Source organism: Schistocerca nitens, chromosome 3 (assembly GCF_023898315.1).
Source record: "Schistocerca nitens isolate TAMUIC-IGC-003100 chromosome 3, iqSchNite1.1, whole genome shotgun sequence".
NCBI lineage: Eukaryota > Metazoa > Arthropoda > Insecta > Orthoptera > Acrididae > Schistocerca > Schistocerca nitens.
Genome location: NC_064616.1, coordinates 202072014 through 202216192, shown reverse-complemented (window position 1 = coordinate 202216192; position 144179 = coordinate 202072014).

Below are 144179 nucleotides of genomic sequence, written 5' to 3'. Positions count from 1 at the left end.
TACTCCGCAATCCACCATACAGTGCGTGGCGGAGGGTACCTCTTGCCACAACTAGCATCTTCTCTCCCTGTTCCACTCCCAAACAGAACGAGGGAAAAATGACTGCCTATCTGCCTCTGTACGAGCCCTAATCTCTCTTATCTTATCTTTGTGGTATTTCCGCAAAATGTAAGTTGGCGGCAGTAAAATTGTACTGCAGTCAGCCTCAAATGCTGGCTCTCTAAATTTCCTCAGTAGCGATTCACGAGAAGTACGCCTCCTTTCCTCCAGAGACTCCCACCCGAGTTTCTGAAGCATTTCCGCAACACTCGCGTGATGATCAAACCTACCAGTAACAAATCTAGCAGCCCGCCTCTGAATTGCTTCTATGTCCTCCTTCAATCAGACCTGATAGGGATCCCAAACGCTCGAGCAGTACTCAAGAATAGGTCGTACTAGTGTTTTATAAGCGGTCTCCTTTACAGATGAACCACATCTTCCCAAAATTCTACCAATGAACCGAAGACGACTATCCGCCTTCCCCACAACTGCCATTACATGCTTGTCCCACTTCATATCGCTCTGCAAATATTCAATCGACGTGACTGTGTGAAGCGCCACATTACTAATGGAGTATTCAAACATTACCGGATTCTTTTTCCTATTCATCTGCATTAATTTACATTTATCTCTATTTAGAGTTAGCTGCCATTCTTTACACCAATCACAAATCGTGTCCAAGTCATCTTGTATCCTCCTACAGTCACTCAATGACGACACCTTCCCGTACACCACAGCATCATCAGCAAACAGCCGCACATCGCTATCCACCCTATCCCAAAAGATCATTACTGTATATAGAAAACAACAGCGGGCCTACCACACTTCCCTGGGGCACTCCAGATGATACCCTCACCTCCGATGAACTCTCACCATCGAGGACAACGTACTGGGTTTTATTACTTAAGAAGTCTTCGAGCCACTCACATACTTGGGAACCAATCCCATATGCTCGTACCTTAGTTAGGAGTCTGCAGTGGGGCACCGAGTCAAACGCTTTCCGGCGGTCAAGGAATATGGCATCCGTCTGATAACCTTCATCCATGGTTCGCAAGATATCATGTGAAAAAAGGGCGAGTTGCGTTTCGCAGGAGCGATGCTTTCTAAAGCCGTGCTGATGCATGGACAGCAACTTCTCTGTCTCAAGGAAATTCATTATATTCGAACTGAGAACATGTTCGAGAATCCTGCAACAAACCGATTTTAAGGCTAATGGTCTGTAATTTTCAGAATCTGTCCTTCTACCCTTCTTATATACAGGCGTCACCTGCGCTTTTTTCCAGTCGCTCGGGACTTTACGTTGGGCAAGAGATTCGCGATAAATGCAAGCTAAGTAAGGAGCCAATGCAGTAGGGTACTCTCTGTAAAACCGAATTGGAATCCCATCAGGACCTGGTGATTTATTTATTTTCAACCCATTCAGCCACTCACATACTTGGGAACAAATCCCATTTGCTCGTACCTTAGTTAGGAGTCTGCAGTGGAGCACCGTTTTTAAGGATGACAACGTTAGACCTCATCGAACAGCACAGGTGGATGGACCCTTGGAACTAGAGGAAATTCGACCAGTGGACTGACCTACCCGTTCCCCCGACGTAAATTTCATCTAGCACATGTGGGACGCGTTGTGGAGACGTATCGTAGTAAGCTGACGTGCACCCACGGCCATCCAGCAGTGGAGAAATGGAACGCCCTACTACAAGAACTCCTTACCAACCTAGCATGCACCGCCGTCCGTGGTGATTACACACACTATTAAGAACCATGTCTCACCTTCTGTAATGTCTGGGGGCCATCATAAACCGCGGTTACTTAAGTGGTTCAGGTCGAAAAAAATTGATTTTTGGTTTTCATCATATTTCGATAGATTAGGGTTTTATTTAAGTACTCTGAAAAGGATTTTGCTGCAAATTTTTTTTTCGAGCATTTAAGGAGCATTTTCCTACCATGTGTGTTTATGTGCCACGACCACTTTTCTGTCCCAACTGTCAACCCACCCACTGTCAACTCTAAGCCATATGGAGATGCCATTATTAGCAAAATAGAATGTGTAGGCCATATTCAAAAACGTTTGGGAACAAGGCTGAGAAAACTAACTGTTGATATGAGAGGAAAAAAATTAGAGGATGGAAAATTGTTGACCGGACAGGGTCGGTTACCGAAAATTGAAAGAGAAAACTTGGAGGTATAGTATGGGCAGGCAATTAGGAGAAATAAAGAAAATCTGGAGGCAATGAAGAGAGATGTTTGGGCCATGTTCTTCCATAAGTCCTCCACTGATGATAAGCCATGTCGTGGATTTTGTCCATCACGAGAAAATTCGTGGTGCAAATACAATAGCGCTCAGGCAACTGGAGAATCTTATTCTCACCATCATTCTCTTCCTGCTGCTGTTATTACAGCAATTAAAACTATTTTCAGAGACCTGGCTCGTCCTGACCTTCTAAAAAATGTCTGCATGGGCAGACACAGAACCCAAATGAATGTTTCAACAGCATAATTTGTAACCGCCATCCTAAAACTGTATTTGTAGGCATACATACAATGAAACTAGGAGTTAATGATGCTGGTATTAATTCAATTGTGGTAATATTGGAAAGTGTTGGGTAGTGAAAAAGCTGGGAATTAATCGTAGTGAAAATATGATCACTGGGCTGCAACACTGCGATAAAATGAGGATGGCTGATGCAGACAGGTCTGCATTTAATATAACCAGGAAAGCAAGACAAACATCCAGGAAGGTGAAAAAGAAGCTGGAAGACCTGATAGAGGCCAAAGAACGGCCATCATATGCAGCAGGACAGTTTTAATTAACTGTAAGTAACAAATTTCAAAAGTTTTTTCTTTAAAGTCAATTTCTTGGAAACTAAAAGTTTCAGTACAGATGCCCCATTATATCAGAAACTATAGTAGATAAGTGAATGAAATTTTCAGAAGCTCTGCATAACATAAAAAGCCACCTCTGGTACTACATTCATTAATATTCCGCCATTTTCTGCAAAAAAAACTTAATATTTTTTGTTAACAAATTTAGAAAAGTATTTCTTAAAAACTATAAGATGGATAAAGTAGATTTTAGTACAGTTGACTCTATTAGCATAATGTAACATACAGCAAAAATATTAAGGTCCTACATCAAATAGTTTTTACGGAAATGGGTCAAATACTTGCCTAAATTAAAATGGGTTAGATAGGCAGGGTGTGGTCCCCTTAAGTGTAATTATTCTCCTTGAATAAAAGTGTCGTTTCTGTTCGTCTCATTGCGTATTTGTTTCTGTTACTTTGTCAACTATACTGTAGCAGTTCTTTCTATATTGTGTCGAATTTCATCTAGCTGTGTTACTTGGCTGAAACACATAATGTGAAAGTTACTTTCGACCTTTAGTGTCGCATACCGTTGTACTACAGAGATAACAAAACAATATCACATGATGAATTCTGACGTTAAATTTTTTTTATTTGTTTTAGAATCATCCATAGTTTTCTGTACTACCATTACTTTGTTCACTTTTAATCTCCATGATTTAAGAGTGTCTGATAGAAAATTTGTAATAAGGTCTTATGGGACCCAACTGCTGAGGTCATCGGTCCCTAAGCTCACACACTATTTTATCTAATTAAAACTAACTTACGCTAAGAACGACACACACACCCATGACCGAGGGAGGACTCGAACCTCCGACGGGGGAAGCTGCGTGGACCGTGACAAGACGCCCAAAACCGCGCATCTGCCCTGCGCTGCTCTGATAGGACTTGCATCATTCTAGTCATTTCTTTTTCGGAGTCTGCAACTATTACAATGTCATCAGCATATCTGATACAGTGTACTTTTTCACCGTTGACCTTTATTGCCTTGGTCTTTGACCAGCTTCCTCAGTGAACATATTAAATAAATATAGTGATAGGGGACATCCTTGTCTTACTCCTTTTCAAATTCTGGTCTCTTCGTCTACCTTAATGATGCTTCTTTTTGTACTTCGGTTTTCATACAGTTCATTAATCATCCTTCTTTCCTTCCAGTCCAGTCCTATTGTCTTGATAGCTCTAAAGAGTAGTTTCCAATTCACATTTTCGAAAGCTTTCTTTAAGTCGATGAAGCTAAGGTAAGTCCATCATTTCATGTCCGTTCATTTCTTTAATAGAATGTGCAAGGCGAAAATGGCTTATCTTGTTCCTCTGCCTTCTGAAAATTCAGATTGGTCTTATCTAGTTCACTTATCTACCTTTTTTTAATTAATCTTTTAACTATGTTAATAAGTATTTTCGGTGCACGTGATCACATTGGTAGTGTTTACTGGTGCAGTCAACTGCCTTTCCTGTTTTTGTTAGGTCAATAGTTCTGCATTGTGTGAAGTCTTCTGGTACGATTCCTGCTTCTTAGTAATCATTTGTTGCTCTAAATAATTGGTCTGTCATGTTGTTACCTAAATTTTTGGGGAAATCGGCGGCGATGTCATCAACATCGGTCGCTTTTTCTTTTTTCAGTCCCCGAAGGGCATATACAAAATCGTGTCTCATGATTGAGGGGCCTTGCGTTTGTCCTTCACACTCATTGATGTTTTCAATTAAATTACTTTCATTCTTGAAGTCTTTTTTTTTATCGTACAGTTCTATGCAATCACTAACACTCGCACATAACTCATCATTGCCTGTCAGGAACTTCCCGTCTTTATTTTTTACTACTACAGATTTTGTTGAAGGTTTGTATGGAAGTGCTCTGGTTTTCTTTCAAACTTTATCCTGTTTTCCCTTTTTCTGATCTTCCTCTGTCCCTTCAGGAATGCTTTGGCTCCATTCCTCTTTTCCTTCTCTGCATTTGGTTGTGATGTGATTTCTAATTATTTTGTAGGCATCTACATTGTATTTCTTCTTGAGCTTATTCCTTTCCTGAAATAGTTTTAGTATTTCTTCTGCCATCGAAAGTTTTCTGAGCTCCCGTTTCTTTTCTTCTAAAACCTCATTTGTTACTTCAATTATTCGCATATTGATTTTGCTCCATTGCATTGGCTCGTCACTTGAATTAGCTAATTTACTGGTTCTTTTATGAAAAGTTGTCTTTGTTGCTTCTTCTTTCAAGCCTTCTGATCTCCATTTCTGTTATCAGATCGCTTGGGTATATTTAATCTATTGTTGCACTTGACTAACACAAGTGTACTGTCACAGTCTATGTCTGGACCTGGATAGTTGTGTCATGATTTTATCTGATTCCTGTACCTTTGATTCGTTAATATATAATCTAACTGAAATCATCGTTTCTCTGTGTTTTGTTTATAGCCTAACGGAAATTACTTTCCGGATAGGCATCGTATAACCTGCACTCCTGGATATTCCATCCACGTGAAACCTCTCATTATACAGATCATAGCTCTACTATCTACATCTATAGCTACTCTCTGCCAGTCTGTATAATTTACATGACAGAGGACTTTCGTTTTCTAGTGTGTCATATATTAACATTTCTTCCCACAGAGTAGGAAGACTAAGCAGTCGACCGAGCGAGGTGGCGCAGTGGTTAGACACTGGACTCGCATTCGGGAGGACGACGGTTCAATCCCGCGTCCGGCCATCCTGATTTAGGTTTTCCGTGATTTCCCTAAATCGCTCCAGGCAAATGCCGGGATGGTTCCTTTCAAAGGGCACGGCCGACTTCCTTCCCCGTCCTTCCCTAATCCGATGAGACCGATGACCTCGCTGTCTGGTCTCCTTTCCCGAAACAACCAACCAACCAACTAAGCAGTCTTCCTACTCCGTGGGAAGAAATGTTAATATGTGACACACTAGACAGTGACACGTTTTCGCTGTAGGGTGCGGTTTTCGAGATATTCAAGTAACACGTACAAAAGTGATATTAAACGTGTTTTATCGTGGAAACCATTCGGTATAGGGCATAAGTCCATATGAAGTGTTTTGTTCAGAATCACTAATACTATCACCACTCAAAGCACGTACCTTTCCTCCTTACTCACCCTGTATATGTGTGTGTGTTTGCTATGCAATCTGTTGTCATCAATATTTAATTTAACAGAATTATTTTTCCCCTTGAAACAGAAATTCGTGTTGTGTTCAAATGTGTGTGAATACGCAAGGAACTAAACTACTGAGGTCATCGGTCCCTAGACTTACACACTACTTAAACTGATTTATGCTAAGAACAACACACACACCCATGCCCGAGGGAGGACTCGAACCTCCGGCGGCAGGGGCAGCGCAGTCCGTGACATGGCGCCTCTAACCGCGCGGACATTCCGCGCGGCTAGTTCGTGCGGTTTGTTTTCTTTATCTTAATTCTGAGTTTATACTGTTTATCAAATCTCGTCACTGCCAAGGCCGTTGGTGATGGAGTACAAACTTTCTGAAGAGATTTGAGCAAAGTAGACAATTGATATGTTTTTAAGGAGTCATCCCGGCATTCTCTCGGCGTATCGTAGATAATAACGAGAAATCTAAATGACGATCGCTAACGGTGATTTAAAGCATACTCCTCGCAAGTAGAAGTCCCATGTGTCAACCATCGCGGCATCTAACTCCTTACTTGCGACTACCATACAGATCAAATTTCCGAAGTCTAGCACTGGGTCTGCGGTTATACATTACTGCTCCTGGGTGCATTGACTAAACGTGTAGAACGGCGGGGTATCAGCGTTGAGCGGACGGCTCGCATGTGCAGCGGAATGCCCTTCATTACAGCCACGTGTGGTTGGTCTCTATCCCAGCACTGCAGCCAAATATTTGCACCGAAGGAGCGACTCACGCTTCGTTAACATAGTCTCCTATTAATGCTCAACCCAGTAAATTACGTTGAGAAACACCAGAATCTGGATCTTCCCTGCATCCGTCGTTTGGGTGAGCGACGTCTGGAAGCTATGAAGCTACTCCAGTCGCACTCAGGAGGAGCAGGATTCTTATCCGCGTCCACCCAGTCACATTAAATTCCCCTGCTTTTCCTGGATCACTTAAGGCGAGTACTAGGATTGTTTCTTAGAAAAGATTAAGGCCAAGTTCCTGTCCCATCCTTGTGATACGCCCTCATGTTTAGTTTCTCGAAAGACCTCAGCGTTGACAGGATACTAAACTTTAATATCCATATTGGATATGTGCTCTGCGACCTGAGCTACAGAATGCATTGAAATTAAGTTGGTAAATTTTCAGGGCAGATTCTGCACAATAAAATGTAAAACAAAATCTCATGTAAACTTATATCCCGAAATGATTTCTCATTGGATTATTATTGCAAGAATATTAAAATGAGATGTTTCTAATTATCAGCTTATATCAGTTTGTAAATTCGTTGAAATTTTTCAAAATATTCTCTTTCTCGGTCCGCATATCAATGAACTCTTCGAGTCGTGGCTGTCGCATGGTTTCAAAGAATTTCTAATAGTTTGCTGCGTGGTTAAGCATAAATAGTTTTGAAACCTTTGGTTGGATTTCATTACACGTAAGTAACATGTCACAGCATATGGAGTGATCGTTACATAAACTTATTCTGTTTGGCGTCCTCATATACAGGGAGTTTGTTTTAACAACAAAATATCTCGAAAACGACAAATCGTTCGAAAAAAATGTTCTTGGTGAAAAATAAATATTAATAAGAAGGACATCTGTTTGTGCTACAAATGGCCACCTCCTACCCACCATGCCTGCGTGGGTGGGGTCAGCTTTGTATTTTCAAACAGGAACCACCCTTTTCAATTTCATATTCGCATTCTACGAAAGAAAATACGTACTGTTTATCAGACCATTATTTACCATTCATGATAGACGTCGCTATTGTCGACAAATATCAAGTGTGCTTATTTTTGCAATTAAGAACCGATGCATTTGATACTACATTTCATTTAAGATGTAAATGTAATGCTTTGTGTTGACACTGAAGTTCAAATATTACTTGAGTGTTGCGTATGTGATTGCTCAGTACAAATAACATGGCTAGACACCGACGTTTTTGGGAAACAAGCTACTTGTATGGTAACGTAGTTTTTTGTTCCCTACGGGGTTCATTGTCATGAGTCCCCAAACCATAGGAAGGCTTGATTTCAGTGGCCACCCTCAGACATGGCCATCAGGGTGACTGATTTCGGTGTGTGTTCCCATACAACCACTGTAACTCTCGTGCTGGCCACTACGCCGCCACCGGAGGAATACAAACCGCAACCACTGTAATAAGAAAAAATGTCCATGACTGTAATAAGAAAAAATGTTTATGGAAGGATAGTGACAGGCCCACCTGTCATGGATACTCACCGAAATCAGGCATCCCAGTGGTAAGAGACAATGGGACTCACCGATATCTAGCATCCCGGTGGGAACAGAAAACTATAAGGCTACATCCCCATCGTTGATCGTGGATGACGCTAAACGTAGTGTCTAATCACACACTGCAACCGCTAACCATATTGTACTGTGTAATCAAATTTGCAACATTGAAGTAAACTCCAAAAAAAATGGTTCAAATGGCTCTGAGCACTATGGGACTCAACATCTGTGGTCATAAGTCCCCTAGAACTTAGAACTACTTAAACCTAACTAACCTAAGGACATCACACACATCCATGCCCGAGGCAGGATTCGAACCTGCGACCGTAGCAGTCGCGCGGTTCCTGACTGAGCGCCTAGAACCGCTAGACCACCGCGGCCGACTAGTAAACTCCGAACATAAGTACCAACCGTTGGAATACAAAGGTTTATATTTACATCTTAAATCAAGTGTAGCATCAGATGCGTCGGTTCTTAATTGCAAAAACAGGCAAACTTGATACTTTTCGATTATAGCGGCATCTACCATGAATGATAAACAATTGTTCGAGTAAGCAATACGTATTTTTTTGCGTAGAATGCGAATATGTAATAAAAATGGAGGGTTCCTGTCAGAAAGCGTGGGTAGGATGTGGCCAGTTGTAGCATAGACAGATGTCACCTTCACTAACATTAAAGTTTAGCCTAGAACATTTTTTCGCTCGGCGACAGCGGCCGGCTAATTCGCTAGCACTGTGACGCTTAGTGAACATCAACTTTATCATTATCTTTTCTTCTTCTACTTCCTCTACCGCCATCCCACGCCGACACCGTGTGAGAAAGGTGCTTTCCACTTTCTGTTAGAGGTCTAAACGTTTCAGAGAGAGACTGCTGACCATCCAGCTATCCCAGTTTTATGAGGCGCAGTTTGCGACAACTGGCTTTCCGTGCTCTACAACGTTGCGTTTTGTCAAAATTCTGTTGCAAATTGATCACACTTCGAGATAGCACCCACTTTATATAGTCCTGTACACAGCTTTCTCAAGCTCATCAATCTTTCAATTGAGTAATCTCAGAAAGATTTCATTGCCTTCTTCCCGAGTTTTTTTCCCATGATATTTACCAATTTTTTATCTCGTCTAATTACCGTAAGAGCCTCGTTGATCTTTTCGTTTTTTGTCTTGAAATATGACTGTATTCTATCATTCAACTACTGCCTGCTGCGCCTGAGATTCATCTTTCGCAGCTGCTGCCTTGATAATGTCATCTATTTTCGATATCCTTGTGTTGACTGAGTGCTCATTTCGTTGGATTCAAACATTCAGAGGAGATTTACCTTTCACAGCCGTTGCCTTGACGCCGCTATCCAACTCTGTTATTCTTCCATTGATGGCCTCGATTTTTCTGTCGACGTATAAACGTACGTTTGGCTTATGCTTCACGGCACTGAGATGAACACTATGGATCGTTGCGAATTTGGCTATAGCCTACAATATAGTGACAAGGTTACGTTTTGGTACACTGCCTTTTACACAGAATGTCATCGAAGTTTCGTGTGTGTCGACCCTCATTAAATTTCTTCGTTTTATCAGTAACCAGAAAACCATACTGCGAGATATTGCCGGCCATGGTGGCCGAGCGGTTCTAGGCGCTTCAGTCTGGAACCGCGCGACCGCTACGGTCGCAGGATCGAATCCTGCCTCGGGCATGGATGTGTGTGATGTTCTTAGGTTAGTTAGGTTTAAGTAGTTCTTAGTTCTAGGGGACTGATGACCTCAGATGTTAAGTCCCATAGTGCTCAGAGCCATTTGAACCATTTTTTGCGAGATACTCCGGGAATCCTCACACATGGTGACTAATTTGTTAAATGACATGTCGGTGCCTATATGAGCTTGGTAAATATGCTGCTCGAAAACTATGATAAGGTTTGCATTATCCCACATCAATTGCTTTAGGATCCTTAAGTATGTCTGGCTCAAATAAAATGCATTGACTTGCATATGGCGACCATTGCTGAAGTATCTCCGGATCTGATCCTGGTTTTCAGTAGCTGTAGAAATGGCTGACTGTAGTTGACATAATTTTGTTCCTGTATTCTTCGAGGGCCTATCAGCAAATACCGGTGCTCTATGATCGTCGTAGCACTTGGCTGTCCTAGCTGTATCTTATGGATACCAAGCTAGTGCTTACAATACTTTAAGACAGTGTACATATAACAGAAGCCATACGTGTGACATCCTGTCTACTTGCTTCTACGTTTGTTCTCAGCTTCAATATGCCATAGCAGCTGACCCCGAAATGATGTCTTGACACCATTCAGCCTATTTGGTCATCGGAGCTGTCTTCTTTCGCTCTCAGTGTATCAACTGTTGTCTTATTCCGAGATGTGCTAATGTTTCTGTGAGTTTTTCGTAATTTACGAAAATCATTGCTTTTGTAATGAAAAATCTGGAATGGATTTAGTGGGAATAGAAACTAGTGTTTGTGTAGATGATGAAGATATGGCACAAATGGCTCTGAGCACCATGCGACTCAACTTCTGAGGTCATCAGTCGCCTAGAACTTAGAACTAATTAAACCTAACTAACCTAAGGACATCACACACATCCATACCCGAGGCAGTATTCGAACCTGCGACCGTAGCGGTCGCTCAGTTCCAGACTGTAGCGCGTAGAACCGCACGGCCACTACGGCCGGCGATGAAGATAAATGGTTAAATCTGGGGCTAGCCTTTTCGTCACAGGGGCAGCCTAACTTGGCACTCTCATCTGTCAGACTGATCTCGATTTTGATAACCAACGACATTGGTACACAGTCTAAAGATCATGTATCATGCGTCGCTATAATACGTTCTATTGCTGTCCATATTCCAGTTGTGAAATTCTTCTACCGTCAGGAATATAATCAACCACCTGAAGATCGAGAGGCACCGCATTAGCGAGAGATACAGATGTTGATTATGGAAGGGGAGCTAATATCCCAAAATTAAGAATAAACGTGCAAAAAGAGAACATGCTCTATTGGTCAAGATAAATCTTATTCATCCACCATTTTCTGCACAGTACCGTCTCTAATGAGCTCCTTGACAATGAGTTGTTAAACTGGAAGCTTCCTACTTTCTTCAGTAAAAAAGTATTCAGAATACATAAAAAAAGTACCACAGGGGTAGAAACTCAGACATTTGGTCTCTACACAAAGTCTGGGCTTAGTGAAATCAAACTGACAGAAATCAATCGGAACGAGAGTACACTTAATTGTTCAAAAAAATGGTTCAAATGGCTCTGAGCACTATGGGACTTAACATCTTAGGTCATCAGTCCCCTAGAACTGAGAACTACTTAAACCTAACTAACCTAAGGACATCACACACATCCATACCCGAGGCAGGATTCGAACCTGCGACCGTAGCATTCCCGCGGTTCCGGACTGCAGCGCCTAGAACCGCACGGCCACCGCGGCCGGCACTTAATTGTTGAACGCTAGTGCAATACTTCACATTTCAGAGTTCCAACTTTTTTTTTTTTTAATCTTATAGAACTGCTAAGGTCATCAGTCCCTAAGCTTACACACTACTTAACCTAAATTATCCTAAGGACAATCACACACACCCATGCCCGAGGCAGGACTCGAACCTCCGCCTGGACCAGCCGCACAGTCCATGACTACAGCGCCCTAGACCGCTCGGCTAGTCCCGCGCGGCTGTCCCAGCTTTAAGGTAATTTGGAGCAAGTAATGGAAACTTCTTTTCACTTGTTGACGCTCTTCTAGATGCAAACTGAATTTGTGCCCATAAAACTTCGGCCGGCCGGAGTGGTCGAGCGGTTCTAGGCGCTACAGTCTGGAACCTCGCGACCGGTACGGTCGTAGGTTCGAATCCTGCCTCGGGCATGGATGTGTGTGATGTCCTTAGGTTAGTTAGGTTTAAGAAGTTCTACGTTCTAGGGGACTGATGGCCTCAGAAGTTAAGTCCCATAGTGCTCAGAGCCATTTGAACCTACCTATAAAACTTCGCTGGACTTACTACCTAAGAGTCAAGCGCTTGCGCGAAAGGTTAGTAAACACATTCTGTCACGGTTAAAGTGTTGTTTGAAAAGATTGTAAGTCGTTTCAGAGTAATGATACCTGTAGCTCATACTGCCGTATAAAAACTGTTAGGAATAAATTTGACAGAAGACAGAAACATCTCGACAGTATGCGAAATGGGCTGCGCCGATGTTTAAGTTGTGGTGACGCGTGTGATAGCTATCCTGCGAAGAGAGTGAGCACAGGACAGCCGGTTGGCAGCGAGCAGCATGCACTGGCAAGGTGGGCGTCATGTTTGCGACGCTCAACCTGTCGATAGGTGCAGTCTACAGTCTGCAGCACCTGCGGATATACAAATAGCTTTCTCTCAAAGAGTACTAACTATACTGTATTAGGAAACACATCCTCCTAAGTACACTACTGGCCATTAAAATTGCTACACCAAGAAGGTATGCAGATGATAAACGGGTATTCATTGGACAAATATATTATACTAGAACTGACATGTGATTACATTTTCACCCAATTTGGGTGCTTAGAGCCTGAGAAATCAGTACCCAGAACAACCACCTCTCGCCGTAATGACGGCCTTGATACGCCTGGGCATTGAGTCAAGCAGAGCTTAGATGGCGTGTACAGGTACAGCTGCCCATGCAGCTTCAACACGATACCACAGTTCATCAAGAGTAACGACTGGTGAATTGTGACGAGCCAGTTGCTCGGCCACTATTGACCAGACATTTTCAATTGGTGAGAGACCTGGAGAATGTGCTGGTCAGGGCAGCAGTAGAACATTTTCTTATCCAGAAACGCCCGTACAGAACCTGCAACATGCGGTAGTGCATTATCCTGCTGAAGTATAGGGTTTCGCAGGGATCGAATAAAGGGTAGAGCCACGGGTCGTAACACATCTGAAATGTAACGTCCACTGTTAAATGTGCCGTCAATGCGAACAAGAGGTGACCGAGACGTGTAACCAATGGCACCCATTACCATCACGCCGGTTGATACGTCAGTCTGGCGATGACGAATACACGCTTCCAATGTGCGTTCACCGCGATGAAGCCAAACACGGATGTGACCATCATGATGCTGTAAACAGAAAACGGAATCATCCGAAAAAATGACGTTTTGCCATTCGTGCACCCAGGTTCGTCGTTGAGTACACCATCGCAGGCGCTCCTGTCTGTGATGCAGCGTTAAGGGTAACCGCAGCCATGGTCTCCGAGCTGATAGTCCAATCTGCTGGAAACGTCGTCGAGCTGTTCGTGCAGATGGTTGTTGTCTTGCAAACGTCCCCATCTGTTGACTCAGGGATCGAGACGTGGCTGCACGATCCGTTACAGCCATGCGGATAAGATGCCTGTCATCTCGACTGCTAGTGAGACGATAAACCGCAATCGCGATAGGCTGCAATCGGCCTTTATCAAAGTCGGAACGTGATGGTACGCATTTCTCCTCCTTACACGAGGCATCACAACAACGTTCCACCAGGCAACGCCGGTCAACTGCTGTTTGTGTATGAGAAATCTGTTGGAAACTTTCCTCGTGTCAGCACGTTGTAGGTGTCGCCACCGGCGCCAACCTTGTGTGAATGCTCTGAAAAGCGAATTATTTACATCTTACTTGCATCTTCTTCCTGTCGGTTAATTTTCGCGTCTGTAGCACGTCATCTTCGTTTTGTAGCAATTGTAATGACCTGTAGTGTAATTTTCATATTATCTCTCTCGATATGCGCAAGCTAATAGTCTTACAGAAAAACTGAATATGACCTTTTTGTAGGACATTTAATGTAGTTAATACGCTTTTGTTAGATGCATCAGTTTTTTAGTTACTCCAGAAAAACGAACAAAAGTGACCTTCAGATACGTTTTTCGTGAATAACTCGAAACCCGTGACCGCCAGCGGAAACGTATCCCAGTACAAAATTTAATTACATTAAACTTCCTTCAAGAACGTCCTGTTCATTTTTTCTCTAGGACTAGCAGTTTGCTTGTAGCAAGCGATAGATTGTGTACATTTGGCACGTGGTTTTTAAGGCTTTGGGGATTGCATAAAAGCGATAAGTAGGGGTAGCTAACTCACCCTGTATGTAAATACTATTTGCAAAATGTGTCGAGAATATAACTGGTAGTAGAGAAATAATAAATCAAGACTTCATTTCTGATGCGGAAGTTTTACTGCATGTACAGCGAAAATGTAGTAAGCGATAAACTTTTCTCCTTTCATCATTTTGTGAGTGGTTTTCAGCTAGAAAAAGTTTCCTAACAGTTTTAAATTACGTGTAAAGTTTGCTAAAAGTCTCCAACTTGTCTCATTCTCAAATACTGGAAGAATAAACTATGGATATTTGCACAGCGTGGGCTGTACTGCTTTTCCACTCCCACTCTTCGATAAGTAGGTGGTGCTTACCCTTACAGCGATTATTTCAAGGTAATAAGTGACATGTGTACCAAGTTTGGTTGAAATCGGTCCAGTCGTTTGGGAGAAGATGTGGAACATTAATAAATTCATACATACATACATAAATTTTTGTGATATGAATGGATTACACAGGGATCAGAAAAAGACCCTGAAAATAAAGTGAGAGTGTGGCAGGGACATGGCATCCAATAGAATTTGCCAGACAACCGCAGGACAGGAATGCACCGCTGTTGAGGTACGGTTATAAAATCGGCAATTAACGACGAGTGCACGCGGAAGTCAACACCCGTGATGAGCGAGTAGCAACAATGGTAGACACAACAATGAGCATGTGTCGGTTATTTGTGCGACGATGTAAATTTTGTATCGGTGTTAGAAGGAGATATTTTTTTGGATTTACAGCAAAAAATGTAAACAGAAGAAAACAACTGTGTTAAAAATTTAATTTACGCTTTGTTTTTGTAAGTGTCTTAATTTACAGTTACTAACCTACTTGTAAGAATAACATTCCTACAACGTCTTCTACATCATCTTCTACTTACTTTACTTCACTTTACATGTGGCAAGGGCCTTATCGACCATACGCCTGCTCTATGAGCCTCTTCCACTTCTGCCTGTCCCCTGCGCTGTGTGTCCAGTTGCTGTTGCTGTTCGTCCTAGTTGTGTCCTCCCGAATGTTAGCCCACCATCTAATTCTGGGTGTCCCTCTTCCTCTCGTTCCATCTATTGTTCTGCTGAATGCCATTCTAGGTAGTCTATTCTCTGTCATTCTCGGTATATGGCCTGCCCAATTCAACCTTCTCCTCTTGAGCACTTCGACGATGCTACGGTGTTTGTACAGCTCTCTTAATTCTTTATTTCTTCTCATTCTCCAAAAATTTTTATTAGTACTTTTCTTTCGAATATTAACAGTTTTTCTTCATCTTTCTCTCTAAATATTAATGTTTCACATCAATATAACATCACAGGTATAATGGTCGATTGATATAAGTGGATTTTGAAGTTACTGTTAAGTGATCTTTTTCCTAGAATTTTGATGAAACTAATAAGTGTCTTGTGTGCTTTTGATAAACAGGCATTTATTTCTATATCTTTTCTGTTGTTATTACTAAAAGGACTTCCTAGGTACTTGAGGTGGTCAACAGTCTTGAATTAGAATCCATCTACAGTCAGAGGTGCATCTTTTCTGGTTTTCTTACTTATGGGCGGGTATTCTGTCTTTTCTTCATCTTCTACAGAAACAAAAATTAAAACTCTTAGTCTTTTCTTACATTATAAACATTTAACTATAGTAGCACATGTCAACTTCGAGGGCTGTTCGCAAAGTAAGGTACGATATGTCGTGAAATGGAAACTACAGTGAAAATCAAAACTGTTTTATTTGCAACGGTTAGCTACACCTTCCAGCTACTTCTCTACACAGTCGCCGCTCAGACATCTGTCGTAGCGTTGTACTAACTTTTCAATTCCCTCGCTATAGAAGACAGCCGTCAGTGCTTTTCGACAATTTTCTATTCTGGACTGCAGCTCGTTGTCTGTGTCAAAATATTGTCTTCATAGCCAGCGGTTCATTTGAGCAGAGATGAACCTCAGGGGTAGCCAATTACGGGCTGTATTGTGTGTGATCAAACACTTCCCATCGAAAACGCTGCAGGAGCATCTTCATTGCCCCTGCAGAGTGCGGCCGAGAAATGTCCTGCAGAACGAACTGCATGACAGTTATGTGGATTGCATAGCTTCAGGCGAAATCTTTCGCCAGGCCCTCATACTTGGCGGGAGACGCTAATTTCTAGCCATCTTTACGTTCTCATTGTGAGCTCAGAACTGAAAAGAGCGAGATGATGCGATCGACGGGCGTACTAGACACATTGCCCAACGCATTTGTGCAAAGCTTCATCGGATTTTCACTCTATTTTCCATTTCGCGACTGATCGTTCCTTACTTTCCGAATAACTCTCGTATCTTACTGCAATGTCGTTTCCGTTGCACATTTTATTGTCTTACCAAACAAATAACGTTATGATACTTTCAGCATAGTTCATTTAATAGTCAAACTACACCCTGGAAATACAGTCTTACCGTGCCTGTGTTGTTCAGAAGTGCGATGCACCGTTCCTTTCCGTCATGCGTGATTGAAGTTTGGGTGGGGCCGTAAGTTTTGCTCGGATAGCCAACTATAAGGCGGTTGCTCGCGATAAGCTGGAAATCCAGGTTCGCGACCCGGTCCGGATGAAATTTTCACTGTTGTAATTCCATTATACAGCTGGTGGTTGACAATATTCGCAGTTGTGGATACATTTCAACTGTATCCTAAAAAGGTGTCAATAACTTTGTGTTGTCTCTGTAGCCCCTGTTTCGGATGCTAGTATCCCAACTGAAAGGCTGGACGCTTTCTAGAGGGACGACAGCTCTTCGTGCATAGCGGATGACGTGATGGTTCTACTCCGCAATTCTGCAGAGATACTTCGACTGAAGGCTGTAACCGATGATTGTTGTCGGAGTTCAGGTGCACTACTTAATGAAGGTTCACTGTTGACCATTAAAATTGCTACACCACGAAGATAACGTGCTACAGACGCGAAATTTAACCGACAGGAAGAAGACGCTGTGGTATGCAAATGATTAGCTTTTTAGAACAGTCACACAAGGTTGGCGCCGGTGGCGACACCTACAACGTGCTGACATGAGGAAAGTTTCCAACCCATTTCTCATGCACAAACAGCAGTTGACCGGAGTTGCCTGGTAAAACGTTGTTGTGATGCCTCGTGTAAGGAGGAGAAATGCGTACCATCACGTTTCCGACTTTGATAAAGGTCGGATTGCAGCCTATCGTGATTGCGGTTTATCGTCTCGCGACATTGCTGCTCGCGTTGGTCGAGATCCAATGACTGTTAGCAGAATATGGAATCGGTGGGTTCAGGAGGGTATTACGGAACGCCGTGCTGGATCCCAACGGCCTTGTATCACTAGCAGTCGAGATGACAGGCATGGCTGTAACGGATCGTGCAGCCACGTCTCGATCCTGGAGTCAACAGATGGGGACGTTTGCAAGACAACAACCCTCTGCACGAACAGTTCGACGAACGTTTGCAGTAGCATGGACTATCAACTCGGAGACCATGGCTGCGGTTACCCTTGACGCTGCATCACAGACATGAGCGCCTGCGGTGGTGTGCTCGACGACGAACCTGGGTGCACGAATGGCAAAACGTCATTTTTTCGGATGAATCCAGGTTCTGTTTACAGCATCATGATGGTCGCATCCGTGTTTGGCGACATCGCGGTGAACGCACATTGTAAGCGTGTATTCGTCATCGCCACACTGGCGTATCACCCTGCGTGATGGTATGGGGTGCCATTGGTTACACGTCTCGGTCACCTCTTGTTCGCATTGACGGCACTTTGAACAGTGGACGTTACATTTCAGATGTGTTACGACCCGTGGCTCTACCCTTAATTCGATCGCTGCGAAACCCTACATTTCAGCAGGATAATGTACGACCGCATGTTGCACGTCCTGTACGGGCCTTTCTGGATAAGAAAATGTTCGACTGCTACCGTGGCCAGCACACTCTCCAAATCTTTCACCAGTTGAAGACGTCTGGTCAATGGTGGCCGAGCAACGGGCTCGTCACAATATGCCAGTCACTCCTCTTGATGAACTGTGGTATCGTGCTGAAGCTGCATGGGCAGCTGTACCTGTACACGCCATCCAAGCTCTGTTTGACTCAATGTCCAGGCGTATCAAGGCCGTTATTACGGCCAGAGGTGGTTGTTCTAGGTACTGATTTATCAGAATCTATGCACCCAAATTGCATGAAAATGTAATCACATGTCAGTTCTAGTATAATATATTTGTCCAATGAATACCCGTTTATCATGTGCATTTCTTCTTGGTGTAGCAATTCTAATGGGCATTAGTGTAAATGCAAGCTTCTTACTTTGCAAGGTTTTGATGAGGTCGTTGTTCCATAGGCTACTGCAGTGGGTCGGCATACGTCCACTCAATATGGCGACGCTCAACTGGAAGTCTGTTACGGAAAATATTCAGGGAGGGATATTAGAACATGGAAGGCTTTTTCTTACTCTGTTCCAGAAAGTTCGAATACAGCATACATATGTCTTATGCAAAGCTGATTACATGGCCCAAGTTTATCCGCTCCCCTCGATGATGGCGAAAAAACTGCAGCAATTGTCTGGTCGTTTGTTATGGAAAAGACATATCTTTCTTTTACGGTATGAGGTGGTCACGAAGCCTCGTTACTTTGGGGGGTTGCGCCTGGCCGACATACGAAATAAGACGCATATGGTATATGTGCGACGTAAAGTTTTCATGATGTCTCAAGAAACTCACACATTCACGTCTCATTTATTTCTCTGTGTCCGTCCTGCTATTCTTGAACCCCCTATTGATGTTGGTCGCATAAATTGTAAGTTAAAACACATTCGTGACTTCTATCTTGCGGTGAGCTATTTAGTGGCTGACATTTTATGGAGACCCGTCCTCACCATGGAATTCCTACAGACTCGTTGGAAAGCAGTCCCTTGCCCGAACCTCGTTGAAAGAGGATCGCCTCAAACAAACTGGACGACACTTTGGTGCGACATCAGTCTTCCGATTTTGCCGATGCGTGTAGCGTCCTTTTGCTATAAGTTAGTAAATAACTTGATTCCAACGAACGAGCGACTTTTCCGTATTTGGCTTATTGACACGGATTTATGCAGTCGTTGTAGGTCTACAGATACGATACGACATCGCTTTACTTGTGGATTTCGTATGGCAAATTGGTCTTGGATTAGGACGCAATTGGCCTTCCTTACTCTATCTTCTGAGACTTTATAGACTACGGACATCGTATTGCGCCCAGATTCGTTCTTCTTTCCACGGTCAAAACCGCATACCGTTATGTGGTTGCTGAGACACTTCGTTCACTGTGTTGTAGAAAGCGAGGGGGAAGATCACATAAACTTCATGCAGTACACTTCATCACGACCCATTTGACATGCATGCGAATACCTCGATATCGAGACCTCTTCGCCAACATGTTGAATCTTGTTTTCCGTCGACAAGGTGTTGGTTAATTTCATTTGTCTGATGATAGGTGTTTTCTTTGTTATGTGTGTTTCGCGTCTGATTTCCTTAGGCTTGTTCTGTCCTAGTTTACCTGCACTTTGTGTTTTGACTCAGTATCGCTTTCAGATACTTTGCAAGACATTTGTCATAAAAGAAAAGGACAGCCAACGAGCTGTAGTTCGTAAAAATGCTAAGCATCTCACCCCGAGAGTAAAGAGACGAAATATTTTTTTTAATGTGCGCCTATACCAAGACGCGCGTCCAGAGTTTAAATACTCTAAATAAACACTTTGACCCGCTGGGCGCAGATATTTAAAATCATTGCCGCAGCGCTTGATAGCAAGAAGCTGCGAAACAGAAGAAAGAACAATCTATCTTTTGTTAGGAAATATTCTAGAGACTTCATTAACCCTTGTACTTTTGGTCGCCGACATGTTAAGACGTACTACGTAGCATTGCTACAAATTGTGTTTTTATTTTGTGTAAAAACTATGTGAAACGACGAACAAACATTTCGGTAACTCGGGTGAGGATACAATGTACTTAGCACACACAAAGACATTTAATTTTAAGGAGGAACGGACTGACAGAGCAGCGATTATTCGACTGCGCCATCCACAAAAGAAATATCAGATTAAGTCATGCATTTATTGTGCATTTGTCAATATCTAGTAGTTTAAACCTAATTTGTTCAAAATATATTAATATTTTATGATGCAGTAATTTTCTCCTTAATCTTTTCTTTCACTAACCAAAAATGATGTTCAAATTGTATATGAGCTTTGTTACAGGTTCGCTCTTTATCGCGGTGTCTCGATTGTATTTGGGAGACCACCAATGTGTTCAACTTCCGATCTGCTAATCTTTCTCTTACGAAATTCCACTAATTTACTTTCATTTCCATTTTTACATTCAAATAGGACCATTAGGTATTTTCATCGAAGATTCTGATTGCGTGAAGGCAATCCGTGTCAAAAGGTCAATTAAGAAAACCCCTTCCCGTAATCAATCCGTACGTCTCCTGAACCACAATCGAGAACCGACGCAACGGTGATCAATTAATAATCTCTCTCTCTTTTTAAGTCGTACTAAAAAACGGCCACACAGGATAGCTGCAAGTACGCAATCTGGTGTTAGGTTGCATTTTGCCAGTAAATATTAGCAACCAACAATTACAGCATCACTATTATTATCTACTACTATTTCTTATACAGAATAAGCAAGTTCCTAACGCCAGAAAAGAAATATATATACAAAACTTGAAATTAAAAAAACGTGAAAAAATATAAAAAATATATATAAAAAGTTGTTCATACATATCATGAAAACTTGGTGTTGGTTTTTCGGCTATGTTCTCGGTTTTCTTCCTTTCTTATTTGATTACTGTTTTGTTATCATAATTAATTTTTTCTATCATTTTTAGGGTATATTACGTGTAGATTTGACTATGGTCTACTGAAGTTTCATGATAGTACAAAGTCACTCTGATAATAAAGAAAAAAAATGGTAAAGTGATTGCTGGCGAAAAGCTGGAAAGCCGGGCTCGAGACACGGTCCGGACGATATTTTCATTGTTATAATTCCATTATACAGCTGGTCGTTGTCCATATTCACAATTGCTGATACATTTCAGCTGTATCCTATAAAGATCACAGAAAAATTACGTCTAAAGTAACCAGCCGTCGATACGAATCTGATGTTTGGCTAGCTTTCATTTTTCAACTTAAATCTTTACACTGAACTAATTTAACCAGGAACTGCGATCTTTAATTGAGGTAAGCTGGGTTAAATGCACACACTTTTACACGCTCGCATCTCCACAACGGTGCATGCCTGTCCTATAATTAACTGCCACATTTCGCTCGATTCCACGTCCACTGCCCCGCAAAATTCTTATTATCAGAATTTTCTTCAACCTATGGAGAACAGGAGCAGCAATTTTCCAAGAAAGTATCTGTTCTTCTTGTAATACTCAACTGTTGTTAGTTCCTTCGAAGCATTTATATTATTTACAGATTTTAGATAACACTTTGTAAGGTGGTTACAATTTCTCACCTTACAAGTACTCATCCACATACTTCGCCATTATTTAAAACCGGAATTAGGTATCATTTGATAGGTTGTACATCGTATATATGAATATTTAAAAAAGACTGGCATTGTCACGTACACCTTGTAAATAGGTGTTAACGCTTATTGCATGAAAGGTGATAGATTGTCTTTATTATCAAAACGGCGTAATGAATGATTGCCTATACTAGCAGAGGTTGGAACGCCAGTGGAAATGAAACAGCGGGTGGAAAAGCCCGCACAGGCGTGTTGTTCTGCTTAACACAGGAAATATACCAAGATGGACGGTCGGGGCACTTGAGCACTTAAGCACAATACAGCGGCGGCCGTTATTGTAGCGGGGCCAAAAGGATAACCGGATAATACTTCGGAAACTTTGAAAACCTTGGACGCCACAGAGAGGATCGAGGAAGCATTACTTCCTAAATCACGCAGGCTGGGTATTTTCCGAGAATTTTTACTCTGAGAAGCGTACCGTTGTATGAATTCCTGATTAACGGGTATAAGTATTTCCTCGCAAACTTTCCGCGCTGGACAACAAAAGACTAAAACATGGTTGGTCGGCGTTCGGAAGAATCTGTAGAGATGGACATTATTCCGTGGTTTCGAGAATGTGATTCACCTTATGCCGTTACGGGGGAGGGGAGCTGGGCTTTTCTGGGAAGCCAGCCAGTGAGAGAAAGGGTCTTCCGTTTCGAGCGCCCATATTTGACGGTCGCTCAGTATTAGCTTTTGTTGTTACAGATGGACTTACTGTCTTTGCTCTCAGGAGATTTTATAGTTATAACGGTTAGGCACTGTACTGTTGCGAACTTATACGATCTTGGCCTTTGCCTCCGAGTAAGCAGTCGTCGTTGAATACACAGCGTTCAGTGATTGAGAGCACTTCTTCTATCGATATTCACATAGAGACGTTATCTGAATTGCGTCGTCGTGGCTGGGAGTTCGTGTTTTTTGTCTGTAGAACACAGAGAGGAGAAGACGGTATTAGTTTATACTAGTCAGAGGATTGGCTTCTGCCATCCTAGCGTTTGAAAGAGTTTTTATTTTGTGGCTGGAGTTCTTCCATCGTCTCAGAAGTGTACGAGAACCATCAGTCCGACGCACCGGAAGCGGTACATACGGTGATATTGCTCATTGCTTCGGCATATTAGGGCTATAAAGCTAAACAACTGTGCTCACGTAGGCTTTATTTCCACTGAGGTTGCACACCACTGTAGATCATCTTTGAAAGTATTGTCTTTTAGTGTTTGGTACGTAGAAGACGTTAGACATCTCGCGTTATTTATATTAGATCGCGTATCCATAAAAAGGGGCAGATTTGGGCAATCTGATCAATCATATTAGTTAGGAAATTCATTTGTATCTCTTTATGTCCATTTGACATTGATATATATATATATATATATATATATATATATATATATATATATATATATATATATATATATATATATATATATATATATATATATATGTATAGTATGTGTTTCAGCACACTCTCATCTCGCATTAGTTCAACGAGTGTCAGGTGTGAATGTTTGAGAATGAATGGACGTCCTGTACAGTCGCCTATCTCCATTGGAAATCTAGTGTATGGTACTCGCAAAGTAGTGGAGGGGCAGTTTAGCGGTGATACACAAATTGGGAAGCATGCTGCTCACGTTATTGGTCGGTGTTGGAATTACGGAAAAACTGGTAAAAGTGTTAACACTGATCGCACTATCAACTGTAATGTTTATTACAGCAGATCTTTTCTATCCCATCCATCCATTGGTATGCTGTTGATTACCACAAAATGATTGACTGACGCTGTTTGCTCGAGATGGAGAAAGAGTCTTGGTGGAGGAACAACGCCTTCCAGGTATGGCTAGCACCAAAACAGTGACTGCGTACATGACTTCAATATGAGGAATCAACTGAAATGGAACACTGAGCTACCCTATCACTATGAAAGATGAGTTTAAATGTAGAGATCACAAATCACCTTTGGAGAGTTGTTTGGAAACGCTCCCCTATGCCACAAAACTGTTCCAGTTTCCTTATGTTGTGACCGTCTCTTATTTCAATCATCCCATGTGTGGTTTGTGGGAGCAGCAGCACCATGCGATGTCCAGTTTTCCGTGTGAGCCAATGGATTGAAACATGTTACTGTCAGTTTAGAAGCTGACACATACTTCGAAGTTGTGGTGGGAAAAACAAAATGTATGGCTGTGTACAAAGCTGTGCTTGGATGTGTTACAGCAGAAAAAAACGATGTATCAGACAGCAAAACAGGTACCTTCTCTTGCGAGTGATAGTTTGTGGGATATGGTCCTCCTGCAGTTCAGGCGATGCAACTTTACGCTGGTCTATAGAAGCGAATTCGACCACTGGCCACCTGCTCCAATGGATCAGTACCTGTGTATTTAATAGGATCGGCACCTATGCTCAGAGCCAGTAGACAGTATTTGTTTTCAATATGCCGGAATAGAGAGATGTGGTGAAGTCTTGTCGAGTTCTCTGTTGGATGAAGTTAGTGGAACTTTTATACACTCCTGGAAATTGAAATAAGAACACCGTGCATTCATTGTCCCAGGAAGGGGAAACTTTATTGACACATTCCTGGGGTCAGATACATCACATAATCACACTGACAGAACCACAGGCACATAGACACAGGCAACAGAGCATGCACAATGTCGGCACTAGTACAGTGTATATCCACCTTTCGCAGCAATGCAGGCTGCTATTCTCCCATGGAGACGATCGTAGAGATGCTGGATGTAGTCCTGTGGAACGGCTTGCCATGCCATTTCCACCTGGCGCCTCAGTTGGACCAGCGTTCGTGCTGGACGTGCAGACCGCGTGAGACGACGCTTCATCCAGTCCCAAACATGCTCAATGGGAGACAGATCCGGAGATCTTGCTGGCCAGGGTAGTTGACTTACACCTTCTAGAGCACGTTGGGTGGCACGGGATACATGCGGACGTGCATTGTCCTGTTGGAACAGCAAGTTCCCTTGCCGGTCTAGGAATGGTAGAACGATGGGTTCGATGACGGTTTGGATGTACCGTGCACTATTCAGTGTCCCCTCGACGATCACCAGTGGTGTACGGCCAGTGTAGGAGATCGCTCCCCACACCATGATGCCGGGTGTTGGCCCTGTGTGCCTCGGCCGTATGCAGTCCTGATTGTGGCGCTCACCTGCACGGTGCCAAACACGCATACGACCATCATTGGCACCAAGGCAGAAGCGACTCTCATCGCTGAAGACGACACGTCTCGATTCGTCCCTCCATTCACGCCTGTCGCGACACCACTGGAGGCGGGCTGCACGATGTTGGGGCGTGAGCGGAAGACGGCCTAACGGTGTGCGGGACCGTAGCCCAGCTTCATGGAGACGGTTGCGAATGGTCCTCGCCGATACCCCAGGAGCAACAGTGTCCCTAATTTGCTGGGAAGTGGCGGTGCGGTCCCCTACGGCACTGCGTAGGATCCTACGGTCTTGGCGTGCATCCGTGCGTCGCTGCGGTCCGGTCCCAGGTCGACGGGCACGTGCACCTTCCGCCGACCACTGGCGACAACATCGATGTACTGTGGAGACCTCACGCCCCACGTGTTGAGCAATTCGGCGGTACGTCCACCCGGCCTCCCGCATGCCCACTATACGCCCTCGCTCAAAGTCCGTCAACTGCACATACGGTTCACGTCCACGCTGTCGCGGCATGCTACCAGTGTTAAAGACTGCGATGGAGCTCCGTATACCACGGCAAACTGGCTGACACTGACGGCGGCGGTGCACAAATGCTGCGCAGCTAGCGCCATTCGACGGCCAACACCGCGGTTCCTGGTGTGTCCGCTGTGCCGTGCGTGTGATCATTGCTTGTACAGCCCTCTCGCAGTGTCCGGAGCAAGTATGGTGGGTCTGACACACCGGTGTCAATGTGTTCTTTTTTCCATTTCCAGGAGTGTAGTTCGTAGTTTTTCGCTGTTGGATGGTAGGAAATAACGATGACAGAGAGAATGTTCGGATGACAGACGTGAATGCACACTAAGGGACGCAGATCACCTTTGGACAACAGCACCTGTATGTAGTCTGGAGACGCACAGCATTGCAGTAGCAAAATCCTTGTCGTCCTTCCAGTCCTTCCAGTTCTCGTACTGTCCTTTCTACATGATTGAAGAAGATATGACAACATGTTCCCATTTCCACCGAGTGGTCAAGAAAAACATGGTCCTGTCGCATTAACTCTGTTTCTCCACGGGCTGCACTCTCTGACTTCTGCTCAGTTCCGACTGAAATTGGGATGATCACATGGACAAAGCTGCAGGGATGGCGGGGAGAGACTGAGGAGCAATTAGTAGATGCAGAGAACTGTCTAAAACCACGTTGTGGTTTTACTGGAGCAGATAGGTTCGAAAAAAGAGACTAGTTTCGAGATATGAGAGAGTGCCACCAATACGATTTACTAGTGGCTGTCATCATTAAAAGAAACCTCTATAGGTTCCAACACAGACCTGTGGTTGAATGCAAATACTTGCCCGCATCTCGTGGTCGTGCGGTAGCGTTCTCGCTTCCCACGCCCGGGTTCCCGGGTTCGATTCCCGGCGGGGTCAGGGATTTTCTCTGCCTCGTGATGGCTGGGTGTTGTGTGCTGTCCTTGGGTTAGTTAGGTTTAAGTAGTTCTAAGTTCTAGGGGACTTATGACCACAGCAGTTGAGTCCCATAGTGCTCAGAGCCATTTGAACCATTTTTTGAATGCAAATACTTGATTCCCAATCGCAGACAGCATTTCTACCAGAAAGCCTAGCACTATAGACCTGAAAAGCCTATATATTGGTCGTAGGATTTTATACATTTCTTATGACTTCAATCTAGTGTTCCATGTTTTTAAGTGATTCGTCACATAGCACACCATCTACTCCATGTGATCATTCTCAATCAACCATCCTCCTCCCTCACCTATAACCCAGTGGATATATCACAGAACCCCTCACTTGACTTCGAGTTAGAATGCATTACAAATACTGTTTGGTTCAAATGGCTCTGAGCACTATGCGACTTAACTTCTGAGGTCATCAGTCGCCTAGAACTCAGAACTAATTAAACCTAACTAACCTAAGGACATCACATACATCCATGCCCGAGGCAGGATTCGAACCTGCGACCGTAGCGGTCGCTCGGTTCCAGACTGTAGCACCTAGAACCTCACGGCCACTCCGGCTGGCCACAAATACTGTTTGTTACCGTGAGAAATATCTAGTGGCGACATGACAGAGTAGCAAATACCGGTTTAATAGCACGTTCCTTAGCAGAATCACTTTCCAAATTCGGTGATTTTCTTACGAGCCTACACCACTGGCGACGTGCACCCATGCCTTTGGTCTGTTAATACACACCCGAGCTATCACTGTCTATAATCAGTGTTGCGGTATTTGTGTGGAAGACCACTTCATTCGGAAGCAATACCATACCTCGATTTATAATGCTTGTGTAATTCATAACATGGACATTGTTAGTGATACTTGTGCGCACATGTAATTATAAGACCGCTTTTTATGCAGGGTGACAGTAACATAGTCGTTGCAGTAGTGTTTTTAAAATCTGGTCACTTATAAGACGCTTGCATCTCTGCTCCTAAGACACACTGGTACCACTCGCAAGAAAAACAAATGAGACATGTACATCCACCGCGTATTTTCGCTCAGTATTGTTTGGTGTCTCCAGCATTTAATTATTGACGAAGTATTGTACTTTGCAGGGCATGTGTCATAGATTCGCTGTGATCAGCGGGCTTATAAAGTATGTGTGCTGTCGTTAATGTTCCGACATGTGCAAAAAAAAAAATGACTACGTCCTGTCGTAAGGGAAGGTATGGATTTGACGTGGAAAATTGCGGTAGCCATAAGGGGGTGGTGGGGGTGGTGTAAGATCTTTTTATGTGGAAAATTATGTCCAGTCATAAGGGCGATACAGATATTTATATTTCCAGAGCCATAGCCGTCAGGACAGGATTCAAAAATGGCTCCGAGCACTATGGGACTTAACATCTGAGGCCATCAGTCCCCTAGAACTTAGAACTACTTAAACCTAACTAACCTAAGCACATCACACACATCCATGCCCGAGGCCTTCGAACCTGCGACCGTATCAGTCGCGCGGTTCCAGACTGAAGCGCCTAGAACCGCTCGGCCACCGCGGCCGGCTCAGGACAGGGTATTTACGATACTTCGTTCATTGTAGAATGTCATCAGATTGAGGCTGCAATCGTAATATTTAATTATAAGTACAGTGATAAATATGTGGCTGGTTCCTAGGACGATTCTGCCTGTGGTAGAGGGCGCGTGGTGGCGGTAGCCTGTGGGAGGAACGATTGATATTTCCAGCTTACGGCGTAATGCCATCTGAACTGGACAGGCTGGAGTACAAGAATGCAGCTGCCTAGAGAGCCTGTATCCCTATACAGGCTCTCTACAGCTGACTTAACCGTATCGCCCTCTAGGTGGTAGAATAGCGAACAAATACTCAGTATGTGTTGGGCAGTCTTCTTGATTTCCCTCCCATGTAAATTGTCTGGTTAGCTGCTTCTGTTTGGTTGAGAGAACATCGATTGTGGTGCGTGTTGTGTGCATTTAGATGGTGAAAAACAGGTGGATGAGACGTTTGCTGGTTCTCTAAACATGAGAAACACCTTAGTTGACTTTGTAAAGTAAAAAGATGACTTGGAATCTATTATATCAATGTCATTGGTACCGTTAAAAAAATAATAGTGAAACTACTAGTTTCCTCTATTTTTTCAAGTTTTCACATAAAGATCTTCGCAGAAGAGATACGAGGTGTGGCTAGAAAAAAACCGGACTAGTACTGGTGAAACAATAAAACGAATGCAATAAGGCTGAAAGTCGCGTGGCCTGTCACGTGACTCTCGCTCCGCCTACTGCTCGAGTTTCATCTGCCTCCTGCACTCAGTCTGCCCGTGGCGTCTGTTTTAAGTAGTTGACGTTTTGTCTGTGCGTCGGAAAATGTTGAGTGTACAGAAATAACAGCGTGTTAACATCAAATTTTGTTTCAAACTAGGAAAATCTGCAAGTGAAACGTTTGTAATGTTACAACAAGTGTACGGCGATGATTGTTTATCGCGAACACAAGTGTTTGAGTGGTTTAAACGATTTAAAGATGGCCGCGAAGACACCAGTGATGACACTCGCACTGGCAGACCATTGTCAGCAAAAACTGATGCAAACATTGAAAAAATCGGTAAACTTGTTCGACAAGATCGCCGTTTAACAATCAGAGCAGTGTCTGAGTTAACAGGAGTTGACAAGGAAAGTGTTAGGCAGATTCTTCATGAAAGTTTCAACATGAACAAAGTGTGTTCAAAAATGGTTCCAAAGTGTCTCACAATTGAACAGAAGGAACGCCGAAGAATGATTTGTTCTGACATCCTGGAAAACATTGAAAGTGATCCCACCTTCTTACAAAATGTTATTACTTGCGATGAATCGTGGTTTTTTACTTACGATCCCGAAACTAAACGCCAATCGATGCATTGGAAAACTCCTGGTTCTCCACGACAAAAAAAAGCTCGAATGTCAAAATCGAAATTCAAGGCAATGATGATTGTTTTTTTTTTGACATCAAAGGGATTGTGCACATTGATTGGGTACCAGAGGGACAAACAGTGAATCAGCATTACTACATTAGCGTCCTGGCTACCCTACGTGAGCGAGTACGGAGAAAACGGAACGATTTGTGGAGAAAAAAGTCATGGATCCTTCACCAAGACAATGCCCCAGCTCACAGTGCGTTGTCAGTGAAGACGTTTTTGGCAAAACACAACATTCCCATCTTAGATCATCCACCCTACTCACCTGATTTGGCCCCCTGTGACTTTTTTCTTTTCCCTAAAGTCAAGTCAGCTTTGAAAGGAACTAGATTTGAGACTGTTGAAGCAGTAAAAGAAAAAGCGACGGAAGTAATGTATGGACTTAACGAAAATGATCTGCAGCATTGCTATGAACAGTGGAAAATTCGTATGGAGCGGTGTAGAGACCGAGGAGGAGAGTACATTGAAGGAGATAACATGAAATTGTAAATAATTGTAAATAAATGTTTTTTCCAGCATCAGTCCGGTTTTTTTCTAGCTGCACCTCGTAAGTTTCTAGTTACTTAGTGTTTTGCAGCATGTCCCACTTCGCTACACCTCACTAAAACTTCAGGTTTCTAGAGAGATATAATTGAAATGAGTGCTGCATCTGCATCCATTAGCCCACACATAGAAACGTCTGTTTCGGTGGATGTCGATGATTTAACGGAGACATCGTCTGCTGTTGTGCCTTCACAGTATCCTAGAGAAATTCCATCCCTTCCTAATTATGGTTCGTTGGAGCAACAGGTTACTACGGATTCTCTTCCAGGTAGTCAGATGATGCGGATAGCTTCGGACGCTGCATTGCTTGTCTCTTCTTTATCTGAAGATGATGTTCATCGTTCCCGGTTGTATTTTTCACATTCCGCTGAATCGAGTGGGGATGGTTCCCGGGCCTCTCTAACCCCCCCCCCCCACCCCTCCCCACCCCCACACCTTACCCTCGCCCCACGGAGCGGAAGTGATGTTGTGTGTTAGCAAGAAGTGTTATGGCATGGCCGTGCTTTATAGGGACGGTATTCCGTTGACGGAAACGCTTGACGATGGTCAAGATATAGGGTGTAGTTTTTACGATATCGTCTAAATTTTTCTTTATTTTGCATCTGAGTTGGTCCTACAAATGATCAAATGATTGTTCACGTTTTTAGAAGGAAGATTCCATTTATTTACTTCGTCAAAATTCGCGAAAAATTTTGATTTTTTTTTTTTTTGGGGGGGGGGGGATGGGTCGGGAGATTTCAGCTGCGTATTGCGTATTGCATCGTGTGGATCAGACTCCCAATTTTAACTGTTGTCGTGAACGTAATGACATGGTAGCATCGTTCAGGCTACAAGATGCTTGGATCTGCGGATATCCCACATTAGTGCGATTTACGTATTTTACAGCTACTTATAGTAGCCGACTGGACTGTTTAAATCGTATATTTTTAAATTGGGCATCGGTCAGCAATTTGGCGATTTTTAGTTTGCCATTGGCTCAGATGCTTCGTATATTGCTCCACCAACTGAAATCAAAAGTGCTGCAGTCCTTCAGTCACTGCGTATTTCATGAGATACTCAAAAACAGTGTTATTTTTATAGCGGCGACAATGACTCTCGCCCTTTTAAAAAGGAAGAACCACGATTTTTGACTCATACCTCTTTGAAAATAATACTTAGGTGGCAGCACAAACTGATGTTGCATATCTGTAAAGCTTTCTAATCACACCACTAGATAGCATTACTGGCAATCGAACAATATGCTGCAACTGTCTGGACTGCTGTTAATTGATGTCCTTGTTTTCCATGCTGTTAAACATGCATTGCATTGTACGTTGCTATTAGTGTCTACCGAGTATTTCATCATGAAATGAGTGCTTCCAAAAGTGATATTGATATTGGAGAGCGAGACTGTGATTCGAAAACGCTAATGAAAGTTAATCGACTGGAACGTTACAATGACAATAAAATAAAATCTGCTAGGATACGAGGTGAGACCAATGTGGTTCAAAATGGCTCTGAGCACTATGGGACTCAACTGCTGTGGTCATAAGTCCCCTAGAACTTAGAACTACTTAAACCTAACTAACCTAAGGACAGCACACAACACCCAGCCATCACGAGGCAGAGAAAATCCCTGACCCCGCCGGGAATCGAACGCGGGAACCCGGGCGTGGGAAGCGAGAACGCTACCGAACGACCACGAGATGCGGGCAGACCAATGTGGATCACCGAGGAAAAGTACTGCAGTAAAAAAACCTGCATTCACTTGCCAGTAAGTAGGAACTTTTTTAAATTGTATTAGAAAATTAATAATATATTGAGCTACCTAAATCGTAGATAACCTTATTTTGTAACCAGATCACATGATACCAGTATAGTTTGATGATTGTTTGCTTATTGCAACAGCGTGAAGTATACACAGAATTTGAATAATTCGATGTTTATTTGTTATGAGAAGTGTCCTTTATTTTTGTATATGCTATGTTTTGATTTAGAAGACATTATTGTTTAATGTACGGTATATTTTTAAGTTCCATTCTTCTGTGGTGGGTCTGTGCTATTGTGAATTCAAACCATTCTTCAGCAGTAGCATTTACTCCAACATATGTCAGTAATGCTATATTCTCATTTCTCTGTGAGATACTGGATGGCTTAAACAAAAGGTTTCGAACGCTAGGCATATTTTTTGATTTAACTAAGGCGTTTGATTGTGTTGATCACAAAATATTGCTCCAGAATTTGGACCATTACGGAATACGGAGAGCAACTCACCATTGGTTCACCTCTTACTTTAGCAACAGACAGCAAAAGGTCATTTATTCAGAGTGCTGTGAATGGCTGTAATGTGGAATCTGAGTGGGGTATGGTCAAGTGGGGGGTGCCCCAGGGATTAGTGATGCGGCCACTCCTGTTTCTTAGCCCGTTTCTCGTGGTCGTGCGGTAGCGTTCTCGCTTCCCACGCCCGGGTTCCCGGGTTCGATTCCCGGCGAGGTCAGGGATTTTCTCTGCCTCGTGATGGCTGGGTGTTGTGTGCTGTCCTTAGGTTAGTTAGGTTTAAGTAGTTCTAAGTTCTAAGGGACTGATGACCATAGATGTTAAGTCCCATAGTGCTCAGAGCCATTTTTGAACTCCTGTTTCTTATTTATATAAATGATATGCCCTCTAGTATTACGAATAACTCTAAAATATTTCTGTTTGCTGATGACACTAGCTTGGTAGTAAAGGATGTTGTGTGCAACACTAGCTCGGTTGTAAATAGTGCAGTTCATGACATGAGTTCACGGCTCGTAGAAAATAAACCAACGCTAAATCACAGTAAGACTAAATTTTTACAGTTTCTAACACACAATTCAACAAAACCTGACGTTTTAATTTCACAGAATGGGCATATGATTAGTGAAACTGAACAGTTCACATTTCTGGGTGTTCAGATAGATAGGAAACCCACGTTCAGGGTCTTGTTCAAAGACTTCATGCTGCCATTTTTACTATTCCAACGGTAGCTGAAGTGAGTGATCGTTCGACACGAAAATTAGTCTACTTTGTTTATTTTCATTCGCTTATGTCGTATGGTATTATATTTTGGGCTAACTCTTCCCTTTCTAAAATGATATCTTTGGCTCAGAAACGGGCAATAATTGGCGTAAGTCACTAACTTCTTGTCGACTCCTGTTCACGAGTCCAGGTATTTTGACATTGGCCCCTCAATATATATATATATATATATATATATATATATATATATATATATATATATATATATATATATATATATATATTCATTACTGTTACTTCTTGTTAACAATATTAGCTTAATACTCGACAAAAATCGAACCTGCGTTCGGATCGGACTTCCTTAACTCTTGCGCAGAAAGGTGTGCTGTATACTGTTGCATCCACTTCAGTAAGCTGCCACTAGAATTCAAAAATCTTAGCAGTAATCCACGGCCTTGCAAATCGAAACTGAAGACTTTCCTAATGGGTCACTCCTCCTATTCTGTCGAGGATTTCCTTGAAAAATTAAGCTGATTCTTGTTGCATTGTTGGTTGCGTTTACTTAAACCTATGGCTTGACATTTTTCGGGTTCATAAACATTATATTTTTATCTGTTATTACTTTTATGTTGTAATTTCATGTACTGACACGTTCCATGACTTTGGAGACTTGCTCATTAATATGGTCCTACGGAACTTGACTTGTAAATAAAATAATATTGTGTTACAAGAGTATGGGACTTAACGTCTAGCCGGCCGCGGTGGTCTCGCGGTTCTAGGCGCGGAGTCCGGAACCGCGCGACTGCTACGGTCGCAGGTTCGAATCCTGCCTCGGGCATGACTGTGTGTGATGTCCTTAGGTTAGTTAGGTTTAAGTAGTTCTAAGTTCTAGGGGACTGATGACAGCAGCTGTTAAGTCCCATAGTGCTCAGAGCCATTTGAACCATTTTTTGAACTTAACGTCTAAGGTCCCCTAGAACTTAGAACTACTTAAACCCAACTAACCTAAGGACATCACACACAGTCATGCCCGAGGCAGGATTCGAACCTGCGACCGTAGCAGTCGCGCGGTTCCAGACTGTAGCGCCTAGAACCGGTCGGCCACCCCGGCCGGCAGTCCCATGTGGCCGTCTTCTTGCGACCGTACATTCTCGTTACCGCCTCTGCCAGAAATGAAATACACGGCTACAATCCTGCCCAGTGTTTCTGCAATATCGCGGAAGAAACATCCAGCTACACACGACCACGTTCAAAAGTAGCGAGCTGTTGATAATAGCGGCTTCATCGCCTTAAAGGCATTCTTGAAAAACATCAACTCACCACGTCCAATCTTAAAGGTAACTAATGCTCAGACCGCTTCACAGCACAAATTTAAAGCAATCGTGAAATCTGAATAGACATCCTCTTTCAGATTCAGACACACGCCTACGAAATTTCGCTTATCGAGCATAGCTTCTGCTTAGTGTTGCGATTTACACTACTGGCCATTAAAATTGCTACACCACGAAGATGACGTGCTACAGATGCGAAATTTAACGGACAGGAAGAAGATGCTGTCATATGCAAACGATTAGCTTTTCAGAGCATTGACACAAGGTTGGCGCCGGTGGCGACACCTACAACGTGCTGACATGAGAAAAATTTCCAATCTATTTCTCATACACAAACAGCAGTTGACCGGCGTTGCCTGGTGAAACGTTGTAATGCCTCGTGTAAGGAGGAGAAATGCGTACCATATCGTTTCCGACTTTGAGCAAGGTCGGATTGTAGCCTATCGCGATTGCGGTTTATTGTATCGCGACATTGCTGCTGGCGTTGGTCGAGATCCAATGACTGTTAGCAGAATATGGAATCGATGGGTCCAGGAGGGTAATACGGAACGCCGTGCTGGATCCCAACGGCCTCGTATCACTAGCAGTCGAGATGACAGGCATCTTATCCGCATGGCTGTAACGGATCGTGCAGCCACGTCTCCATCCCAGAGTCAACAGATGGCGACGTATACAAGACAACAACCATCTGCACGAACAGTTCGACGACGTTTGGAGCAGCATGGAGTATCAGCTCGGAGACCATGGCTGCGGTTACCCTTGACGCTGCATCACAGACAGGAGCGCCTGCAATGGTGTACTCAACGGAGAACCTGGGTGCACGAATGGAAAAACGTCATTTTTTCAGATGAATCCAGGTTCTGCTTACAGCATCCTGATGGTCGCATCCGTGTTTGGCGACATCGCGGTGAACCCACATTAGAAGCGTGTGTTCGTCATCGCCATACTGGCGTAACACCCGCGTGATGGTATGGAGTGCCATTGGTTACACGTATCGGTCACCTCTTGTTCGCATTGACGGTACTTTGAACAGTGGACGTTACATTTCAGATGTGTTACGGCCCGTGGCTCTACTCTTCTTTCGATCCCTGCGAAACCCTACATTTCAGTAGGATAATGCACGACCGCATGTTGCAGGTCCTGTACGGGCCTTTCTGGATACAGAAAATGTTCGACTGCTGCCCTGGCCAGCACATTCTCCAGATCTCTCACCAATTGAAAACGTCTGGTCAATGGTGGCCGAGCAACTGGCTCGTCAGAATACCCCAGTCACTACTCTTGATGAACTGTGGTATCGTGTTGAAGGTGCATGGGCATCTGTACCTGTACACGCCATCTAAGCTCTGTTTGACTCAATGCCCAGGCATATCAAGGCCGTTATTACGGGCAGAGGTGGTTGTTCTGGGTACTGATTTCTCAGGGTCTATTCACCCAAATTGCATGAAAATGTAATCACATGTCAGTTCTAGTATAATACATTCGTCCAATGAATACCCGTTTATCATCTGCATTTCTTCTTGGTGTAGCAATTTTAATGGCCAGTAGTGTAAAACAACAGCCCTTTTTTCATATGTTTTCAGGTCACCTGCAGAGTCATTACATTTTTCTGGACAGCACAGGACCAACATCATAGACTAATAGGAAAATTCAAAGTGAGAAAATTCTTAGTGCTTGCCGCCTAGTTTTCAGTGCTTCCATGAAGCGCCTCATCAAGCACTGACTGAAGCTGGGGCTCGTCGTCGAACACAAGACGATTCCTGGACAATAGACAGTGAAGAATTGGATGCTTTTGTCGCCGTAACGTTTGCAAAGGAGTGTTTGAGGCAAAGAATTTTCCTCTCAAATGCCTATGGTTAACGATATGGCATCCTCTTTTTTTCAGACAAACTATGGGACGAAACAGAGTTATAGAAATAATGAAGTATTTGAGGTCTGACACCAAGTCCACTAGATCTGAACGCCTCAAAAGTGACAAATTTTCTCTTGTCTCAAATATCTGGAATGCTATTAAGCAGAACCTTATCTTACAACTGATGAACAACTTTTGCTGTCTGAAACAAGATGCCCGTTCACACAATATATTGCAAGGAAGACAGACAAGTAGGGTATAAAATTCTGATGAGTTGTATGTGTTTCTAGTAAATACATACTGAATAAGTTCTCATACACTGATGATGATCCCCTTCGACCAGTTGATCAAGCCGTAGGTCAAATTGTTGTTCTTAGGCTTATGGAACAACACCTAAGAAAAAGTTTGAATGTCCCTACTGACAGTTACCTTCTTTGCTAAGCCTTGCAGACCATCTTAGGGCAGCATCCACAACTTCAGTAGGTACTTTGAACCGTAATCGAAGGGAGGTGCCTCCTGCGGCAAAGGCTGGAAGACATCGTCTCCACTCGACCATTGTGTATAAAAATGATGTGCAACAAACCTAACAGTTTATCAATAGAAAACAAATAAGTGTGTTTTGTTACTGAGTTCCTTCACTTCCATGTATCTCTGTCCGCAAGTCCTAAGAAGACTATTGTACCAGTGCCATCTTACAATGAAACATCATTTGAGGCGACGTTGTGGATTAAATGGCAAAGATGTACTCCATAAAAGCAGGTACATGACGTTGGCCCATGCGTGTATTTTACGACATTCTTAATTTTGCTGCCGTAAATTCCGTCGTGCTGCATGAGGAACTGACGTAACAGGCGGAAGTTTATTTCTGATTTGTGCGAAGAGCTTCGAGCGCACAATCTATCAGCAGGAAATAAAGAGCCGGACCAGGTTCATGAAGACACGTAAGACGTACCACAGAGGGGAACAAAGGAAGTCATACTGCTCCTTTTTGTTCAGGTTTTGAGAAAGCAGCATGTGGCAACTGTGAGAAGGGAAGACCAATGTGGTGCGACAAGTGCAGCGGTAAACAGCAGTGAACTTAGGTGGAGAATGTGTGATATATTATACAAGGTGGTCCATTGATCGTGACCGGGCCAAATACCTAACGAAATAAGCGTCAAGCGAAAAAACCACAAAGAACGAAACTCGTCTAGCTTGAAGGGGGAAACGAGGTAGCGCTATGGTTGGCCCGCTAGATGGCGCTGCCATAGGTCAAACGGATATCAACTGCGTTTTTTTTTAAATAGGAACCCCCATTTGTTATTACATATTCGTGAAGTACGTAAAGAAATATGAATGTTTTAGTTGGACCACTTTTTTGTCTTTCAGATAAATGGCGCTCTAATAGTCACAAACATATGGCTCACAATTTTAGACGAACAGTTGGTAACAGGTAGATTTTTTTAATTAAAATACAGAACGTAGGTATGTTTGAACACTTCACTTCGGTTGTTCCAATGTGATACATGTACCTTTCTGAACTTATCATCTCTGAGAACGCATGCTGCTACAGCTTGATTACCTGTAAATACCACATTAATACAATAAGTGCTCAAAATGTTGTCTGTCAACCTCAATGCATTTGGCAATACGTGTAACGACATTCCTCTCAACAGCGAGTAGTTCGCCTTCCGTAATGTTCGCACATGCATTGACAATGTGCTGACTCATGTTGTCAGGCGTTGTCGGTGGAACACGATAGCAAATTTCCTTCAACTTTACCCACAGAAGGAAATCCGGGGAGATCCGATCCGGTGAACGTGCAGGCCATGGTATGGTGCTTCGACGACCAATCCACCTGTCATGAAATATTCTATTCAATACCGCTTCAACCGCACGCCAGCTATGTGCCGGACATCCATCATGTTGGAAGTACATCGCCATTGTGTCATGAAGTGAAACATCTTGTAGTAACATCGGTAGAACATTACGTAGGAAATCAGCATACATTGCACCATTTAGATTGCCATCGATAAAATGGGGGCCAATTATCCTTCCTCCCATAATGCCGCACCATACATTAACCCGCCAAGGTCGCTGATGTTCCACTTGTCCCAGCCATCGTGGATTTTCCGTTGCCCAATAGTGCATATTATGCCGGTTTACGTTACCGCTGTTGGTGAATGACGCTTTGTCGCTAAATAGAACGCGTGCAAAATATCTGTCATCGTCCCGTAATTTCTCTTGCGCCCAGCGGCAGAACTGTACACGACGTTCAAAGTCGTCGCCATGCAATTCCTGGTGCATAGAAATATGGTGCGGGTGCAATCGATGTTGATGTAGCATTCTCAACACGGACGTTTCTGAGAATCCCGGTTCTTGCGCAGTTTGTCTGCTACTGATGTGCATATTAGCCGCGACAGCAGCTAAAACACCTACTTGGGCGTCATCATTTTCTGTCATATCCCAAAAAATAGAGCATCACTTTTGAAACACCATATACACTACTGGCCATTAAAATTGCTACACCAGGAAGAAATGCACATGATAAACGGGTATTCATTGGACAAATATATTATACTAGAACTGACACGTGATTACATTTTCACGCAATTTGGGTGCATAGTCCCTAAGAAATCAGTACCCAGAACAACTACCACCGGCCGTAATAACGGCCTTGATACGCCTGGGCATTGAGTCAAACAGAGCTTGGATGGCGTGTACAGGTACAGCTGCCCATGCAGCTTCAACACGATACCACAGTTCATCAAGAGTAGTGACTGGCGTATTGTAACGAGCCAGTTGCTCGGCCACCATTGACCAGACGTTTTCAATTGGTGAGAGATCTGGAGAATGTGCTGGCCAGGGCAGCAGTCGAACATTTTCTGTACAGGACATGCAACATGCGGTCGTGCATTATATTGCTGAAATGTAGGGTTTCGCAGGGATCGAATGAATGGTAGAGCCACGGATCGTAACACTTCTGCTCCACTGTTCAAAGTGCCGTCAATGTGAACAAGAGGTGATTGAGACGTGTAACCAATGGCATCCCATACCATCACGCTGGGTGATACGCCAGTATGGCGATGACGAATACACGCTTCCAATGTGCGTTCACCGCGATGTCGCCAAACACGGATGCGACCATCATGATGCTGTAAACAGAAAATGGATTCATCCGAAAAATGACGATTTGCCATTCGTTCACCCCGGTTCGTCGCTGAGTACACCATCGCAGGCGCTCCTGTCTGTGATGCAGCGTCAAGGGTAACCGCAGCCACGGTCTCCGAGCTGATAGTCCATGCTGCTGCAAACGTCGTCGAACCGTTCGTGCAGATGGTTGTTGTCTTGCAAACGTCCCCATCTGTTGACTCAGGGATCGAGACGGGGCTGCACGATCCGTTACAGCCATGCCTGTCATCTCGACTGCTAGTGATACGAGGGCGTTGGGATTCAGCATGGCGTTCTGCTAACAGAAAATGGATCTCGACCAACGGGAGCACCAATGTCGCGACACGATAAACCGCAATCGCGATAGGCTACAATCCGACCTTGATCAATGTCGGAAACGTGATGGTACGCATTTCTCCTCCATACACGAAGCATCAGAACAACGTTTCACCAGGCAACGCCGGTCAACTGCTGTTTGTGTATGAGAAATCGGTTGGAAACTTTCCTCATGTCAGCACGTTGTAGGTGTCGCCACCGGCGGCAACCTTGTGTGAATGCTCTGAAATGCTAATCATTTTCATATCACAGCATCTTCTTCCTGTAGGTTAAATTTCGCGACTGTGGCATGTCATCTTCGTGGTGTAGCAATTTTAATGGCCAGTAGTGTATGTATCTCGACAATTACGGTAATAACCACTCATTGTCATGCAACATTGCCGCTGATTACGTGACAGTCCACATAAACTCGATGTAGAAGGCTGATACTACGGCTCATAGAACACTTCCATGTCATGGCTCAACACTGAATAAGGGGCGGCCGCGCGGAGGGGACGCTCGGTTAGAGGCGCCATGTCACTGACTGCGCGGCCCCTCCCACCGGATGTTCGAGTCCCCCCACGGTCATGGGTGTGTGTGTTGTTCTTAGCATAGGTTAGTTTAAGTTAGTTTAAGTAGTGTGTAAGTCTAGCGACCGATGACCTATGTAGTTTGGTCCCTTAAGAACTCACAAACATTTGAACATTTTTGATAATGGACTCTTTGGTCTGTGGACAGTCGTGGCTTTTGCTGTGCGACAACACAACAGGTCAGGCAGACATCCACGTCTTCATCTGTGACAAGAACTGCAGTGGAGAAGTCCATCACTTAGCAGGAAGCAGTGCATGGCTGTCATGCACCTGGCAATAACCTCTGTGTGCCTCAAAGGCAAAGTAGCGCGCAATGAGAACACATCCCGAGGCATACATAGTGTATACTCCGCCGTGAAATTCTGCACTGTGGGCGAAGACTTGCACTTAACATCAGGCTGCTAACTAATCTTTTTGTGCATTCACGCCCGCATCTCGTCGTCGTGCGGTAGCGTTCTCGCTTCCCACGCCCGTGTTCCCGGGTTCGATTCCCGGCGGGGTCAGGGATTTTCTCTGCCTCGTGATGGCTGGGTGTTGTGTGCTGCCCTTAGGTTAGGTTTAAGTAGTTGTAAGTTCTAGGGGGACTTATGACCACAGCAGTTGAGTCCCATAGTGCTCAGAGCCATTTGAACCATTTTTTTCTGCATTCACACAGTAGGCAGATAGACACAGGTGCATATGAACATCTCAGTTGTGTCTGCACCTTGCCGTATCCTACCAATTTTACCAATTTACTGTTTTGAATTCCTACCAATTTATTTATTGTACAGTTGATACTACCAATTTCCTGGTTTTATGTCACTCGACTAATACTTTGTAGACCATACTATGATTTGATTGTTTTATGTTGTCAAAAGTTGACGCCATGTTATGCAGGTGTGTGTTGCATGTGAGATGCCGTAACAACACACACGCGAGGCATGGGTGACGCCATTGTAACGCCAACATGATGCTGTCCCAATGCTAACTCGACGCCACCCTGACGCTGGCATCTATTGTGACAAACAAGTATGACGCCGGTGTGTTGCCATCGCAGCACCTATGTGATGCCAGATCCCAGTGTCACACCAGCATAACGCCATAATGTCACCATTGTGACGCCATCACAATGCCAACATGACGCCAATACTGCAGCGTTCATTGTAGGATATTGAAAACACACCGTCAGGCATTAACTGTAATTTATTTATTACCTCTTATGTCAATTAATAGTTAAAGCTATGCCATTTACTAATGTGTAAGTCATTGTCCGTTGCGTGGATTACTTTTTGAATATGACTCGTGTCAAATGATGCCCCCTCTGCACAACACATTCATCTAGGCGGCGTTGGAAGCTTTCCATAACTCGGCGTAACGTATTCCCTGGGACATTGCCAACGGCAGTTTTGATGCGATCCTTCAACTCATTAGACTGCAGGGTGGAGGTCTGTTATGTTTTCTGAAGAAAGTTGGTTTTGTCTCTGTGCCAGTGATGATCATGTGTTGCTTAGAAGGCCAGTTGATGACCTGCAACCAACCTGTCTGCGTGCTAGACACACTGGACCAGCACCTGTGTTTATGGTCTAGGGCAGGGCTTCACAACATACGTGCTCGCGGAGCAAGCTGTGAGCAGCAAGGCGCGAGCACAGAGCAGCGCGAGCACGCTACCCCCACTACCGGACCAGAGCGGAGAGTGGGGAGAGTCACGTGGGGTACACAACAGCTGCCGCCAGTCGATGTAAATCCGCGGCCAGCTGCAGGGATATCACTCACGAATTATTACTGCGACAAATGAAACAAATAAAGGAGAATGTACACATGCCACATAATTTTATTAGCTTAGTGTATGCCTCTACCATCTGTAGACACTGAAACAAAAGAATTACACGACAATCCTATATTTTCAACACTTTCTTCAACACTACTTAAAATATCACCTCCGGTTGTAGTGTTCTTCATGGCTACTACATCGAGGAGCTCCTCCCTCACCTGAAGGTCTCTGTTAACACGTCTAATAAATATGACAAGCTGCGCTGTTCCAGTGATATCAACACTTTCGTCCAGAGCTAGAGAATACGCCATAAAATCTTAAGAGATATTTGCAAGCTGGCTCTGGACGTCGTCTGCCATGTCCTGTATGCGACGCATAATGGTCATGTTAGATAATGACAAAATCCGAAACTGTTCAACCTGAGATGGACACAAATGTTCCGCTGCAACTACCAAACATTCTTTTATTAAATCGCCATCAGTTAACGGGGGGAAGGGATTTTGCTAAAAGCAAAGCAATTTTGTAACCCACTCTGAGAGCTGCTTCAGTTGATTTTCCTTCGTCGTCCAGATCTTCTTCGGATAGCTTCCTTTTATGTTTAATAACTTCCTGTGCACGATCTGGTCAATCACATTTTCCACGTCCGTAGTCTTTCGCGTGGTACGACATATAATGTCGCTGCAAATTAAATTTCGTAAAAGAATTCACTGTTTTGTGACATACTAAACATTTTGCAACACCATCTTTTTCAGTAAACAGATAAAATTCCTCCCAATGGGGGTTGAATGCGAAAGCATGGTTGGGGTTACACAACGGCGACTTCACATGATTCTTAACCAGCGAAGTGACTGTTAAGAGGTGATCGTAGTACTTTAAACGTTACACAGTCGGCGCGAATTCAATAGGCACGCTGCGGCCCTATTCAAATGTGCGCGCGCATTTCCCCTCCCTCCCCTCCCTCCCCTCCCTCCGTACTCCGCGACCTTGCAGCTGCTCGCGAGCAGGTGCCTGAGCAGACGCGAGTACTCGCACTCAAAACCGGCCAGTTGTTAAGCCCTGGTCTAGGGTGTGATTTTATGTGACTCCAGGAGCACGCTCATGGTTAGCCCATGCACCCAGACTGCAAATTTGTATGTCAGTCCGGTGATTCGACCCGTTGTGCTGCCATTCATGAACAGCATCCCAGAGGGTGTTTTCCAACAGGATACCGGTCGCCCACATGTCGCTGTTGTAGCCCAATATACTCTACAGAGTGTAGACGTGTTGCCTTGGCCTACTCGATTATCAGACGAGCACATATAGATCATCATCAGACAACAACTACAGCGTCATCGACAAACATCATTAACTGTCCCTGTATTGATTCGTTCAAATGGCTCTGAGCACTATGGGACTTAACATCTATGGTCATCAGTCCCCTAGAACTTAGAACTACTTAAACCTAACTAACCTAAGGACATCACACAACACCCAGTCATCACGAGGCAGAGAAAATCCCTGACCTCGCCGGGAATCGAACCCGGGAACCCGGGCGTGGGAAGCGAGAACGCCACCGCACGACCACGAGCTGCGGACGCCTGTATTGACTAACCCAGTGCAACAGACATGGACTTCCGTCCCACAAACTGACATCCGATACCTATACAACACCAATGCATGCACGTTTCCATCCTTGCATTCAACAGTCTGGCGGTTACACTGCTTATAATTCTACTAGTATTTCAGATTTTCAATTGCTTATCTCGCGCTTGCATTAACCTGTGACCTTGAAATGTTAATCACTTAGCTGTGTCACTTAGATTGGACAAATTGCGTTTTGTGGGAGATGCTAAAACGTACGTAATTTATCACGAGGAGCTAAGGAATGTGCCGACATTTGAAATTCTGTGCCGACGCTTATTACAGCGATACAGAGGGAAAAATATCTATAGATATAACAGGGAACAATTGAGAAATGTGTCACAAAAATAGGTGGAGTCCATTGAAAACATTGTGAACAAGGTTAGGAAGTTGACTGTCAATAAATACGAACTGACAGAAAGCGATGATGTCAACAGAATCATTCAGCAAAAGGCAGAACAGAGGGCATTCAATCTCAATACATTGATGCGGGGGTTGCCACCCGATCTGCCAAGGAAAGTATGGGCAGAGTTCCCAAAGAATGTAGCTGAAGCCATAGTAGTTGTGACGACATTAGGAGAGAAGCAGTGACCTGAGTTCGGGAAATAAAAGGAATTTTCAGTACAGGAGTTAAGTGTTACTTACCATTCTGGACGAACAGACCACATACGAATGAGTACATGAGGAATGCCATTAACCACATAGTAGGAAATGTGAGCGTATACGGCATTCGGAATGAGACTGCAGGTGAAAGCTTAATGGGGGCTTGATATGTGGGGTGTAGTTATCAGTAAATGGAAATGGGAGCTCCGGAGCCACAGGACGTATTATAAGCTTAACCAAAATGTGTGCAGTGGCGGAATTTTTCCTAGATAGCTTAGTGGATTCAAGGAAGCATAATTTTTTATTGGACACGGTTTCACAGGTACCTGTGGCAATTTTGAACTTCATAGGGAAAAAGTGATTGGGCTTACCTAATTTACGCTGTGGTTTCTGCGCGGTATTAGTGCTACATTTTTTGCACGAATGTCACGCAAGAACTGACCTCGATCAACGCATGGTAGCAGTCGAAGGGCAACTGTTCCATCTGGGGCAACTGCCAACTGTGCCACACCGCCAGAAGCTTCATCCATTGTGCAAGGCCAACCACTAACAAGGGGACCATCAGACCTGTTAATCACGAATTTTGATGAGTTTGAGAGATGTTGTAGAGGAACCTGTCCTGAGTACCTGGCTAGTGGCTTATCATGCGATGGCCCCTGAATTCCAAGAAACAAGATGTTGAATTTTTATATTTACCTCCTATACCAGTACGTTGTTAAAGTGCCAATAAAGCGAGCGTGTCGCACGGCTGAAGATCATAGATACTATGCTGGCAGTATTGTTTACAACTCTGTCCGAGTACAAGTTTTGCAATCTTACAGAATGTCATTTAATAGTATTCTATCGCTTGCGCCTTGTCCCGCGGTGACGCAGGGTCGGCCATGGTTAATCGGATTTGGCATGTTAATGTTAAGGAGTGGCCGGATTCCCTTCCTGCCGCCACCCCATACCACCCAGGACGGAATTAGTTCAAAAAATGGTTCAAATGGCTCTGAGCACTATGGGACTTAACATCTATGGTCATCAGTGCCCTAGAACTTAGAACTACTTAAACCTAACTAACCTAAGGACATCACACAACACCCAGCCATCACGAGGCAGAGAAAATCCCTGACCCCGCCGGGAATCGAACCCGAGAACCCGGGCGTGGGAAGCGAGAACGCTACCGCACGACCACGAGATGCGGGTGGCGGAATTAGTGTACCCCAGCTGTCTGCGTCTAGCGTAAATCGTGAAATAGCGTGAATGTGTTTCCAATGTCTGCGAGTCATGTAACTGAGGCGGGACGTGGGGACCAGCCCATTACTTACCTAGGAGGATGTGGAAAACCACCTAAAAACTACATCCAGGCTGGCTGGCACACCGGCCGGCGTCGTTAATCAGCCTGGCGGATTCGATCCGAGGCCGGCGCGCCTACCCGAGTCCAGGAAGCAGCGCGTTAGCGCTCTCGGCTATCCTGGCGGGTCTGTCATTAAATAATATATGTCATGCAAAATTATTAAAATGTAGCCATCCTCGACATATTAATTTCATTAATAAATCAATTATTACAGCACACTTTCGTCAAATTTGTGCTCCGTTGTGGTTCGTTGTTAAAATTAAAAATATTTTGACGACTTGAAAGAGTTCGCAGCGATGAAAGAAGTATTAGCAGATATGGAAGGATTCCAGATAGAGAAGAAAGTACTTATCCCTAATTTTCAGCTCGATTATGTAATTAATACCAATCAAACTTTCTGCCAGTACCAATCGATGTACGAGGTGCGGCTAGAAAAAAACCGGACTGATGCTGGAAAAAACATTTATTTACAATTATTTACAATTTCATGTTCTCTCCTTCAATGTACTCCCCTCCTCGGTCTCTACACCGCTCCATACGAATTTTCCACTGTTCATAGCAATGCTGCAGATCATTTTCGGTAAGTCCATACATTACTTCCGTCGCTTTTTCTTTTACTGCTTCAACAGTCTCAAATCTAGTTCCTTTCAAAGCTCACTTGACTTTAGGGAAAAGAAAAAAGTCACAGGGGGCCAAATCAGGTGAGAAGGGTGGATGATCTAAGATGGGAATGTTGTGTTTTGCCAAAAACGTCTTCACTGACAACGCACTGTGAGCTGGGGCATTGTCTTGGTGAAGGATCCATGACTTTTTTCTCCACAAATAGTTCCGTATTCTCCGTACTCGCTCACGTAGGGTAGCCAGGACGCTAATGTAGTAATGCTGATTCACTGTTTGTCCCTCTGGTACCCAATCAATGTGCACAATCCCTTTGATGTCAAAAAAAACAATCATCATTGCCTTGAATTTCGATTTTGACATTCGAGCTTTTTTTTGTCGTGGAGAACCAGGAGTTTTCCAATGCATCGATTGGCGTTTAGTTTCGGGATCGTAAGTAAAAAACCACGATTCATCGCAAGTAATAACATTTTGTAAGAAGGTGGGATCACTTTCAATGTTTTCCAGGATGTCAGAACAAATCATTCTTCGGCGTTCCTTCTGTTCAATTGTGAGACACTTTGGAACCATTTTTGAACACACTTTGTTCATGTTGAAACTTTCATGAAGAATCTGCCTAACACTTTCCTTGTCAACTGCTGTTAACTCAGACACTGCTCTGATTGTTAAACGGCGATCTTGTCGAACAAGTTTACCGATTTTTTCAATGTTTGCATCAGTTTTTGCTGACAATGGTCTGCCAGTGCGAGTGTCATCACTGGTGTCTTCGCGGCCATCTTTAAATCGTTTAAACCACTCAAACACTTGTGTTCGCGATAAACAATCATCGCCGTACACTTGTTGTAACATTACAAACGTTTCACTTGCAGATTTTCCTAGTTTGAAACAAAATTTGATGTTAACACGCTGTTATTTCTGTACACTCAACATTTTCCGACGCACAGACAAAACGTCAACTACTTAAAACAGACGCCACGGGCAGACTGAGTGCAGGAGGCAGATGAAACTCGAGCAGTAGGCGGAGCGAGAGTCACGTGACAGGCCACGCGACTTTCAGCCTTATTGCATTCGTTTTATTGTTTCACCAGTACTAGTCCGGTTTTTTTCTAGCCACACCTCGTATAGTAGATCCTTTGAGCAACTAGGAATGGGAGCCGACTTGAACAATATTAGTCATTCCTTCATTCACAGTTCACTATAACTGCGTCAGGAAAGGTATTACCTTGCATTTTCTTACGTATGCCAGAACCATCCACGAAATTTGGTCGACTCGTTCACAAAATTGAGTTGATGATTTGAGTAATACATTGAAAAATGTAATTGTGACCTGCACGACAGAAGGACAAAGTGTTTTTGAAATCCGTAATTCTTCCATACGTGGGATAAGAAAATTTTCTCTCCCCTAGTGATTCGTAGGGAGGGGAGACTGATGCGACACTATACTATCAAATTTTTGTAGATGAAAGCAAAAGTATGCACTTCACCTTGTAATATTTATTTTACAGTTAGGTTATAATTTTCACGATAAAATTCAAAATGCTCCCAACGTGCTAAAGGCTAATAGAGAAATCGCTTCTAGTTAAGATTTCATTCTGCATTAGTTTATTGCACCTGATTTCAAAGGAATGATTCAGGCGGCGTGATTCGTATCAAAGCTGACTGAAGAAGAACAATTTTTTTTTTTAATCTGAGTGAACTGTGTTTGCAATTTGTGATTCGGTTGCTTCTGCGATAGATACTATCCAGAATTGTGTTCTAGCCTAGCAAACGATGCTAAGGATAGCGAGTAAGACGATTCTGTAATTTAATCTATTCCGTAACAAACAGAATATGCATTTGAAGAACATTTGCTGTAATGATTGACCAATTAATGAAATTACTACGGCGAAAATGAATACCGTATTTTTGAATAATTTTGCATGGCTCATACTATTTAATGATCTTATCTACAATGAAACTGCAAAAAAGAGTACACACATGATATCTGAACTCGTAACTCCAGAAGGTTAGCTGTGAGTTTCAGCCCCTACAGTGCGTTCTCTTGATGGAAACATGGCTGAACTATAGACAGTATGCACAAAACTTCAGCATCGATTCTCTCATAAACCAGAGGCCGTCGCATACCGCTAGACAAGTACTCAGGGCAGGTCCCTTTACTATACGTAGCGGAGACTCATCAAAATTCATAATTAACAAGTTCGATGGTTACCTTTCACGACTGCCAGCATGGCCACATAGAATCAGTCTGTAGAATAATGTCGTACAAGGCACTAGGACTGTTGATATTTGTAAAAATATTGGGAATCCGATACACCTACATTTAAAATAATATCGTTAACGATCGTCAATATATCGAAAAAAGTAACGATATATCGACAGCAAAAATATAGACGTACCAGGCTATGAAAATATTGGCTTCACATTGTAAATATACTGCCGGTTTTGGAGTTGTATATTTAAGTATTGATTTATTATTAAATATTCTGTACATCACCGATATAGCAGCCTGCTTACTCCCTTAGGGCAAGAACTGAAAGGAAAACGATCGACGTTCACGCTTGACGATAACCATTTTGCTAACAATGTAACTGCATGTAATTTGCGGCAAAGTAAAAGGTGTCCGTCTGTCGTTTGGTTTCGTCATAGATCGGATTTGTCCGAAACACTTCATGTCGACCTCCCTGTTTCTTTTTCTTTTCTTTTTTTTCATTTCTGCAAACTCCAGCAACCTAATAGTTGTACTGTCAAAATTGTATGGTGAAGTTAGCCGACCGGAGTGGCCGAGCGGATCTAGGCGCTTCAGTCTGGAGCCGCGCGACCGCTACGGTCACAGGTTCGAATCCTGCCTCGGGCATGGATGTGTGTGATATCCTTAGGTTAGTTAGGTTTAAGTAGTTCTACGTTCTAGGGGACTGATGACCTCAGAAGTTAAGTCCCATAGTGCTCAGAGCCATTTGAACCATTTTTTTGTGGTGAAGTTAAACGTTGTAGTTTCTATTGGTAGCGCCGAGCACTGATTACGTCACCACTCTGACCAGCGAAAAGACTAATCTTGTTATTCAGATATTTGTTCATCATTTTCAGCAACTGTTTTTGAAGAATACCGATGTGAAGAAATAACACACAAGTTGCGATAGAAACTGTTGTTTTGACGCAACTGCTATATTTCTTCTTCACATCGGAAACCTTTTCATTTCATTCATACCGCCTCCATCGCTCCCCTCCCCCGCCCCCCCCTCCCCACTTCTTCTTTGTGCCACATATACTTGTTTCATACAGTCAAAGTGAAAGACTGGACGTGATGAAAGTAGTAAGGCTCCTCCACACAGTGAAAGTAAAATTATGTTCTACCTCAACGCATTTTCGATGTCGATATGTTTGGGTAAAAGTTGTATACATATATCGATATTTTCGGGAAAGATATCGATATATCGATATTTTCTCAACTGCTACGGAAGCAGAGGGAACTTCACAGCAAACATAAACATAGCCAAAGCCTCACAGACAAACAAAAATTACACGAAGCGAACTGTAGTGTGAGGAGGGCTATGCGAGAGACTTTCAATGAATTTGAAAGTAAAGTTCTATGTACTGACTTCACAGAAAATCCTAAGAAATTTTGGTCTTATGTCAAAGCGGTAGGTGCATCAAAACAAAATGTCCAGACACTCTATGCTAAAGGCTGAAATACTAAATGTCTTTTTCCAAAGCTGTTTCACAGAGGAAGATTGCACTGTAGTTCCTTCTCTAGATTGTCGCACAGATGGCAAAATGGTAGATATCGAAATAAATGACAGAGCGATAGAAAAACAATTAAAATCACTCAAAAGAGGAAAGGCTGCTGGACCTGATGAGATACCAGTTCGATTTTACACAGAGTACGCGAAGGAACTTGCCCCCCTTCTTGCAGCGGTGTACCATAGGTCTCTAGAAGAGCGTAGAGTTCCAAAAGATCGGAAAAGGGCACAGGTCATCCCCGTTTTCAATAAGGAACGACGAACAGATGTGCAGAACTATAGACCTATATCTCTAACGTCGATCAGTTGTAGAATTTTGGAACACGTATTATGTTCGAGTATAATGACTTTTCTGGAGACTAGAAGTCTACTCTGTAGAAATCAGCATGAGTTTCGAAAAAGACGATCGTGTGAAACCCAGCTTGCGCCATTCGTTCACGAGACTCAGAGGGCCATAAACACGGGTTCCCAGGTAGATGCCGTGTTTCTTAACTTCCGCAAGGGGTTTGATACAGTTCCGCACAGTCGTTTAATGAACAAAATTAAGAGCGTATGGACTATCAGACCAATTGTGTGACTGGACTGAGGAGTTCCTGGATAAAAGAACGCAGCATTTCATTCTCAATGCAGAGAAGACTTCCGAAGTAAGAATGATTTCAGGTGTGCCGCAGAGGAGTGTCGTAGGACCGTTGCTATTCACAATATACATAAATGACCTTGTATGTGACATCGGAAGTTCACTGAGGCTTTTTGCGAGTGATGCTTGCGGATGATGCGGTGGTATATCGAAAGGTTGTAACAATGGAAAATTGTACTGAATTGAAGGAGGATCTGCAACGAATTGACGCATGGTGCAGGGAATGGCAATTGAATCTCAATGTAGAAAAGTGTAATGTGCTGCGAATACATAGAAAGAAAGATCGTTTATCATTTAACTACAATATAGCAAGTCAACAACTGGAAATACACTCCTGGAAATTGAAATAAGAACACCGTGAATTCATTGTCCCAGGAAGGGGAAACTTTATTGACACATTCCTGGGGTCAGATACATCACATGATCACACTGACAGAACCACAGGCACATAGACACAGGCAACAGAGCATGCACAATGTCGGCACTAGTACAGTGTATATCCACCTTTCGCAGCAATGCAGGCTGCTATTCTCCCATGGAGACGATCGTAGAGATGCTGGATGTAGTCCTGTGGAACGGCTTGCCATGCCATTTCCACCTGGCGCCTCAGTTGGACCAGCGTTCGTGCTGGACGTGCAGACCGCGTGAGACGACGCTTCATCCAGTCCCAAACATGCTCAATGGGGGACAGATCCGGAGATCTTGCTGGCCAGGGTAGTTGACTTACACCTTCTAGAGCACGTTGGGTGGCACGGGATACATGCGGACGTGCATTGTCCTGTTGGAACAGCAAGTTCCCTTGCCGGTCTAGGAATGGTAGAACGATGGGTTCGATGACGGTTTGGATGTACCGTGCACTATTCAGTGTCCCCTCGACGATCACCAGTGGTGTACGGCCAGTGTAGGAGATCGCTCCCCACACCATGATGCCGGGTGTTGGCCCTGTGTGCCTCGGTCGTATGCAGTCCTGATTGTGGCGCTCACCTGCACGGCGCCAAACACGCATACGACCATCATTGGCACCAAGGCAGAAGCGACTCTCATCGCTGAAGACGACACGTCTCGATTCGTCCCTCCATTCACGCCTGTCGCGACACCACTGGAGGCGGGCTGCACGATGTTGGGGCGTGAGCGGAAGACGGCCTAACGGTGTGCGGGACCGTAGCCCAGCTTCATGGAGACGGTTGCGAATGGTCCTCGCCGATACCCCAGGAGCAACAGTGTCCCTAATTTGCTGGGAAGTGGCGGTGCGGTCCCCTACGGCACTGCGTAGGATCCTACGGTCTTGGCGTGCATCCGTGCGTCGCTGCGGTCCGGTCCCAGGTCGACGGGCACGTGCACCTTCCGCCGACCACTGGCGACAACATCGATGTACTGTGGAGACCTCACGCCCCACGTGTTGAGCAATTCGGCGGTACGTCCACCCGGCCTCCCGCATGCCCACTATACGCCCTCGCTCAAAGTCCGTCAACTGCACATACGGTTCACGTCCACGCTGTCGCGGCATGCTACCAGTGTTAAAGACTGCGATGGAGCTCCGTATGCCACGGCAAACTGGCTGACACTGACGGCGGCGGTGCACAAATGCTGCGCAGCTAGCGCCATTCGACGGCCAACAGCGCGGTTCCTGGTGTGTCCGCTGTGCCGTGCGTTTGATCATTGCTTGTACAGCCCTCTCGCAGTGTCCGGAGCAAGTATGGTGGGTCTGACACACCGGTGTCAATGTGTTCTTTTTTCCATTTCCAGGAGTGTAGTTAAGTCCATAAATTATTTGTGAGTAGGCATTAGGAGTGATCTAAAATGGAATGACCATATAAAATTAATCCTCGGTAAAGCAGATGCCAGACTGAGATTCATTGGAAGAATCCTAAGGAAATGCAGTCCGAAAACAAAGGAAGTAGGCTACAGTACACTTGTTCGCCCACTGCCTGAATACTGCTCACTAGTGTGGGATCCGTACCAGATAGGGTTGACAGAAGAGATAAAGAAGATCCAACGGAGAGCAGCGCGCTTCGTTACAGGATCATTTAGTAATCGCGAAAGCGTTACGGAGATGATAGATAGACTCCAGTGGAAGACTCTGCAAGAGAGACGCTCAGTAGCTCTGTACGGGTTTTTGTTGAAGTTTCGAGAACTTACCTTCACCGGGGAATCAAACAGTATATTGCTCCCTCCTACGTATATCTCGCGAAGAGACCATGAGGATGAAATCAGAGAGATTAAAGCCCACACAGAGGCATACCGACAAGCCTTCTTTTCACGAACAATACGAGACTGGAATAGGAGGGAGAACCGATAGAGGTGCTCAAGGTACCGTCCGCCTCACACCGTCAGGTGGCTTGCGGAGTATAGATGTAGATGTAGATGTAGATGTAGATGTCCTACAAGGTTTTGGAAAACTACCTTAGGTGACTGTAGGAGGTAATTTGCCAATAAATGTATCATGTTTAGTAGAGCTGTTAAAAGAAAATTAGAAATTAGATAACGTACAGGAGTATTCTACACATGCAAGAGTTATATGGTGCACAAGAAGTGCCCTTGTACATAGATAAATTTGGGACATGAGACATGGAATGGCCAATCGGATTGAAAGTTGCCAATTGGAGGACTTAGTAAGATAATTTAGACAGAGCGAACTTGGATCCTAAACTTAATAAATCCACCAGTTAAGCATTGTTGGAAGAACCAGAGATGATAGCAATGGAGCAGTTATGGTTGATGAATGAGAATATGTTTAATCCTCGTGGGTCATGGCCAGTGATCTCAAGCATAGAATCCCAACTGGGAATGACCTGTGTATCATGCTCCATACTGTATACTAGATCACCTGTTACGAATGATGTGCAGTTTATCAACCAGCAGATACGAGGCAGCATTATTGAGGAAATAACCAGTGCATGGGTAGCGCTAGTAGCGACTCCACTGAACAAAAGTGCAGATAGAATTAAGGCGCATCCTTTTGGCAGGAAAATGTCTATTTGCTCGTTGGTCAGACTTTCTTTGTGACAAAATACCATCAGGTTTGAACATCTTATAACTACTAGATCAGAGTTGCATAAATAATAGTTGAGTCCACACTGACTAGGTCAGGTCTGCACATGTTTGTCACGTGGTATTTGTTTTGCCGTATAATGTTTCATATCAGTGTAGGTACATAGATGTTATAGTTACAAATTAGGTTTGTGTATGTTATAAATGTGGAAATGTACACTCCTGGAAATTGAAATAAGAACACCGTGAATTCATTGTACCAGGAAGGGGAAACTTTATTGACACATTCCTGGGGTCAGATACATCACATGATCACACTGACAGAACCACAGGCACATAGACACAGGCAACAGAGCATGCACAATGTCGGCACTAGTACAGTGTATATCCACCTTTCGCAGCAATGCAGGCTGCTATTCTCCCATGGAGACGATCGTAGAGATGCTGGATGTAGTCCTGTGGAACGGCTTGCCATGCCATTTCCACCTGGCGCCTCAGTTGGACCAGCGTTCGTGCTGGACGTGCAGACCGCGTGAGACGACGCTTCATCCAGTCCCAAACATGCTCAATGGGGGACAGATCCGGAGATCTTGCTGGCCAGGATAGTTGACTTACACCTTCTAGAGCACGTTGGGTGGCACGGGATACATGCGGACGTGCATTGTCCTGTTGGAACAGCAAGTTCCCTTGCCGGTCTAGGAATGGTAGAACGATGGGTTCGATGACGGTTTGGATGTGCCGTGCACTATTCAGTGTCCCCTCGACGATCACCAGTGGTGTACGGCCAGTGTAGGAGATCGCTCCCCACACCATGATGCCGGGTATTGGCCCTGTGTGCCTAGGTCGTATGCAGTCCTGATTGTGGCGCTCACCTGCACGGCGCCAAACACGCATACGACCATCATTGGCACCAAGGCAGAAGCGACTCTCATCGCTGAAGACGACACGTCTCCATTCGTCCCTCCATTCACGCCTGTCGCGAGACCACTGGAGGCGGGCTGCACGAAGTTGGGGCGTGAGCGGAAGACGGCGTAACGGTGTGCGGGACCGTAGCCCAGCTTCATGGAGACGGTTGCGAATGGTCCTCGCCGATACCCCAGGAGCAACAGTGTCCCTAATTTGCTGGGAAGTGGCGGTGCGGTCCCCTACGGCACTGCGTAGGATCCTACGGTCTTGGCGTGCATCCGTGCGTCGCTGCGGTCCGGTCCCAGGTCGACGGGCACGTGCACCTTCCGCCGACCACTGGCGACAACATCGATGTACTGTGGAGACCTCACGCCCCACGTGTTGAGCAATTCGGCGGTACGTCCACCCGGCCTCCCGCATGCCCACTATACGCCCTCGCTCAAAGTCCGTCAACTGCACATACGGTTCACGTCCACGCTGTCGCGGCATGCTACCAGTGTTAAAGACTGCGATGGAGCTCCGTATGCCACGGCAAACTGGCTGACACTGACGGCGGCGGTGCACAAATGCTGCGCAGCTAGCGCCATTCGACGGCCAACACCGCGGGTCCTGGTGTGTCCGCTGTGCCGTGCGTTTGATCATTGCTTGTACAGCCCTCTCGCAGTGTCCGGAGCAAGTATGGTGGGTCTGACACACCGGTGTCAATGTGTTCTTTTTTCCATTTCCAGGAGTGTATTTAGGTAGGGCAGCGATCTCGGTGTCACTGTGAAGAGCTTGCAGAGCCCTAAAAGGGCACGAAGTGAGACAATAAGAATATCTGCCAGAATATATGCGAAAATCTGTATTAAAATGAAAATTACAAAATAATCAATGTGTCAGCTCATACGATGTAAGTATGCACAGAATTATAGAAAACACGAGAAAGAGGAAAGCGTACATCAGCAGGAATACACAAAGTCTAAAACGTCCAGTGCTAGGAGAATTTGGGAGCTAAAAAGCATCGAAAAATAAATGAGTAAACGGCGCAAAGCGTCTATGTAGTATTCCTATCAGGCAAACAGCAGCGAGTGTCTGTGCAGACTTGTGATTTATCTCTCCTGTATGCATTTTACTAATGTGGATAACTATGATATTAAAGAGATTGATAATTAAATACACATTAATACAAAACATTTGTTATGACTGTATCACAAGTTTTCACAAAAAATCAATGGCACGGACTCGAACTGCACACACAGAAATTTTTTTTGTGATTATGGGTACTTCGAAAAGCACAGTTATTGTAGATGCGTATCCAATCCCGATTATAACAGAGATTTTGGATAATATGGGACAATGCAGGTATTTCCTATTGTGGACCTCTGAAACGGCTATCAAGTAGTACCAGAAAAACAGCCAAAGACCACATTTACAGACACATCAGGACATTATCAGCATCAGCATACTATGCTGTTTCGATTAAATATGCACCAGCAACATTTTGGCACCTCCAAGGAGGAGTTTTGTGTGTACTGAAACCTGGACATTGTATAGTGTGTTTAGAGGATATAATTATCTTCGCAATGGTATGGAAGTGTCTATATTAAGGATAAGGCAACTATTTCAGCAGTTCCAAGTATTGTATTTAACATTCATTGTGGAATACTTTCCTTTCACGCGAGAGGAAATGCAGTATTTAGGGTATGTAGTTAGTCACAATGGACTGTGCCTGCGCCCCTGTATAATAAAAGTTATATGGGATTTCCTGGCACTGCCTACTGAAAAGAGCAGCAGTCTTTCTTGGGTCCGGAGTGGCCAAGCGGTTCTAGGCGCTTCAGTCTGGAACCGCGCGACCGCTACGGGCGCAGGTTCGAATCCTGCCTCGGGCATGGATGTGTGTGATGTCCTTAGGTTAGTTAGGTTTAATTAGTCCTAAGTTCTGATGACCTCAGATGTTAAGTCTCATAGTGCTCAGAGCCATTTGAACAATTTTTTCTACCGCAAGTTATGGAAATAAGATGTCTACCCACTCATTTACTGAAGAAAGAAGTAAAGTACCACTGATCATCAGAGTGCATAGATGCATTCTCTCAGTTTCATTTGTTAACAGCAGAGGCGACATTGGTTGTTCCACCTTATGAAAAGGAAATTGTGGTGTCATACAACAGGATCAATTACGTACTCAGCTGCGTACTAAGTGGGGGCAGAGACAGAGCAGAGCACCCAAGGCCCATTCATTGCGACAGTTGAATAGAGGAGACGAGAAGTACTGTTCAACAGAGAAAGATAGGCTGAGTTTCTGATGTGAGTATGAATGCTATGGTTTTTTCAGGGACTTTGCACTTAAACGACGCTGAAAAGCGCAACTTTTAATGCAGGCTCCCTACATGTAAGGGCAGGGGCTATGGCCTTCGATACATGATGTCATCATATTTATCAATGACATCATCAAGTCATGTCCCCTGTTCCCCATCCCCTCCTCTGTTTCGAAATAACCAGTATAAAAATGACACAGTCAATCAGAATTCAAGATGACAGAAATAGCTCAATATTACTTAATGCCCTTTCTATCAAAACAATCACAGCGAAATATTAAAGTAAGACAGGAAGTGAGCACGTATTTTCAATAAATACATTAACTAACTAAAACTGACACAGGTGTGCTTTGCACATCCTCCCATCTCCCTGTCCTCTGCACCCAATTAAGTTGAAATATTAAAGAAACCTCCCTTCCTCTGCAGCCAGAGCATGACATTAAAATTATGTGTAAAAACAAAGTGAAGGTTGATGATATGCATTATTCCTGTGATATTTATGTAAAATTGTGAAGAAATACATACCTCACGTGGTAAATGGTACATTGTTAAATGGTCATTGGAGAAGTATGGCCGGCCGTAGTGGCCGAGCGGTTCTAGGCGCTACAGTCTGGAACGGCGAGACCGCTACGATCGCAGGTTCGAATCCTGCCTCGGTCATGGATGTGTGTGATGTCCTTTAGGTTAGTTAGGTTTAAGTAGTTTAAGTAGTTTTTGAGAAGTATGGCCAGTGGAGAATTGAGGCAGTGGAGAATTATGCTCAATGGAGAGTGATGGTCAGTGGTGAATTATGGTAAGTGGAGAATAATGATCAGCAAAATTGTAACTAACTGTTTCCAAAATTTTAACAAATTACTCTAAAACTTCACCAGTTTCCCCAAAATTCTAACTAACATTCCAAAAATTGTAACAAATGGCCCCGAAACTGTATCAGCTTTCCCCAAACTGTAACAAGGTACTCCAGAATTGCCTCAACTTACGCATCTCCTTCCAAACTGTATCACCTTGCCCCCTCAAAGTGCATCAACTTGCCCTGAAACTGTAACAAATTGCCTTCCACATGCAAAAAAAGTGCCCCAAAATTGTAACAAAGTTTTCCTTAATTTTAACAAAGTTTCCCAAAGCTGTAACAAATTCTAAAACATCTGCCTTGCCATTAAATTTCATCTCAGATAAGTGTGTGCACAATATACTGATGGAAAAAAACACCAAAAGTAATGAACGTAGAGTAATGAAATTTCGGGAATACATTGATTTAGGTAACAGGTACAGGTTAGCCGGGAGCGCTAATGCGCTGCTTCCTGGACTCGGGCAGGCGCGCCCGCCCCTGATCGAATCCGCCCGGCGGATTACCGACGGCGGCCGGTGTGTCGGCCAGCCTGGATGTGGTTTTTAGGCGGTGTTCCACATGCCGCTAGATGAATACCGGGCTGGTCCCCAGGTTCCGCCTCAGTTACACGACCCGCAGACATTTGAAGACGTTCGCACTATTCCATGGATTACACTACACGCAGACAGCTGTGGTACACTAACTCCGTCCTGGGGGGTACGGGGTGGTGGCAGGAAGGGCATCCGGCCACCCCTTAAAACTAACCTTGCCAAATCCGTTCCTAACCGTGCCGACCCTGCGCAACCGCGGGACTAGGCACCAGCAAGAGAAAGAAATTTAAATTATTAACATTACAACCTAAACCAATGCAAATGTGAAATGCTGGCACATTAATATGTGGTGTAACTGCCAGAATGCTGGATGCAAGCATGCACACTTGCATGCACTATGTACAGGTCCCGGATATAAGTTTGTGGGATGGAGTTCTAGGCCTGTTGCACTTGGTCGTTTAATGCAGGGGCGGTAAATGCTGCTTGTGGATGACGCTGGAGTTGTCGTCTGACGATATTCCATATCTGCCCGACTGGAGACAGAGGCCAAGGCAACATGTCGACAATCTGTGGAGCATGTTGGGTTACAACAGCGATATGTGGGGGAACGTTATCCTGTTTGGAAACACCCCCTGGAATGCTGTTCATGAATGGCAGCACAACGCGTCGAATCACCAGGCTGGCATACAAATTTGCAGTCAGTCTACATGGAATAAACAAGAGAGTGCTCCTGCTGTCATACGAAATCGTACCCCAGACCACAAATCCAGGTGCAGGTCCAGCGTGTTCTGCATGCAGAAAGGTTGGTTTAAAGCCATTAAGTGGCCTCATTCTAATCTACGCACGCTATCGCTGACGCCGAAGCAGAACCAGCTTTTATCAGAAAACACAACATGTAACACCATAGCTGTAATGCTCTACTGATTTATTTTGCCTTTTCTTTTATTTAATGTTACATCGTTGAACTTCTGTAAATGTGTTTGATTGAATCGATAACACAAAATTGTATACTCCTTTCTTTGTAAAAACTTCGATGTCTTTTAGAGTGTAGGAAGTGTAATCTCTGTAATATGTGCAAGATGAGCAAATTACATTTTTTGTCTTTGTCGTATAATCTCTTTGGTTATCTTTAAAATTAAATAATTTTATTTAAATAATTTTGTGTAGAACAACCAATATGTGCGAATGTTCTGTTTTATTTAATATGTTTGGTTGCTGTTATGTAAACTGCTGATCTTCACTTAGGGTTCTTAGTTATGTTGTATGTAAAAGATGGTGTGGTTCCCCTCCGAAACGGAACTTAGTAGCGCACGCAAAATGTGGTTGGCATGGATAGAAAGGTGGAACCAAGAGTCAGTCGGGAACGAGCTACCAAACCGTCAACTGCTCAAGTAAGAGTTGTATATTGAGCTGGTGCCGAGAGAGGCTTTCCGTGCCGCTCTCCAATGCCTCCGATGGATGGATAAAGAGCTGGAACTAATATCTATCATCGCCACCAAGAAATGACAGAGTCCAGCAATTCTACCTGCAAATCCACCTACCAACATGCAATCGCCACCACATTGCGCAATCACTGTAATAAAACAGAAGAACTATAGTAATGTACAGTGCAGGATCAGCTAATTGGATGTGTTAGTGTGCTCAAATATAAGGTAATTTATAACTGAATTTATGTACCTACCTTGATTTTTTCCTTATCGTAACACCTCTCAGGTTCTCTCCGTTTGAACTAAAGTGATTACCGAGTGTCCTTTATTGAAAGCGTATTAAAATTAATATGGCAATAGAGTGTGCTAAATTTAATATTGTTTGTTGAAAGGATCTTACAAGTATCTCAATTTTGTGTTTCAATGCAGTAAAAGTTGAGAACTGATTCTGTCGAAAGTTATATGTTCATGCTTGTTAAGAGCTTGGTTCTTTAGTGTATTCAAAGTATGTTTAGTTTGCTCTGCTATAGTGGTCAAAATTAAGGGCCTCTCTCCATTGAAAGTAGTTAATATGCACAAAGTTACTTAATTATAGAAAGTTTCAATTACTCTTGCTATTCAAGTGAAATTCTGTACAATATTGGGTTCCTCTTGTGTATTAAAAGTGCATATTAATGGTGTAAAAGGGTCAACAGTTTGTTTATTGTGTTCAGGCTAGATAACGATTAATAGAAAGGCCACTATGTATGAAAAAAGTAACATCTTTATTCAAAAGACAGTGAGAAGTAATTTGTTAGTGAACTCCATTTAATTTTCATTCTAAGTAGAAAGGTGTTAGCAGTGAGAGACTTAATCTACGCACAGAGACTAAATTTGCTGTGAACCATATCCATATTTCATGTCAGATAGGAATTTGTTTGAAAAGTAATACTAAACCTATGTCCAATTTACGATTCTACAGTGAATATTAAGAGTAACGTTATTGAGACCATTCAGTTTGACTACGTCCTCAAGATAATAGTGTGTTTTGTTATCTGTTATATTGATGCTAACAGTTTGTTCTGATCTGTTAGCTCCAACCTTAACGTGAACATACTGTATTCAGGTGCCAGAGTTCATTGCACCCGCGTGTGGCAAAGTGTAGGTTGTGTTTGTCCGTTAAAGTTACTCATACCTATTTTCTTGAACAAGAATGTCAATCATTCTCTTGCCTAATTAGGCTGGCGACCGTTTTCTTTATTCTTTGAACAGTGTAGATAGGTAAAATATTGTTTGTTACTGTTAAAATATTTACGTAATTCTGACTTTCACTTCCGATAAGCCACCTCCGTTAGGTACAATACGGTCAACGTAACGAAATTCCTCTCAGAGGGTAACACTGCTCTTTTGCTTTATACGATAACTGCTTGAATAAAAATAATTTAATTATACGAACTGCCTCCAACTTTAAGGTTATGGTATAGCAGACGGTAGTGTTATAAACAGACCTCCACCCCGCCCTCTCAAGAACTCTCGTTAGACAGTACTGAAGTCGCAAATGGCGTTGGCTTGAGGTCGATGGAATATACGTTCAAGTGCGTCTGGCACGGAGCTGTCCTTGAGTTACCGATTTGTAACAGTTCGTTGTGTCACAGTGGTGCCACCTGCTGCCGAAATTGCTGCTGCAGATGCAGTTTGATGCGCCAGAGCCAGAAGCCGAACTCGATAGTCTTCTCCACATAGCGTTGCTACTAACGCCACTCTTAAGCAAATGACGCGAAATTTGAATAGATATCAAGTTTCAGATATAAAAGCACGCCTAAAATCTTTCGTTTATGTCGCACAGCTCCTTCTTGGTGTTGCGATTTTGTTTCCATCAGTGTATTTCTATAGCAAATTATGTATCTTTCCATCTCTGCCTCGCCATCGTGTGCTTTCTCACAACATTTGAACAACATTAAAAATGAAGAAATTCCTCCAGCTGTATTTAAGCTGTCGATTTTATTTTGGCAACTAGTTTCAACGTTGTAACAGCGCCATCTTCAGGCCCATGCACTTGTTGACGTCAACTGCGTGCGGCTGCTACTAGAAGTCAGTGGCGAGACATGGACGTCCATATCTCACCACTGACTTCTAGTGTCAGCCGCACACAGTCGACGTCAACAAGTGTATGGCCCTGAAGATGACGTTGCTGTTGTTGTGGTCTTCAGTCCAGAGACTGGTTTGATGCAGCTCTCCATGCCACTCTATCCTGTGCAAGCTTCTTCATCTCCCAGTACCTACTGCAACCTACATCCTTCTGAATCTGCTTAGTGTATTCATCTCTTGGTCTCTCTCTACGATTTTTACCCTCCACGCTGCCCTCCAATGTTACATTAGTGATCCCTTGATGCCTCAGAAGATGTCCTACCAACCGATGGCTTCTTCTAGTCAAGGTGTGCCACAAATTTCTCTTCTCCTTAATTCTATTCAATACCTCCTCATTAGTTATGTGACCTACTCATCTAATCTTCAGCATTCTCCCGTAGCACCACATTTCGAAAGCTTCTATTCTCTTCTTGTCCAAATTATTTAATGTCCACATCTCACTTCCATACATGGCCACACTCCATACAAGTACTTTCAGAAACGACTTCCTGACACTTAAATCTATTCTCGATGTTAACAAATTTTTCTTCTTCAGAAACGCTTTCCTTGCCATTGCCTGTCTACATTTTATATCCTCTCTACTTCGACCATCATTAGTTATTTTGCTCCCCAAATAGCAAACCTACTTTACTACCTTAAGCGTCTCATTTCCTAATCTAACACCCTCATCATCACCCGATTTAATTCGACTACATTCCATCCTCGTTTTACTTTTGTTTATGTTCATCTTATATCCTCCTTTCAAAGACACTGTCCATTCCGTTCAGCTGCTCTTCCAGGTCCTTTGCTGTCTCTGACAGAATTACAATGCCATCGGCGAACCTCAAAGTTTTTTTTTCTTCTCCATGGATTTTGAAACCTACTCCGAATTTTTCTTTTGTTTCCTTTACTGCTTCCTCAATATACAGATTGAATAACATCGTTATTTGTTGTTATCTGTTGTTACAACGCTGTTACAACGTTGAAACTAGTTGCCAAAATAAAATCGACATCTTAAATACAGCTTCAGGAATTTCTTCGTTTTTAATATAAATTTATACCAGCTGACGTCCCACTGTCCTCCATTTCAACTATGGATGTACGAAGATTTGAGTAACACTTCAACTTTTTGTACTATGTTCAGAAAAAGTATAAATCCTTGCGCTGTTCAAAAAAATGGTTCAAATGGCTCTGAGCACTATGGGACTTAAAATCTGTGGTCATTAGTCCCCTAGAACTTTGAACTACTTAAACCTAACTAACCTAAGGACATCACACACATCCATGCCCGAGGTAGGATTCGAACCTGCGACCGTAGCAGTCGCGTGGTTCCGGACTGCGCGCCTAGAACCGCTAGACCATCGCGGCCGGCCCTTGCACTGTGGAGCTTTTGAGCCCTCGAATACACACACACACACACACACACACACACACAATAATTTTAATATCCTCTGTGCAGCTCATTTGCTTGAAGAAAGAGAGCCCAGTGTGGGAGCTATATCCGAGTCTCAGATGTCCTGATACAACACACAGTCAGCCAGCTCAGAGAGTGAGTGAGAGAGAGAGAGGAATAAGTTTTGTTTTCTCATGAAATGTTTTTACATATGTTTCTCAACATTTAAGAAATTATAATGGACCACTAAATTACCATCGAAACGTGTATAGTTTACTTTTTGAGGTATTTACTACATTTACATTTTTTACATACGATGTTGTTCCACTATCTGAACAGTTAAAACGAATCACTAAATTTCTGTCAATATACTGAGAAGCATGAGTTTAATCAGAAACGTAGTATCCCACAATTTACATTTTTCAGATATTTACGTTTTCAGGTACTTGCCTCATTTCCTTTTTTGATGTATTTACATTATTTAGAGTCACCATCGTCATCATCTTAATTTTTCACATAGCAGTTGCCCAAAGCAACTGTATTGACTTTGCCAGGTATTATTAAATGTGTACAGATAAAGAAAGTTTGTGTTGTCTAATAATACAAACTATATAATTCTTGGATTGAGTTTGTAGCACAAGCCGATTTTTAATATCATTTAACAAACATTCTTAGTCCTCATCAGTGTAAGTTCTTTTGCGGATGAGCACATCTCACCTTTTTCTCTATACATTTTGCATTACTTCTCAGTTTCGAGAGTATAAGTTTGTGCTCTCAGTCCTATGGATTCAGTAATTATTTCTCCTGACAAATCGTGTTTATTACATCCGTTTACTTTTTATTGACTCATGGGATGTAGAAACTGTGATCATCAGGGTGAGCCGAAATGTTACAGTACCTATCCACATCGTTTTTAATAACATCATAAATATTTGATCTGCTTATATGATATACTATGTTCTTTGTGTCTGTATAACACGTTTTAACATTCTTTCACTTAAATTTATTCTGTACGTCGTCATAATGAAAATCTGAAACGAATGTCTGGGAAATATCTAGAATAGACATCCTAGAGATATACGTTTGTCGAAAACAATATTATGTCCACCTAATTTTGCTGCAACTAAATTTTTAAATACAAGGTTAAACTTCAAATTCGGTTTTTCAAGGTGTGCAGTACCTCTATATCCACGTTCCTAAATCGCTATTAGTTTCATAGCACTCATTTTTCTCAGATTTTACATGGTTTTTCATAAAAAATAGTACTATTCAAGAGCCTGCAGAATTTTTTTTCGAAATTGTACTTGGTATTCATTTACTTTCAGCATTAGTGTCTATAAAGGGTTTGTTTCAGTTTTATTGACTGAATGACAATACTCATATCTGCTGATTATTGCATAGAATACTCTTATTCCTCTGACAGTACTTTAAATTTCTATAGACAATTACATAAATTTTATTATCCCGCCTAGTAGAAGTTAATTATCTTAGAGCACTCGAGCTACTGCTGAAGCAACTATTTGGTGGTATCATTTTCTCAGACACAATGATAGATCGGAGTGAAGATTGTGGATATATTCAGAGTAAACAAGACCTACTTCTAAAATACATCGTGGTCAGAAACAGTCTGAAAAGCTTGTAAGGATGTCGGGGGGTAGCTTGTGGTGAGAAATAATTGCTAAGAACAAAATCCAGTGCACTGCGCAGTTTCCCAGTTAATTAGCATCGAAGTTAGTCAATCAGGCCATTGCGCGTGCCGACTAAAGCAGCCCGCTAGATACAACTAGTGTCAGTTGTTGTCATAGCGTAGATGATAGTGTGCAAGACTGCGCAGCTTGTGGCTCAGCCTCGATCCTTACTACCGTTCCATGTCCAATTTTTGTATCGCTCTTTTGTTCGGTTTTAGGAAACCAAGCAATGAACACATTTCGCAACACCATCCCTTGTTGGCCGCTTGAATTTGTGAACGACGTGGCCTGATTGGCTGGCGCCGGTGGCGACACCTACAAAGTGCTGATATAAAGAAAGTTTCCAACCGATTTCTCATACACAAACAGCAGCTGACCGGCGTTGCCTGGTGAAACGTTGTTGTGATGCCTCGTGTACGGAGGAGAAATGCGCACCGCCACGTTTCCGACTTTGATTAAGGTCGGATTGTAGCCTATCGTGAATGCTGTTTATCGTATCGCGACATTGCTGCTCGCATTGGTCGAGATCCAATGACTGTTAGCAGAACGCCATGCTGAATCCCAACGCCCTCGTATCACTAGCAGTCGAGATGACAGGCATGGCTGTAACGGATCGTGCACCCACGTCTCGATCCCGGAGTCAACAGATGGGGACGTTTGCAAGACAACAACCATCTGCACGAACAGTTCGACGACGTTTGCAGCAGCATGGACTATCAGCGTGGAGACCATGGCTGCGCTTACCCTTAACGCTGCATCACAGACAAAAGCGCCTGCGATGGTGTACTCAACGACGAACCTGGGAGATCGAATGGCAAAACGTCATTTTTTTGGGATGAATCCAGGTTCTGTTTATACCATCATGATGGTCGCATCCGTGTTTGGCAGGGCGCGATTTGTGCTTTTACCAGTGGGGGGGATGTCTTAGGGGGTTAGTAGAATTATATATGTTACTAGCTTGGACCGTGGCGTTACGCATGGTTAAACAGCTATTTATAAAAAGATGTTAATGCCGAAACTCCCTATTCACGCGTATGCACTATCAGAAAAGCCATCCCTTGTTATATCTTTAAAAGTACATTATAGGTAAAGCTTATTTACAAAATCATCTACATACAGGTACACGAGAGGAATTTAAAAAGTAGAGGCACATTTGTGAAAAGCTGTACTTATTCTGACGATGGAAAACTGAAACATATTAATAATATTAATAGTAAGACTTATTAAAATCTTTCAGTGTTCGGCTCCACAAATTTAAATTATATGTAAAATTTTACTCCAGTGCGTGGGAAATAAACATCCCAGGTTGGGATGCATAAACTAAAACCAGAGGAGGGTATGGTCTGGTGCAGAGGAGGGGAAATCCCCTCCCCCATCCCCCCCTGCAAATCGCACACTGGTGTTTGGCGACATCGCGGTGAACGCACACTGGAAGCGTGTATTCGTCATCGCCATACTGGCGTATCACCATGCGTGATGGTATGGGGTGCCATTGGTTACACGTCTCGGTCACCTCTTGTTCGCATTGACGGCACTTTGAACAGTGGACGTTACATTTCAGATGTGTTAGGACCCGTGGCTCTACCCTTCATTCGATCACTGCGAAACCCTACATTTCAGCAGGATAATGCACGACAGCATGTTGCAAGTCCTGTACGGGCTTTTCTGGACACACAAAATGTTCGACTGCTGCCCTGGCCAGCACATTCTCCAGATCTCTCACCAATTGAAAACATCTGGTCAATGGTAGCCGAGCAACTGGTTCGTCACAATACGCCAGTCACTACTCTTGATTAACTGTGGTATCGTGTTGAGATGCATGGGCAGCTGTACCTGTACACGCCATCCAAGCTGTGTTTGACTCAATGCCCAGGCGTATCAAGGCCGTTATTACGGCCAGAGGTGGTTGTTCTGGGTACTCATTTCTCAGGATCTATGCACCCAAATTGCGTGAAAATGTAATCACATTTCAGTTCTAGTATAATATATTTGTTCAATAAATACCCATATATAATCTGCATTTCTTCTTGGTGTAGCAATTTTAATGGCCAGTTGTGTATCCATTCCATGGCCACGCACAATAGATATAATTTTTATCTTCTTCAGGCCACTAATTTGACTGAGAGTTACGTAATGACTGAATGAAGGGGAAGACGGCGAATTTTTTATTTTGACCACCAGCAGAACACAAAATACACAGGATGTCCCAGCAGGAATGGACAATATTCAGAGATGTAACACGGACTATCATTCGAAGATAAAAAGTACGATAAACATGGGCTCTTAGGTGCATACCTTAAGAGCTATGAGCACTTGTTCATCTTCGTAACTGTAAAAGAAATTCACCGCCATGTTAACTTTATACCTGTGCTTCGAATGAAGCAGATGGAAACGGACGAGAGGCAACACGGATATACCAAAACGAGTACCCTCACAGACACCTACCACATCACACAACACTTCAAGCTCTTTTTGGGCGTTTGTTCATACACCAGATTTGGAGGACCGGATTTCAGAGGATATTGAGACGAACCTAGGACAAGATCCAGCGCCGGCCGGGTGGCCGTGCGGTTCTAGGCGCTTCAGTCCGGAACCGCGGGACTGCTACGGTCGCATGTTCGAATCCTGCCTCGGGCATGGATGTGTGTGATATCCTTAGGTTAGTTAGGTTTAAGTAGTTCTAAGTTCTAGGGGACTGATGTCCTAAGATGTTAAGTCCCATAGTGCGCAGAGCCAAGATCCAGGAAAACAGCCCGCCAATATGGTATAAGTCAAAGAACGGTTTTGTGTATCCTGCATGACAACTGCTGCTATCCCTATCATCTGCAATCCCATGAAGGTCACTTTCAAAATTTGTTGACACGTGGATGCAATGAAGCTCTGTACTGTGTGCCGGAACGATTGTTGTCGTTGCACGCACACTGTCCATTTTTGCACACAACTTCATAGGAACCTTTTGCCTCCGTTTCCAGTCAGGAATCCATCCCTGCAGCTTGTCGATTTTGCACTACAGGCCATTAAAATTGCTACGCCAAGAAGAAATGCAGATCATAAACGGGTGTTCATTGGACAAATATATTATACTAGAACGACATGTGATTACATTTTGACGCAGTTTGGGTGCATAGATCCCGAGAAATCAGTACCCAGCACAATGACCTCTGGCCGTAATAACGGCCTTGATACGCCTGGGCATTGAGTCAAACAGGGCTTGGATCCTTTATCAAAGTCGGCAACGTGATGGTACGCATTCCTCCTCCTTACACGAGGCATCACAACAACGTTTCACCAGGCAACGCCGGTCAACTGCTGTTTGTGTATGAGAAATCGGTTGGAAACTTTCCTCGTGTCAGCACGTTGTAGGTGTCGCCACTCGCGCCAACCTTGTGTGAATGATCTGAAAAGCTAATAATTTGCATATCACAGCATCTTCTTCCTGTCGGTTAAATTTCGCGTCTGTAGCACGTCATCTTCGTGGAGTAGCAACTTTAATGGCCAGTAGTGTATAAGTATCCAGATGTAAGTCAATACTTTGACTGTGGTCAGTGATAATGAAAAAATGGCAGACACTATTTTACTCAAACTAATCTGTAAAATGCCCTTTTAAAACTCTTAAGGTTATATAGTCTGAATCCTCCACTGCCGTGTACTGAAATATCGAACGACTTATAATGGAGGAATGCTAAATGGCGTCATAAGGAGACCATATCAATGTCAACCATGGGTGGGCTGTTTGAACTGCTCATACGTGCTTATAATGATACATTTAACATCATAATTGTTTACTTATCTTGTGCACAATAGCTTTGCCGTTGTCTTCTGTTCGCTGTAATCTAACTGGAACAATTCCGTCCTTTATTCTAGACCTCCTCCGAACATCCAGACTAAAATATTAAGATCTGTAAAGCCTATTCAGTTTTTACGACTTGGTGCCGTGAAGCTCTTCAGTCCGATGCTTCACGGCTTAATGCATTTAGTAGTGATTATTCCGGTATTATTTGGTCTGTTTCACATGAGTAACCTGATTATTTCCCCTTACAGAATGCCTTTGGATGGCATTTTGCGAAATTACTTTATTCCGGGAACACTCCCGATGCTAGTAACACTGTTTCAACATTCAATTCAGACAAGATATTTTATTTATGGAATAAAAAGTATTGTCTGATCTTATAAATCGATTGTAATCACACATCGAGCATTAAAATCGCTTTTTCTCGAGTTTCAGAAAAATTGGCGTACCTGCTTCTTTCTCGTGGCCCTTCATAGAAAGGGAAAGAATTACATATTGCGCGCATATATAGTGTAGTTTCCGTCTTAATAAACATAATCAAATGAATTTATTACTGTGTGGCATCGAATAATTAACTAACTTCGTTTCTTCTTGCTTTAATCCCCACAGACATACTTCTGAATTCTCGTGAAACTCGTAAAGTTATATTAATATATGTGGCACAAGACTGCAGATATCGAGGAGCCAAGTATTTGCTACCTTACTGTTCCGTGACGTGTGGGGGAAGGTTGATTTTCAATTACATTTTATTCTATTGAAATTAGTTTCCGTCGCAAACTGTCATGGTCGGTGTTCTATTCGCTTGTCTTATGGAGAAATTGTAATCGTAATGGAAAATTATGTACCTCAACATTTCACTGCATGCTGCATGATCGGGAACTAAAGTCAAATGGTTCAAATGGCTCTGAGCACTATGGGACTTAACATCTGTGGTCATCAGTCCCCTAGAACTTGGAACTAATTAAACCTAACTAACCTAAGACATCACACACATCCATGCCCGAGGCAGGATTCGAACCTGCGACCGCAGCAGTCACGCGGTTCCGGACTGAGCGCCTAGAACCGCTAGACCACCGCGGCCGGCAACTAAAGTCACTAGCTTTGCTATCCTTGCGCTGAGATTACACTACTGGCCATTAAAATTGCTATACCAAGAAGAAATGCAGATGATAGACGGGTATTCATTGGACAAATGTATTATACTAGAACTGACATGTGATTATATTTTCACGCAATTTGGGTGCATAGATCCTGAGAAATCAGTACCCAGAACAACCACCTCTGGCCATAATAACGGCCTTGATACGCCTGGGCATTGCATCAAACAGAGCTTGGATGGCGTGTACAGGTACAGCTGCCCATGCAGCTTCAACACGATACCACAGTTCATCAAGAGGAGTGACTGGCGTATTGTGACGAGCCAGTTGCTCGGCTACCATTGACCAGACGTTTTCAATTGGTGAGAGATCTGGAGAATGTGCTGGCCAGGGCAGCAGTAGAACATTTTCTGTTTCCAGAAGGGCCCATACAGGACCTGCAACATGCGGTCGTGCATTATCCTGCTGAAATGTAGGGCTTCGCAGGGATCGAATGACGGGTAGAGCCACGGGTCGTAACACATCTGAAATGTAACGTCCACTGTTCCATGTGCAGTTAATGCGAACAAGAGGTGACCGAGACGTGTAACCAATGGCACTCCATACCATCACGCCGGGTGATACGCCAGTATGGCGATGACGAATACACGCTTCCTCTGTGCGTTCACCAGATGTCGCCAAACACGGATGCGACCATCATGATTGTATAAACAGAACCTGGATTCTTCCGAAAAAATGACGTTTTGCCATTCGTGCACCCAGATTTGTCGTTGAGTACACCATCACAGGCACTCCTGTCTGTGATGCAGCGTCAAGGGTAACCGCAGCTATGGTCTCCGAGCTGATAGTCCATGCTGCTGCAAACGTCGTCGAACTGTTCGTGCAGATGGTTGTTGTCTTGCAAACGTCCCCATCTGCTGACTCAGCATCGAGACGTGGCTGTACGATCCGTTACAGCCATGCGGATAAGATGCCTGTCATCTCGACTGCTAGTGATACGAGGCCGTTGGGATCCAGCACGGCGTTCCGTATTACCCTCCTGAAACCACCGATTCCATATTCTGCTAACAGTCATTGGATCTCGACCAACGCGAGCAGCTATGTCGCGATACGATAAACCGCAATCGCGATAGGCTACAATCCGACCTTTATCAAAGTCGGAAACGTGATGGTACGCATTTCTCCTCCTTACACGAGGCATAACAACAACGTTTCACCAGGCAACGCCGGTCAACTGCTGTTTGTGTATGAGAAATCAGTCGGAAACTTTCCTCATGTCAGCACGTTGCAGGTGTCGCCACTGGCGCCAGCCTTGTGTGAATGCTTTGAAAAGCTAATAATTTGCATATCACAGCATCTTCTTCCTGTCGATTAAATTTCGCGACTGTAGCACGCCATCCTCGTGGTGTAGCAATTTTAACGGACAGTAGTGTATATAACACCGCCCTCCTTTCACTCCAGAAAGCTTCGAAAATGAGGAATTCTAGATTAAACCTAACTGAAGGACTGAAATATAGTTAGCCTGAAAGGCCACGCTAGAAAGTAGATAACAACACGTAAAAAAGCACGCCCTCGCACCTCTCCTCTGAGAGCCCGTGTAAGACGAGTACGACACGCATTTCGATATATAGCTGCCCCTAGCACAGCTAAGAATTGGCTACCTCGTTGCAAATATTTGCGAACTCTATGATAGTACATTTACTTCCGCATGTGGTTCTGAATTGTTCCGCTAAATTCATCTGGCATTTTCTTTCCCATTCGATGACTTAAGCTACATAATCCTCGTGTAAGATGAGACAGAGAATTTTGCATTTGGCCTCCAGGAATGCTGTACTTCGCATAAGTAACAACTATTCTTAACGTCAGTATATCGTTATGAGGCTCAGCGCCCAATTTTGTGATGAGAGACAGTTACTCCTAACACTATCTTCTTAGCTGAGTGGTTCCGTAAGTGTCGTGCGACGCACGGGCAGTGCATTTCCAATCGCGTTGCAGGCCATTGCACTCCATTTTACGTTTTATTTAATGGAGCTGCAAATTACTAGAAGAAATTCTGTAACAAAATCTGAAGGAAATCTATACACATAAGGTCGGTTCAGTAACCTGTGCTAATGGTCATAGATGTCTAGTTTGTGAATACTAAGCTTCCTTCAATCCCGCGTCCGGCCATCCTGATTTAGGTTTTCCGTGATTTCCCTAAATCGCTCCAGGCAAATGCCGGGATGGTTCCTTTCAAAGGGCACGGCCGACTTCCTTCCCCGTCCTTCCCTAATTCGATGAGACCGATGACCTCGCTGTCTGGTCTCCTCCCCCAAAACAACCAACCAACTTTGCTTCTTCACTAGACAAACCTCTCTGAAGAGCTTCGACTCGAACGTCAATGATACGAATTTGAGTTTGGTTTGTCACATTGGAGAGTTATGTCAGAGGAACAGTTATGAAGTGAATGTACTTCCTCTGTGCTAAATCTGTGCAACAGGAATTAGGCACTCATGTAGATGTTTGCCGACGCTGGGGCTAGAAATATCCTTCCACCATAGGCAGCTTCAGAAATTGGGTAATTTTGTTGGCTGATGAAAAAATTGCGTGAAGAATCGCTTCTAAAATGAAAAGATTAATAATAACATTAAACAAAGTAGTGAGGTATTCTGAGTGCATCACAAACTTCAAAATTAAATTTGAGACATACTCATGTCTTGCATATTAGCGTAATACAATACTCATCATATTAAAATGGGTCGTCTGACTCCGTTGCTGTCGAGTGTGAAAGGCAAATCGTAGACATTTTCGTGAAGCATCACTCAACAACAGTAAAGAATTTTGTTCTTTCCATAGCAACGATCGGAAGCTGACGCTTTCGACAAAGGACGAGGGAGTGCGACGAAGTTGTCGCAGCCACTGCCGGTTGGCAGCAATGAGTCCCAGACAGCTGTGACACATTGTGGCGTTCAAAGGCAATCTGCCAAGAAATCTGTTCCAAAATGGTTACTGGACGGAAATGTCATTGTTGGTGTAATACACTGTAGTTGTGCTACCATTACACTCAGGAGTTCAGTATTCAGATGAAAGGCACTATTAACATTTAAGCAACAAGCTGTTTCGGTCAATATTCGTGGCATTCATACGATGCGCCGTTTACCGCTAGACCACGGGCACAGTTGTTACAGAATACCTCGAACGGAATACAAGATTTCCTGCAGAAACTATCACAGTCTACAGTGTTGTGCAGATAGCTGGACTTGGAGTGTTATCAGTGTGGCCGTATGATTTGTCTCACATCGCGATCGACGAAGATTTAGACTATCTGCGAGCCGGCTCCAGTCTAGTTTTTATTTAAAAGAGTGGGCATCATCCTATGTTTCGTATCAAAATGAACTACAAGCTTATGCTTCATAATGGAAAGATCCGAAGAAAGTTTATTTCACCCACAAAGAAGGTCGCTTACAAAAACCTTGTTCGATGAATTTCTGGGTGTTGTTATTGATATGGGACCCTTCCCGCATCGGAATAACGGAAAGGATAAAAAAGATTCCAAGGGAACTTGTGCGATATGTGACGGGATAAACTAGACAGCGTGAGAATGACACAGAAATGCTCCAGTGAGAAATTATCTGCACGGCGGAGAGACTTCATAAAAAAAGTAAGTGTCCACGTTCCAAAATGAGTCAACAAGCGAACTACACTCCTGGAAATGGAAAAAAGAACACATTGACACCGGTGTGTCAGACCCACCATACTTGCTCCGGACACTGCGAGAGGGCTGTACAAGCAATAATCACACGCACGGCACAGCGGACACACCAGGAACCGCGGTGTTGGCCGTCGAATGGCGCTAGCTGCGCAGCATTTGTGCACCGCCGCCGTCAGTGTCAGCCAGTTTGCCGTGGCATACGGAGCTCCATCGCAGTCTTTAACACTGGTAGCATGCCGCGACAGCGTGGACGTGAACCGTATGTGCAGTTGACGGACTTTGAGCGAGGGCGTATAGTGGGCATGCGGGAGGCCGGGTGGACGTACCGCCGAATTGCTCAACACGTGGGGCGTGAGGTCTCCACAGTACATCGATGTTGTCGCCAGTGGTCGGCGGAAGGTGCACGTGCCCGTCGACCTGGGACCGGACCGCAGCGACGCACGGATGCACGCCAAGACCGTAGGATCCTACGCAGTGCCGTAGGGGACCGCACCGCCACTTCCCAGCAAATTAGGGACACTGTTGCTCCTGGGGTATCGGCGAGGACCATTCGCAACCGTCTCCATGAAGCTGGGCTACGGTCCCGCACACCGTTAGGCCGTCTTCCGCTCACGCCCCAACATCGTGCAGCCCGCCTCCAGTGGTGTCGCGACAGGCGTGAATGGAGGGACGAATGGAGACGTGTCGTCTTCAGCGATGAGAGTCGCTTCTGCCTTGGTGCCAATGATGGTCGTATGCGTGTTTGGCGCCGTGCAGGTGAGCGCCACAATCAGGACTGCATACGACCGAGGCACACAGGGCCAACACCCGGCATCATGGTGTGGGGAGCGATCTCCTACACTGGCCGTACACCACTGGTGATCGTCGAGGGGACACCGAATAGTGCACGGCACATCCAAACCGTCATCGAACCCATCGTTCTACCATTCCTAGACCGGCAAGGGAACTTGCTGTTCCAACAGGACAATGCACGTCCGCATGTATCCCGTGCCACCCAACGTGCTCTAGAAGGTGTAAGTCAACTACCCTGGCCAGCAAGATCTCCGGATCTGTCCCCCATTGAGCATGTTTGGGACTGGATGAAGCGTCGTCTCACGCGGTCTGCACGTCCAGCACGAACGCTGGTCCAACTGAGGCGCCAGGTGGAAATGGCATGGCAAGCCGTTCCACTGGACTACATCCAGCATCTCTACGATCGTCTCCATGGGAGAATAGCAGCCTGCATTGCTGCGAAAGGTGGGTATACACTGTACTAGTGCCGACATTGTGCATGCTCTGTTGCCTGTGTCTATGTGCCTGTGGTTCTGTCAGTGTGATCATGTGATGTATCTGACCCCAGGAATGTGTCAATAAAGTTTCCCCTTCCTGGGACAATGAATTCACGGTGTTCTTATTTCAATTTCCAGGAGTGTATATATCTCACACAAAGGCCATGACGAAAAAATTAGAGAAAGTCGGGCTGTTACGGAAGTGTACCGACAGGTTTTGTTCCCGAAATGGAATATGAAAAGGGGAAACGATATGTACCCTCCACCACACACCATACGATGGTCAGTTGCAGGTGTAAGGTGTCTAATATTTCGTCCACTTTAGACGTGTTTTAATACTGTCATATTATAAATATAAATGCATTACCGCAAGTACTTCAGATGTCAGTTTTCTGTCTTCTGGATCCGAACTGAGGACAATTCTTCTATATCCTGCAGTGTGGTTCGGTGACTGAGTGGAAAAACGCCAGACTACAAATCCAAGACCAGCGGTCAGCCCTATTAGCTTCTATAACAGCACTTGTTTCCCCTCTGTCAGTGTTTTTTCGTTTGAAACATGGCGAGTTGCGAATCGACGATGACCTGTAAGACCTCCTCAAACTGACTGGGTAAGGCAGTTCAGTAAATACCATCTCGAACAGCACTGTGACGTTGAAACAACCTTCAGATTGATGACAGCTTTTAGTTTTACTAAGGCACAAATATTGAAACTTTCACAGTGTACAATAAACGTAAAGTTCATATTAGGAAGCTCTGGAATTCAGTCAAAATTTTATTAAAAATTATGGGTATTGTTGAATAAAGGACTTATTGCTTTAATGGTGACGGTTTAAAATGCTGAAATGAGTTTGTGTAATATCGAGGGCTCTGGAACTACATATAGTCGAAGTAGATTTATCTGAACAAATTGAAGATTGCAAATAAGCTAAACCCACTCCATGGAGAAGTATGATTTCATCCATGGATACCGACATACGACCCTATACTTATTGACCGTAATCAGTCATCACGTATGTCCTTCTCGAACATCAAAATCATTTCCTCGATGGAAAAACAATGACATACATCTTTCTTTTCTCGAAGTAATCAAAATCATTTCCTCCTTGTAAGATAATGACACACATCCTACTTGTTTTGAGATGATGCCTAGAGCAATGTTTGCATCCAAGCTAACGTTGTTAATCTACAGTTTTTTTTAATTGTTTTCATTATACAAATCACATGGTTTGATTTATTCCAATATTCTTTTTTATATCATTCATGTTTCATTTCATTTCTTCAAATCTTCGGTCTTCTCTCCTTACGCATTGTACATTCGTATTCTTAACATTTTGACAATCTCAATCTAGTAACGTTCCTTTCTAATGTTTATTCATTTGGTATAGCGAATGTTACAAGATCTGTTATAAATTTAGCAGGAGAACTTAAAATACTGTTGTATTTAGTCTATTTCCGTTCATTGTGGATGATCTAGACATGTTGTTTTATCTATTTGTAGTGAAACAGAAGATATGAGTGTAGTAATTTTTAAATGTCACATTTAAAGAGTTTACGCTGAAATATTTTATAAGGATCGTAGATGCGGTAACTATCCGGTCCAAAATTTCTCGTCGGAAATCTTATGGACGTGCTGAACATTAAAACATGAGGTACGACTAATCAACAAGGGTCCATAAGTTAAAACAAGTCGATTTTTACTATATTTATGATTTTTTTTCTTTAAAATGATATTGGTTTCGCTGTGCTGGACAGTTAAAGTGTGCGCCCTTCTAAAAATGTTGGCTCCACTTTCGCAGAACCGCCCACGCTGCATGTGCGCATTTGGACTGTGTGTCTTACGTCATCCGCCGAGGAATGACGGAAGCGGAAATGCGCAAATGGCACGTGCTGTTCTTCCCTGCAGACCAATAAACGCGTAAAGTGAAGGAAGCGGGGTTAGAGAACTAAAACAGCTCAAGAGAAACCCATACGAATATATTATATGTGTCTTATTAAGGGGCTCCGGAACGCCCTATACTTGCAATGTTAAAATAACGCTTATAAATTACATCTTTCCTCACAAAGTATTTGAGGTAGGAAGTTGAACTTTTTACAGATTATTTATTGGAATATGGGCTACAACTTAACACAGGGATTTTACAAAATTTTAGTTCAGTTATTAAAGATGATTTTTTTCAATTGTAATGAAAATTCACAACATTTTTTTGCAATTTTTTATTTATATATTCAAAAATATACAGATTTTTGGAAAAAGGCTGTGTTAAATTATGCAGAAGGTACTGTGCAACATTTACTGAAAGTTTGAAACAAATATGTTTGGAAGATCCTTAGAAAACATGTAATTAGTATGAGAAAATAAAAGTTTTGGGAATCGAGCGACAAAGATTGGATTACCTTTTTAGTGCATTCCAGGTCCATAGGATGGATTATCTTCATCCTCTGCAAACTCCTCCTCCAGCTTCCTCTTGTTCCTCCTCCTGTTTACTCTTGCTTGTATTTCTAGACTCTTTACAGCCCTGTCTGCAGCCCGAAGGCGTTCCTTGTCTAAAGCAAGCATCGCTCGTTGTTGTGTTCGTAGATTTTGCTACCATTTTCTTCAGTTGCAGTTACTGCAACACTATTCCAAAAGGTGGTCATGTATGAACACTTATCACATTTCAGTTGTATTTCACTAGCAAGTCCTACGTGCTTTATTATGGAGAGTTCCAGACCAACTTCACTACAATGAATACATCTTACACAGTTTGAAAAAATTCCTTTGAGAACCGACATATCAAATATTTCATTCACATCCGATTCGCCCATAAAACATTCATAGTTTTCACTCATTGAACCAACTTCTTCTGTGAAGTATTTTCTTTCCCACTTCGACTGCTATGGGCAGGTGTACTTGAGAGGTTAGGTTCACTCACTTGGTTATCGTCTTTATTGTTTACAGTAATAACACATACCCTTGGCTTTCCAACATTTCTCCTTTTCATAAAATCCTTCAGAGGATTTCTAATAACTTTACTTTTACTCATTATTATACTTCAACAAAGCAGAGACTCAAGAAACAGAATTAATTACGAATATTTTCGAGATAACGACAGATTAAATAAACATGAAACAATCGACAATCACACCAGCGATATATATTGAACCATCACAGGTTAGCCACAACACATACTTTATCTCACATCACTAAAATGTACCTGATGAACACGGACGTTAATAATAACATCATTTGACAGCAGTTTAACAGCGCCACAGTGGGTCACGCCCATGTAGAACACATTTCAAAAAAAATTTAAAAATAGTTGTAGTCTTCGGAATTGAATAAATTATATATCTATTAAAAGGTAATAGTCTGCAGATTCAGAAAACGCAAAAAAGTAAAAATTGAACTTTTCATGATTTTGAGCCTTTCCGGAGCCCCTTAAACAACGGCAAGAACATCTGACTGGACACCGAAGACAAAAGTTCTTGTAGTTATATGGTCTACAACAATTGTTAATGACTTCCATTGTCTATCGAGTATGAACAGAGTCACAAGTCTTGTCTGTCTAAGAGAAACAAATATCAGATTTGCATTATCTTATAAATTAATTTGAATAGCCTAATTTCAGCAATATGTTAAAAATATTCGACTTTTATAGAGATAAAACTTTCTTCATAGGCGCTGAAATGCTGTGAACTATTGGTATGTTCTGTTTTCTTCAAAATATATTTGTAAGATATCATTATCAACGGTCGCTCTGGAACAAAAATTATTGTTATTTTACAGTATAACTATTTCAGATTATAAAAAATCACTGTTGTATATTGTAATGGTTCTTTATTTACGTGACCATTACGGCACTCCAACCCCAGTTCTCGATACCAGTAATATCGTACTACTTTTCTGCGAAGTAACAGACATATTTTTGTGACAATATTCACATTTGGTTTTATTAATGTATAGGTACTGTGTATTCATTTATGTGGGACTGTCATAATCTTTGACTTACTTGTAACCGTTTTGGCGCGAATGCGCACAGAGCAGTCTTTGTTTCACTTTGCAGAAGTTAAGTTGTTATTTCGCTTTGTAAAAGAACAGTCAAGTCTTGTGTTTGGTTAAAGTGGAAATTAAATATATGAAGATTGATACAAAACTGTTTTCTTGATGATGTGACAACTAAGAAGAAGTATATGTGAATGTACAAGAAGTTTAATAAAAATGTGGATCGTGAGCACCAAGTCAAAAATTATTTCTACCATTCCATTTTCTGATCTGGGATTGTTTGATCATTAAGAATTTCCTGAAAAACGCATTTGTTAGGTCTTCAAGTATTGCTAAAATACAGATCTGGACCTTCTAGCAGTCAAAGTGGAATCACCCTAGAATCAACAAGATGAGCCATAACAACTTCGATGAAATCTACGTGGGAATCCATTCAAAATTAGTGCCAAAATTAATGCGTTTTTACAGTGACTTCATTATTTCTATTCTGACGATACCATCCACAGTCAATAACTTTGTTGTTGCCCAATAAAGCGAACATATGCAGCGTGAGCAACATTATTAATCTGATTTCTAACGTACTTTGCAAGTCGTGGTATTGTTAGAATATTCTACTAATGAAAAACAATTACTTGCTTAAACCCCTCTTTTTGTAATAAAGACACGTTATAGTCAGTGAAACAAAATCTTGTTACAAAATAACCAGGAAATTGATGAATCCTCGGCGAAAGAAATATTATGCAAATGCTATTCTTTTTTACGCTGTTAACAGACCATACAGCAGATAAACTGATAGTATCAGGAGAGCTGAATGCAGAACCAATGTTGGCTCTAATGTAGCACAATTGCATCAATCGTACGTGCATATGCTTGTAACAATGCAGGAAAATCACAGTAAATTGACTACATGAAAGTTCTTAGAATTTTATGCGTAAATTGTAATGTGATACACAACGCCTTTTTAATAAACATCCGAGATGAACCTACTGAAAATTTTCTTAACGCTCTGGTGTCGAATAATAAAACCGGTGGCGATTTTCTGAGACTTCCTTTGAACTCTCTGAATCACCCTAACAAATCCTTTCGGGAAAGACTGCAAATAAGCGATACCCAAGAACAGATTGAACTACAGTTTTACGACAGGCTTATTTAATCTACAGGCAATAGTATCCAGTACTATGATGGTCAGGTGGTTATTCCTTGTATCATCTGTGACGGTCGTTGGACTGACAAGGGGAGGCCACGACGTTTGGAACGCGGATTTACTGCAAACTTCGTACACTCGTAGTACTCCATGAGGACAACAAAATGTGTAAGCAGTAGCGCGTACTTCTCAAGTGTTACTGAGAAAATCGCAAGATAATTTCGGTCGTCAAATATGTACCTGTCGTGGCCATTTTTACCATGAAGCGGTGGCAGCCGAGTGGTTAGCGTTTAAGCCACGTAATCCTCGGGTCGCAGGATCGAGTCCTGCTTGTCAGTTTGTTTATTTTTTTAATTTTCAACACAGTCATTTTCTTTACTATTTATATTACAATTGATATAATGGGAAAAATACGTGTAATTGGATGAACTTTTATTAAATTTACAATGTTATTTGGGAGTCTACAAATTTTTATTATCACAAGTAATATAATTTACTATCGACTAGTAAACGACCAAACGCATAAAGCGATACTGAAAATGTATGCTTGTCCGTGTCTTCAAAATTGTTCGTATTTAATCGAAAGAGAACGAAAAATTTCTTCTCGTGAAGACGCTATTAAAATACAGTCGATACTGCATGACCAATTAGTAGCGACGATATTTAAGGAAATGGTGCGTTATGCATGGTTTGCTTCCAAATTATCGTCTGAAAGAGAGGTTTTTGAAAATGTTAACGAGGTTTTTTTCCCTAAGGAAAATCTCAAAAGACCTTGCGTATGCGGAAACATAGCATTTATTCAATGCAGCTGGTGCCGTTTAACTTTATGTTTTCCATGTTTTTACGAAAAATACCATCCTGCAACTTGTACTCGTAATGCCGCTCATAAACTTGGAGGTAACAAGTCGCTACGGGCTCCTTCCAGGTATGAGGGATGTCTCAAATCACGGACAAGCGTACATTTTCAGTATCACTTTATTCGTTTGGTCGTTTACTAGACGATAGTTATGAATATTATATTTTTTGTGATAGTAAAACTTTGTAGACTGACAAATAACATTGTAAATTTAATAAAAGTTCATCCGATTACACGTATTTTTCCCATTATATCAATTGTAATATAAATAGTAAAGAAAATGACTGTGTTGAAAATTTTAAAAAAATAAACAAACTGACAAACAGGACTCGATCCTGCGACCCGAGAATTACGTGGCTTAAACGCTAACCACTCGGCTGCCACCGCTTCATGGTAAAAATGGCCACGACAGGTATATATTTTACGACCGAAATTATCTTGCGATTTTCTGTATAGCAATTAGGGTACTTTGTAGTTGACTGGCGATAGCATCCCCCAATTTTGTAAGCTGTTCTGTTGTTAAGAAAGAGAAAGTATTTTAGCATACTTGACGAAAGAAATTTCAGACGTTTGCTGCATTAGAGCACTGAAATACCTCAGTATCGACAAACGAAAATTTTTGCTGGACTAGAATTCGAACCCGGATTTCGCGCTTTACGCTAGCGGTCTCCTTGACGTCTACAGAGTCGTGTCCTCTGCCCATCATTCCTCTTTGCTCGCAGTGCTAGAGTATTCCCGCGAGAGGTCGGACATTATTGCGCATCTGCACTGAAAGATCGATATTTCGTCTCGCGCGTATATTATGCAGGTATGGTGCCTGTTCTTTCGGACATGCGTATCTGAAAGAACAGACACCATACCTATATAACCTCTATACTATTGTAAGATGTTTTGATTTGTATAACTTGTCAGATCAAAGCATTCAGTTAACATATCAAAGGTGAATATTGGTATCAAGAATGACTAATGAAGAACGTTTGAGCATTTGGCGCGAGAACTCTTTTGATACATTACTACACCATTGGTGAATACGCCTATGGATATGTGCAGTATGGACAGTCTGTATGGTGCCAATTTACATACCATATTTGTTGTAGTCACAAGTTAAGTATTGCGAGTTATCTGACACAACCCGTGAGTTTTGTGATCTCTCTGTCGTTTATAAGAAAGGAAAATGATATATTTTCACTGTACGTTAGACTTCGCTACGTTATCTGACATACATTAGCTGAAACAATTTTCAGCTCAGCTGTAAACTGAAAACTGTTCTATATTAAGCATACACAGAATAGGAGAAGTAAAAGATGTTGTCATGGGAAAAGAGAGAGAAAGAGAAAGAGAGAGAGAGAGAGAGAGAGAGTGGGGGTGGGGGATATATCTACTGCAAATACAGTTATTTCGATAAATTTAACACAGTAACTGACAAAACCATGATGTTATCTGTTATGATAAAAATAGACAATCTGTTCACAAGTTCTTGTTGTCATATTCAAAGGAAGTTAATGGTTTCCGTATGTTGAATCCATTAACAAGGAAAACAGTCTGATAGACAGGGACAGTGGAATTTTACATTTGATTTTAAAGTGGTAGAGCTCCTGAATAAGAGTTATGCTACTGTCACCCACCTCACAGATAGTATCACTGTTGCTTTTCTCCATTGAGCGTATACAGCGTGGAATTTACTGTACCGAGGAACAGTGTGCAAAGACAGAACTGGTTTAAGTGTTAAGTCGGTATCTTTGTATGTATTAAGATGATATTGTGCATAGTAGGTTAGGCATAACAACTGACAGTATTGTTAAATTCAGCAGCTATTTAAGAAATTTGCTGAACTACTGAGATGTGAATAACATTTTATCCAGACAAGTGTACTACAGGGATACTTACATATTTACTCTCTGTTTACAATAATTTCTATTAGCATCAGCAAAGATGCACTTTATTTATAGCTAATTTATAATTTAGTATCAACTTACAGCTTCTATTAGAATTTTTATTGCTCAGTGTGCACTTAAGTAACAACCCAAAACCCTCATAACTCAATATACATAATGTTAAACACTGTTTATTACTACGATTGCTATATTTATTTGTAAAGTGGCTACGTTTCAGTTAAAAAATGATTAACTCAAAACTTTTTCTTATTCTGAGTAAGTCCCATGTGCACAGTTCAAAGAGTAATATACAGGTGACCAATTAGTGGCAGTGATTTATTTATTTCTTCTAAAAACTAATTTCAACAAAAACTATTTACTAAAAATTATTTGCATGAGGAGAGCAGTATTACAGCCCCTGATGTTGATGGAAACCCACCTCTAACTGTCCTTCTTTCTTTACTGTCTCACATTTAAAGTCGCGATCTCCAATAGGTAATTGGCTGATGTGAATCAGTATATGATTTGTCGCCGATAATGTTATAAAAAAAATGGTTCAAATGGCTCTGAGCACTATGCGACCTAACTTCTGAGGTCATCAGTCGCCTAGAACTTAGAACTAATTAAACCTAACTAACCTAAGGACGTCACACACATCCATGCCCGAGGCAGGATTCGAACCTGCGACCGTAGCGGTCGCTCGGTTCCAGACTGTAGCGCCCAGAACCGCACGGCCACTCCGGCCGGCAATGTTATAAAAAATACTGGAAATTAAAAGCTTTTAACTTGTCTTAAGTTACACATGTCAGCGTCGCAGTATCGTGAATCAGCTACAGGCAATACCACCAAAAATGATTTTTATTAACCTACTTTCATGCATCAAAGTTCATATTGCTACCATGATTGAGCTACAGTGAGTGTAAGCCCATGAGTAGAATGAATCTGCCTCAGAGTAAGAAGTGTTTAATTTTGCTTTAAAATGATTGATTTCGAGGCTTATAGCCTCACCTTCAGATTACCTGATACATGTACATCAAACTGGTGTGTAGTATGTGTATCTTATGGCCATGTCTTGCTGAATACGTTTATGTGATAAACATATCACACATCGAATTTAAGTATATGTATCCTATACATCTGAAGATGAGGCTAGCAAATTCTACATATTCCGCAAACATACGATGATGAAAATTATTTTAGTTAAACTGATATTACTCCTGGCTGTTTTTCAGTATCAGCCCATTAAGCTTCATTTCATCGGACTGATACAAAGGATAATATTGCGTTAGCGGAGAGACCTGATGTGATGGTTTGATACTAAATTTGTTATTTCTGTGTAACGAGGGTGAAATTGCGCTCTATCAGTTCTTCGTTATATTTCGAAAAGTAAGTCCAAATCTTCGTACACCACACCAGATTTCGATCGAATCCATTTCTGTTTCTTGTCAAACTGATGTAATGCAGCAATTGTAATAACTCGCTATCAATGCACAGTAAATATTTACACAAAAGGGAAAGCAATACAGGAAAACTTTGATTAATATTTCGCATTTTCTATTGCTAGGAGCCACTTTAACAAGTTTATAGAATTGAGAAAAAGAGTAACTGTTTTTACCGTAATAGGATGCTACATTTTCTGCAGATATTGTGAGAAACATAATGATGAAACACATCCAGTTTGCTCTTCTAGCGCTCAACGGTTTCTGTTACTTTCTGGCTGTGTGCCAATCAGTCCTTTGTTTTAAGCTTGTCGTGCAACAGTCTCTGCCCCTGTCTGAGTTTCAATGCAGTAGTTTTTCCCGCGTCATTTCGAGTAATCCAGCTGTAACGAAGCAACAGGTCTTATTCGTATTGTGAATGAGCACTACACTTGACTAAAATGGAGCATACGACTTTTTGTCTTGTTCACGGAAATAAGTTCTTTTGTGAGCTTCTTGGCGTATTCCGACAGCCCTGTAACATCGCTAACGCGACGGGCAGTAATATAGTCACTGCATGAACACTATTCGAGAAATGTGCCGTGTTTGTAACAAACAAGCTAAGTATTGTCGAACATTCAAGCCTGTTAGTTTTTTGATGTCTTGTGTAGGATATCACTTAATACACTGCTGGCCATTAAAATTGCTACACCACGAAATGATGTGCTACAGACACGAAATTTAACCGACAGGAATAAGATGCTATGATAAGCAAATGATTAGCTTTTCAGGGCATTCACACAAGGTTGGCGTCGGTGGCAACACCTACAACGTGCTGACATGAAGAAAGTTTCCAACCGATTTCTCATACACAAACAGTAGTTGACCGGCGTTGCCTGGTGAAACGTTGTTGTGATGCCTCGTGTAAGGAGGAGAAATGCGTACCATCACGTTTCCGACTTTGATCAAGGTCGGATTGCAGCCTATCGCGGTTGCGGTTTATCGTATCGCGACATAGCTGCTCGCGTTGGTCGAGATCCAATGACTGTTAGCAGAATATGGAATCGGTGGGTTCAGGAGGGTAATACGGAGCGCCGTCCTGGATCCCAACGGCCTCGTATCACTAGCAGTCGAGATGACAGGCACCTTATCCGCATGGCTGTAACGGATCGTGCAGCCACGTCTCCATCCCAGAGTCAACAGATGGAGACGTTTTCAAGACAACAACCATCTGCACGAATTGTTCGACGACGTATGCAGCAGCATTGACTATCAGCTCGGAGACCATGGCTGCGGTTACCCTTGACGCTGCATCACAGACAGGACGGCCTGCGATGGTGTCCTCAACGACGAACCTGGGTGCACGAATGGCAAAACGTCATTTTTTCGGATGAATCCATGTTCTGTTTACAGCATCATGATGGTCGCATCCGTGTTTGGCGACATCGCGGTGAACGCACATTGGAAGCGTGTATTCGTCATCATCGCCATACTGGCGTATCATCCGACGTGATGGTATGGAGTGCCATTGGTTACACGTCTCGGTCACCTCTTGTTCGCATTGACGGCACTTTCAACAGTGGACGTTACATTTCAGACATATTACGACCCGTGGCTCAACCCGTCATTCGATCCCTGCAAAACCCTACATTTCAGTAGGATAATGCACGACAGCATGTTGCAGGTCCTGTACGGGCCTTTCTGGATACAGAAAATGCTCGACTGCTACCCTGGCCAGCACATTCTCCAGATCTCTCACCAATTGAAAACGTGTGGTCAATGGTGGTGGCCGAGCAACTGGCTCGTCACAATACGCCAGTCACTACTCTTGATGAACTGTGATATCGTGTTGAAGCTGCATGGGCAGCTGTACCTGTACACGCAACCCAAGCTCTGTTTGACTCAATGCCCAGGCGTATCAAGGCCACTATTACGGCCAGAGGTGGTTGTTCTGGGTACTGATTTCTCAGGATCTATGCACCCAAATTGTGTGAAAATGTAAAAAACCATTCGCATAGACGACGAACAGTGTGAGTACATGATGACAGTTGGCTGAGTCTAACTGTATTGGAACTTTACAGGTGGACATCGCAACACAGCATGCCAGGAGGATGTTCACGTGGAATGCCATCTTTAAGATTTTGAAAAAAGTGGAATTGTTGGATGGGGGACGTGGGAGCATCGTACCGGCAGTTCACACTAATGGTTCGTATTCCGTGCAGTGCCTGCTGAATCAGTGGTAATGAGATAAACTCTGAACAACAGTGTGGCAAGAAGAGTAGGCATGAGTTCTTCCAGAAGAGCACAAGAAGAATAGACGGATGACAATAACTGACCGAGCAGAGGTTGTCGCCGGCAGAGTTTCACCTCTAACCGTCAGGAACAGATTAGTGGAAGAGGAGTTCAGATCTCGAGCTGCCATGCATCGTTCAACGCTGATACAATACCATAGAGAACAGAGACTTACGTAATGTAGTACGAGCAACAGTCTCTGGTGTTCAGTTATGGATACCATTTCTGTTTGTGGCTGTCCCATTGACCAAAACCTGTCCATAAACAACGTGGTGAAAGACCACAGGAAACGGCGAATCTCGAAGCTCATACCTTCCAACTCCTTTAATCGTGGTGTGAGGAGGTATTGGATATGACGGAAGTGATCATTAAGGAGAGAGCGTAATACGCACTCAAATTATGGAAGAAGGCGGGTATGTGTCATGGCAGTTTGTACTTCAAATTTCTTACGCTGCTGACTCCACCCCGTAATTTCCCTGTCAGATGACAGTGACATCTTCAGGGAGTTTCGCTTATCTATCCAAAGACAGCCCACTAATATGACATTCACCTGCCTACTTGTATAGTGCATCATTTTCCTGGGAGTTGGTAATCGGAATGTTTTTGCTCTAAAGGCCAACATTACGGGCAAGTGTTTCGAGGTCAGAGAGTAACCATCTCGCATGATTATCCCCAATATATGAGTCACATTTGTTTTGACTGGAATCGTAGGAGCATACGATTTGATATGTTGCTGCATACGGTATGTGTCGTTCTATGGCCGGCCGCAGTGGCCGTGCGGTTCTAGGCGCTGCAGTCTGGAACCGCGGGACTGCTACGGTCGCAGGTTCGAATGCTGCCTCGGGCATGGATGTGTGTGATGTCCTTAGGTTAGTCAGGTTTAAGTAGTTCTAAGTTCTGGGGGACTGATGACCCCAGATGTTAAGTCCCATAGTGCTCAGAGCCATTTTGTCGTTCTATGAAAGTGGTATGAGAGGCATTTGGGTCACCTTCACAATGCACCACAGGAACTAGTAAGTACAGAAAGTCAGTGTACACAAAAAAGAGACACTGTTCCTGGTGGTGGGCATTGTTAAACTTTAAGAACTTTTTATCCTTAGTTGGCATTTCCACATTTACCGGTTTCTGTTTCGAGCAATCAATCAGATGTCTAAATACCAACTTGTAATAAATGAGTTGAGGCATCTGTGCCGAAAGTGCCTCATGTCACCGTATTTCGACATTTGGGCGGGAGGTTGATGGCACATGTTTTTGATCCAGACACAGCGTTGCTTCTTGCCTTTCGAGAATAGCAATAATTCTGTGTGTTTACTATGCTAACAGGCTATTTTGGAAAAGTGCAGGGGTCCAACTACTTTATGCTTCACATCTCCCAGCTCACTTTTCTTCTCATTTACAATCAGCCCATAACTGTGAACCAGGTAATTATAGTTCTCACTCTCTAATTTTGGCAGGTTTGGAATTGTGATGGGGAATGAGAAACGATGGAAGTTATAATGCTTGCAGATATTTGATGTCTTGTATGTATCTGTAAGATAGATATGTTGTGGGTAACTTCTTTTGCAAGCCAGAAGCGACCAAGCTAAACAATATCTATCGTTCTAATCTAGATTCTTGACATTAATAATTGCCTTTTTAGTTGCAATATCTGGAGGAAACTGAATGAAACTGAACCCCCCGTTAACTGGATCAAATGCGTGCGAGCGCACATCAAGGTGGAGTACATGGCTGAGCACCTTACAGACCTTCTTCCCTTCTTGTTGGAAAAATGCTTCAGTATGACACTCTCGGTAAAAGTGCCAAGCCTCTCTTCAATTGACATGTCCTGCGATATCACTCCATACTTCCCCCAGTTCGACAGTGCTTTCTCAGGAGTTTCATTATTGTCATCTTTGTGGGGGTGCATAAGCTTTCAGAAGAAAACAGATTTGCACCTGAATGAGATTTTCACTCTGCAGCGGAGTGTGCGCTGATATGAAACTTCCTGGCAGATTAAAACTGTGTGCCCGACCGAGACTCGAACTCGGGACCTTTGCATTTCGCGGGCAAGTGCTCTACCAACTGAGCTACCGAAGCACGACTCACGCCCGGTACTCACAGCTTTACTTCTGCCAGTACCTCGTCTCCTACCTTCCAAACTTTACAGAAGCTCTCCTGCGAACCTTGCAGAACTAGCACTCCTGAAAGAAAGGATATTGTGGAGACATGGCTTAGCCACAGCCTGGGGGATGTTTCCAGAATGAGATTTTCACTCTGCAGCGGAGTGTGCGCTGATATGAAACTTCCTGGCAGATTAAAACTGTGTGCCCGACCGAGACTCGAACTCGGGACCTTTGCCCGCGAAAGGCAAAGGTCCCGAGTTCGAGTCTCGGTCGGGCACACAGTTTTAATCTGCCAGGAAGTTTCAGATTTGCACCTGTTGGTAGGATACCAATGGGTGATGATGATTTCAGGGAGCTTCCTTTCCAACGCTGCTCGGCATACACGAAGGAAGGTAGCTGGAACTCAAAATCCAGCATTGCCATTATCGATGTAGGATGCCAGGATACTCTCCCTGAAAGCACCTGCAACCACTGAGTAGTCTAATGTGGCTGCATGATTTACCTTATGTCTGGGTATAATTGGGCTGTGGGGCTGTTGGTTCTTGACTGTTCCCAAGGTGACAGGGATGTCGATGGAATCATCCGGCTACCGCTGTTCTGGGGCCAGGAGCCTGACTGTCCCAGACGAGGTGACACTGACATCGACGGTACTACCCTGCTACCGCTAGGCTGTAGGCAGTAGTCAAACGGCCATCGACGATGTGACTCAGACATGGACGGTCTAGCCCTGCTACCACAAGGCTGGGGGCGACAGCAAGACAGGCACGGACGAGGTGACAGAGTCATTGATAACTCCATCAATGACATGTGGGATGGCAGTGTGGCAAGCCCACCTCCAGACACATCTCGCAAAGGCGGCAATACCAGGTCATCGAGAGGTTCTAAACATGCACAGCCTGCAGCTCGTGGTCTTGCAGTAGCGTTCTCGCTTCCTGCGCACGGGGTCCCGGGTTCGATTCCCGGCGGGGTCAGAGATTTTCTGTGCCTCGTGATGACTGGGTATTGTGTGTTCATCATCATTTCATCATCATTGACTCGCAAGTCGCCGAAGTGGCGTCAACTAAAAAGGACTTGCAATACGGCGGCCGAACTTCCCCGCATGGGGCCTCCCGGCCAACAATGCCATACGATCATTTCATTTCATTTCAAACATGCACACACACACACATCACAACAGTTTATAAGTATCATGTCAAATTGCACACACACACACGCACCAGTATATCTAAACGGATACTAAAAATTCCATCTCACCCAGAGGTGATGACATCGATTGTGCCGCCTTCCTACCGCTGTCCAGGGGACGGTAGTGATCAAAAGTATCCGGACACCTGGCTGAAAATGACGTACAAGTTCGTAGCGCCCTCCATCGGTAATGCTGGAATTCAATATGGTGTTTGCTCACCATTAGCCATGATGACAGCTTTCACTCTCGCAGGCTTACGTTCAATCAGGTGCTGGAAGGTTTCTTGCGGAATGGCGCCTCATTCTTCGCGGAGTGCTGCATTGAGGAGAAGTATCGATGTCGGTCGGTGAGGCCTGGAACAAAGTCGGCGTTCCGAAACATCCCAAAGGTGTTCTATAGAATCCAGGTCAGGACTCTGTGCAGGCCAGTCCATTACAGGGATGTTATTGACGTGTAACCACCCCGCCACAGGCCGTGCATTATGAGCTGGTGCTCGATCGTGTTTGCAAGATGCAATTGCCATCCCCGAATTGTTCTTCAACAGTGGGAGGCAAGAAGGTGCTTAAAACATCAATGTAGGTGTGTGCTGTGATAGTGCCACGCAAAACAACAAGGGGTGCAAGCCCCCCCATGACAAACACGTCCACACCATAACACCACCGCCTCCGGATTTACGGTTGGCACTACACACGCTGGCAGATGACGTTCGCTGGGCATTCGCCATACCCACACCCTGCCATCGGAGCACCACATTGTGTACCGTGATTCGTCACTCCACACAACGTTTTTCCACTGTTCAGTCGTCCAATCTTTACGCTCCTTACACCAAGCGAGGCGTCGTTTGGCATTTACCAGCGTGATGTGTGGCTTATGAGCAGCCGCTCGACCATGAAATCCAAGTTTTCTCACCTCCCGCCTAACTGTCATAGTACTTGAAGTGGATCCTGATTCAGTTTGGAATTCCTGTGTGATGTTCTTGATAGATGTCTGTCTATTAAACATTACGGCCCTCTTTAACTGTCGGCGGTCTCTGTCAGTCACCGAGCAAGGTGGCGCAGTGGTTAGCACACTGGACTCACATTCGGGAGGACGACGGTTCAATCCCGTCTCCGGCCATCCTGATTTAGGTTTTCCGTGATTTCCCTAAATCGCTTCAGGCAAATGCCGGGATGGTGCCTTTGAAAGGGCACGGCCGATTTCCTTCCCCATCCTTCCCTCACCCGAGCTTGCGCTCCGTCTCTAATGACCTCGTTGTCGACGGGACGTTAAACACTAATCTCCTCCTCCTCCTCTCTGTCAGTCGACAGACGAGATCGGCCTGTACGCTTTTGTGCTGTACGTGTCCCTTCACGTTTTCATTTCACTATCACATCGGAAACAGTGGACCTAGGGATGTTTAGGAGTGTGTAAATCTCGCGTACAGACGTATGACACAAGTGACACCGAGTCACGTGACCACGTTCGAGGCCCGTGAGTTCCGCAGAGCGCCCCATTCTGCTCTCTCACGATGTCTAATGACTACTGAGGTCACTTATATGGAGTACCTGGCAGAAGGTCGCAGCACAATGCACCTAATATGAAAAAATTGTAAAATTCTTTTGTGTATGCAGCGGTCTTGTAAACAGCGAGTAGTTTATGAGATGGTCGTGTAGTATCGATGCATATGCTGCAGTGCCCGTAAGGAAGTTTCGCAATGATTCGAATTCACTATGTACGCCCATAGTTCCAGTTTTCACCATCTCACATAGCTTTGAAAACGTATCATAAATATGGGTGAGAATTCCTTAAACTGCTGTGGGCTATGTGTGCATTCGAAACGATCGTGTCTCTAAATAAGATGTGCAAAGTCTTGAATACATGTCGTACAAAAGCCACATTCATATCTGTTCCAGTCAAGATGTAAATATTCGTATGGAAGATATTGGGGTTTAGGTAAACTCTAGCTTTAGCTAGTTCACAGATGTGAAATATGTTCGAATCCTTTTTGAGATTCCCCTTCCTGTCTGTTTGCAGCGCTAGAATAGTAAAGCGAGGTATTTATAACTGAATAGAAGTCTTAATCATCCTGCTTGCCGGCCGCGGTGGTCTCGCGGTTCTAGGCGCGCAGTCCGGAACCGTGCGACTGCTACGGTCGCAGGTTCGAATCCTGCCTCGGGCATGGATGTGTGTGATGTCCTTAGGTTAGTTAGGTTTAAGTAGTTCTAAGTTCTAGGGGACTGATAACCACAGCAGTTGAGTCCCATAGTGCTGAGAGCCATTTGAACCATCCTGCTTGGCGAAATGATTGTGGAAGGATTGAGTATTCAAGCAGCTCCCATAAACGGAGAGACAATGACATCTGAACCCTGAAATTCAGTAAACGTAAAAGTTTCTTATTCTCTTCGTCTGACAGAGATAAGTGAGGTACTGTCCCCTTCAATTTACACAGTACAGTTATATGCTCGTCTTCTCCTTGTCGTAGAATTTACAAGTTATCATCGGTAGTACTTCGCACTCCTGCTCAGCGTTCATAATAACGATTGCTATCTTCAAAGAAGCGGAATGCACACCCTAAAGAGGTTATTTATCGATCCATCTATGAACCATCCAGTGTTTTGTAGGGCATTGAAAACCAGTGTTGTATGTCTCGAGAGACGTTGTGATATCAACGTTTCTGGTGCAATCCATTTCAACCCCCATAAGTTCGTATCTTATTTCTTGAAACAGAAACGCGAATACATTACATGTAAGGAGAGATTTTACCGATGCTGAAGAAAAATTTTTACGTGTAACTACTCCTTCCAAATACAGGAAGCTCTTACTTAGAATTGTCAATCCATTTTGAAGTTAAATAATAAATAATTCGTATTTCGTCGTTATTATGAAACGTTGCTGAGGCAAATGGATTCTGGGAAAAATATTCCTAGCTAATGATATGCTTATCATATTTAACTGTACTTGTTAAATCAAATGAAATCAATGCGAGGTTCCACTCCAATGAATTTAAGAAACTCGTAATTATCACGTGTTATCATATTCTCCTTCCACAGAAAAGTGATCTTCTGATGACTGTGTATGCCGTATTTATTCTCTGTGACCATAATGTTGTTTCCGTTGAATATACAGGGTGATTCAAAAAGAATACCACAACTTTAAAAATGTGTATTTAATGAAAGAAACATAATATAACCTTCTGTTATACATCATTACAAAGAGTATTTAAAAAGGTTTTTTTTCACTCAAAAACAAGTTCAGAGATGTTCAATATGGCCCCCTCCAGACACTCGAGCAATATCAACCCGATACTCCAACTCGTTCCACACTCTCTGTAGCATATCAGGCGTAACAGTTTGGATAGCTGCTGTTATTTCTCGTTTCAAATCATCAATGGTGGCTGGGAGAGGTGGCCGAAACACCATATCCTTAACATACCCCCATAAGAAAAAATCGCAGGGGGTAAGATCAGGGCTTCTTGGAGGCCAGTGATGAAGTGCTCTGTCACGGGCTGCCTGGCGGCCGATCCATCGCCTCGGGTAGTTGACGTTCAGGTTTATACCAACGTTTAATACACCACCTATCAGGAGGTTTAACACCATACTTCGTTCGAAATGCACGCTGAACAACTGTCGTCGATTCACTTCTGCCGTACTCAATAACACAAAAAGCTTTCTGTTGAGCGGTCGCCATCTTAGCATCAACTGACGCTGACGCCTAGTCAACAGCGCCTCAAGCGAACAAATGTACAACTAAATGAAACTTTATAGCTCCCTTAATTCGCCGACAGATAGTGCTTAGCTCTGCCTTTTGTCGTTGCAGAGTTTTAAATTCCTAAAGTTGTGGTATTCTTTTTGAATCACCCTATATACAGTGAAAATCGACTAGATTCGTGTTCTGATCTATGATATTCAGCTGGAGATGGTCTAATGTCTGAACACTTAGTATGAGGTATATTGGATTACTGGGAAGCTCTGCAGTTTTATAACCACTGGAGGAAAAAGTGTGTATATTGTATGGACTGATCTGTCGTTAATGAAAAATTTTGCCGCGCTGTTTTATCAGTATTATGCTCCAGCACTAGTCCACTGCGAGAAACCTAGTAGTGATCCTACTGAACCTTCCTGACTGTATTTCACTGTCTCTTCTGTTGTTTCTATCTCTGTTTTAAAAGTTTTAAACTCATATCCTTTTACAAATCGTTTTATATACACATTTAAATCGTCAATATCGTAGGAGCAGAGAGGTGTTACCACAACTTTTCCACATCTTATTTGCAATTCATTATTTGCCTCAGTGACATTAGCTATGCTACTGTGTTTCCAGACCCATCAATGCAATACTCCAGTTCCCCTTGCTTATATCTGTTGGAGAAAAGTAGTTCACTTTTAATGTAGATGAATATTCCTTTAACATAAGAGTGTACAACATCAGCTCACGACCTCAAATGATACAGTGTTATACATGCTGCTTGATTTTATGCAATTGTCAGGAGAAACGTTAGACAGATATTTCCGAAGAGGTATGGTTCAAAATGGTTCAAATGGCTCTGAGCACTATGTGACTTAACATCTGTGGTCATCAGTCCCCTAGAACTTAGAACTACTTAAACCTAACTAACCTAAGGACATCACACACATCCATGCCCGAGTCAGGATTCGAACCTGCGACCGTAGCGGCCACGCGGTTCCAAACTGAAGCGCCTAGAACCGCACGGCCACACCGGCCGGCTGAAGAGGTATAAATTGAAGCCTTGGTAGCATCGAAAATTGTGGAACACCTTGTTCTTGCCTGTGAAGTAACGACACAGTTCTTCTGGTGGTCTTAAACCGCTGAATCAGTCGGCGTATTAGATGTGTGTTTTTTTTTTTTTTTTTTTTTTTTTTTTATACACATACGCAACCCAGTGAGTTCTATATGCGTCCACAGCATCTAAATTGGCAATCCCACATTCTTTGGATTTCCACGTCGCCCCTAGCAATGTACCCCGCATAAAAACCCCTTGAAATCGGGATTTTGTGTTTTCGGAGTTTAAGCAGAGTGGTCCGTCGGGTAGTATTGCTGTGAGTTTTATTTAATGAACAGCCCAAGCCCTTGTTTTTAGTGCGTAATTGTTTACGGGTGATATGTTTGTTTAGGGGATTGTTGTTGACCATTACTCTTTTGTTTATTTCTCCTAATTTCCTGTTTTATGACATCGAGGCTGCTTTGCATGTATTCTGTGAATTTACAGGGTGTTTCACAATTCACGTTACACACTTCTAGAGGTTGTAGAGGGAACTTAGTATAAGTTTTACATAGGAAACCATGTCTGCTGGCACCTGTAAATGAATGAATACAACAGGTGATTCCCTGATGGTGTTACAAACTTTCAAGAATGGAGAAGGATAAGTAAATCAATTTGAGGTAAGGGTCCCTGTCCGGTAAACGAACGAGTCGAATGTTATAAGCGAAAACCTTTGTGACACCTCTGTAAGAATGTAGTGCAGGCAGCTTTCAGAGATCGTATTATTGACCAAAAAAGAAAAAATCTAGTAAAAATGGTCTTAAAACGCATACATTAAGAGTTATGAACACTTGTTCAATAGGGGTGATGTGTTTCGCACTAGCGAAGATGAACAAGTGCTCATAGCCCCTCAGGTATGCATTTTAGACCCGATGTTTACCAGACATTTTTTCTTGTCTTGGCCCGTACTACCACCTCTGAAAGCTGCATACCCTACCTTCTTAGAAACAACAGTACCGGTACATGTATTCCGCTGTCAGAGGTATCAGAATGACACGTAGGCGGCTTTTTGTTCTACTGATTTTTATTTGCATGAACTGGTTTTCGGCTTATTAGGCCATCTTCGGATAACTACTGGCTTTTCTTTACAAGGAGCTTGTGTTCTTACGAATCAAACATTCTGGACTAAGATACAACGCACTTACGCACGATCTTTAGTTGTGGTGTTGTCTTTGGAATTGTCAAACTGGTCTTTTGACTTTTTGTTCTGTAAAACTGTTCTTTAACATTAAAAAAATCACATTTTATGGTTTGTCAATACCACGTATGACAACAATTCGAATTATTTAGAATACACATGATTACAAGTTTACAATTTTTTGGTATTTGTTGTGAATAATTGCACTGGACATTAATTGTTGACTGTTACATTTTGTTATTAGAAAATTGTGCATTAATATACACCAAATATTACATTGTTACTGTTGAGTTACAGTTAGGATTGTAAACACATAAGGGATATTCACTGAGGCTTTTTGCGGATGATGCTATGGTATATCGAGAAGTTGTAACAATGGAAAATTGTACTGAAATGCAGGAGGAACTGCAGCGAATTGACGCATGGTGCAGACAATGCAATTGAATCTCAATGTAGACTAGTGTAATGTGCTGCGAATACATAGAAAGAAAGATCCTTTATCATTTAGCTACAATATAGCAGGTCAGCAACTGGAAGCAGTTAATTCCATAAATTATCTGGGATTACGCATTAGGAGTGATTTAAAATGGAATGATCATATGAAGTTGATCGTCGGTAAAGCAGATGACAGACTGAGATTCATTGGAAGAATCCTAAGGAAATGCAATCCGAAAACAAAGGAAGTAGGTTACAGTACACTCGTTCGTCCACTGATTGAATACTGCTCACCGGTGTGGGATCCGTACCAGAAAGGGTTGATAGAAGAGATAGAGAAGATCCAACGGAGAGCAGCGCTCTTCGTTACAGGATAATTTAGTAGTCGCGAAAGCTTTACGGAGATGATAGATAAACTCCAGTGGAAGACTCTGCAAGAGAGACGCTCAGTAGCTCGGTACGGGCTTTTGTTGAAGTTTCGAGAACATACCTTCACCGAGGAGTCAAGCAGTATCCCTCCTACGTATATCTCGCGAAGAGACCATGAGGATAAAATCAGAGAGATTAGAACCCACACAGAGACATACCGACAATCCTTCTTTCCACGAACAATACGAGACTGGAATAGAAGGGAGAACCGATAGAGGTACTCAAGGTACCCTCCGCCTCACACCGTCAGGTGGCTTGCGGGGTATGAATGTAGATGTAGATGTAGATATTACATTATATTAGGGTGTGAATTTGTTTACTATTGGGTCACTTTGTGGTTAGTAGCAGGTTTACTTTATTGCGTAAAGTTTAAGAGTGGTGATGTGCTCAGTTGCAATTGGTCGTTTAGGACCTTCTGGGGATTTAGAGCTAGTGTTTGTTAATTTCAAGTGCTTCTAGTAGGCTGAGTTTTCTGCCTTTGTTGGATTTTATCTTAAAGAACAGTTTTACAGAACAAAAAGTCAAAAGACCCGTTTGACAATTCCAAAGACAAAACCACAACTAAAGATCGTATGTAAGTGCGTTGTATCTTAGTCCAGAATGTTTGGTTCGTAAGAACACAAGCTCCCTGTAAACAAAAGCCAGTAGTTATCCGAAGATGGCCTAATAAGCCGAAAACTAGTCATACAAATAAAAATCAGTAAAACAAAAAACTGCCTAAGTTTCAACCCCCAATATGGAATTGTTCTATCAAGAAGCGACGGAAGAATCCATAAATATCAGAATGACTTTCACTTGTAACTTTCGACTCGTTCGTTTCCAGCACACGGACCCTACATCAAGTAAACATCGTCTTTAAAATGCATGCATTAAGTGCTTTGAGCACTTGTTCAATTATTCGTCTCCATCGTCCCTTAATTTTTGTAACATCATAATCTAATCACCATGTATATATATACATACATTTACAGCCGCTCGTGCCTATGGCTCTGACGCTCGGTAATCATCCTTTGAGACGTTTCCTGACATGGGTTCTTGTATAAAAGTTAGTCTACTAAGCCCCTTTACAACCTCTAGATGTGTGTAACACGAACTGTGAAACACCCGGTATATTATTTTATCATTATATGACTTTTTGCAGGAAAATGGTAGTCCTAAAGAAATATTTTTGTACCAATGATAAAATTACAAGAACTCTACCCCACAATAAATATATTACATTGAACTACGATACTACAGACACGTACGTTTTTTATTTAAAGTGATGTTTATTTGGTCGTCAATAGAAGACCTTGAAGTGTGTAACCCCTATACTCGCTAGGGCTTCGTAATGTTTATCGTAAATAGGAATTTTCTTACAAAATTGGCATTTGCTAACTATGATATACAGCTAGTCGCACCTCTGTTTGGAACCGCCAGTCACATTTTTTCGAAGTACTGATTCTTTTTAAAGGTTGCACAAAAAGTAACTATGGTATTACCCGTTTAGGAATCTGCTTTAAATACACACAAAACGACGAGAGATTAAAATCCCACAGCAGTATTCGATGAGGTATTCGATGTCTTGCGAGTAACGTTGCCAAGACACTATTAAAAGTTGTGTAAATCTCGTTATTTTGCCGGGATGGTTCCTTTGAAAGGGCACGGCCGGTTTTTTTCCCCATCGTTCCCTAATCCGAGCTTGTCGACGGAACGTTAAAAACAATCTCCTCCTCATCGTCCGTAGTTTTGTATTTTGACTTATTTTCGCTTCTTTAGGTGATTGCGTATATCCATATATGATCGCTTGTCATAAAAGAAAAGAAATATAAGTGTTAATATCCGCCTCCAACGAGCTCTATTTATTTATTCTTGCGTTTCAGTATATCGTCCGCTATGAAATTGGTTCAAATGGCTCTGAGCACTATGGGCCTTAACATCTGAGGTCATCAGTCCCCTAGAACTTAGAACTACTTAAACTTAACCAACCCAAGGACATCACACACATCCATGCCCGAGGCAGGATTCGAACGTGCGACCGTAGTAGTCGTGCGCTTCCGGACTGAAGCGCCTACAACCGCTCGGCCGGCTGCTATGAAGTTTGTCAAGGCGTGAGAAATAAGTGCTACAGCGTCATCCAACTCAGAATTCCGAAGTTTGCCTACAACTAAATATTCGGGTTTTTAACCATAGTTCCAGGTGACGTTACATATTAGTTAGGCACTGGAATCGAATGCGGGAAGAACGAGACTTAGTTTTCGGTACGGGAGGGTGACTAAGGTTTGGGTTTTTCCGTAATCCGATAACTCTGTTTTGAGACAAACTTCGAATTTCCGTCCTATACCTCCGCCCTTCTTTCCAAGCGACATCAATCCATTTTTGTTTAATCCTCATCGCTGCTTATCCTGTTTATTGAGATCAATACGACTTCACAATGAAGTAAAAATTCAAATGGCTCCGAGCACTATGGGACTTAACTTCTGAGGTCATCAGTCCCCTAGAACTCAGAACTACTTCAACCTAACTAACATAAGGGCATCACACACTTCCATGCCCGAGGCAGCATTCGAACCTGCGACCGTAGCGGTCTTGCGGTTCCAGACTGTAGAGCCTAGAACCGATCCGCCACACCGGCCGGCAATGACATAAAAGGTGCGCATTGAAACAACTGTTTTTTGAGTGTTAGAAATTCAGACATACAGAACACACAGTCAAAACCGTGTAGCTTGCAACAACAACGGGATTTTTTTCATTGTTTCATTTCCAATCACAACACAAAAATATTGTCCTTACACTTGCGCTGCTGTGGTTCACTTGTCATAGAGTGACTCTGTCCAGCAGTCGTAAACAATGAAACTTCCTGGCCGATTAAAATTGTGTGTCGGACCGAGACTCGAACTGGGGAGTTCGAGTCTCGGTCCGGCACTGAGTTTTAATCTGCCAGGAAGTTTCATATCAGCGCACACTCCGCTGCAGAGTGAAAATCTCATTCTGGAAACATTCCCCAGGCTGTGGCTAAGGCATGTCTCCGCAATATCCTTTCTTTCAGGAGTGCTAGTTCTGCAAGGCTCGCAGGAGAGCTTCTGTAAAGTTTTGGAAGGTAGGAGACGAGATACTGGCAGAAGTAAAGCTGTGAGGATGGGCCGTGAGTTTTAGCCGGCACGGTGGCTCAGCGTGTTCGGTCAGAGAGCTAGTTGGCCTCTGTAATAAAAAACTGAGTCGAAAGATCAACAAACGAACTTTAACGGATGTCATGCTACGTCCGCAACGAACAAACACAACGATCAACAATGAACAAAAATGCAAAAAAAAAAAAAAAAAAAAAAGTTGGTAGAGCACTTGCCCGCGAAAGGCAAAGGTCCCGAGTTCGAGTCTCGGTCGGGCACACAGTTTTAATCTGCCAGGAAGTTTCATATCAGCGCACGCTCCGCTGCAGAGTGAAAATCTCATTCTGGAAACATTCTCCTGATTTGTTTCCATAGTTCTCCATTCCCTTCCCATTTTAGTATATTCCAATCCTTACCCTCTTTCTTCATTGTCTCCCTCCTATTTTCCTCCCGCTCCACCCCCCGACCCCCCCCCCCCTCCCCCAGGCCCAACAATCACCTTATTTTTTCGCTCCGGTTGCCATATCCTAGTTCTACTCGCTAAAATCAAATCTTCCGTCACAAGGAGTCGCAATTCTGTACGGTTACGTTTCGAAGTGCTTTTCTCAAACAGAGAAGAAGAGTTTCACAGAAAGTGGGGGAGGTATCGGCTCTACAGTTACGTAAAATTCCCAGGCTCACCTAGAACACCTATTCGAAATTCGACCCACGGCTGCGTTGCAGCCGGATCCTCTCGCTTTCTCGTTATTCGTACGTCACTAATATAGGAGAGAGTGTTCGCGTGATTCGCGCTCATTGGAGGCGGCACACGAGGGCTTCTAATACGGGTGTCGCCGCGCGCGGGGGCCGGCGAGCGGCGCGAGCATGAAAATAGCGCCGCAGCGCCAGCCGCAGCCGTTGTATCGCAGCGGCCGGTAGAAATAGCAACAGCGCCGGCGCGGCCGGACAAAAGGGAGCACGCCGGAGTCGGTCTGGGCGGCCGCCACGTGCGCATGCCCGCAGTCGCCCTCGCCCTCCGCACGACTATTTTCGGGAAATACTCGCTTTCCCTCGCCCTGCAGTACACTGCCCCAACGCGCCTCGCCGGCCTTACCTTATACACGTACACCCCTGCCCCTGTTTCAGTATCTCTCCACGTCCAGTGTTGTCAAAGCCACTCGAATACCTGGCGCACAATCGGTTAACTGATTTCTAAAGGACGAATGAACGTTTCCGTAAATATCCAAGTATTATACCTGCCAGAATCAAAGTGAGAGGTGACACGAAACTGGCTATGGATCGAAATGAACCACAGTATTGATTCTTCGTAATTTCAAAAATGGTTCAAATGGCTCTGAACACTACGGGACTTAACATCTGAGGCCACCAGTCCGCCGGCCTGTGTGGCCGTGCGGTTCTAGGCGCTTCGGTCTGGAACCGCGTGACCGCTACGGTCGCAGGTTCGAATCCTGCCTCGGGCATGGATGTGTGTGATGTCCTTAGGTTGGTTAGGTTTAAGTAGTTCTAAGTTCTAGGGGACTGATGACCATGGATGTTAAGTCCCATAGTGCTCAGAGCCATTTGAACAATTTTTTTTTGTCACCAGTCCCCTAGAACTTAGAACTACTTATACCTAACTAACCTAAGAACATCACACACATCCATGCCCGAGGCAGGATTCGAACCTGCGACCGTAGCATTGGCGCGGTTCCGGACTGAAGCGCCTAGAACCGCTCGGCCACCGCGGCCGGCTCGTAATCTCAGCAACACTTTCGATACTATCGATTGCGGCATTTGCAATAATGAAAAATATACGATACTCTGTGACGGCCGAGATATCGTTTGAATCGTAAAATATAGGGCACCAAATTTACAGGGTGTAGAGTAAGCAAAGAATACAACGGAAAAATGTATATCAGGTAGTCCTCAGGGATCAATGTTAGGGCCAATTACTGTCCTTCCATATAAACGATCCTCACACAGTAACCACATTCTGCATCAGAACAAACTTCAATAGTATTTGCGTGCCAGACCAGAAATTGTCAAGGCACTTTGAACTACCTTAATGATGAAGTCCTGGCTGTTTATAACCTGTATAATAAAATGAGATTTCCAGAATGAGATTTTCACTCTGCAGCGGAGTGTGCGCTGACATGAAACTTCATGGCAGATTAAAACTGTGTGCCGGACCGAGACTCTCTTTTTTTCCGTTATTGATCGTTGTGTTTGGTCGTTGCGGACGTCACATGACATTCGGTTAAGATACTTTTTTTGATCCTTCCACCCAGTTTTTTATTACAGAAGCTCTCTGACCGAACACACTGAGCTACCGTGCCTGCTAGACTCGAACTCGGGACTTTTCGTGGGCAAGTGCCCTACCAACTTCTTTTTAATCTCATTTTGATCGCTTTAGTTCGTTGCATCTGTTCGGGGCGGTCGTCGTAAGACACCCATTGAAGCCGCGCGGGATTAGCCGAGCGGTCTAAGGCGCTGCAAAAATTCAAATGGCTCTTAGCACTATGGGACTCAACTTCTGAGTTCATGAGTCCCCTAGAACTTAAAACTACTTAAACCTAACTAACCTAAGGACATCACAAACATCCATGCCCGAGGCACGATTCGAACCTGCAACCGTAGCGGTCTCGCGGTTCCAGACTGTAGCGCCTAGAACCGCACGGCCACTCCGACCGGCAAGGCGCTGCAGTCCTGGACTGTGCGGCTGGTACCGGCGGCGGTTCGAGTACTTCCTCGGGCACGTGTGTGTGTGTTTGTCCTTAGGATAATTTAGGTTAAGTAGTGTGCAAGCTCAGGGACTGATGACCTTAGCAGTTAAGTCCCATAAGATTTCACACACATTTGAACACCCGTTTAAGTTCGTCGTTGATCGGTTAACTCAATTTTTTTTTTATTACAGTGGGCAGCTAACCCTCTGACCGAACACGCTGAGCTACCGTGCCGACTCAACTGAGCTACCCAAGCACGACTCATACCCTGTCCTCACAGCTTTACTTCTGCCAGTACCTCGTCTCCTACCTTCCCAACTTTACAGAAGCTCTCCTGCGAATCTTGCAGAACTAGCACTCCTGAAAGAAAGGATATTGCGGAGACATGGCTTAGCCACAGCCTAGGGGATGTTTCCAGAATGAGATTTTCACTCTGCAGCGGAGTGTGCGCTGATACGAAACTTCCTGGCAGATTAAAACTGTGTGCCGGTCCGAGACTCGAACTCGGGACCACACAATTTTAATCTGCCAGGAAGTTTCCAAATGAGATTTATTCTGAATATATATATATATATATATAAATTACACGAATCCAGTGCATTGCCCCAACTTTCGTCACAACCTCTACCTTTACATTTACTCCCACACCCATGCTGCAGTATCACTTCTTCCAGTGTTGTCCAAGGTACGTGAATGCCTTGTGGATGTTAATTTATCTGATTTCTTAAGGGCAAATGAATTATCTGTCACACACGAGTCAAAATAACAATATTACGACAATTGTCATCAAAGTGAGAGACGATGTGGAATGGCTACGGATCGAAATGCGCTACACTATTGATTCTTCTTTATTTCATCAACACTATCGACACAATTGATTTAGTGATTTGAGGTAATGGAAAACTTAAGATCCCTTGGATTCTGTATTGGCTCTATACCGTGTCCCAAAAAGCACCGCCGGCCGGAGTGTCCGAGCGGTTCTAGGCGCTACAGTCTGGAACTGCGCAACCGCTACGGTCGCAGGTTCGAATCCTGCCTCGGGCATGGATGTGTGTGATGTCCTTAGGTTAGTTAGGTTTAAGTAGTTCTAAGTTCTAGGGAACTGATGACCTCAGAAGTTAAGTCCCATAGTGCTCAGAGCCATTTTGAACCAAAAGCGCCGAAAAGCTTTAGGGACAGGCTCCTCACACCAAAACAAGAAAAATGTATAGTAAACATGGCCTCTAAAATACATACCTTAAGAGCTATGAGCATTTGTTCATCTTTGCTATTGTGAAACACATCCCTTCTGCTGGACAAGTGCTCATAGCTGTTAAGGTATGCATTTTAGAGACAATGTTTCTAGACTTTTTTTACTTGTTTCGGTGTCAGGAACCTGTCCCTAAAGCTCATCAGTTTTTTTTTTTTTTTTTTGGGGGGGGGGGGGGGGGAGTGGGCAAGGACACCCTGTATATATTCCCAAGCGCAACATGAAACGTAAGCAAAATACACAATGGTCAGATATAAAAACAGATACCCTAAAGATCATTACCAGAGCAACTTATTTTCCTTACATATAAACGACTCTTACACTGTATCAAATTGTATCATATGTAACTACAGCTTAAATTGCCTTAACGAAGAACGTCATGCTGTTTATAACTTCAAAAATAAAATGGTGTTTATTCTGAATATAAATAAATTACACCAATCAGTACAATATCCCACTCGCAGCTGGACCTGCCTCATAAATCTCCACCCACCCGCGTGCTGCAGTGTATCACCTTCCGGTGTCATCGAAGACACACAAATACATTGTGCGTGATCAGTTGGCTGATTACTTCAAGGCGAATCAAACATTTGACACAGATTACTCTGGATTTCGTGAATATGCAATAAATACTACAACTGTCCTTACCAAAGTGAGAGACTATATGACGCTGTGGTTATGGGTAGAAACGAATTTTTTCACTTTCAGCAGCGCTTCCGACACTATCGATTTCAACATTTACAATAATGAAAAACAAACGATATTTCCGTCGTGGTAAATAAATAGTTTCAATTGTAAGATATATGGCGAAAACAAGGATGATACAGGAGAGGCGAAAGATGACAATGTAGAAATACAGGGTCATTCAGTTACCACTACCGATGTCGTTTCATGCAACCCACAATTTTATATCTTGCCTTCAAAAACGACGCGCGGGTATTTCACATTCTCTCACTCGCTACGCTCTACTGGTCCTACAGAAAAAATGAACGGGAAGTTATTGTAGAAAAATTAATGCAGTTAATTTTTGTACAGGTATAGGTTTACGATAGAGGCCATAGTTTACGAGTTAATCAAGAGAAACGTACAAAAGTGACCTTCAAACGCACCCCCATTCCCACACTCACTCCCCACCAATCAGTATTTCTAGTATGTTGTTCATAGCACTGTCTCCTACCACTGTACAAAAATTTACGACTGCACGAATTAGATCCCAATTTCGACTTTTTTCGGTCTTAATTGATTGCCCTTATCATGCCACCGGCTTAATCGGGCACATACAAATAATAAAATTGTCCTTTGAGTAAATTTTACCTAACAATTTTGTGAATTTTAAGAACATAAGATTAACAATTACTTCCAGAATGAGATTTTCACTCTGCAGCGGAGTGTGCGCTGATGTGAAACTTCCTGGCAGATTAAAACTGTGTGCGGGACATTTGCCTTTTGCAGGCAAGTGCTCTATCATTTGAGCTACCCAAGCACGACTCACGATCCGTCCTCACAGTTTCACAGCTTCAATTCTCCCAGTATCTCGTCTCCTACATTCCAAACTTCGTTCTTCTGAAGAATTGAAGCTGTGAGGACGGAGTGTGAGTCGCGCTTGGGTAGCTCAGTTGGCAGAGAACTAGCCCGCCAAATGCAAAGGTCCCGAGCTCGAGTGTCGGTCCGGCACGCAGTTTTAATCTGCCAGGAAGTTTCAAAACAATTACTTCGTTGTACTCGTCGGGACTTCTGGCTACGAAACTACTGTGCTTGTAAGGGTTAAGTTTGGATAGAATTGTCAGTCTAATTAGTTTTAGTGGAACGTTTACCAAAGTCATCTGTCTTTTATCACCCTGACGGGTACGTGTAAGTGAATCATGTTAACGAACTAGCCGACTATTCTGGTGGCTTAATAGCCCAGTCAATGTCTACCAGAAAAGGTCGAAAATAGGGAATAGTTCGTGTAGTTAGAAATTTTTGTACAGTCGTAGGAGGTAGTGCCACGAACAACGTATGAGAAATCCTGATTATTTAGGGATGATTGTAGGGGTGGAGGTGCGTATGACGGTCAATTTTGTACGTTTTTCTTCATGACTCGACAACTACTGCAAAAGCGTCCAGCACATTTTTTCTGTAGGCCTAATAATTCGGTCGTAGTTGTTGTTGCTGTTGTTATTGTTGTGGTCTTTAGTTCAGAGACTGGTTTCATGCAGCTCTCCACGCTACTCTACCCTGTGCAAGCCTCTCCATCTTCGAGTAAGTACTGCAGCCTACATCATTCTGAATCTGCTTAGTGTATTCATTTCATGATCCCCCTCTACGATATTTACCTTCCGCGCTTCCCTCCAATACTAAATTGGTAATTCCTTGATGCCTCAGAACGTGTCCTACCAACCGATCCCTTCTTCTAGTCAAGATGTGCCACAAATTCGTCCTCTCCCCAATTTTATTCAGTAACTCTTCATTAGTTAAAGGGTCTACCGATCTAATTTTTAGCATTCTTCTATAGCCCCACATTTCAAAAGCTTCTATTCTCTTCTTGTCCAAACTATTTATCGTCCATGTTTCAGTACCATGCCGGCCGGTGTGGCCGTGCGGTTCTAGGCGCTTCAGTCTGGAACAGCGTGACCGCTACGGTCGCAGGTTCGAATCCTGCCTCGGGCATGGATGTGTGTGATGTCCTTAGGTTAGTTAGGTTTAAGTAGTTCCAAGTTCTAGGGGACTGATGACCTCAGATGTTAAGTCCCATTGTGGTCAGAGCCATTTTTTCAATACCATATATGGCTACACTCCAGACAAATACTTTCAGAAAGGACTTCTTGACACTTAAATCTATACTACTCGTAGATGTCAACAAATTTCTCTTCTTCAGAAACTCTTTTCTTGCCACAGCCAGTCTACATTTTGTATCCTCTCTATTTTGACCATCATCAGTTATTTTGCTTCCCAAATAGCAAAACTCATCTACTCCTGTAAGTGTCTCATATTCTAATCTAATTCCCTAAGCATCACCTGATTTAATTCGACTATATCCCATTATCCTCGTTTGCTTTTGATGATGTTCATCTTATATCCTCATTTAAAGACACTGTCTATTCTGTTCAACTCTTCTTCCAGGTTCTTTGCTGTTTCTGACAGAATTGCGGTGTCGCCGGCAAACCTCAAAGTTTTTTGTTTACTTTACTGCCTGCTCAATACTCCGACTGAATAACATCGGAGATGGGATACACCACTGTCTCACTCCATTCTCAATCACTGCTTCCGTTTCATGCTCCTCGACTCTTACAAGTGCCATATGGTTTCTGTACAAATTGTAAAAAGCCCTTCGCTCCCGTATTTTACCCCTGCCACCTTCAGAATTTGAAACAGAGTATTCCAGTCAACATTGCCAAAAGCTTTCTCCAAGTCTTCAGATGCTAGAAACGTAGGTTTGCGTTTCCTTAACCTGTCTTCTAACACAAGCCGTAGAGTCAGTATTGCCTTGCGTGTTCCAACATTTTTATGGAATCTAAACTGATCTTCCCCAAAGTCGACTTCTACCAGTTTCTCCATTCGTCTGTAAAGAATTCGTGTTAGTATTTTGCAACCGTGAATTATTAAACTCATAGTTTGGTTATTTACACACCTGTCAACACATGCTTTCTTTAGGATTGGAAATATATTCTTCATGAAGTCTGAGGGTATTTCGCCTGTCACATACATCTTGCTCACTAGATGGAAGAGTTTTGTCAGGGCTGGCTCTCCCAAGGCTGTCAGTAGTCTAATGGAATGTTGTCTACTCCTGGGACCTCGTTTCGATTTACGTCTTTCAGTGCTCTGTCAAATACTTCACGCAGTATTATATATCCCATTTCATCTTCATCTACGTCCTCTTCCACTTCCATAATATTGCCCACAAGTACATCGCCCTTGTGTAGACCTCTATATACTCCTTCTACCTTTCTGCATTCCCTTCTTTGTTAGGAGCGGTTTTCCATATGAGCTCTTGATGTTCATACAGGCGGTTCTCTTTTCTCCCAAGGTCTCTTTAATTTTCCTGTAGGCAGTAGCTATCTTACCCCTAGTGACATATGCCTCTACATTCTTGCATTTGTCCTCCAGCCGTCCCAGTTTAGCCATTTTGCACTCCCTGTCGATCTCATTTTTGAGACGCTTGCATTCCTTTTCGCCTGCTTCATTTATTGCATTTTTATATTTTCTCCTTTCATCAGTTAAATTCAGTATCTCTTCTGTTACCCAAGGATCTCTACTAGCCCTCGTCGTTTTACCTACTTCATCCTCTGCTACTTCACTGTTTCATCTCTCAAAGCTACCCATTCTTCTTCTACTATACTTCTTCCCCCCATTCTTGTCAATCGTTGCCTTATTTTCTCTCTGTAACTCTCTACAACCTATGGTTCTTTCTGCTTATCCAGGACCCATCTCTTTAAATTTCTACCTTTTTGAAGTTTCTTCTTCAGTTTTAGTCTACCGTTCACAACCAATAAATTATGGTCAAACCGCACATCTTCCCCGGGAAATGTCTAACAATTTAAAACCTGGTTCCTAAATCGCTGTCTTATATATAATCTATCTGAAACCTTCCAGTGTCTACAGGCCTCTTCGAAGTATACAACATTTTTCATCAATCTTAAAGTGAGTGTTAGCTACTATTAAGTTATGCTCTGTGCAAAGTTCTACCAGGCGGCTTCCTCTTTCATTCCTTATCTCCAGCCCGAATTCACCTACCACTTTTCCTTCTCTTCCTTTTCCTACTATCGAATTCCATTCCCCCATGACCATTAAACTTTTGACTCCCTTAACTATCTGAACAATTTCTTTTACTGCATCATACATTTCTTCAATCTCTTCATCATCTGCGGAGCTAATTGGCATATAAACTCGGTCTACTGTGGTTGGTGTGGGTTTTGTGTCTAACATAGGTACAAAAATGCGTTCACTGCGCTGTTGGTAGCAGCTTATTCGCGTTTCTATTTTTTTTTTTAATTCGTTATTAAACCTACTCCTGCATTACCCTATTTGAGTTTCTATATATAACTCTGTATTCACCTGACCAGAAGTCTTGTTCCTCTTGCCACTGAACTTCACTATATCTAACTTTAACCTATCCATCCGCATTTTTAAATTTTCTAACCTACCTGCCCGATTAAGGGATCTGACATTCCACGCTCCGATCCGAAGAACGCCAGTTTTGTTTTTCCTGAGAACGACGTCCTCCTGATTAGTCCCTGCCCGGAGATCCGAATGGGGGAATATTTTACCTCCGGAATATTTTATTCAAGAGGATGCCATCATCATTTAACCATAGAGTAAAGCTGCATGTCCTCGGGAAAAAATACGGCTGCAGTTTCCCCTTGCTTTCAGCCGTTCGCTGTACCAGCACAGCGAGGCCGTTTTGGTTGATGTTACAAGGCCAGATCAGTCAATTATCCAGACAGTTGCCCCAGCAACTATTGAAAAGGCTGCTACCCCTATTCAGGGACCACACGCTTGTCTGGCCTCTCAACAAATACTCTTCCGCTGTGGTTGCACATACGGTACGGATATCTGTACTGCTGAGACACACAAACCTCCCCACCAACAGGAGGGTACATGCTTCCTGAGAGGGATGAAAATCAACATCTTGGCGGTGAATTTCGGAGGCCAGATATGACATTGCAGGTTGCGTTAAACGACATAGGTGTGGGCAGCTGACTCACTCCGTGTAAATCAGGTAACCCTGCAAGGTAACAGGATGCCCCTCGTTCTTAAAGTTATGTGTGACATGTGCTACAACTTTTTTTCAGCAACTTGTTTCCCACAGTTTTCTCCCTAATCACTTTCTTCGCAAAAGCTCTATTCGTCCAGCTTCTGGGAAGGAAGAATATAAGTATGTCAGGAGGAAAGGTACATCCTCTGAAGGGTGATATTGATTCGTAAGGACTTATTCCGAATAATTTCCTAGATAGAACACAGATAATATCACTTCTGACGTTTTCTTGAATGACTCGCAAGCTGCGTCCTCAAGCGAAAACGTGGCACAGTACAAAATTAAACTGCATTAAATTTCCTATGAAAAAGGTACTAAACATTTTTGCTCAAGGACTAATAGTTTGCACAGAGAGAGCACGAGAACATACACTACTGGCCATTAAAATTGTTACACCAAGAAGAAATACAGATGATAAACGGGTATTCATTGGTCATATACATTATACTAGAACTGACAAATGATTACATTTTCACGCAATTTGGTTGCATAGATTCTGAGAAATCAGTACCCATAACAACCACATCTGGCCATAAAACGGCCTTTATACGCCTGGGCATTGAGTCAAACAGAGCGTGGATGGCGTGTACAGGTACAACTGCCCATGCAGCTTCAACACGATACCACAGTTCATCAAGAGTAGTGACTGGCGTATTGTGACGAGCCAGTTGCTCGGCCACCATTGACCAGACGTTTTCAATTGGTGAGAGATCTGGAGAATGTGCTGGCCAGGGCAGCAGTCGAACATTTTCTGTGTCCAGAAAGGCCCGTACAGGACCTACAACATGCGATCATGCATTATCCTGCTGAAATGTGGGGTTTTGTAGGGATCGAATAAAGGGTAGAGCCACAGGTCACAACACATCTGAAATGTAACGTCCACTGTTCAAAGTGCCGTCAATGCGAACAAGAAGTGACCGAGACGTGTAACCCATACCATCACGCCGGGTGATACGGCAGGTTTTGGCACACTGTCCACCCTGGGATGGAAAGTAATAAATATGTTTCGTTTGCTGTGCTCTTAGATCGGAAACAAAATATTCTGTAAAGCGATCTCGATTTGTTATTTCACTTAGTTCAGATCGGTTATTCACTGCAATGGTGTGTAATATTCACGAACTGCAGCTATTTTGTACTTTTGTGTTAATTTCGCGAGAGTTTTAGGTGCCTTCTGTAGCCTGCTTTGCACTGAGCAGTGCCTGTTGTTTCTCCATGAGTTAGATACTCATTTATTCGTCTGGTTTAAATTCAGTTACCCACCAGCGACGATGTGTTCTATAATTCAATACTAGTTCATTTCAACCATGAAAATTGCGCAGTCCTTTCCACCCTGAATTTGTTAGTAGGGGAACAACGTTCATTCTGACACAGTTTTAATTTACACACATCAAAAAAAGTGTTGCATTACTCCGGTTCCCAGAACTCCTGAAGATAGATGTTGACTGTGGATATTTTATCACAGACACAGTCCCTTTGACTGTTCAGAGATGTCACTAAACCCGCCCAAAGATGTAAACAACCATGCATGAGCAGCGACCCTGGGAGATCTTTATGTTTTGCATATGCAGTGTCATGTTCAAATACACCTCGTCAAGCAGGCTAATACTCTTATCATCACGAGCCAAACGTTTTTGAAGCTTTTTACCAGGTTCACAGTAATTCTACCCCGAAATGTTCAATTCGGCTGGAAGCTTGTCGAGAGTACCGCCACCTGTTATAATCTATTTCCTATCGCGCATTTTACGCTACTATACTGGTTGTGCTCAGTGCACCCCATTATATAGCAAATCATCAGCGTCAATCCAGGCAAACAAAGCCATTTAACTAGCGCTCAGTTCCCTCGACGTTTTATGACTTGCTCTATAAGAAACACGTGTGTTTATGAGCTCTTCTGCAACTCTTCCGCGTGAAAGCATCCTGAAATTTCTGTGCCACTGCTATGCTTTAAGATATAAGTTCTGGTGTTTGTTCTCTATGCTCTGGAAACTTTGAATATCTCACGCTAGCAGTTTGGGAGGTATTACTTCTTTAATGCTGTCACGCACATTAAATTTCTATTTACCTGGATCCAGCATTTTAATACGATATTACACCGTGCCCATGAGTTCATTATCACGAACATCGAGTGGTGTAATTTTTATTGTGCTATGTTTCGTTCAATTACACTGTGCAGTTATTTCTGGGATGAATCATGATGGTTAAAATGCGTACACATTTCAGCTTTTATTGTTCTGCTCAGACGTTCCATGAAACTCGCCTTAAGGTGGGTGAATGTTGAGTAGTGATATATTCCATACTGCTGTATCATGGTCTTGAAATATCTATTATAAAACTTTCCACCATGATCGTTTTGGTGGTTGTCCTGGACTCGATTCGTCCCTGTCTGCAAACAAACACTCAGACACCTCTGAGACGTCTCTTTCCGTTTTTCTTTTAACTGGTAATTCCTTAGTGAATTTAGAGTATGTATCAGTGAACATTAAAATATATTTGAACCTATTATATTGATCTACAAGATCAGCGTGCCATAAGTCATCCACGCCTTTAATAATAACATGCCTATGAGGGTATGTGTTGCATGTTGGTTTGTGCAGTTCTCGGACTACTGTCTCCATGTTTATTAGATTATACCTCTCTCTCTCTCTCTCTAAGCTTGGAGATTAGTGAAACAGAAGTTCTATCATACCACATCTCAAAACCTGCGATTCTGAATTTTTCTCATCGGAGGTACCAGTACAGTATACCGGTGCTACCATAAAAAATCAAGTTTTAGATATTTCGAGATTAGATTCAACCAACTCGAATATGTAATCTACTAATCCTTCAGGCTCATTGTAAGGGTGTCACTATGTAGATTCAGTTATACTTCCAGCTTCAAATAAGAATTTCATGAAAAGAGAACAATGCATACGTGAATTCCTATTTACTCGTAATATTCTTTGTGAGGAAAAGAATTTCAAGGTTTATCTGAGAGTTTCATTAGTAAAAAAAATCATCATTTAAGCGATGGACAAAATGTATCAAGCAATGTATTGATTCCAGTACTTGTATTTATCAAAAAATGGTTCAAATGGCTCTGAGCACTATGGGACTTAACATCTGAGGTCATCATTCCCATAGAACTTAGAACTACTTAAACCTAACTAACCTAAGGACATCACACACATCCATGACCGAGGCAGGATTCGAACCTGCGACCGTAGCGGTCGCGCGGTTCCAGACTGAAGCGCCTAGAACCGCTCGGCCACACCGGCCGGCTTGTATTTATCCAGTTGTTCCTGAGGTACTATGTTACATCCCAGTTTATCCACAATTTGTCATGCAACATGTTTTATAATATAATATATGCATGCCCAGCAGTCAATGTTGTCGATCCTTTGACGCTACATCCTAACTGCAGACCATATTGAATTCTGCCAGTGCTTTATGGACTAATTACTTCATTTCTACCTTTCCTTTTAGTATTTTTATTCTTCTTCATTATTTCTGTAGAAAGCACGTTTTTCAGTATGTGTCTACCTGTCAAGACCTTCTGTTGGTTGGGGGTAGACATCTTACACAGGGTGGGAGAGATTTTCTACCGTCTTCCCGATGCCAGACCATTGTTGGTTAAGCATGACAAAATCTGTGAAAGCAGGAGTTTTTCAAAATTATTATTAGTCAAAACTCACAAAGTCAGCTGCAGTTGGTCAGCAAGATTTCTATCCTGGCAGAAACAGCTTACTTACGAAGGGTTAGGTCAGACAACACTTGCTGCCAGGGGACCAATGAGAGGACACTTGCAACTAGGAGACATGCTTACTATCGAAGAACTGAGTGTAGTGTGTGAGCTGTACTCAGAATTTCCAGCCATTACTGCCCCTGCCTTCCACAATCACACCGTATTGCCAGTTTCATTTTTTAGACGTTTGTATTGCCTTTCGCTTGCTTCATTTTCTTCATTTTTATATTATCTCCTTTCAACATTTAACTCGAGTATCTCCTGTGTTATCCAAAGGTTTCTACTAGGCATTGTCTTTTTACCTATTTAATCCTCTGCTTCCTTCATTATTTCATCTTTTAAAGCTACCAATTACTCTTCTACTGTAATTCTTTCCCTTATTCTGGGCAACCGTTTTCTAGTGCCCCCTCTGAAACTCAACAGTCCCTGGTTCTTTCAACTTAACCAGATTCCATCTCCTTAATTTCATGCCCTTTTGCGATTTCTTTAGTTTTAATCTACAGTTCATAACCAGTAACTTGTAGCCAGAGTCCACATCTGTCCCTTGGGTCCGAAATCCCTGCCTTACCATTATATAATCTATCTGAAACCTTCCAGTGTCTCCAGGTCTCTCCCACGTAAAAGCCTTCTTTCACGGTTCTTGAACCAAGTGTTTGCGATGATTAAGTTCTGCTCTGTGCAAAATTCTACCAGTCGGCTTCCTCTTTCATTCCTTTCTCCCAGTTCATATTCACCCACTCTTCTTCCTTCCCTTTCTTTTGATACTATCGAATTCCAGTCCCTCATGACTGTTAATTTTTTTTTCTCCCTTAACTACCTGAATAATTTCTTGTATCTCATACATTTCTTCGATCTCCTCCCCATCTGCGGAGCTAGTAGGCATATAAACTTGCACTGTTGTGGTGGGTGTGCGCTTCGTGTCTATCTTGGCTACAATAATGCGTTCACTATGCTGTTCACAGAGCTTATCCGACTTTCTATTTTTATTCATTATTAAACCTAGTCCTGCATTTCCGCTTTTTTCATTTTGTATTGATAACATTGTTTTCGCCTGACCAAATGTCCTGTTCCTCCTGCTACCGAACTTCACTAATTGCCACTACTACATCTCCTTTTTTAAAATTTTCTAACCTACCTACTCGATTAAGTGATGTAACATTCCACGCTCCGATCCGTAGAAAGCCAGTTTTCTTTCTCCCTAGGACGATATACTCCTGAGCTATCCCTGCCCGGAGATTCTACTGGGGAACTATTTTACCTCCGTAATATTTTACCCGAGGACGCCATCATCATTTAACCATACAGCGGAGTTGTATAGACTCGGGAAAAATTACGGCTCTAGTTTCCCCTTGCTTTCAGCTGAATGTTATGTCATTATGTCTAAAATCAAACACTTTTCTCCACAGACAGGATGTATTTTGTTTAGTTATTATTATTATTATTATGAATGTGGTAATTACCTCGAACAGCACAGCTGTATTAAGTATTCTTTTTGATTTGTGTATTACAAAACGGCTTTTCGGTTCGTTTTCTTGTCCTCCCTTAAATAGCCGACCACCAGAAAAGTAAGGACACTAGCGTGAGCTACAATCTAAGTATATATGCAAGATATCTGAGAATCAAATTATTGTGATCACACTTTAAGTCACAGAAGTAACAACCAACGCGAATAACTGCTTCCTATGCGGTGGAAACAGTTTTCATTGCCTCGTTATCGCAGTCCTTGAATCTAAAACTTGTGTCCAACTTTCTTTGTCGCTCTGAAAACTTTATTAATTCTCAGTTGTACTTCAGTTGTAAATATTTTACAAAAACTTAACACAAACACCAAGATAAACTCTTGAATTACAGTTCACAACGTTGTGTTTACATTACAAACATCTGCAAGGGGGTTTGTTCATCATTATTCCCAGAGATAAGCTACGGTCACACGTTTGAAGTTGTCTAGAATCTCCTAATATAACACAGTGTGTGCTATTCGACGTAATGTTTTTATAATAGATAGTAGGGACTGACCTGCGAAAATTTAAAAGAAAATGCATACATATCCTGTGACGCACACAGTTATGACAAGGTTAGATTACGATCCTCTATGCTGATGCTGTGTTCTTTGATTTTAGAAACACAACGAACTATTTATCGTACTACAAGTTACCAAAGAAAAGACCTCTTCCGGGTTACGTGCAAGGGCCTCAGTTTCAATTCACTAAGACAGTGTGTTACCCCGAGATGGATTAAGTAATGTGCAACAAGACATTGTTGAAATTTCACTCTTGTTCTTGAACAATGATTGGTTTCAAATTATATAAATATTAAAATTTCAAAAAATAGACGACACTCGCTGTACAACTAACGAGCGCTCCGAAGCAATACGTTATATAAATATTTTATCGATAATAAACGGTTCAATAGAGGTTTGCACTATTCTCAAGACTCGTATTTTGACCACAGTATGTTGCTACGTACAGACACCTGTTTAGTGGAAATAAAAGCAAATCCAACTTGTGAATGCAGTTGAGTAGAGCGCACTGTGTCTCAGTGCCACTTGTATTTAGGTCTAATGTCAACAGGCTCATTTCTGACTTAGACCGTGCCTCAGCTGCCAGTCTGCAGCGAGATGGGTTGTAAGCATGGCAAGTTGCACGCCAAATTGACGTACACCAGAGCGACGTCTTTTGAACGTTGAACCACTGTTGTGAGACATAAAACGTCAAGATACTGTAGATCTGCATCATAGCGGTCACACGGATCAACAACCCAACATACCTGCAAATTGTGGCTTGTAGGTACCACGAAGAGAACGCAACAGAGCTGCGTGCTACCTTTCTGGAAGCAACTGGGAGGGTAATGTCGGCCCATGCATTACGCACCGCCTCCACACATTCAACCTGGCCGCTGGTTGTCCTTTACGGAAAACATTACAACCTGCCCAGTGAATGTGAGCAAGGAAACACCTGGAATGGAACGTGGATCAAATGCGTCGGCTTTTCTTCACTGACTGGATTTTTCTGACATCTGACAATCGCCACTGAAGAATGTGGAATCGGACGGATACCACTAAAAGTCTCACACAAAGCTGTTATTGTCTCTGACTCGTTAAAAATTTCCTTCTCCATTCATAGTGTCAAAAGAAAGGAAGATTAGAGTTTAACTTCCCGTCCACAATGCGGTCATTACAGACGGTTCACAGTCTTCTGCTGGAGAAAAAGAGCTCTTGTTGGTAACTGATTTTCCTATTACGTAATTAAAAGCGTGTAGAGTTTCATATTAAAAAGTCTTGGGATTGTGTTATACGAAGCAGCGTTTTCACTGCAGATTTAACCCAGGGATAGATGTTGGATCTGCTTATATTCTTGTCATATGCTGTATAAGTGATCTGCCATCAAATGTCCACAGTTATTAGCTCTCTTATTAATGATGCAGTATTATAATCGAGTGTAGTGGAGAAACTTCATCAGAAAAAGCAAATAAAATTTTCTTCAAAATAAATGCCTCGTTATCTGCAAATGAACATTCACTGAAGTGAGACAAAACACAATAAATGCAATTACGTAGCACACATCTACATCAGCATCACTACTATGCGACTGCTTCTTACGTGTCTGACAGAGGGTTCAACGAACCACGTTCAGACTATTTCTCAAGCGTTCCACTCTCGAACAGCGCGTGGAGAAACAAACACATAAATCTTTCTGTGCGAGTTCTGATTTCTCTTGTTTTATTAATAGGGTCATTTCTCCTATTCTGGTTGGCGTGAACAACAAATTTTGGAATTCGGAGTAGAAAGGTCATAATTGAAATTTCATGAAAACAGCTCACCGAAACTAAGTATCACTTGGTTTTAATGATTGCCACCAGAACTCGGCTATCATATCCGTGACACTCTCTTATCGTTTATTTCTCGATAATACAAAACGAGTTGCCTTTCTTTGAAATTTTTCGATGTCCTCTGCCAATCCAATGTATAAGAATCCCATACAGCACAGCAATATGCTAGCAGAGGACGGACAAGCATAGTGTAGGCAGTCTCCTTAGTGGACCTCTAGAATCGTTCAAATGTTCTGCAAATAAAATGCAGTCTTTAGTTCGCCTTCTCCAGAACATTACCTATGGTGTCGCCCCGGTTTAAACCGTTCGTAGTTGTAATCCCTAGGAATCTTGATAAATTGACAGGCTTTAGATTTGTGTGATTTGTCGTCTAACCGAAATTTAACGATTCCTTTTAGTACTCATGTGGATGACCTTACACGTTTCTTTTTTTAGAGTCAATTTCCACATTTCGTACCAAATAGATATTTTGTCTAAATCATTTAACAATTGGTTTTGACCCTCTGATGACTTTACTGGACAAATAATCTAAGAGGGCTGCTAATATGGTCTCCTAAATCGTTTATATAGATTAGGAACAGCAGAGGGTCTGTAACACTGCATTTGGGGACCATAGATATCAATTGTGTTTTACTCGACGACTTTCCGTCAGGTATTATCAACTATCTCCTTTACGACAGGAAATCACGAATCTAGTTGAACAACTGAGACGATACTCCATAGGCAGGCTATTTGATTAGAAGTCGCTTGTGAGGAACGGTGTTAGAAACCGTCTGGAAATCCGGGAATATGGAATCAACTCGAAAGCCTCCGTCGATAGCACGCATTACGTCGTGTGAATAAAAAACAGTTTTGTTTCACAAGAACGATATTTTGTGAATACGTGCTGATTATGTGTCAATAGTTAGTTTTCTTCGAGGTATTTCACTATGTTCGAATACAGTATATGTTCCAACCTCCTACTGCAAAACTATGTCAGCGATATGGATCTATAATTCAGCGGATTATTTCCATTTTTTTTTCTTGTACACTTGTGTGACCGGTGTAACTTTCCAGTCTTTAGGTGCTGATCTTTCGTCGAGCGAGCGGTTGTATACGACTAACAAAAATAGAGCTATTTCATCAGCATACTCTGAAAGAAATCTAACTAGTATGGAACCTGGACATGCCTTTATTGAATTACTTAAGTTTCTTCGCTACACCGAGAGTATCTACCTCTAAATTTCTTATGTTGGCAGCTGTTCTTGTTTCAAATGCTGATTTAGATACCACATGGAATTTCGGAAAATCGTGTTTAGTAACTCGGCCTTAGTGGCACTATCATCTGTAACATTATCATTTCTATAGTGCAGCGAAAATATTGATTGTGTCTTGCCGCTGGTGTACTTTACATACGAACAGAATCTCTTTGAGTTTTCTGCATATTTCGAGACAGCGTTCGTTGTGTCAACTATTAAAAGCATCCCTCATTGAGGTCCGCGCTAAGTTTCGAGCTTCAGTAAAACATTGCCGATCTTGGAGATTTTGCATTCTTTTAAATCTGACATGTTATTTTCGTTGCTTCTTTAACAGTGTTCTGGCCTGTTTTGTGTGCTATGGACTATCAGTTCAACCTCAGTTTGGTATAAAGCTCTGTGAATAGATGCTACATGTGGTCTACGCTTGCATAGTAAGTTTGCAGTCTCTTAGGGAGGTGGGTTAAAACGTTACGGTATTCAGTCTCGCTGCAAAGACATAATCACTCGTCACTAATCGTTGCATCCGTTATCATGCTCCATATTTACCCAGGATTATTTGTTGCTAAGAGCTCAAGAATGTTTTCACAACCATTTACACTTTGGACTAATTGTTCAAAGGAATTTTCGGTGAAAGCATTTACTATGATATCGGACGGTGTTTTAAACCTCTCATCAACTTTACACATGTATTTTCGCCGTCATATGGAGGATTGGTGGCAGTCACCGCCATATATAGAAGTATGAGGGGGTAAGTATTTGAAAAGAGATTTAAGTTTTCTTTGAAAACTGACCACGTGATTAAAATTAATACATGAGGTTAAATTAATAAACGAAACAGAATACTCTAAATGCTTAGTTGTTTTTGTTGATAAGAACCTAAATTGGAGGTCACATTTATAGATCTTATTCAACGTCTGAGTTTAGTTACTGTTCGAAGAGTAATAAGCCTTGAGGTACAGTATTAAGCCATTTCAACTATCACAAAATTATTCAAATATGTGTTCACTCAACATGTGAAACATAATAGCATGATAAGTTGTGTGTTCCATAGCTGTGGCGATGGACACACACTATGACCATACTGTTAGAACAAATTAGATTAAATTAGATAGGATAGTCATAGCCAATTACTCGAGACAGAAACGTTAGTTATGTTACAATAGCTTAGGAAAGGATTACCTTAAATACTGTAATATTAAAGTCCAAAACCGAATTCTGTTATTGTTAGCAAAGTGTCTGATGTACAGGTACGACTTGGAACAGAACCGCTAACGAAACATCAAAGCGAACTGGATATCGATCTTTAAGATGAAGTTAAAACGAGCGTTAGACTACATATTAAATTCTGAAAGACCCTAAATGTTTTGGCACTGATGAAGACCACTTCTCTCCGTAGGCAACAGCACTACCTGGTGAAGGTTTTTTGCTTCTCCATACGCCACTTTAAGCCGCATAGAGCTTGTTTTAACCATCTTTGTTTATCTTTTTGGTTTTTTCGCCCTTTAATTGCGACAGACACGAAGCACTTTTTGTTGTTTTTTCCCTTTTTGTTTTCATAGCTGACTGCTTGCAGGTTACTGGTTGCTCAGCCATGTGTATGCATTTAGGTATAATTGTATGATATTTGTGAACATCCGTAATTCTTCCATTGTGCGTATTTTCTGACTTCCACTTACTATGAAGAGCTTTAGGACAGCAACTTGGGTGACTTGGAGGTATATCTACAAGAAATACACACCTGCAGTGTGCGGAGCTCAGTAATCTGATGCTCTCACTTTAGCATATAAAGATAGTTTATTTTGACTGGCCAACGTATGCAATTCGGGAGGAACTTTCATATCCTGCCTACAAAGTCATAAGCTAATTTTCTTGTCTGTCACAACTCAAATTCATGAAAAATGGTGACTGAGATCCTTGGGCTGGACTATTGCTTTGACAATGCAGAAAACCTGCAAGGTAAATGAAGTTATTACCTTATATTAAGTTTTATATACAGATTGTCCACAAGTTGTTTGGTTTAATAATAAACCAGATCATATAACATGTCTTATTGATGATATGGTTAAGTTGAAGACTGAAAAAAAGCTTAAAACCTGTTGAGTAACTCTTTCTCCATTGAATAGAATCTTTGCAGAAAGTCAAAAAATTGTTTTATGCTGTGTTGTTAACACTAGAATTGCAATATAGTACTATTTCATAATAATCAGCCGCTTTGTTGTATTGCTCTTCAGCGAAATGTGTATATTTGACTTATTTTCACATTCAAGAGACCCCTCCAGTTGGTTTCAAAGAAAACGACTAATGTAGTGTTGTGTGATTTATCTTAATCTGAATTTTGCAGCAAACATTTTTGTTTACTTTGAAACTACATTGTGGAGGCTACTTTAAGAATGGTTAGATATCGAATAAAGTCGGTTCCGAATCAAAATGGTTATTATATTCCTTCTATACCCACATTTAAAATAATGTACTCTCTATGTGGTTCTCAAACATGTCATCATGTTATGAAATCAAACTACTTCAAGCCCGTAAGTCATGACCATCCTTACCACAAATTTTCACAATTTGGATAGTGCTGTATTAGTTTTAGCAGTCTAACTGCATAGAAATGGGCAAATTCAGTTTTAAATGTAGTTTGAAGTGTTTCCTTTCGCTCGTGACTTAGAATCTACCCGTGGACTAAATTGAAAATTGAAGGTATAGAAAGCATGTAACATTTCTTATTAAATGACTATGAGTCAAGAACTCTCTGACAAAGATTCCTCAAATATTTTACATTAGGACACATGGTGGAGACCCCATGTTAAAACATGCAACAAAAAGGAGAAGCGAGAAATGAAGTATGTAGAAGAAAACTAAAGTGATTCTACAACAACGATAAGAAATGAAATTAAGTCGCTGAAAGCGGGAGGCAGTCTTGTGTAATTATAACAGAGAGCACCCTGGAAACACAAATGACAACGACAGCCCTCGCTCCCTCAGAAAGTGATAGCTGTTTAGTGTTTACTCTCGACAAGGAAAACTTTTCGAGCTGTTATGTTGGAATCCAAAATTAATATTCATTCTGCAGAAGAGTGTGAGCTGATATGAAACTTCCAGCTTGTCGGACAGGGGCTCGAACCCAGAAGATGTGTAGGAGAGCCTCCATAAATATTGTAAGGTAAGAGGTAAGCAGTGCCGGAAGTAAAGCTGTCACAGCAGCTTGTGAGTCTCGTCTGAATGAGTTCGTATTCAAACCAGGAACTCAACTGATGGAACAAGACAGTTGGGAAAATCATGCAAAACTGAAAAGTAATGTGCTAATATTTTTAGTCTACAAAGTCATGTTTGGTGTAAGATGGATTATTTCCAGTGCAAGCGAAGAAAATGATACGTTTTACGTTTCACGTCTAACTTTATTATATGTACAGTTTAAATAACAGTAATTTGGACAAATAACTTTTATCTGCAACAATTTCCTTTTCTTGTTTGTTAATATTTTATTAATTACTCCCTTAATGTAGTAATTTGAAGGACGTGTTGGCAGTGCCTAAGTATTGCAACAACTTTGAATTTTCTCAGTTTGGAATTACTGGAGGATACCAGCGTAGATCGCATAAAATATTTCTTTATTTAAGACAACCTGTTTCGACAGACTTTGCTGTCATCTTCAGGTATGTAACAAAGTGTATATGCGTGGAACATGTCCCGTAACATGAGTTAAGACTTAATATTAGGAATAAAAGTTTCACAAAAACTGGAAATGGAACTGTACATTTACGTACCTTAAAAATCTTCTTGGTGTGAGAAGAGTTTATTTTACGTTGACGTAACTCATGTTAAGAGACATATTCCATGTATACGCACTTTGTTACGGATCTGAAGATGACAGCAAAGTCTGTTGAAACCGGTTGTCTTAAACAAAGAAATATTTCATGCAATCCAGGCTGTTGAATGTTTTCTATTGCATCGACTTTCGTGCAATATTGTTATTCATATTATTTCAGCACAATAAAAGACTGTATAGAATGTGATAGTTTTGTTTGCAGTGCATTTGGCAACGTAAGGCAAAGCTTCCGGGTTCGTGTCCCGGCGGCAAAAGCTATAATCTGTTAGGATGTTTTCGTATTTTTATATTTTCAAAATCTAATAAATGATTATATGCGTGGAACATGTCTCGGCTGTTGAATGTTTTCTATTGCATCAGCATTTGTGCAATATTGTTATTCATATTATTTCAGCACAGTAAAAGATTGTGTAGAATGTGATAGCTCTGTCTGTAGAATTCTTGCCAACGTAAGGCAAAGCTTCCGGGTTCGTGTCCCGGCGGCAAAAGTTATAATCTGTTATGACGTTTTCATACTTTTATATTTTCAAAATCTAATAAATGATTATATTAGTTGAACATGTCCCGTAACACGAGTTAAGACGTAATATTACGAATAAAAGTTTCAGTTTGTAATTACAGAAACTGGAAGTGGAACTGTACATTTACGTACCTTAAAAATCTTATTGTTGTGAAAAGAGTTTATTTTATGTTGACGTAACTCATGTTAAGAGACGAATGGTTCAAATGGCTCTGAGCACTATGGGACTTAACTTCTGAGGTCATCAGTCCCCTAGAACTTAGAACTAGTTAAACCTAACTAACCTAACGACATCACACACATCCATGCCCGAGGCAGGATTCGAACCTGCGACCGTAGCGGTCGCGCAGTTTCAGACTGTAGCGCCTAGAATAGCTTGGCCACGTTAAGAGACATATTCCATGTGTATGCACTTTGTTACAGATCTGAAGATGACAACAAAGTCTGTTGAAACCGGTTGTCTTAAACAAAGAAATATTTCATGCAATGCAGGCTGTTGAATGTTTTCTATTGCATCGACTTTCGTGCAATATTGTTATTCATATTATTTCAGCACAATAAAAGATTGTATAGAATGTGATGGCTCTGTCCGTAGAGCACTTGACAACGTAAGGCAAAGCTTCCGGGTTCGTGTCCCGGCGGAAAAAGTTATAATCTGTTAGGATGTTTCCGTACTTTTATATTTTCAAAATCTAATGAACGATTTCCGTCATAAATACATCATTCTCTGCACTAGTTTCAGTTATTACCTAAGTGATAAAATTTAAGTGTTGGTTGTGGTGATAGACGTGACGAGGGAGCAGAGGCTAGTGCTGCGACGGCGGCCGGGGGCGCAGCCCACTCTGTCACGGTGCCAATTTGAAAACTGTATTTTTACACTCGCTTTCCGAATAGGATCAACGATCAGCTTACAGCAGCCGTATTGTGCGTCACTACACCGCTTGCCTTATCTCTAAGTAGGCCAGTAAAGGGCCTTCCCATCAATGAAAACGTGTTGTAAACCGGTGTTCAAGTAGCGCCTTGCGTGGGTTCGACCTCCGCTGACATTAACTGACATGCAAAAAGGTTTGTGTTGGTCATCAACATATCGAATACCTATCCCTGTTGTTTCGATTACTGATGAGGAATTTCGTTTTAGATAACTTCGTCTCCTTCTCGAGTACTCTGCGTAATGGTGTGGCTTTCATACGTGCAGTATGAAATTCAAACGGAGCAACAAAAATTCGGAACGTACGCTACTGGCCATCAAAATTGCTACACCACGAAGATGACGTCCTACAGACGCGAAATTTAACGGACAGGAAGAAGATGCTGTGATATGCAAATGATTAGCTTTTCAGAGCTTTCACATAAGGTTGGCGCCGGTGGCGACACCTACAACGTGCTGACATGAGGCAAGTTTCCAACCGATTTCTCATACGCAAACAGCAGTTGACCGGCGTTGTCTGGTGAAACGTTGTTGTGATGTCTCGTGCAAGGAGGAGAAATGCGTACCATCACGTTTTCGACTTTGATCAAGGTCGGATTGTAGCCTATCGCGATTGCGGTTTATCGTAACGCGACATTGCTGCTCGCATTGGTCGAGATCCAATGACTGTTAGCAGAATATGGAATCAGTGGGTTCAGGAGGGTAATACGGAATGCTGTGCTGGATCCCAACGGCCTCGTATCACTAGCAGTCGAGATGACAGACATCTTACTCGGATGGCTGTAACGTATCGTGCAGCCACGTCTCGATCCCTGAGTCAATACACGGGGACACTGCAAGACAACAACCATATGCACGAACAGTTCGACGACGCTGCATCACAGACAGGAGCGCCTGCGATGGTGTACTCAACGACGAACCTGGGTGCACGAATGGAAAATAGTCAGTTTTTCGGATGAATCCAGGTTCTGTTTACAGCATCGTGATGGTCGTATCAGTGTTTGGCGACATCGCGGTGAACGCACATTGGAAGCGTGTATTCGTCATCGCCATACTGGCCTATAACCCGGCGTGATGGTATGGGGTGCCATTGGTAACACATCTCGGTTACCTCTTGTTCGCATTGACGGCACACGGAACAGTGGACGTTACATTTCAGATGTGTTACGACCAGTGGCTCTACCCTTCATTCGATCCCTGTGAAACCCTACATTTCAGCAGGATAATGCACGACCGCATGTTGCAGGTCCTGTACGGGCCTTTCTGGATGCAGAAAATGTTCGACTGCTGCCCTGGCCAGCACATTCTCCATATCTCTCACCAATTGAAAACGTCTGGTCAATGGTGGCCGAGCAACCGGCTCGTCACAATACGCCAGTCACTACTCTTGATGAACTGTGGTATCGTGTTGAAGCTGTACACGCCATCCAAGCTCTGTTTGACTCAATGCCCAGGCATATCAAGGCCGTTATTACGGCTAGAAGTGATTGTTCTGGGTACTGATTTCTCAGGATCTATGTACCCAAATTGGGTGAAAATGTAATCATATGCCATATCTAGTATAATATATTTGTCCAATGAATACCGCTTTATCATCTGCCTTTCTTCTTGGTGTAGCAATTTTACTGGCCAGTAGTGTATTTAAAAACCCCAGCTTAATATTTCGAATTAACAAATCCAAATTTTTCAGAAACGACATGTGTTTCACCCTATTCTTAATCTTACTTTTTCAAGAAATATGTGCCACCATTAGGGACACTTATGTGGGATTTCGGATGACGAATTTTTTCCCATGTATAGGGGAATGACTAAACAATATTTTGAATAGGAACCCTTGTTTCCATTCTAAAACAGTTTCAAATTGGGCTTTTCACTCGCCCATTTTTGTTTAAGACTCAGTACGTAACGTTTGCAAGAACGTGACTCATTTAAATAATATTTCTGATGAATAACAAACAAACTTATTCATTTATTAGTTTTACATTATTGCCTGTAGTACAACTAAAAATCTGACTACATTATTCCAAAGGAGAAAAGAAACTAGTACACCGTGGTTAGAACACGGTACCACTGAACTAGAATAGCGGCTCCACGTGTGGATCATCAACGTCGGTAAGGACATCGTACGTACGACTCATGTTCTTGTACGCTCTCTCCATCATACCTTATGCTTATGTGACTGGATTTGTGATTTCCTGTCAGAGAGGTCACAATTCGTAGTGACTGACGGAAACTCATCGAGTAAAACAGAAGTGATATCTGGCGTTCCCCAAGGTAGTGTTATAGGCCCTTTGCTGTTCCTTATCTATATAAACGATTTAGGAGACAATCTGAGCAGCCGTCTTCGATTGTTTGCAGATGACGCTGTCGTTTATCGATTAATAAAGTCATCAGAAGATCAAAACAAACAGCAAAACGATTTAGAAAAAATATCTGAATGGTGCGAAAAGTGGCTGTTGACCCTGAATAACAAAAAGTGTGAGGTCATCCACATGAGTGCTAAAAGGAACTCGTTAAACTTCGGTTACACAATAAATCAGTCTAATCTAAAAGCCGTAAATTCAACTAAATACTTAGGTATTACAATTACAAACAACTTAAATTGGAAGGAACACATAGAAAATGTTGTGGGGAAGGGTAACAAAGAACTGCGCTTTATTGGCAGGACACTTTGAAAATGTAACAGACCTACTAAGGAGACTGCCTACACTACGTTTGTCCGTCCTCTTTTAGAATACTGCTGCTCGGTTTGGGATCCTTACCAGATAGGACTGACAGAGTACATCGAAAAAGTTCAATGAAAGGCAGCACGTTTTGTATTGTATGGGAGAGAGTATTGTATGGGAGAGAGTGTCACAGAAATGATACGGGATTTGGGCTGGAAATCGTTAAAAGAAAGACGTTTATCGTTGCGACGGAATCTTCTCACGAAATTCCAGTCACCAGCTTTCTCCTCCGAATGCGAAAATAGTTTGTTGACACCGACCTACATAGGGAGGAACGATTACCACGATAAAATTAGGGAAATCAGAGCTCGTACGGAAAGATATAGGTGTTCATTCTTTCCGCGCGCTATACGAGATTGGAATAATGGAGTATTGCGAAGGTGGTTCGATGAACCCTCTGCGAGGCACTTAAAAGTGATTTGCAGAGTATGTATGTAGATGTAGATACCTGGTGTCTCGTCAGTATGCTCTGCATTGACCAGAAGTCGTGCCAGAAGCTCAGTTTTTACAGCTCTCTCGTAAATATTCTTCATAAGACCTCACAAGCGAAAGTCCAGTGGCTTTCAATGGGCCTATCGTGGAGGCCACGCAGTTCTACCACCTCGATCTGTCTGCCTTATCCCAAAGCATAGGTTGAGATGTCTCGGAATAGGTAATCATTTGACCTCGTACCCTTAATCTTATCTACCCTACTCCACACAACAAGCGGCAAGTTGGAGACTGCTCTTTTTCCCATCGAAAGGGGACTGATATGAAATGGTTGCAGAACGGAAATGGTACGTTTCTGCACGTGGGTTCCTATGTGTGCTGAGTACCCTATAAAAGTTTCAGCAATTTGCAACCGAAATTTCAGAATATTCTGTATATGGTTCGTATGTAATTCTTTACAGAGGTAGTACAGTCGACGTGACTGACATCAAATACGGAAGACGTGGGAGTCAAATCATTTGCAGGCTGTTATGATTTTAGTTTCTACTGATTTGCGTAATTCGCTTTTGGCCAATGACGGAACGGTTCCTTCAGCACGACTACTGTCGATTGTCTCCACATTGTAGTTAATATTAGTTAGTGCTCTATCTCATAGAGATTAAATTATAATCCCCCTTCTGCCTTTTCTTTAAAAAATTGGATTCTACGCGGTTACGAAGTTCTCTGCGAGAGCTCTTCGTTGCGGATCAGGTGCTCCGCCTCGCATACTTTGTCCTAGAATCCGTCATTTTGTTTTCGTGTCGGTGACATAACGAACTGGGCGGAAAACATGTTCCTGAAAGCCCAACACATTAAGAATTGGCAAATCACCAGTAAAAAAAAAAAATGGAAATCGTATGGGAAGAGTTCGTGACTGCATGGCGGATGTGTTAATGTTTCCCAGCGAAACTTCTGCAATAGCAGCGTAGTTGAAACAAATTTGGGAACATGTGAGCCCGTCCACAAGTTTCTACTACGCTGCAGAAGTTTCGCTTAGAAGCCCTTACACATCCTCCATAGAATCCCAATCACTTCCCATGCGATTTGGATGGTTTTGGAACCCTGAAGCAAGACATTCTTCGCCGTCGATTCGTTTTTGACGAAGCGATGGGCGCCTGTGTAGGCATCCGAAACATTATTCCATGAAGACACTGGCCGTCTTGTGTCATACAAGGATAAATGTACGAGTATTAACAATTATGACAACTAATTTAAAATGATAAAAAGTTATTTACTTTTTCCCATATACACTGCTGGCCATTAAAACTGCTACACCACGAAGATGACGTGCGACAGACGCGAAATGTAACCGACAGGAAGAAGATGCTGTGATATACAAATGATTAGCTTTTCAGAGCATTCACACAAGGTTAGCGACGGTGGCGACACCTACAACGTGCTTACACGAGGAATGTTTCTAACCGATATCTCGTACACAAAGAGCAGTTGACCGGCGTTGCCTGGTGAAACATTGTTGTGATGCCTCGTGTAAGGAGGAGAAATGCGTGCCATCACGTTTCCGACTTTGATAAAGGTCGGATTTTAGCCTATCGCGCTTGCGGTTAATCGTATCGCGACGTTGCAGCTTGCGTTGGTCGAGATCCAAAAACTGTTAGCAGAATATGGGATCGGTGGGTTCAGGAGGGTAATACGGAACCCGTGCTGGATCCCAACGGCCTCGTATCCCCAGCAGTCGAGATGGCAGGCATCTTATCCGCATGGCTGTAACGTATCGTGCAGCCACGCCTCGATCCCTAAGTCAGCAGATGGGGACGTTTGGAAGACAACAACAATCTGCACGAACAGTTCGATGACGTTTCCAGCAGCATGGACTATCGGCTCGGAGACCGTGGCTGCGGTTACCCTTGACGCTGCATCACAGACAGGAGCGCCTGCGATGGTGTACTCAACGACGAACCTGGGTGCACGAATGGCAAAACGTCATTTATTCGGATGAATCCAGGTTCTGTTTAGACCATCATGATGGTCGCATCCGTGTTTGGCGATATCGCGGTGAACGCACATTGGAAGCGTGTATTCGTCATCGCCATACTGGCGTATCACCCGGCGTGATGGTATGGGGTGCCATTGGTTACACGTCTCGGTCACCTCTTGTTCGCATTGACGGCACTTTGAACAGTGGACGATACAGTTCAGATGTGTTACGACCCGTGGCTCCACCCTTCGTTCGATCCTTGCGAAACCCAACATTTCAGCAGGATAATGCACGACCGCATGTTGCAGGTCCTTTAAGGGCCTTTCTGGATGCATAAAATGTTCGACTGCTGCCCTGGACAGCACATTCTCCAAGTCTCTCACCAATTGAAAACGTCTGGTCAATGGTGGCCGAGCAACTGGCTCGTCACAATACGCCATTCATTACTCTTGATGAACTGTGGTATCGTGTTGAAGCTGCATGGGCAGCTGTACATGTACACGCCATCCAAGCTCTTTTTGACTCAATGCCCAGGCGTATCAAGTCCGTTATTACGGTCAGAGGTGGTTGTTCTGGGCACTGATTTCACAGGATCTATGCACCCAAATTGCGTGAAATTGTAATGACATGTCAGTTCTAGTATAATATATTCATCCAATGAATACCCGTTTATCATCTGCATTTCTTCTTGGTGCAGCAATTTTAATGGCCAGTAGAGTATATCGATTCCATTCGAATATCCCTTGTTTTCTTTGACTCATGTCACTTTTCAGTCGCTAGCTGGAGTCTATCCTGCACGGATGGGCTTACGGCTTTAATAGCCTGCAGAGATCTTTCGAGCCTGGTAAAGGTGGCCATTCACAGCTTGCAATCAACAAGAAATCCGGAATGGTTATTCATTCTACAGGTGGAATCGGCAAGCCACAAGCAGGTCTGACCCTAGGCTGAAACAGCATTCCTGTCATTTACACGACCTCATAGCCATAGTGTGGAGACCTGCGAATTGTAAAATACTGATAGTGCTGACTGCACACTTCAAGTTTATATCGCATAAATAATTATAATTGTAAGTTACACTAAAGCGATGTAATAAGCATTAGTGTAAACAAATTATTATTACTACATTAAAACACTTCATTTGTTTTCCGGTTGTTATGTATTACGTGAACCCCCTGATTGTGAGCTTTCGTTACGCCGCTCGCACCCTTGTCTCGTCGTAGCGTGGAAGGGGTTCCTCCGGGCGCCAAATCGGTCAGTGTGTCGGCTTTGAACACGTCACACATTTTCATCCAGCAGTGGAGAGTGTTACTCCTTAAAAAAGATTTGGACGCTCATACCCCCCTGCGTCTAGTAGACCGTTGACTCATCCTCGCCACACCACCTTGTCGTCTGCTTCCACCTCACTATAACCGTGCCAAGTAATTGACCTAACAGATACTCCCTGTCTTCTCTCTCAGAAGGATTCTATCTTCGGCCTGGCACACAAATTTAGATTTTCTGAGGCTTCCTCGAATCATTCCAGGCATACGTCGGCACGGCTCCTGTCAACACGACACGATCGACCTGTTTCGCGACCCTTCCCCAATTCGAGCTTCTGCTACATCGCTACTGACCTCGCCGTCGATGGTACGTTAAGCGCTAATCTTCCATCATCCTCTTTGTGCTTGCCACTTTCAGAACGTTGACTTCCGGTCGCTCAGGCACTGGTCGCTTATTCGAGAAGTTCGCAACCGCAGCCGAAACTCTCCCTCATCTTTGTCATACTGCTCTCGTTATCCTGTATGTCGAGTGCTTCGACGTAGCGGAGAATTTAAACTACTACTCCTCTCTTTGAGATTGCTATGACTGTTTAGAGTCATTGAAGCTGCTGAATTCTGAAACGAGTCCAGCACTATTGTGCGCTTCATTAGTCAGTTCTACATCTGCATCTACATCCATACTCCGCAAGCCACCTGACGGTATATGGCGGAGGGTACCTTGAGTACCTCTACTGGTTCTCCCTTCTGTTCCAGTCTCGTATTGTCCGTGGACAGAAAGTGATTTTATCTTCATGGTCTCTTCGCGAGATATACGTAGGAGGGTGCAATATACCGCTTGACTCCTCGGTGAAGGTATGTTCTCGAAACTTCAACAAAAGCCAGTACCGAGCTACTGAGCGTCTCTCTTGCAGAGTCTTCCACTGGAGTTTACCTATCATCTCCGTAACGCTTTCGCGATTACTAAATGATCCTGTAACGAAGCGCGCTGCTCTCCGTTGGATCTTCTCTATCTCTTCTATCAACCCTATCTGGTACGGATGCCACACCGGTGAGCAGTATTAAATCAGTGGGCGAACAAGTGTACTGTAACCTACTTCCTTTGTTTTCGGACTGCATTTCCTTAGGATTCTTCCAATGAATCTCAGTCTGGCATCTGCTTTACCGACGATAAATTTTATATGGTCATTCCATTTTAGATCACTCCTAATGCCTACTCCCAGATAATTTATGGAATTAACTGCTTCCAGTTGCTGACCTGCTATATTGTAGCTAAATGATAAAGGATATTTCTTTCTATGTCATCGCAGCACAGTACACTTGTCTAGATTGAGATTCAATTGCCATTCCGTGCACCATGCGTCAATTCGTTGCAGATCCTCCTCCATTTCAGTACAATTTTCCATTGTTACAACCTCTCGATATAATACAGCATCATCCGCAAAAAGCCTCAGTGAACTTCCGATGTTATCCACAAGGTCATTTATGTATATTGTGAACAGCAACGGTCCTACGACACTCCCCTGCGGCACACCTGAAATCACTCTTACTTCGGAAGACTTCTCTCCCTTGACAATGACGTGCTACGTTGTGTTATCTAGGAACTCTTCAATCCAATCACACAATTGGTCTGATAGTCCATATGCTCTTACTTTGTTCATTAAAGGACTGTGGGGAACTGTATCGAACGCATTGCGAAAGTTAAGAAACACGGCATCTACCTGGGAACCCGTGTCTATGGCCCTCTGAGTCTCGTGGACGAATAGCGCGAGCTGGGTTTCACACGATCGTCTTTTTCGAAGCCCATGCTGATTCCTACAGAGTAGATTTCTAGTCTCCAGAAAATTCATTATACTCGAACGTAATACGTGTTCCAAAATTCTACAACTGATCGACGTTAGAGATATACGACTATAGTTCTGCACATCTGTTCGACGTCCCTTCTTGAAAACGGGGATGACCTGTGCCCTTTTCCAATCTTTTGGAACGCTACGCTCCTCTAGAGACTTACGGTACACCGCTGCAAGAAGGGGGGGCAAGTAGTGGTCGTGGCTGCCGACGTTTGGAGCAGCGTTTTGCTTTAGTTATCCCTTCTCTATTGATATATTATCGCAGGAGGTGGTGCAGTGTTATAACATTGGACTCGTATTCAGGACAACGACGGTTCAAATTCTCGTCCGTTTATTCATATTTACGTTTGCCGTGATTCCGCTGAATCACTTAAGGAAAATGCATGGATCGTTCCTTTGAAAAGGCACTTCGATTTCCTTCCCTGTCCTTCTCCTGTCAGAACTAGTGCAACCTCTGCAATGAACACACCGTTAACGTAATCTGAACTGTAATCTTCCTTCTTCTTGTTATATTGTTGTATTCTTTTTACTACACAGTATCTTTCCTTGTCAAGTGTTTTGATCTTTTTTTGTTTTAGAATACTTCTGTCTCAATATTGTTTTGTTTCTTATCATATTGCAGTATATTTTTATCTGTGACAACTAGTCTGTCGTTCCCCTCAGATAATAATCATTGACTAGCACTTCAGTAATAAATTGCTCTGTAATGTGGCATACGTTTTGCATTTATTACATATTTAAAACCTGTTACCTGGTATTTTAAAACAGGTTGTACAAATTACAATAATTCACGTAATAGCATAAAACGTTCTATACACATCAAAACGAGTTTTACATCACCTCAGTTCAGAGAGTTCCGCAATCTGTACGGAAAATTGGAATCGAGATCAACATAAACATCAATTCCGCCCCTTTTGTTGCTCATGAAAATCACATATTGCATGTTCTACCACCATACAGCGAGATCTTCAGAGGTGGTAGTCCAGACTGCTGTACTCACCGGTACCTGTAATACCCAGTAGCACGTCCTCTTGCATTGCTACATGCCCGTATTCGTCATGGCATACTGTCCACATGTTCATTACGGCACTGTTGGTCCAGATTGTCCCACTCCTCAATGGCGATTTGGCGAAGATCCCTCACAGTGGTTGGTGGGTCACGTCGTCCATAAACAGCCCTTTTCGATCTCTCCCAGGCATGTTCGATAGGGTTCATGTCTGGAGAACATACTCGCCACTCTAGTCGAGCGATGTCGTTATCCTTAAGGAAGTCATTCACAAGACGTGCACGATGGGGCCGCGAATTATCGTCCATGAAGAAGAATGCCTCGCCAATATGCTGCTGCTTTGGTTGCACTGTCGGTCGGAGCATGGCATTCACGTATCGTACAGCCGTTACAACGCCTTTCATGAGCACCAGCGGCGTACGTCGGCTCTACATAATGCCACACCAAAACACCAGGGAACCTCCACCTTGCTACACTCTCCGAAACGTGTGTCTAAGGCGTTTAGCTTGACCGGATGGCATCCAAACACGTCTCCGACAAGTGTCTGGTTGAAGGCATATGTGGCACTCATCGGTGAAGAGATCGTGATGCCAATCCTGAGCGGTCCATTTGGCATGTTGTTGGGCCCATCTGTACCACGCAGCATGGTGTAGTGGTTGCAAAGATGGACCTCGCTATGGACGTCGGGAGTGAAGTTGTATATCATGCGAGCTATTGCACACAGTTTGAGTCGTAACACAACGACCTGCGGCTGCACGAAAAGCATTATTTAACATGGTGGCGTCACTGTCAGGGTTCCACCGAGCCATAATCTGTAGGTAGCGGTCATCCACCACAGTAGTAGCCCTTGGGCATGTCATCTACAGTTCCTGTCTCCCTGTATCTCCTCCATGTGCGAACGACATCGCTTTGGTTCATTCCGAGACGCCTGGACACTTCCCTTGTTGAGAGCCCTTCTTGGCACAAAGTAACAATGCGGACGCGATCGAACCGCGGTATTGAGCGTCTAGGCATGGTTGAACTACAGACAACACGACCCGTGTACTTTCTTCCTGGTGGAATGACAGGAACCGATCGGCTGTCGGACCCCCTGCGTCTAATAGGCGCTGCTCATGCATGGTTGTATACATCTTTGGGCGGGTTTAGTGACATCTCTGAACAGTCAGAGGGACTGTGACTATGATACAATATCCACCGTCAACGTCTATCTTCAGGAGTCTTGGAACAGGGGTGATGCAAAACTTACATTGGTGTGTGTATTAGGGTCTGACGGGAGGTGTGCTGGGGATGTGTGGAGGGTACCCAGTAACGCTACCAGTCGATTGCTTTCCTGTTCCACTCGCAGATAGAGCGAGGATATAACGAATGTCTACATGCCTTCGTATGCTATTCGGTCTCTAAGAAATTTACTACATTCGAACTCAAAATATGCTCTTGAATTCTGCAGCAAACCGATTTTACGACGTTGGTCTGTAATTGGAGGGGTCCATTATTTTATCTCTCTTATATACAGGAGTCATCTGCGTTTTTTTACTAGTCGCTTCCACTTTGCACTTGTCGATAGATTCGCTTTAACTGCAAACTAAGTAAGGGGCCAGTGACGTAGGGTACTCTTTGTGAAACCGAACTGGGATTCCTGACGACTTATGTGTCTTTAACTCTTTTAGTTCTATCTCTACGCCGGAGTTGCTTATTAAACTATTGGCCATTAAAATTGCTACACCACGAAGATGACGTGCTACAGACGCGAAATTTAATCGACAGGAAGAAGATACTGTGATATGCAAATGATTAGCTTTTCAGAGCATTCACACAAGAGAAGACGTTTGCAAGACAACAACCATCTGCACGAACAGTTCGACGACGTTTGCAGCAGTATGGACTATCAGCTCGGAGACCATGGCTCCGGTTACCCTTGACGCCGCATCACAGACAGAAGCGCCTGCGATGGTGTACTCAACGACGAACCTGGGTGCACGAATGGCAAAACGTCATTTTTTCGGATGAATCCAGGTTCTGTTTACAGCATCATGATGGTCGCATCCGTGTTTGGCGACATCGCGGTGAACGCACATTGGAAGCGTGTATTCGTCATCGCCATACTGGCGTATCACCCGGCGTGATGGTACGGGGTGCCATTGGTTACACGTCTCGGTCACCTTTTGTTCGCGTTGACGACACTTTGAACAGTGGACGTTACATTTCAGATATGTTACGACCCGTGGCTCTACCCTTCATTCGATCCCTGCGAAAACCTACATTTCAGCAGGATAATGCACGTCCGCATGTTGCAGGTCCTGTACGGGCCTTTCTGGATGCAGAATATGTTCGACTGCTGCCCTGGCCAGCACATTCTCCAGATCTCTCACCAACTGAAAACGTCTGGTCAATGGTGGCCGAGCAACTGGCTCGTCACAATACGCCAGTCACTACCCTTGATGAACTGTGGTATCGTGTTGAAGCTGCATGGGCAGCTGTACCTGTACACGCCATCCAAGCTCTGTTTGACTCAATGCCCAGGCGTACCAGGGCCGTTATTACGGCCAGAGGTGGTTGTTTTGGGTTCTGATTTCTCAGGATCTATGCACCCAAATTGCGTGAAAATGTAATCACATGTCAGTTCTAGTATAATATATTTGTCCAATGAATACCCGTTTATAATCTGCATTTCTTCTTGGTGTAGCAATTTTAATGGCCAGTAGTGTACTATGCCATCCATACAGCACTTTGTGTTATGGTCAAACGATAGTACGTTTGTACTATTCTCTTGCGTGAATGATTACGTAAAAGTGGAATTTAAAACTTCGGCCTTCCTACTGCTATCTTTTACTTCCAAACCAGACTCGTCAACGAGTGACTGGATGAAGGTCTTAGACCCACTTACCGATTTTGCATACGACCAGAACGTTCTCCGCCAGATCATGTCTGCGAAATCACAATCTTTTAAAGAAATTAGTACGTTTTTAGGAAATCTGAGAAGTAATCTAGCTTTTTTCGGAAGATATCATACATTCAAAACGACCTCTGTGGTATAACAATTATGGTCTCCTACACCAGATGCATATATCAGTAACATTGGAAAAAATATATGCTTTTAGTTCCTCACACAGAGAGAGATCATTATTATGCGCTGTACATTAGGTTCTCTCAACCTGGAAATTAAGGAAACAAGAAAACTCTCACTCCACGTAATCCAGTAGGGTCTGGTTCTTTGCGAGCAATATCCGTTCTAAAGTGCAACGAGAATAAACATAGTCATCTCCTGCAGTGGAAAAAAGAACTATAATCTGGTTCACTCATTACAGCTTTCCATTCATGTTATAACACTGTTGCCTGATTGAAGTAAGCATTGCAAAGAAAGAGGGTTTATCAGGTTTTTACATACATAATGAAATCGACCATCACTGTAGCAATGTGGCTAAGTCACTACCTTCAATGCGGGATGACCTGGGTTCGATTTCTGGTACCTTCTCAAATTTCTCTGGTGTAGGGAGATCTGCAACTTTTACTCAAAGAATAGAAGCGTCTCGGAAATATCAAAAATCGCTGCTGCTACTGTAATGGGTTGCATTAAGTGTACTCTGTTTAATGTCGACAAGATTGTATTTTAAAAAATTACACCGCCTTGAAAATCTTGCTTTATCAGTTAGTGCAGCTTCCCCCAAACTTTCCCTCCCGTGATGTTTTCGCAGCTCTTAAGCTTTTGCAGGAATGATTTTTTGCGAGATGAAGCTCTGATTTTTATATTGTGGAAATTGTGGGGCATAAATTTCCGCGTGAGCCTATGCATTCTAATTTTACAACATTGATATAACATGAACGAATCAAAAGAGACACACATAATATCTATTGAACAGAAGCTTCCGTTATTGACTATAAAGTTTCCAATGGTCCGATGGCTAGTAAAATTCATGGAAACACTGCTTTGGCTTTCTGAGGCAGGTACGAGAGAGAGCCAATGTGCTGAGAATGGGTCCAAGACAGGTGTGCAGTCTTTTCTCTCGCAAGGCCCACAGAGAGTACTGGAGGCTTGCATCACTGTCATTCACAAAAGAGGATCGCAGCTGTCTTAAATTATTATCCACGTTAAAAGAGTGGATTTTTTTTAATGCAAAATGGAAACAAGTAGAAATAGAAAATTTCGTGTTACTCGTGATGTCACACAACATATGGTACATCATCTTGATTCATCCACTGTCTCTTTGTGGAATTCTTTGTGGGCGTTGAATTTCATAGTGGTTTGTATACACAAATAAATATTGATGTTTTAAAATTGGTTCACCGCCGTATGCCTTCTCCGCTTCTAGCAGTTACAGAGAAGGTGAGTGCGACAAACCAGTGAGTGAAACTGTGGGAACAAGTCTCAGTACACCTGCTTCTTGTCTCAGAAAAGACAAGTCTCTACTTGGTTAGATGTATCTGTTTCCACACACTTGGACGGAAGCTGACATTTACGGTAATGTGATTGTGCAGTCTTTGATTCAGGACGTGAGATAAGAAACCCCTGTTGACTTATCAATGAGGCGAGGGTATATAAGGCACAGCATCGACTCCAAGAAGTTATTTATGTTTTGTCAGTCCAGCTGTCAGCTTTATGGGATCAGCTGAAATCTGAGGGAGAGAACAGAGCCGAAAGATACAACAAAAAAATGTAAACGCTCTTCCAATTCTCCGGCATGCTTTTTCCTCATTTAATGTTACACAAATCCGCAGTCCTCTTCATGGAGCAGCGGTTTGATCGAGCAACTGGTAATCCTGCAACAAAAAGCAACAGACAGAACTTGCATAATAAGGAGGCCATCGCTTAAGTAGGCTAATCTTTCACCGAGTAACCTATTATTATCATTTCTTTCTTTTCTCAGACGTTATATCTGGTTAAAAATGGAAAGTGACGCGGACATTGATCAAGCGTGACTTCCTTTTAACTGTACGGTACATGTTACATTGCATTTAGGAACTTTCGGGTAATTGAACATGTATCAATAATTACAGATTTCTGTGGTTGTATATATACGTTTGGATGCAGCTGTATTGCCTTGATGTACTGGTGGATATTGTGTGGTATGACTCATGTAGTTGATGGTATAATTGGTATAATGTCAAGTTTATCCTGATGCCACATGTCCTTGACTTCCTCAGCCAGTTGGACGTGTTTTTCAATTTTTTCTCCTGTTTTCTTCTGTATATTTGTTGTATTGGGTATGGATATTTCGATTAGTTGTGTTAATTTCTTCTTTTTATTGGTGAGTATGATGTCAGGTTTTTTATGTGGTGTTGTTTTATCTGTTATAAAGGTTCTGTTCCAGTATAAATTGTATTCATCATTCTCCAGTACATTTTGTGGTGCGTACTTGTATGTGGGAACGTGTTGTTTTATTAGTTTATGTTGTATGGCAAGTTGCTGATGTATTATTTTGGCTACATTGTCATGTCTTCTGGGGTATTGTGTATTTGTTAGTATTGTACATCCGCTTGTGATGTGATCTGTTTCTATTTGTTGTTTGCAAAGTCTGCATTTATCTGTTGTGGTATTGGGATCTTTAATAATATGCTTGCTGTAATATCTGGTGTTTGATCCGGTATTGCAATCATGACTCCTTCCGTCTCACTGTATATATTGCCTTTTCTTAGCCATGTGTTGGATGCATCTTGATCGATGTGTGGCTGTGTTAGATGATACGGGTGCTTGCCATGTAGTGTTTTCTTTTTCCAATTTACTTTCTTCGTATCTGTTGATGTTATGTGATCTAAAGGGTTGTAGAAGTGGTTATGAAATTGCAGTGGTGTAGCCGTTGTATTTATATGAGTGATTGCTTTGTGTATTTTGCTAGTTTCTGCTCGTTCTATAAAGAATTTTCTTAAATTGTCTACCTGTCCATAATGTAGGCTTTTTATGTCGATAAATCCCCTTCCTCCTTCCTTTCTGCTTAATGTGAATCTTTCTGTTGCTGAATGTATGTGATGTATTCTATATTTGTGGCATTGTGATCGTGTAAGTGTATTGAGTGCTTCTAGGTCTGTGTTACTCCATTTCACTACTCCAAATGAGTATAGCATAGGTATTCATAGCTTTTGTCTTGTTTCTTGCTGTCAATTCTGTTTTCAGTATTTTTGTTAGTCTTTGTCTATATTTTTCTTTTAGTTCTTCTTTAATATTTGTATTATCTATTCCTATTTTTTGTCTGTATCCTAGATATTTATAGGCATCTGTTTTTTCCATCGTTTCTATGCAGTCGCTGTGGTTATCCAATATGTAATCTTCTTGCTTAGTGTATTTTCCCTTGAGTATGCTATTTTTCTTACATTTGTCTGTTCCTAAAGCCATATTTATATCATTGCTGAATACTTCTGTTATCTTTAGTAATTGGTTGAGTTGTTGATTTGTTGCTGCCAGTAGTTTTAGATCATCCATGTATAGCAGATGTGTGATTTTGTGTTGCTATGTACCAGTAATATTGTATCCATAATTTGTATTATTTAGCATGTTGGATAGTGGGTTCAGAGCAAGGCAGAACCAGAAAGGACTTAATGAGTCTCCTTGGTATATTCCACGCTTAATCTGTATTGGCTGTGATGTGATATTATTTGAATTTGTTTGGATATTAAGTGTGGTTTTCCAATTTTGCATTACTATGTTTAGGAACTGTATCAATTTAGGATCTACTTTGTATGTTTTCAATATTTGTTGTAACCATGAGTGGGGTACACTATCAAAAGCTTTTTGGTAATCAATGTATGCGTAGTGTAGTGTGTGCGTGTATGCGTGTTATTATCATTATTATCATTATTATTATGGCTGAACCAGAACCCAAACGTATTAATTTAGATGATGGTCTCAAATGGCATGTTGCCGAGTCTGCACTAAGAAGATAAATACGTGCTGGTGTTACGAATAATAGGTTTGAATTTCTTGAGCGGCTGTTTTCACATTTTCGAGGCAGAAGTTCGTCAAATTAACCAATATATTAAGAGCAGTTGTTCACTACTCTGCAACACTCTCTTGCTGAAGATTGGCGAGGAAAAACAGATGTACCTCAGCACAAAGAATGTAACTCTATCACGTCCGCTGCTGACAGTGACTGGTAGTGAGTGCGAGTGGTACCAAGGCTCGCACAAACCTGCTTTACCAATCACTAGCATTCAGTTGCAATTTGTGAACAATGCCTCTGTTATTTTCGTTCCAGGAAAAATCAAATGTACACTCAGTTAACTCCGCCGAGTTTAAACCAGTCACACAGTGACTTTTGAAAACACTGGAAAGTTTCAAAGCCCACAATTGTGGCAGGGCATTCAAGGCAGTAATTCGGATGCGAATTACTGCCTTGAAAATAAGGGATTTTATACGGAGTACAAATGAAACTGTCAAAGATAATAGCAGATACATATGCAGAAATAAACATCTAGTCGCATGACAATATATGGTCCAAGTCTTCTATTCTAGCAGGATTGTATCCTGTAGAGCAAAATTAAGAATGTGTAAATAAATATTTTGCATATGCAGGTTAGTCCATTGATAGTGGCAGGGCCAAATATCTCACGAAATAAACATCAAACGAAAAAACTACGAAAGAACGGAACTCGTCTAGCTTGAAGGCGGAAAACAGATGGTGCTGTGTTTGGCCCACTAGATGGCGCTGCCATAGGTTAAACGGATATCAAGTGCGTTTCTTTAAATAGGAGCCCCCATTTTTTATTACATATTCGTGTAGTACGTAAAGAAATATGAGTGTTTTAGTTGGACCACTTTTTTCGCTTTGTGATAGATGGCGCTGTAATAGTCACAAACGTATAAGTACGTGGTATCACGTAACATTCCACCAGAACGGACGGTATTTGTTTCGTGATACATTACCCCTGTTAAAATCAACCGTTCACCAATTGCGGAAGAGGTTGATGTATGGCTTTTGTGATCAAAATGCCCAACGCGCGTGTGCTATGTATGCTGCTCGGTATCTTGGACGACTTCATCCAAGTGTCCAGACCGTTCGCTGGATAGTTACGTTATTTAAGGAAACAGGAAGTATTCAGCCACATGTGAAACGTTGTTTTGGCTGCTGTCGCAGCTATTCCGCACATCAGTAGCAGACAAATTTCGCGAGAATCGGGAATCTCAAAAGCGTCGGTGTTGAGAATGCTACATCAACATCGATTTCACCCGTACCATATTTCTATGCACCAGGAATTGCATGGCGACGACTTTGAACGTCGTGTACATTTCTGCCACTGGGCACAGGAGAAATTACGGGACGATGACAGATTATTTGCACGCGTTCTATTTAGCGACGAAGCGTCATTCACCAACAGCGGTAACGTAAACCGGCATAATATGCACTATTCGGCAACGGAAAATCCACGATGGCTGCGGCAAGTGGAACATCAACGACCTTGGCGGGTTAATGCATGGTGCGGCATTATGGGAGGAAGGATAATTGGCCCCCATTTTATCGATGGCAATCTAAATGGTGCAATGTATGCTGATTTCCTACGTAATGTTCTACCGATGTTACTACAAAATGTTTCACTGCATGACAGAACGGCGATGTACTTCCAACATGATGGATGTCCGGCACATAGCTCGCGTGCCGTTGAAGCGCTATTGAATAGCATATTTCATGACAGGTGGATTGGTCGTCGAAGCACCATACCATGGCCCGCACGTTCACCGGAGCTGACGTCCCCGGATTTCTTTCTGTCGGGAAAGTTGAAGGATATTTGCTATCGTGATCCACCGACAACGCCTGACAACATGCGTCAGCGCTTTGTCAATGAATGTGCGAACATTACGGAAGGCGAACTACTCGCTGTTGAGAGGAATGTCGTTACACGTATTGCCAAATGCATTGAGGTTGACGGACATCGTTTTATGCATTTATTCAATTAATGTGGTATTTACAGGTAATCAAGCTGTAGCAGCATGCGTTCTCAGAAAAGATAAATTCACAAAGGTACATGTATCACATTGGAACAACCGAAATAAAATGTTCAAACGTACCTACGTTCTATATTTTAATTTAAAAAACCTACCTGTTACCAACTGTTCGTCTAAAATTGTGAGCCATATGTTTGTGACTATTACAGCACCATCTATCACAAAGCGAAAAAAAATGGTCCAACTAAAACATTCATATTTCTTTACGTACTACACGAATATGTAATAAAAAATGAGGGTTCCTATTTAAAAAAACGCACTTGATATCCGTTTGACCTATGGCAGCGCCATCTAGCGGGCCAACCATAGCGCCATCTGGTTTCCCCTTTCAAGCTAGAGAAGCTTCGTTCTTTGTAGTTTTGTCGTTTGACGCTTATTTCGTGAGATATTTGGCCCGGACATGATCAAAGGACCACCCTGTATAAATGGATTAAACTTTGCCAACAAACCATTCTCTACAGAGCTCAAACATTTTTATGTTTTCAAAAAACAGGATGACTATAAAGCTGGGTGACATCCAGTATTAAGATTACGAATGGATGGCTGTAGAAGACAAGAGGAAGGAAAAGAATTCCGAGTTATACCAATCCATATCCAAAAACACCATCGCAGCAGACATGTAATTCTGTTCTCGTTGCAGGTTCTGATCATGCGGACATACGGCATTTTTATTGCATCAAAAACTTGGCGAGGCTCGCACAAAACAGCAGTACCAATCACTAGCATACAATTGCTCAGCCATCGCTGCCTCTGTTATTTTCGTTCCAGGAAAAATCAAATGCACACCATGTTAACGGCGCCCATTTCAACCAATCATCAGTGTCAAATTTTCAAATTTTAGTAATAAACTGTAATGACTTTCGTGATTTATGATGATACGGAATGCATAATGGAACTAGTTGTTCGTGTTTTAGATTAAAAAACCCCACTGATGATGGTGATATCTGTCGCCGAAACTAGTTTGGGATAATAAAGAAATAAACGAATAACAAGGTGTTATGCATCAAAGCGGACTCAATTTCTGATATTACTATTCTTCGTTGTATTCGACACTCTGGTTCATATTCCCATCGGGTACATTTCCATAGACCATTGCTTATTACACACATTGTATCTATAACCGGGAATATTCCTAGTTTAAATTGCATAGTGGTAGTGATTGCTAGAAGTAGTTTAATCAACAGTTCTGCGAAATCGCTGATACTGTGAATGGCTTTTTTATTACAAAATAAATAGATGATATTAAGTTCTGAGGAAGAATCAGCGTTTTGCTCTGCAAAAGTCTGTCACATTTGCCAGAAAGCCTTTGGGGAAGACGATGTGAAGAACCAAAATCGTTTTTATTTCACAAGTGCGTAAAGAGGTGCAGCCCATACCGGCTGTAGCGTGAATTATAGACATCACTATAGTAGTTGCGCCATTTTCCACAATCTGACCAATTACGACGGGCATTTATTGATCGCGAATCTATGTGAACAAAAGACAACAGACGGTGATGAAGAAATTATATTCAATCTAGGTAGTGTTTCTATTCTACCATCGAGTACGGAAAAATATAAAACTTTCACAAATGTCTTTCCAGTAATGCACTAGCAGAAGAGAGCAACATAAATTTCCGATTTACTGACTCGCTAAATTTTCTGACGTGTTTAGTTGAAAAGTGTGCATCTTACTTAAAACCAGAAGAACTCAATATTTTCCCAATGCTCAACATTTCAGTTTAATTAATCAGAAGAGAATTTTTCCTTATGAATATGTAAGCAGTGAATCGATTCTTTTGGAAGATCGCCTGCCCTCATTCGAAAAGTTTAAAAGTTACTAATACGTGAAATGATAACAGAGGTTGAGTATCAAAGAGCCTTCAGTGTAAGGAAGTCATCGAAGAGCTAAACTCCGAACACTCCTATCTTATTTAAAAGTTGATGTGCTGCTCATCCGACGTGTTTGAAAACTTCTGCTATCTTTGCCTTAACACATTATGTTACCTCACCTGGTTTAGCATGGGGCGCTAAAGAGGAGTTGCAGCTAATGACCGACACCGGACAACTCCAGTTTATAGAACGAGACATCAAAGGAGGGCCGGCCGTGTGGCCGAACGGTTCCAGGCGCTACAGTCTGGAACCGCGCGACCGCTATGGTCGCGTGTTCGAATCTTGCCTCTGGCATGGATGTGTGTCATGTACTTAGGTTAGTAAGGTTTAAGTAGTTCTAAGTTCTAGGGGACTGATGACCTAAGAAGTTAAGTCCCATAGTGCTCAGAGCCATCAAAGGAGGACTTGTTGATTGTTCTTGGAGACATGCAATTGCCAACAGATTCATGTCCGACTACGATGAAAAAAATCAACGAATCATACGTACTTTATCTCAACGTGAATAGCTTATATACACTATGTGATCAAAAGTTTCCGGACACTTGGCTGAAAATGACCTACAATTTCCTGGCGCCCTTCATCGGTAATTCTGGAATTCAGTATAGTGTTGGCCCACCCTTAACGTTGATGACAGCTTCCACTCTCACAGGCATACATTCAGTCATACACCTGGCTGAAAATGTCTTACAATTTCGTGGCGCCCTCCATCGGTAATTCTGGAATTCAATACAGTGTTGGCCCACCGTAGCGTTGATGACAGCTTCCACTCTCACAGCCATACATTCAATCAGGTGCTGGAAGGTTTCTTGGGGAATGGCAGCTGTAACGTCCCAAGGACAGAAAACCCCAATTAACGAACTTTGTAAAAACTTATTAAAGTAGGGAAGTGAGTCATCTTGACAGTGACAACAATCAAGTAGTAATGCCAAGCCGGAAAATGAACAAATATTTAGTAATAAGAAATCTAACTGCGAGAGAAAACGTCCACGAGTACAACAGAGCGCGTATACAGGTGAACCATGGAAAGTAAACAGCCAATCAGATGGAGAGGATGACATATTTGTTAAAAGAAGTTGCATTTCTTCGTTAAAGGTAGAACATAGTATTTTCAAAAGTAGACAATTTCCTATTTTTTCGAGTGAAAAG